The sequence below is a fragment of the Phascolarctos cinereus genome, unplaced genomic scaffold (assembly GCF_003287225.1).
Source record: "Phascolarctos cinereus isolate Bilbo 61053 unplaced genomic scaffold, phaCin_HiC Scaffold_2;HRSCAF=192, whole genome shotgun sequence".
Classification (NCBI taxonomy): Eukaryota; Metazoa; Chordata; class Mammalia; order Diprotodontia; family Phascolarctidae; genus Phascolarctos; species Phascolarctos cinereus.
Genome location: NW_027555625.1, coordinates 233,025,781 through 233,139,855, shown reverse-complemented (window position 1 = coordinate 233,139,855; position 114,075 = coordinate 233,025,781). Strand labels below are relative to the sequence as shown.

The following is a 114,075-nucleotide window of genomic DNA, read 5'->3' as shown; positions in this document are numbered from 1 at the left end:
TTGGTCATTGCACCAAAGAGTTCTTAAGCCTTTTAGAGCTGCTCTTCTTTAAAATGTTGTAGTCATTGTACAAATTATTCTCCTGGTTCTCACTTTACTCTGTATCAGTTCATATAAATCCTCCCAGGTTATCCTGAATTTTCTCATTTCTTACAATGCAATAATATTCCTTTACACCCCTATACTATAATTTGCCTGGCCATTCCACAAATAATGGACAGACTCCTTATTTCCCATTTCTTTTTCTGATACTTTTTTTTTTTAGTGAGGCAGTTGGGGAAGCAACTTATCCAGGGTCACACAGCTAGTAAGTAATATGTGTCTGAGACCAGATTTGAACTCAGGTCCTCTTGACTCCAGGGCCAGTGCTCTATCCACTACACCATCTAGTTGCCCCATTTCCCATTTCTTTTTGACAAAAATATTTTTGTACCTCTAGGTTCTTTCTCTCTTTTACCTCTTTCAGGTGTAACATAATAAGAATAGCTAGAATTTATATAGTGCTTTAGAGTTTGCAAAGTGTTTTACAAATATTGTCTTTATCATCACAGCAACTCTGGGAGGTAGGTGCTATTGCCATTCCCATTTAATAGATGAAGAAACTGAGGCAAACAGAGGTTAAGTAACTTACCCAGAGTCATGCTGCTAGTGTCTGAGGCCATATTTGAACTCCAGTCTTCCTGACTCCAGGTCCTAGAACTCTATCCACTTTACTGCCTCGTTGCCAACTAATAATATTGCTGAATCAGAGAGTATTCACGTTTTAGTGACATTGGCAGGGTGGGGGTGAGGGGCAAGAAGTAATAATGCTAATCAGATTTGCAGATGACACAAAGCTAAAAGTAGCTAACATATTGGATTGCAGAATTAGGGTCCAAAAAATTCTTGACAGACTTGAATGATGGGCTTAGATGGAATCTAATGTAAATTTGAAAACGAATGTAAAGTCTAACATTTAGTTTTAAAAAATCAACTTCACAAGTAACTTTCTGTCTTCTTAAGATATGGAGAGGAATGGCTAGACAAAAAGATGCGAGAGTGTCAGTGTTAGCTAATAGTGCTGAGAACAGAACTTTCTGTTTTCTTCCCAAGCCTCTTATACCACCACCTCACTTCTCCCTCTCAGTATAGGACCTAACTTCATGTTTCATAGCCTTCTATTGGATGTTCCCCTGCCTTCCAAATTCTATATTTTAAATTACTTAATCATATTCCTTTACCCTCTCCTTTGCTCCAGTTTTAGAGGGTAAGGTGGTGCTTCTTATTGCCAATGCCAGCCTCTCTACTTATGTTCTTGATCTCATTCCCTCCCCTCTTCTTAATAAAGCACTTGATAAATGCTTTATCCATTCTATTCCATCCATTCCATTCCAAGGTCATATCTGTCTCTACCCTTATAACCCAGATCACTACCTGTAGTCAGTGCACAATGGCACTGTGACACTACCAAACCCTTCTGTGATGTTTGTTATTAAGATCTCACGCAGCTCTTAGCATTGCCTGGCATACAGGATTTTCTCAAGGACATATATAGCACAGAGAAACAGAGACAAAGGAAAACTCCACGAATAACAGATCCCTGAAACTTGTTTCCCAACAAGAGATCTTACCTGTCTGTCAGTCATTTATCTCTCCTTCCTTGCATGAAAATCAGTGGTATAACAGTAAAAGAGTGAGCCAGTCTTACTCTGGCCTAGAAACACTTCTCTCTGCTTTTATCTGTTGGCTATAGACAACACTAACCTTAAAAAAAAGATTGGCCCCCCTCTTATAATGATAGTTTTCAGCTACTACCTTCATACCCATTCCCTCATAACTCCCTTCATGTGTTAATAAATAATTGTTACATGAAGGAATTATTAAAACAATATTAAATTCTAAAAGGCTAAAATGATGGTTTAAGGCTATCTAAGCATCAGAGAAAATTAAGTTTTGTGTGGCTTGGAGATCTGTGTAATCACCAAATAACCTTTGGGTTTTGATTGAAAATACAAAGGCCAGAGTGGTATGAACTATTCTGTGCAGAGGGACGCAGTCACAACCATCTTGAATATCAAGGACAGCTCACTTAAGATGGGTCAGATTTAATATTAGGACAGAAATCATTCTCTAAGAAGCAAACATACAAAGGAAATAGCTGACACCTATTGTTCTTAAAACCAATCAAGGCCAAGTGTTTGATGTTCTTTATTGAGTTTACAAATAAAAAAGAGAATAAATCAACCTCCAAGTATCCACAGTAAACAAACCAAGGCTGTGACTTTTGTTCCTGTTATTGATCACCATTAAGTAGAAAAGGAAAACATGCATATGGGAAATATCCAAATTGTGCACTTTAACATTTGAAAGTCTGTCTGGCAAATCTTGGACACATGGACACAGGGTTTTTGAACTGCATTTCACACAAAATCTTTTATAAAGAAACAAGAGGAAAGTTTAAAATTTTTTTCTTAAAAAGCTGAGTTATTAGATTTATGGTGTTTCATTCTCAATCATCAGGAACCAGGAGATTGAAACAGCATCTCTGAAAAAGCCACAAGTGAATGGACATCCACTATGGTGTTGGATACTTTGTTCCAGGCATATCCATGGGAAAGTAGTCTTCGGTTCTGTAGAGGGTGGGCAGTTCATACATCTGTGGAATTGGTGTGGGCTGTTTCTGAAATCAAAAGAACAACTTTTCAAAGTGGTTAAGTGAGAAGAGAGACTTTGCTAAACACTATAGCACTGGAGGCTACAGACTCTATTATTGTGGAGTCATATAGTTGTGAAATAAATGTCTTATAACCGATTGAGGCCTTTGAAAACCTTTCTTATTCTGCTTGTATTTTATGCCACCAGTTGATACAGGGACAGTTAACTCAATTCTCAATTGCCCCAGTCTTAACCCCTCTACCACTGTCCAAACAGCTAACTGAGCCATTGTTGGGTCTTAATGGCCACTATATCATCTTCTAGGCTCAGAATGCTCTACTGTGCTGATAATATAAATCACTTTGTTCTGTATTGTAGGGGAAGAATATGATCCAAAATTGCCATCATTGTTTATTTCCAGGGCTCCTGCCTCTCCCAGAAGACCTCTGCAGGGCAGCAGCTGCTTACTCACTTGACTTTGGGGAGAAGGAAGAAAATCTCAGAGTCTCTTGTTTTTCTGTTCCACATCTGGAAAAACCAGTATGATGGCATCTGTAACTCACGGTGGTCAAAGATGTCATCCAGGAGGGAGATCTCTAATAAAGTGTTCAGAACTTTGTACTAGACCTTGTCCTGTTTAAGAGCCTTATATTAAGAACTTAGATGAAGACATCTTAAAGAATCATAGAATTTCAGATCTAGAAGGGACCTCAGAGGTCATCTATTACTATCCCACTTCCTGAAGAAGAGTTTTCTCTACAGTATCACTAACAAGTTGTTGTCCTTCACATAGTCATTCACTCTATCTCCTGATACAGTTCATTCTACTGAGTGAGACCGTTAATTGTCAGGAAATTTTCTTTACTATCAAGCTGAAATCTGCCCCTACCACCTATCACTCAGGTCTGCTTTCTTGGAACAGCTTACTTCGACCTTGGACAAGTCTCTTTTCTGGGCCTCAGTTTCTTCTTCTGTAAAATGAGGGAGTTAGAACATTATAAAGACAATTTTGAAATGCTTAAAAACTCTGATCGGTATAATTATTGTTTTTGTTGTTGTTGAGTCTTTTCAGTCATGTCTGACTCTTTATGACCCTATTTGGGGTTTTCTTGGCAAGAACACTGGAGTGCTCTGCCATTTCCTTCTCCAGCTCAGTTTTACAGATGAGGAACTGAGGCAAACAGGGTTAAGTGACTTACCCAGGGTCACACAACTATTAAGTGTCTGAAACCATATTTGAACTGAAGAAGATAAGTCTTCCTGATTCTAAGCCCAATGCTCTATCCATTGTACCACCTAACCAACCACAATTCCAGAGGCCCACTGATGAAGCATGCTACTTACCTCCTGACAGAGAGGTGAGGGGATCAAGATACAGAATTAACATACGTTTTTGCACATGGCTAATGTGGAAATTTTTTTCCTCTTTACCATGTATATTAGTTGCAAGGGCTTTGTTTTTCTTTTTTCTTGTCTGAGGTGGGGATGGGGTTAGGGGGGAGCCGGGAAGGAAGAGAGAGGAAAATAAATGCTTATAATAAAAAAATTAAGTGAGGGAGTTAAACTATGTGATCTCTACAGTTCCTTCCCACTTTAAATCCTATGATTTTCTACTTTACATGAACCTCAGTTTCCTCATCTATAAAATTGAGGTAACATATGCTTCTTTAAAAGGGAAGGACATCTGTAAGAATCAAATGAAATAATGTGGTTTGATGGTCCCATGAAGAACAGCCCTATAAGCCTTTGTGTCAGTAGGGAGGTGTAACTTCTGATTGGCTGAGAGACCTGAGTCCATGATATGCACGTGTATAGGAAGAAATTACTCCTGATTGTAAAAGAGAGAAGTGGGGGTACAGAGAAGCCCCCAGAACTGTAAGTATCTGGGGAAGAGTTAGCACTTCCATCCCTTGATTTCCAGTACCTGTACCCTAGAGATTGCTAAGAGTGGGTGAGCTCATTCTCTCCTCAGCTGAGCTGAGCTGAGATTTTATTACTCTCAGATTTTAGAGCACCCTGACTCTTGTGTGTGTTCTATCACCTACAGGGATTTGAATGACTTCCCCATTACAGTTTTACTGCTTTCTTTAATCAACATTTTTGCTTGCTATCTGTGATTGTCTTTTATTTAATAAACAGTTGGTGGGAGGGGAGCCAAACTGATAGAGATTAAGCTAACTTTAACCTCCAGGTCTGGAGCAGGACTATTTCCTTCCCCCAACCTAATATAACAAGGGAAAGTGGCTTTTATCCTAAACCTTACCCAAAAAAGGGTATCAAATCACTAGATATTTTATTGTAATTGATGGGTATAAGCCTAATCTAGTACCCTTCTTGAAGATCGGGGAGTGTAGGAGTGATTGGCCAGTAACAGCCATCTTCCTATTTTCCACAAAGGTGAAGCTCCAATATCCCTGATCTATCTAAAAATCAGTTTTACAAGCATAGTAGCTCTGGTCCTTATCTTCCACTGCATTCTTTGTTACTAATATATAAATTACTACAAGCATAAGGTGCTATAGAATTGGAAATTTGAGCTGGCACTTCATTGAACTGAAAATTTCAAAACTTAATATGACTATAAGGTTACTGATTAACATTGGAAAACCTGCAGGCACCTTAGACTTTAGTGAGGCCATGCATTAATCACCTATTACACACACAAACACACACACACACACACACACACACACACACACACACACACACACACACACACACACACACACACCCCTAGCATGGCAGTCCAACCTCATCAGGAAGCAGGATTCTGACCTGACCTCACTGCCACAGCCAAATGTCAGCACCCCTCTCTTGCCAAGAGCAATTGCACCGAGACCTCCAGGGATCCAGTTCAGACCCAGTCAATTCAAGGCTGCCTTTGTTAGGACCTGCAGCCCTTGTTTGGTCTAAAAGCACTAGATGCTAGAGCCAAGCCATGGGGAAATGTCCAAGGGCTCAGACCCTCACTGGTCATTCTCTCACCCCAGGAAAAGGCCCCTAGAAAGAACAGGTTTCCCCCATCGAATGCTTCACAAACTGGACTGGCCAGTCCTGAGCTAGAAAACCCAGCTGCCAGTCCCAGCTCCATCTCTGACTCACTCTGTACAAACTGAGCACCACTTTCCCTTTTCTGATTGAATCTTCTTGAGGACCTAAACCACACAGAAAACCACCTCCATCATGCTTACTTGCTTCATTATAACAATAGCTTGTATTTCTGTAACTCACTTATTGGTAAATTTAAGATTTTACATTATCTTATTGGATATACCAGAAACCTTGCCCCCCACCCAGAATCAAGTGGAATCTTTTAGGAACTCATTTTCCACTTTCTTTTCACAAACTGCTTGTGCATTTGTCTTATCTTCCTATTACAGTGTAAACTTCACAAGGGAAGGAGTAATGTCATAACTGAAACCTTGTAACTTCCCTAGAGCTTAGCACAGTGGCCTTCATCCAATAGGTGCCTAATAAATGTTCATTCAATAAAATAAAAGAATAAAGATGATAAATAAAAAGAATAAGTAACAAAAGAATATAAATAAGAGAATAAAAGTAACCTTAGGCAAGCTACTTTCTAGCCTTGAGCTTGTTTTCTTCTGTGCAGAATATTGAAGTTCACCAAGCAATAGGCACTATTGTCAGGTGCCTGGGGAAACAAAAACAGGCTTTCCTCTCAAGGAGCTTACAGTCTATCGGAAGTCTTCCAGGTCTAATAACCAATGGCCTTCTGAGAAGCCATGGTAAGTCATTGCCTGAGCTAAGGTTGAACCATAAGATGATGGAATGAGCAGAAAGTGGTAACAACAGCAGAAAATGGTAGAGCCCCTTACATTGATTTCACTAAAAGGGATGAGGAATAGACAAATCCATTTCAAATAGGGACACTCTGAGGTCTGAGCCACATTTAATGTGCATCCAACTTCTAAAATATTCCCACCATCACCTAGCACAAGTATCATTATTCACTATTTTCTAGATGATAAAGCAAAAGCTCCAAAAGGTTAAATAAGCTATGTCTAGTCACTCCATAAGACCATAGCAGCACTGTGATCTGAACCAATCTTCTAACTTAAAAGCCAATGTTCTTTCCACTCTACCAAGATTGTCTCTCCAATGTGATTGCTTTACTAATGCTTCATGATTGATGGAGGCCTCAGAGAAACCTCACTCATTCCTTCTGTGTTCTATTCTACCCCTTGATAAAGGGGCAATATCTCACGTCTGAACTGTCCCAGAGTCACAGTAACCTTTCTATCATCATCCAAACAGAGTTGGCACTGAGCCAATCACAGAAGAAAGGTGGAAACTCAAAATTGAGAATGATAAAAGCCAAAGGCAGCATTAGACAATGGAAGAAATGCTGGCCCTAGAGTCAAAGGACCTGGGTTCAAATCCCACCCATGAGACTTCATCCTTCCATGATCTTAGGCATATCACTTAACCAAACCCGGCTTCAAGTTTCTTCATCATAAAATAAAGAGATTTACTAGATGGCCTCTGAAGTTCCTTAGGGCTCGGATCTGCTGTCCTCTGGGAGGACCAGACTTTCATAGGGGCCTGCTTTCACTCTGTGTTACATATGGCCTTTTCCTAACCAAAAAAAAAAAAAAGAGGATGTGGGTGCTATAAACAGTTAGAAACAACAATGCCCATCTATACCATACAAACCTGGAACAGGGGGCAGCTAGGTGGCACAGTGGATAGAGCACCAGCCCAGGAGTCAGGAGGACCTGAGTTCAAATCTGGCCTCAGACACATAACACTTACTAGCTGTGTGACCCTGGGCAAGTCACTTAACCCCGATTGCCTCACCAAAAAAACAAAACAAAACCTGGAATACAGTATAGCATAAGATGTAGAACTGTGTTCAACAGACAGGCCATTTCTAAGAGAGTAACAAGTTAATGGGCAACTAAGAACATAAGAAATTATATTCTTGAGTCATGTCATTATGGTTCGTGTAGTCTAGAATTCTGTTTCTGATTGGTCTCTAAGGAAAGAATCATCAGAGAAGGGGCCTATTGCATATCTGTCCTCCAATGATTTTTTCCCCAAAGTTATATCAATGTTCTTTTTTTTTAACATCACTATCACTCTCCAATAACCTCCCCTAACAGCCATACATCCCCTTGTAACAAATAAGCACAGTCAACAAATCAACTCTTGACTATGCCTGCAAATGGGTGCCTCATTTTGCATTTATAATCCAACTCTTCTCTATCAAGTGGTAAGAGGTATGCTTGACTCTATATCCTCTGAGGTTGATTGGTCACTGATAAGTCTTTTCACATTGTTTCTTTTGTATGATGGTGTTCACTGTATAAACTGTTCTCCTAGTCCTGCTTACTTCACTTTGCCTAACTCATTCATGCCTACCCAAGTTTCTCTGAATTCTTCACATCCATAATTTCTTAAGGAACAAAAATATTTCATTTTATTCATATAACAAAATGTGTTCAGTCACTTGGACCTTCACTTTGCTTATAGTTCACTGTTGCTATAAAAAGTGCTGCTATAAATATTTGTGTATACATGGGACCCTTCCATCTGCCTCCAACCTTCTTGGGATACAGTCCCATACTCATCTCACTAGGTTAAAGAGTATGTACAGTATAGTGTCCATATTTTTAGTAATATTCCACATTATTTCCAGATCCGCTGGATTAATTCACAGCTCCACCAGTAAGGGAGTGTTCCTATCTGTGTTCCTATCTTCTCACAGCTTCTCAAGTATTTACCATTTTCAACTATAGGCATCTTTACCAATCCAATAGGGGTGAGGTGAAAAGGGAAAACTTTTAACTTGTATTTTTCTTAGTTTTAGTGATTTGGTGCATTCTTTCATATGGCTGTTGATAGTTTGCATTTCTTCTCAAAACTGCCTGTTTATATCACTTATCTATGGGAAAACCATGAGTTTCTTTAAACTCTTCTTGATCTATTTCTATCACCCCAGCCTGTACCACCATAAGTGTATTCCCCACTGTGTTAAGTAGGATGAAAGGTTGTACTTTAGTCCTTTAATGGATCTGAGATCTCACTATTGTAGTACATCCCCTCCAACAGCATAAACCGCAATTTATCCAGGCCTCCTCAACATGTGTAATTCTTGTCTATTTCTTCTGAAGAAATTCTCCTCAGGGGATGTTAGAGGCTTTCTTCTAGGTCTTCTAATATCTCATGGATGCCAGTGCAACACTATTATCTCTAGCTCTCATTATATGACCAGCTCATCTTTTTCCAATCATACAGATACTAGGTGGTATCTTTTCCACCATGTGTTACACAGAACTCATCGTTGTTAATATGCTACAGCCCACTTGTGCTCACCATACATGTCTCCATTGCCTATCCATCCTCTCCATTGCCATTGACCATCTTCTGGACACCTGCATTTCTAAATTTTCAGAGACTGTGGTGCTCTATGATTTGTACCCAAATAACATCACCAGAAGAATAAGGATGGTTAAAAAAATGAATTTTAGTTTCAGATAGGATTACTGAAAGTGCCACATAATTTCCCAAATGCAATTCAGTCAATAAACATTTAAGTATCTACTGTGTGCCAGGCATTGTGCTAAGCCCCTCTTTTTGATGATCTTTAACTTCTCAATGTCTAAATAAGATGTCTAAAACTAAACACAGTGCTCTAGAGGTGATCCGATTAGGGTGGAGCGCTAGAAGACTATGTCCCTCTTAATACACCCTAAAATCACATTAGCATTCTAGGCTGTCTAGAATCACAAAGAATCACGCAAACTTATAACCAAAACCAAATAGAAATAGAAGCAGTAGTGTGCTGGTAAATGTTTAACAACTAGCTCTCAAAAATATATACGTAGGCAGGGCATACTTTTACGTTTAATCTGTTTTATTAACATGTTCTTCATTATTTTCTTAAGTCTAGATAGTCAACAGAACAATAAACCAAGCCCTGATTTGTAGCATTTGCTGATTTCCAAGATGTAAATGCTCACAGTGAAAATTTAACAACTGGCTCCCTGGAATCAGTTTAAGCTGCCTTCAGCACACCCCCGAATAAGCAGCCCAAGAGCATCATGACCCTAGGTGTTCCTTCAACCATATGATACTGTTTTACTCTACCATAGAGACAAGACTTCAAGGAGGTTCACTCCGATTTTCTAATCCATTAATTAATCATCAACAAGCATTTATGAAGTGCCTACTGTGTGCCAGGCTCTGGGCTAGATGGTGAGGACTTAAGACAAAAATGAAACAGTCCCTGTCCTTCAAGGAGGCTACACTCTTTTTGGAACCAAGGTAGCTGGTCTAAGGTCACCAGTCATCAGAATCCTTACTCAGTCTTCAACAGTATTGCCTTTCCTACCTAGAGCCTGGAAGGATTGAAAACAGCTGAGACTTGGCTGCCACGCCTACATACTTGTCCCAGCTTCCCCCTTCCCTAACCTATTATGTCAGGGAAGGGTGTGCCTATTCTGCCTCCCACAGCATGGCCTCAACCACTGAACTCAGTGTGGGAACATGGCCACCTCCTCTGGGCAGCAATCCCACATGTTACAGCAGGAAATGAGGCACATGGGGGCCTCTTTGTTCTATAGCTACTCTCAGAAGCACTTTCCTCCTACTGCACCTGGAAGGACCTTGTTACTAGTTCCTATCATTGAATCGAAGTCTAGTGACCCTTTCTAATGCTATGCCTGATATGACCCAGGGCAAGTCATGATGCCTTTGTCTGACTGTGTAATCCAATGTCCTCATTCGATTTGTGAGAGATGATCTCTCAGAAGTGAAGCCTCCTCAAAGGTCAATAGTTCTTGTTAATAATTCTTGATTGTTGCTTTCAAAATCCTCCCTGGCTCAGACCCTGTTTTTAAGCACATAACAGAAAGAACAAGCCCTGCCCCCAACCTGAACTGCTTGCTTCCCACCTTTTCTTGTCTCTGGGCAAATTTGTGTCTCTGTGTATAGATTGTACCCCCTGAAAACCCAGCCAATGGGATAAGGGGAAGAAAGTTAGGGAGGAGGAACTCGAGTTAGGGTATAAATAAGCCTTGATTTCTGTACCAAACTTGTACTCTCCTGGCCTAAAATGGCAACTAAGAGGGTACCCTTCCTCATGAGAAAGCAATAAACTCCTTTCTACTTTCAAGGTATCTAAGTCTTTGTTTTTATTTTTGAGTAAGTGGTCTCTGTCCCACACCAATTTTATTATTTTTTTAATTGATAAGTCCACTTTTTTTGTTTACTTTGAAGAACAAACTACCTCAAACTTTCTACTTTGGTAGTAAAAAGTTTCCAAGAAGAGATTTCAACATCCTTATTTTACAGATGAGGAAACTGAGGTCCAGAGAGATGAAGTAGATTGCTGGAGGTCACGTGAATAGAGGGTAGCCTAGCCAGTATTCAAACCCAGTTCTTCTGATTCCAGATCTCAAATCATGCAGTCTTTTTGCACCCTTCATCTTGGAATGATGAGAAAAAACACTCAACTTGAAATCAAGAGACCTAGGGAGATTTAAGTCCTAACTTTGCCACTTACTATATGCCTGTGACAAGTCAATTAACTTCTCTGAACCTCTGTTCCCTTTCTTCTGGAACAGCAATAATAGCATAAGAGCAGTGGGTTTGGAGACAGAAGGCAAAGCCTCAGATTTTGACTGTACTACTTACTACCTTCTTGACTGTGGGCAAGTCATTTAACCTCTGTGGACCATAGTTTCTTCATTTGTAAAATGAAGTGGTTGGACAAGTTGGTTTCCAATGTTCTTTCCAACTGTAGATCCTTTAATTATGTCTTTGAACTACTTACTTCATAGGAATGTTGTAAGGAACATGCGATATAAATGTGAATTTTTATAGCTATTTATATTAGTAATATTTCACCTTTTCATATTCCACAATTATTCCCTGCCCAATATCCTGTTTACAGTGACAATAATTACAACTACATCTGACCTCCTGGACCTACAAAGTGAGTGGGCCAACCAAGTGTGTTGGGGCTTTGCTTCTTCACCATACCTCTCTTGCCTGCATAGTCACTTGCAACTCCTGGGACTAACTCTTGAGGCCTGCCCAGGCAGTAGCTATGCCCAGGGGCCAGGAACCTTGGAGGCCATACCCAAGAGGAGCAAAGCTCCTTCCTCTGTGCAAAAATCTGCATGTTGAGTCCTGCCTACAGGGTTAAAATGGCTGGTGGCAGCTTTACAGGATGCAATGGATATTTTTTTCCTCCCCTTCTCTCCCCTTCCCTCCCACCCAGGTCTTCCTGATAAGGCTCATTCTATACAAAAAGAATTTCATGGACTACACATCTTAAAAAGTAGTGACTGAAAGAACAGCCAATGAGGAGGATTCAAAAGTCCCCCTGTCAGAGTCTGGTGGAGACACCACTAGGATAGTCATCGATTGGCAAGGATTAGTCCCAGCGTGGCATATTGATGATAGGGGTGTCTCCTTCATAGAATTCTACTCCAGGAGCAATTCCAAAAAAAAGAGTGATTCACAAATTATTGCACTTGTAGTTTATGTTATTTTTTAAATAGGCAACACAAAAGAGGGAGGAGCATCATGTAGCTCAAAGACAGTGGCTTTGGAATCAGAAGATCTGGGTTCAAATTCTAACTGTTATTGTGTGCTCTTGGGCAAATCATTTCCTCTCTGGGCCCTCATTTTCTCCTCTATAAAATTAGGTTGGAGGAGCAGATGATTTAAGGTAACTTCTTGTTCAAAATCCTATGATTCTATGAGATATCAAATGATATTTCCCAGAAACCATTTGGAGGAATCCAAACTTGCAAAGCAACCCTGTCCTTCACAGAAGTAGAAGGACTGAGAATATAGATTTTTTTTTTTTTTATTTTTTTTTTTTTTTCCACATGCTTTTGAGTTGAAATTTTTTCTCCCTTTTTCTCCCCCCCCCACCCTCCCCAAGACGGCGCACAATCTGACATAGGCTTTACATTTACATACCCATTAAACATATTTTCACATTAGTGAAGTTGTAAGTAAAAATTAAAACCAATAGGAGGAACCATCAGAAAGATGAAACAAAAGAGAATATAGATTAAGAGGCAGCTTGATGGATTATTATTATGATAATAACACACTTCTATAGCACTTTAAAGTTTGCAAATTATTTTTCTCCCAACAAATCTATAAGATAGGTGATGTCAGTATTTTCATCTACATTTTACAGCAAAAGCTGAGGCTAAAGGCAGTAAAAGTGACTATCCCAGAGTTACCCTGTAGGGCAGCAGAAAGGGTGCAGACTCCCAGATCTGATCCCTATCATCTATATGACCCCCAGCAAACTACCTCTCTCAGGCTGTTTTTCTCATATGTAAGATGGGAGTGTAGAGTGGGGGGAATACTATCAACTATAGTACCTACCTCACAGGGTTGTTGTGAGGATAAAATGAGATAACGTATGTAAAGCACATTATGAAGAGGAAAGAAAAAAGTAAATCATATTTTAACTGATAAAGCAGGATATAAATGTCAATAATTATTAATATTTTTAGCAATCTTAATAATGAATAATTGCCATGGAGCTTGAGTCAGAAGGAACAGACAGGTATTAATTACATAGGTTAGAGATTCAGATCTGGGCTCTTTAGGGGTTCTTTAGTCTGGCAGTCAGTCAATAAGCATTTTTTAAGCACCTGTTATTTGCACAGGGATACAAAAGGAGGCAAAAAGCATTCCCTGCCCTCAAGGAGCTCATAATCTAATGGAGAAAACAACAAGCAAATAAATATGTACAAACAAGCTAAATGCAGGATAAATAGGAAATAATTAAGAGAGAGATGGCATTAGAAAGAGGGGTTGGGAAAGGCTTCCTATAGAAAATGGCATTTTTGTTGGGACTTAAAGGAACTCAGGGAAGCCAGGAGGTCAGGATCAAGAGGTAGAGTACTCCTGACATTGGGGACAGTCAGAGAATATGCTCAGAGCTGAGAAATAGTTTCTTGTTTGTGGAACAGCAAGGAGACACTGATCATTGGATCAAAGAGTACATGGTAGAGAATAAGGTAGAAGACTGGAAAGGTGGAGTGAGGCGTTAGGTTACAAACGGGCTTTGAACCCCAGAGAATATAATCCTGGAGGTGACAGGGAATCACTGATAGGAAGTTTATTGGGTGACATGGTCAGGCCTGTACTTTAGAAAAATCATTTTGGTGTATGGAGGATGGATTGCAGTGGGGAGAGAATTGAGGCAAGCAGACCCATCAGCAGGCCATTGCAATAATCTAAAGTGGTGAAGGCCTGACCAGTGTGGTGGCAGCCTCAAAGAGAAAGGTGTATTCAGGATGTATTGCAAAGGTGAAACTGCCAGGCCTTAGCAATATATTGGATTTGGGAGATGATAGATAATGAGTTGAGGAGGACACCAAGATTATAAGCCTGGAGGATGGTGGTGCCCTTGACAGTAATAGGGAAGTTTGAAGGGGATTGAGGGGGGAAGTGATTAAAGGAAAAAATAATGAATTCTGTTTTGGTTGGACACATTGAATTTAAGATGTCTACTAGACATCCAGTTTAAGATATCTAATGGGCAATTGGAGATGTGAGCTGGAGGCAGCTTCACAGAATTCAGCATAAAGATGATAATTAATCCATGGGTGCTAAAGAGATCATCAGGTGAAGCAGTATAGAGCTTAGGACAGAGTCCTGTGGGATACCTATGGTTAGAGGACATGACCTGGGTGTGGATACTGAAAAGGAGACTGAGAAGTGGTCTGATAGGTAGGAGGAGAACCAGGAAAGAGTGGTCTTATTTTATAAATAAGGAAATTGAGGCTCAGAAAGATTAAGTGACTTGCCCAGCCAAGGTCACAAAGCTAGAATTATAGGCAGTATCTAAAACCAGGTCTTCTTGGCATTAAGTCCAGGATTCTATCTCTCATTCTGTCTCCCTAATGATCCTATGTCCCAACTTCCATGCTAGTGACTGAGACTCTACCCTTTTCTAGCATGTGGAACTCTTGACTGCAGAGTGTTTGATTCTAGTCTCTTACGTTCCTGCCTTCACCTCCTATTTGCTCTGTCTACTCTGAACTCCTGATCTTTTTGTTTCCAGTACTAACTTGGTGTCCTAACCACACTGATTTAGTCTAAATATAAGGGCTTGGTTTGGTGTTCCTAGAACTTTATTATACTCAGTTCCAATTATGATAGCCGTAGCAGCTTGCTGGAAAAGCCAAACCCACCCTCCTCCTAATTGAAAATATCACATGCCCAAGGATTGCACAGGCTTAGGTGTCTAGGAAAGATGAGTCCCAATCTAAAACAAAGGGGATAATGACTGAAGTTTATACTTGCCATAATGGAAAGAACACTAGTTCTTGAACCAGACCTGAACAAATTCAGGCATAGGCTCTTCATCTGACTATTTGCTACCAAGCACAAATATCTCCCTTCTCTGGTCCTCAGTTTCATCAAATGTAAAATGAGATGGCTGGGGTAGATGATCTCTAAGGTCTCTTCTGTTTCTAAATTCTTACCCCTATGTCCAATATTTTCATAGCCAACAGCTAATGTCCAAGAAATGGCTAATGTCCAAAAAGGATGGACATATTAATAGATTTTCTTGACACATTTTTCTCAATCTAATGATCTGTTTGTTTCTTTGGTTGCCCTAATTAAAGCCTCAGTATCATTAAGACAGTGTTGAAAATAACAATCAGCCTTGAGGACAAAAAGGTAAACATTAACATAACTTACCAGTTTTCTGAGGCTCCACAAAAGTCACTAAAATGTGTGAACAGTTCCTAATGGGGCCAACAGCCATAAGTTAAAAAAGGATGAGAACAGACTTGTCAACTAGAACTTACCCTAGTAGAAATGCTCAGTCTCAGAAGCACCCACACACACACACACAGGCACACACCTACTTAGGGCTCCCTAAACAGAGGCATCTCCTCCTAGGACTGAACTGAAATTCTACCATAGAAGGAACATGTGGCCCAGTATCTTGTCTTTAGAGGCTACTTAGTGAAGGAGGACCTCAGGTCCTTTGCCAATCATTAATTGTTCCTCATTTTCAGCCTTGAGTGAACCATACTAGGGGAATGGGCTTACAGCAATACATGGATCCATCTCAGATCCCTCCCCTAGTAAGAAAGAGTCAGAACCTACCCTAACATCCTGGTTCCCCAGCCACCTGACTTACTCCAAGCTCTAGTCCTGTCTTGTCACAGTTTCTTCCCAAAGTAAATAATAAGCAAGCTCAGAAATACCATCCAGGCCTGCTGAAAGACCAAAGCCGTTGGCAGAATAGTATCAGGCTAATGGACCTACAGAGTTCCTAAATGCATGACGCCTCAGCCTGAAGAGCAGCTGTTGTGTTTACCTGTTAGTGAATTAATTGATTAAATCTCCATTGGTCTCCTACACCACCAGAGGATTAATAAACTCAATTCATAAGGCCTGTTTACAAGACAACTCATGTTAATATGCTTTTTTAAAGTCACATTTTGTCCATTTGAGCCTCTTCAGTATGAAAAGAGTCTGTTACCAAGGTTGAGAAAATAACATGGGGGAAAGGAAGGTAGAGAGAGTGGTAGGGAAAGTGAAGGGAAGTAAAAGATAGAGGGACTAGAGAGAGAAAAGATGTCCTCTTACAGGAAAATAGAGGGAAGAGAGAAGAGAGAGAGAGAGAGAGAGAAAGAGAGAGAGAGAGAGAGAGAGAGAGAGAGAGAGAGAGAGAGAGAGAGAGAGAGAGAGAGAGATTGTTGTTTGTCCTTCATTCTCAAGGGGAACCATGACAGCAGGAAAGTGATGCTATGACTTGCAAGTGAATTGGATTTAAATGAGGGAAGGCTGTGTAAAGTCACCAGCCTCACTCTCTCCTCTGGAGCCATCTGGGTCCAGTGGCAAGATATAGCTCAGGAAGACTGTAGATGGCCCTGGATGCGGTGGGAGACCTTGGCCTTTTTACATTAAGGTCTTTCCCAGGCCTGTTTGACTGAAGCAACACCCAGTCCATAAGTAAGGCTAGGTAAAAAATGAGGCAAAGAATGGCCTCTTTTGCTTAGTCAAAAAAAAAATCAATCTGGGAGGGGAACACACTCAGGGTTTCTGGACAAAGCAGAAACGATTGCTATTTACACTCACTCAGAGCCATAAGGGCCCAAACAATGACCAAGCATTTGGGCTGGGACGTATTGTTGGCCCTTCAATGAGAGCCTGAGTTTTTTGGGTTTAAGGTATGGTTCTTAAGAAAAAAATCTAGCACCTGAACCCCAAGATATCTTGCGAGGTTTCAGGGATCAAAATTTACATTCCTTTGGGCAGAGCACCAGCAGGTGCTCTATGTGGACAGAGGGGGGAAGGAAGGAGAGGAAGAAGAGAGAAAAGGAGGGAGAAGGGAGGGAGATATTGAAAAAAGAAAACAAGAAAAAGGATCACTAAGGGAGACAATAGGATTTAGAGTGAGTTATAAGGCCCGGAAAGCGATTGTTCTAGGGCAATCCCCTCATTTTATAAATCAGTTAACTAAAGTCACGTAGCTAATGTGTAGCCGAGCTGGGATTAAAACTCAACCTTCAGATCCATGTTCTCTATGCTACCTACACTAACTCAAAGAGGGAGTCTTAAGAAGAGGAAACTATGAAAGAAAAGAATAAGTAGAAAAGTGGGAACTTGAAGAAGAAAAGGAAAGAGGGCAATGAAAGGTAAATTCTTTTCCCTAAATTGTATAGATGGTGAGTTCAGAATCAGGACCAGAACCCAGGTCTGCCTCCCAGTTGGGTGTTCTTCATTTGATGTGTCTTCCAACTTGATACAATATGTATCTGTGTATAAAGACCTATCAACAGTCTAACAGGCAATGCAAGGCATTTTCCCTCTGTCAGCACTGAGCTGTCCACAAACTCTTCCCCAGGCCTCCTCATGATTAGCAATGAGCACCCATGGTACTGAGCTACCTGGTCAGGTGCACTGAGATAAAACTGAAGGAAAGAACTGCAAGAGGAGAATGATGTAAAGAATGAACAGAATGAAGAGCAGGCTGGCTCTGGAGAACCCCATGGAGTTAACTTGGTGTAATTCTAGGGACTGTTCTTTTCCTCCATTCCTGTACACAGTAGTGGGGGAAACGAGACTCCAAAGAATGCCTGCTCCCCTTAAGCAAAGGCCAGTAGTAAAACCATAAGGCTAGGAAGAGAGGGAGAAGATACAAGGTCCCTGGCCATCCCCACCCCCTACCATGAAGCCTTGGTCTATAACAACTGCCTTCCTTCCCCCTGTTGTTAATGATCCTGTTGTATATATTGGGAAAGGAAAAGAAAAGAAACAAAGAGAAGGATCTTTCCTAGGTTGTCTTGTTTACCAAGACATTTGCCTAGGCCCTCAAAAAATTCCCTGAAGGGAAAAAGTGAGAACACGTTGGATAGTGACAAGGCAATAAAAGAGTTAAACACAACCTAGGGGTACAGAAGCAGTGGGGCGAGAGAGAGGTAGGGAATTACACACACACTCTCTCTCTCTCTCTCTCTCTCTCTCTCTCTCTCTCTCTCTCTCTCTCTCTCTCTCTCTCTCTCTCTCTCTCACATACTCCTGTGAAGAGCCCAGCTCAGGTCAAACCAGTGGTTACCCATGGAACAGCTAATGAAGAATAAAAATAGTCTGTGTATGAGTATGTGAGGGGGAGGGGGACTGGCAGTGGGGGAGAGAGAAGAAGGCAAGCCCACAGAACTGGCATTGCAGTAGTGTGGGGGGTTGGGCTGCATTCAGATCAGGCTGCAGCTCGGGGTGACTCCTGCAGGCTGGATCTGCTGCTGAACTAAGCTACACAATGCGGAGTAACCACCAGCGGCAGGCCGACCCGAGGCTCTGCAGCGCCACTGCAGTCAGACTCCACCCGCCAGAAGGGACTAGAATATTCCGGGGGGGGGGAGCGGCTGGGCAGGAGAGGAAGCTCCTCTTTGGTTACTGGCTGGTGAAGTCCAACATTAGCTTTCCGGAAGATATGTAAGCCTTCCCACACCCAGAACCAAGCCAGACAACAGAGTGCAGGGGCAAGAGCTCAGGACTTCAAACCAGGAGACTTGGGTTCAAATCCAAACTCCGCAACATCTCTGCCAGGTCTAAGTGCCTCATCTCTCTGAGCCTCTCTAAATGAATAATAATACTTGATCCAATGTCCTTAAAGAATTGCTGTGAAGAAAGAACTTTGTTAATAAGAATTTACATTTATGTAGCCTTTAAGGTTGGCAAAACACTATTTTCTAGTTGCTGCAAGGGATAGAGCATTGGGCTTGGAGTCAAGAAGACCCGAGTTGAAATTTGGCTTCAGATACTTGCTAGCTGTATAACCCTGGGCAAGTCACTTAACTGCTATCTGACTCAGTTTCCTCAACTGTAAAATGAGAATAATAATAGCACCTCCCCCAGAGGGCTGTTGTGAGGATCAGATGAGATGATACCTGCTAGTAGGGCACTCACAAGGTTGTTCCCTTTAGCTTCCCTATCTGAGGTCTCTTGATTCCATCACTCTTTCCACTATACTGCACCAAACTGCCTCTCAATCTTAAAGAACTACATAAAAGTGAGTGGTTATTAAAACTAGATGAGGTAGGGAGAAGAAATCTTGTTCTAGAAGGGGAAGAGTGGAGGCAGAAAAATCCTAGAAGCAAAAATGACATTTTCCATTGGACACTTTATCCAGGCTGGTAAGCCTGATTCTCTATGGCCATGGTCATCCTCACAGACCCCCAAAGACTAAGTTGTCCAACTGTGTCTTCTCCCTCATGCCCCACCTGGGGTAGGGTACTGCCCGTGTGCTGACAAAGTAAGTCAATACTCAGAGACTGGAAAGAAGTGAAGAGCCCCTTGCAGAGGGCACAGGATGCTGTGATCTAAAACAGCTTCCAAATGCTGGACCTGGCCAAGGCTTCCTGATTGGCTCCAGATGATGTCATTCAGATGGCCAGCATCCCCAGTACAGAGCGAGGGCCTTTACTTGCTCTCTGAATTCCATTTCAGAGCAAGTACCTTCAAGCTCCCTATCATGTTTCCCAGGTTAATGATTATACTTCTCAGGTAATAGTTAAAGTCAGTCTGACCTTAGGCCCCAAAACACCCATCAAGGTGTGATATTATCACACCAAAACAGCCACCTGGAAGGTATTATTGCTTAATGAGACAAGGTTTATTTCATAGCCCAAAGGCAGCAAATTAAAGGGTTTCCCCAAGCTTCAAGGGGCATCAAAGAGGTGTCTGTCAAAGGGGTATCCTAGGGGCCTCTGGTTCCTCTAGAACACCTGAAAGAACAAAATGAAAATCTCACAGGGGTACTAAATATTGAGAATTATAATTGTCACCTCTTCATTGTTTGTAAGACCTAAGGTGAGTTACAGTTCTAAATAATCTAGAACCAGTATAAAATCCCTTCTATGTGTTACAACATCCTCATTCTCAAGAGCATGTAATGTCTCCCTATTGCTTACCATTGCTAATCCAAACTCCTCTGACTGGCTTCCAAGGCCCCCTACAACCTGGTGTCTTATTTGATCTTAAAACACTTCTAAACACACCTTATGCTCAATAATGTCTGGTCACTCTACTGCCTTCCTTACTCTTATCTGTATGTCTCTGGTTAAGTGTTGTCTCTGCCTTTCCCTCTCCCTATCTGTGATAGCTCACATTTATTCAGTACTTCAAGAGTTACAGAGCACTTGGCTCATGACAACCATATAAAGTAATAAGTGCTAGCATTAATATTTCCATCTTACAGATGAGAAATCAGAAGCCCAGAGGGGGGATATAACTTAGCCATGATCACATATCAGTGACTGTCAGAGTTGGGATTTGAACCCACAAGTCTCCTGACACCAAGTCCAATGTCCTTTCCATTACACAATATGGCCTTTGTAAAGGCCCAATAGAATCCTGATGGCATTTGCACCTGTTCCCCTCTAGGTAGGATGGTGGTTCTGAAAGCACTAATTTTTAAGGAAACCCTTTGGGCACACTTGAGGATCTGAGCCAGAGAAGAGTAAGGTCAGGTCATCTGTTCTACCTCCAACCAACACCACAGGACCTGTACTTTCTCAGTGTTCCAAGAGCTAAGCTGGCATTCACTAGACAAAGTAAGGGCTATTTCCTATTAAAATAGAACAAAATAATCTATTACCAATCAACCCAAAGGATGAGACAAAGAAAATCAATTCCTAGGGCCAAGATTATTTCAGAACCATTTTGAAGTGATTTCCTGGTCCATGAGAACAAATGGTAGTTCATAATGTGGCTTGGCATATGTGAGAGTGGGTGCTGACCAGCATCCCCAGAGTTAAAATGCTGGGACGATGCAAGAGTGCTTGCATGGGGGCTGCATGTATAGAAAGGAGAGAGCAGGCTGTGTAAAATATTAATCAGGCACAGTTTGGAGCAGAGCTTGCAACAATCCTGAGCCAATCCCCTCTCTGCAGCCCAAGCAGCTCAATGACATGACTCACGAATTCTGGAACTCATGCATTCTCTTGCCCTGGATGAACATGGAATAATTACAAAAGCTACTCAGAGCAAGAGAACAGATGATGAGGCAGTGGTGGTACAGGGCAGGATGGGAAAGTAAGGGTAATCTCACAGTATAATAATACAATAAGTGGTGCTTTAAGATTTTAAAAATTCTGTACATATGTTAGTTATCTCATTTGATCCTCACAAGCCTGGGAGGCAGGTACTATTATTTTTCCCATATTGTCAATAGGGAAACTGAGGCTGAAAGAAGTTATAAGACTTGCCCAGGGTCATATGTCTAGTAAATGTCTGAGATCAGATTTGAACTCAAGTCTTCTTGACTCCAAGCCCATTAATCTTATCCATTGCAACACAACCACACTGTCAGTTTTTCCATGGTAGGGACACCACTATACTTGAATCCTACTCAGATTAAATTCACATACACAGGTAAACAATGATTGCAGCTATGTGGGCCCTCCCTCCAACCATGCAGATAGCAGCCCCTCTACAACATACTAGATTGCCTCTGAGAGATGCTGTGGCCAAAAGAATTCATCACCCAATGGTCAATCCAGCAACAAGTCTCTCTGCACTTAGAAAAGTTTGTCCTCAGGCAACAGACACACACTTCATCATTGAGCTCATACTGGAAAGCTTTTTAGCTTAGTGGCTCTGGCAGAGTTTGGGTTCCTTCAGCAAAGCATTTAAGAACCTATGATCAGAGAGGAAGCAATTCATGGTGAAGAGCTGGCGTCATAGTCAATAAGATCAGGATTCAAGTCCTGCCTCTGCCACATACTGGCTGTGTCACCTTAAGCAAGTCACTGATCCCAGTGCCCCAAGCAACTCTAAAAAGGCCACTTGATGGAGTGCTAGAGTTGGAGTCAGGAAGACCTGAGTTCAAAACTTACCACTAGTAATGTGTCATTGGGCATGTCACTTAACCTCACCAAGATTAACCTCTCCTTGTCTGTAAAACGAGAATAATAACACAAAGTTGTTGTAAAGATAAAATGAGACAATGTATTAAAGCACTCCACAAATCTTCAGGACTAAGTTACAGGGCAAGGATCTATGTAATTTCATAGAGGAAGTTGAATCACTAGGAATTCCTATCCCAATGAAATCCTAGGTATAGTCAAAGAATGAGGAGAATGTGGAGGAAAAGGAGAAGGAAAAGAAAAATAAGGAAGAAAAGGAGAATGAGAAGGAAAAGGAAGAGGAGGAAGAGAAAGATTAAGATGATGATGATGGTGATGATGATGATGATGAAGCAAAGACAACCAGTGATGCTAAGATAAGGCACCAGAAGATTTTCATGGAGGATGTTAAAATTCCTATATCTATCCATACACATGTATCATACATATATGTACAATACTTTCACATTTCTTTAGAACACTTTTATGTCTATTACCTTATTTGACCCTTACAAAGTAAACATTATTTTCCTCATTTTACAGACAAAGACAAATGTGGCTCATAGCAGTGAAATGACTTGCCTAATCCGAATAATGAAACCAAATCTTCAGATTCCAAGTTCAATGCTCTGTCTACCATGTCACACTTAATCTTTCAAATCTCAAGTGTGGGTAAAGCTTCTGTCCCATCACAGCTTTCCAGTCACTGGTTTGCCATGAATGTTGCCATGGAAAGCACATGAGAGTAGCAGCCTGGAGACGTAGGTTCAAATCCCAGCTCTGCCACTTGCCAATCTTCAGCTCTGGGCCCGTGACTTCACCTCTCTTGGTCATCAAAGTCTCTTTAACTGGAAATTAGAGAGAAGAATCTTTGTACATTCTACCTTTTAGGGTCCTTGTGAGGCAATGTGGTATGGTGAATAAAGAGTCCTACTTCCTATACATTCTGACTGGGTGACTCTGGGCAAGTCACGTAACCTCTCAGTGCCCCCAGACAGTTCTCCAAGACTTAGAAGTTTATAGAAGGTGCAGACTTGTACAAATAGAGGGAGTTTCTTGACTGGGGAGCTTGCTATGTCAATGAAATTACAGATTATGTCTTTTCTACCTTTCAGAGTCATTCTGAACAAACTGCTTAATAAACAGTAAAGCACTATACAAATGCAAAGTATTATTAACAAAGGGAAAGTAAGGTATTAATGGGGGAACAGGACAATGGCCTGGGCAAGCCAGCTTTTCATCTAGTATCCTGAGAAGTATCTATCCTTAATGGACACATCATTATTTAGTTTCCCTTAGCCGATCAGACTCTCCCCAAATGTCTGTCCCCCTTAAAATGTCCACCAAATTGGCAACTGAAATGGCACCTCCAGGAATCCTTTGCCAGTCAATATACCACCCAACATTCAGAATGGAACAAATTTATTACCTTATAAACACTATTCAACTAACTGAACACCAGTGGAGGTGGGAGTGGGGGGCTCAAGAGCAAGAGAAGGATAGTGGCATGGGAGAGAGAACCTGGGTCCAGGCACACAGTTAAACCCACTCCTCTCAGACCCTGTATTTTGTGTTAATACTTGCCATCTGCTCATGTTGCATTTTTACCACAGAGAGGGAAAGGGAGGGGGGAGGAGAGACAGAGAGAGAGAGAGAGAGAGAGAGAGGTGGGGGAGAGAAGAGAAGGGAAGTGGATGACAAGGAGGAGAAAGAAAGAGAAAGGGGGAGGAGGAAGATAGAAAGATACCATGGCTTAGCATTAGAGCTAAGTCTTGAAGGAAGTCAGACAATCTAAGAGGGGGAGGGAAATGATCAGAGAAAGAAAGAGGGAGGAAGGGGGGAGAGAGAGAGAGAGAGAGAAAGAGAGAGAGAGAGAGAGAGAGAGAGAGAGAGAGACAGAGAGAGAGAGAGAGAGACAGTGAGAGAGAGAGGAAGGGGAGGAGGAGGAAGGGAGGGGGAGGGAGAGAGAGAAGGGGGGAGGGGGAAGATAGATATCATGGCTAAGTAAAGACACTAAAATCTCCCTCAGTCTTTGTGTTGCTCTTCTTGCTCTGGCTTCACCACCAGAGAACAAAACCAGAGCCAAATCATGCCTCCTCAGAATTGCCACTGAAGGGAAATTCTTCAGGAGGAAGGGAAAGGAAGAGAAGGCAAGGGGCGGCCTCCTCTGCACGTCTGATACTCCACCAGGCAAGAAATCTGCCTCAGGGAGCAGCTCAGTGCAGAGCTGTTGGGGGAGGGGGAAAGGGTGAGAGAGGGAGGGAGGGAGGGAGAGGGGGAGAGGGAGAGGGAGAGAGAGAGAGAGAGAGAGAGAGAGAGAGAGAGAGAGAGAGAGAAGAGAGAGAGAGAGACAGAGACAGAGAGAGACAGAGAGAGAGAGAGAGAGAGAAAGAGAGAGAGAGAGAGAGAGAGAGAGTTCTCTAGTCAATGTGTGTATATGTGTGAGTGTGTATGTGTGTGTGTGTTGGGGTGGAGATGGGAGGGGGTGGGGGTTCTAATAGGGAGGAGACTCAGCGGCTGGCAGCTGCGACTCCTACAGGCAGAAATAGGGGACAGCATCCTCTCCCACATCCTCCTCCATTACATCACAGACGGAAAAGCTGCCCCAACCACAGAAAAAGAAAGGCCTCGAACCTTCCTTATGGTGCCCCGGGCCAGGCCTGCCCAATTAGATCATATCAGCAAAGAATGATGGGGGAAAGGTTTGAGGAACAGGGGTGAACAAATCATTTTTTAATCAAATTAAAGTTGGGTGGTGCAGTGGACGAAGCCCTGGCCTAGAAATCAAGAGGTCTGGGTTTTAATGTCCTAGTCTGCCATCCATTTTTGAGGTGTCCTTAGGAAAGTCACTTTCCTCTCTGAATCTCATTTTCTTCCTCAAAAATATTCCTGGGGGTAGAGCATAGAGTTAGATGCTCTCTAAGCTCTCGCTAACATTCAAAGTTCCTCCTAGCTCCTGACCAGTTCTAAGGGCCATTCCAGTTCCAACATTTTCCATTCTAAGATCTCTTCCAGCTATGACATTCTATGTTGCCAGCTCCTTCCAACTTCAATATTCTATTTTCCTCCCAATTTTGACATTTTATGTTCTAAGGGCCATTCCAATGCTAACATTCTATGTTCTAAGATCCCTTCCTGATTTAATATTCTATGTTCCCTCCAGTTCTGATATTTTATGTTATAAGAATCCTTCTAGCTTTAACATTCTATGTTCTGTTACTGTATGACCTCTCCAACCCCTTTTCCAAAGTACTTGAAGGAAGTTGAAGGACTGTAACAAGTATTACCCTTTCATCTGAAAATACAGCACAAGCTTCATAGAATATTGAGTCTCCATGCCTGTTTTCAAATACTGCAAGAGGCCAATTGGTTTTCAGACCTAGCCTGGTCTGGGATCATCTAATCTTGTTTGGGAAGCAGAACAGGGACTTTGTCGAGAGCCAACCCTAAGGGGGTCTCTGAACTTGGGACCAGGTTTTCCAACCATGCCTCTAGGTATCCCTTTCCCCAGAGGCCCAAGGCTTTACACACCCTACAATTCTCTCCTGTGCAAAATCTGCTTGTGCAACTCTGGAAGCCTGGTGTTGGGACTTGGCCCAAAGTGGTTTTGTTATTAGCCAAAGAGTCATCCTTGGAAAGAGTTGTGCTCTTAACCATTGGAAAAATTAATCAAAATGACACCTCGTGAACAAGATGTTTTGGCTCACTGGAAAACAAACAGCGGTTTACAACAAATTAGCAAGGTTCACTCTGAGCTTCTGGGCAAAGAGGCAACTTAGAACATTCTGAATACTATTCCTCTGGCCTTTCCTAGACTGGGACTGGTTCTTGGCAAATAGGAAAACTATCCAAGACAACCATGTCCTTTGGTCTCTCTCTCCTGCATTTCCAAGGGCCCCAAGGCCTAGGGAGCAAGCTGAGATGTCTCCAGTTCATTTTTACACTTTCCTGCTTCTGCTGCCTGCCCTGATAATGTGTTGCAGATGTGAGGCTCTTTCTTCCTTTGTATGAAGTTGCTGGGCCAGACTCCCTCTTCAGAGCAACTTTGCTCCCTCTAAGTCTGTATCCTCTGGGCTAGATGCCCTCCTAGGTGCCTTTGGTATGATGTTTGGCAAAACCACCTCCACTGCTATCTCCTTCCACCTCCACAGTGAGTAGATTCAAGGAGAAAGGATGGCTGACAATTTCTCCCTAGTTGCGAGAAATCAGTTATAAATAACCAGAACTATGGAAGGAACAAAACATGTCCATGGCCCACCAGGACACTGTCTCTTTGTCTCAGTCCTCTCTACCTCATATTCCTTGGAGTTTCAAACTAAAGTCTAGGGGCAGCTAGGTGGCGCAGTGGATAGAGCAAAGGTCTTGAAGTCAGGAGGTCCTGAGTTCAAGTTTAGCCTCAGACTAAACACACACTAGCTGTGTGACCCTGGGCAAGTCTCTTAACCCCAATTGCCTAAAAAACAACAACAACAAAACAAAAAAAACCCAAAGTGAAGTCTTATGTCCAGAAGCCCCAGCCTCATCCTCCATTAAAAATCCTATGGCTGACCCAATCTGACACCTCCGCGAGAAATTCAATGTGCGGCTTCACTAGTGGAGTGTTCATTCCACCTACTGCACAACTTCAGATGGTCCCAGGGTACCAGGTGCCCAAAACCATAAAGGAAAAGTGTTTCTGATGACACCATGGAAGGGAACTATTCCTAACTACCCAAGCCTCTCGGTCCTTCCAAAATCCACCCTCTCTATTCATCAGTTGCACAAACATATATGGAAGCACCTTCTATGTTCCAGGAACTCTATTAAGCACTGGGGATAGAGACAAAAAGGAGGAACTTACATTAGCAGAGGAAATACCTGAACATGAATAAGTAAATATAAGATACTTAGAGTAAAAATAAAGAACTTGGGGGAGGGGCACTAGCAACTGAAGAGTGAGGGGAAATCTAATTAAAAACTCATACTGATATGATCTTTTCACTTTTCCAAATGCGGTTTCAATGTTTTCACCTCTATGATCACAGTGGTCCTCCCTCATAATCCTCTGAAGTAGGCAGGGCATGAATGACTATATCCATTTATCAGAAGAGGAATTAGGGCTTAGAAAGGGAAGTGATCACATAGCGAAAAAGTGGTAATCAGGACTTGAACCCAGATCTCCTGAGTTAGTCACAGAAATTTTGAGCTAAAAGGGCCAGCCTTTCAAGACTTATCTAGTTCATTCCTACCCCTTTTCTCAGAAGAGGACATGGAGGTACATGGAAGGGAGGTGATTTTTTTCAGGGTCATCCAGCTAGTAAGTACCAAAGCCAGGAATCAAAACCTGGCTCTCCTGATTTATAGTAGAGGGTTTTATCAGCCATACAGACTGAGCCCCTCCAGGGGCCTTGTCTATAGGAAATCTACCATCTCCAAACCCACCTTTTCCACATACCTAGCACAAGGTTCATTTCTATAATAAATAAGAAGAAAAGGCCTTGTGGAAGGGGGAATTATTTATTCTTGGTTCTGTTACAAGCTTATTATGTGACCTTTGCCAAATCACTTACCCTCAGTGATGAGTTGGCTGATTTTAGAAAATCATGGAAAGACTTCCTTAAAATAATGAAGAGCCAAATGAACAGTACCAAGAGAACATTGTACATAGAAACAGCAATATTGTTCTAAGAACAACTTTGAACAACTAAGTCATTTTGAATATTATAAATACTCAAAATCGACTACCAAGAACCTATAAAGATGCTATCAACATCCAGAGAAAGAACTGATAAATAGATGTACAGTATGGTTTTACATATATGCACACATTTGTATCTAATGGTAACCTTCTCTAGGGCAGGGTCAGGAGAGGAGGAAAAAAATAAAAAGCTCACAGCAGAGATGAAAAGAAAACTTAGAGGGAAGCACAGAAAAGCAGGGTAGCTTTGAAAATGATGCATCATATTTATTACATAGTTTTTCAAAAAAGTAGACAGTGTGAAATGGAAATTCATAGTTTTATAGTGAATCCTCTATGTTGTGCTTTGTACATAGAAATGCTTTTAGTTGGTCTTCTTGTATTTGAATTCAAAATGAATTTTTAAAAGGGAAAAAATCACTTACCCTCTCTCTGCCTCCATTATTTTTTTTCCTTTTTTAGCTTAGACCTGTAATGTCATTGGAATAAGGAATTTCAAGCCAGAAAATTCCCTCTACCTATGCAGATTAACAATTGTTCTTCAACTCATAGTCTTAAAGAGGTTAAGGGCACTTAAGGCCCAGCGCATTAAGAGGTTAAAAGACTTGCCTAGGATGACCACCAGTATGTGCCATAGATAGGACTTAAATTTAGATCCTTCTTACTCCAAGGTCAGCCCTTAATTCTTTGCCTTGACAATCCATTTCCTTTGATCCACCTCCATAAATAAAGTAAACTGGGATGTAATGATAGGAAGTTATAATGAGGTGAGAAAGTTATGGCTAGTACAGGTTAGAGAGTCAGAAAAGAAGAATTTTCTTCTCAGAAGCCTCATGGAATGTTGAAATCTGAAGAGACATTAGAACATAAGACTGTCCAAGCTAAGGGGGGACCTTAGATCCTAAAATGTTGAAGCCTCTCCTCAAAATACAATAGAATGGGAGCTCCTTGAAGGCAGGAACTGTTCCATCTTTGTTTTCATATTCCTGGAGCTAAACACAACACCTTGTATGTAGTAGGAAATCAATTTGTGTTGAATTCAGTGGGACATAGAACACATAATGTTAGCATTGGACCTGAGAGGTCACTTAGTACAACCACTTGATAGAAGCCCAAGAGGCAAAGATCACAGCATCAGCCTATAGCAAAGCTAGGACTTTACAGCCAGCCCTCACAAAATCCAGGTCTTCTGACTCTGAATCAATGAACCACATCTCCCTTCACATTAATTCTACATAGTCCATACACACACACGCGCACATGCACACGCACGCACACACACACACACACACACACACACACACACACAATACTAGATATAATTATTGTTGATATGAGAGCAGGGAAAGGGTAGGATGGGGGAGGGAGGGTTCTACACTGCTTCCTGAGACTGAAGGTGGTGACTGTTCACTACAGCTGCTACCATACAGAATAGAAGGCCGACAAACTGGCCAATCCTCCTCCAGCCTCCTGGAGGCCCCACAAAAAGGTCCTTTATCCCCTCCCCCACTTCTTAGCCCAGACACTGAGACTGTACTGGACTACACCTCCTGGGCTGGGTTTGGGGGAGGGGAGAGGAGGAGATCCAGAAATGGTATGGCTAACCCCAGATATTCATTCGAAGGCAGCTGGGGCCCAGCCCAGGGGCTGTCAGAGCTGTCAATCCCTCTTCCCTCCCCTCACCAGGTTGGAGGAGGGGGAAATCTTCAAAGGCAAGGAGGGATGAGGGAAGGAGAACTAGGTTCAGCAACAGGAAGGACTGGCTGGAATCAAGGAAGAAGTCAAGACTTATGGGGAGAGAAGAGAGAAGGGAAGGTAGTTGGTCCTTTAGGTGGGGCCTCCAATACAGTCAGGGCAGTCTTCCTAGGAAGTTTTCAACTAAGTCTGGCAAACTGAGTGAGATCCAGGCCTGGGTCCTCCCATGTATTTGACAGAGACTCTGATCTTCCTGGGGCCTTCCTTCCCCCTTCTAGTGTTTACTGGATCCAGGGCACAAGGGGCCAAGAGGAGGAAGAGCAATCGAGGGCCCCTCTGGGTAGTTTACGTTGACTTATTCCCTCTCCTGGGTGAAGCATTTGGAGTTGGGAGAGAGATGAAAGTCCAAAGTGGATTTTACCCTTAAAAGTCAGTTGCTAATACTAAACCCAACTCAGCTACCTGAGATCAGACCACCTTCTCTAAGGGGGAATGGTTCCATCTGGGGCAGCCTGTGGGGCAAGACAATGAGGAGGAATGGATTCAGGATAAAACAAAAAGCTGAGTTATGGAATTCAGAGAGAAAATGAAGTAGAGAAAGAGTGAAAACTAAGAGCATTAGGAATTGCGCGCACGCACGCGCACACACACACACACACATGCACACACATCCCTCATAGGGCCTGTCCTGGATCTGATGCTCCCTTGGTGACTGTAATCATGACCACCAAGAAAGGCCCCTCAGGTAGGCCAAGATTAACACTCCTTGCTAGACTGTACTCAGTGGATGACTCACTGACTACTGGCAGAGATGCATTTCCCAGGACAAGTTACTACAGGTAATGTCTACAAGCTTCATGCTGCATGGGAAAGCAGGGTCCAAGAAGGATTCAGAGTCCCAACAGTAGGAGCTCCCACCACCTTCAGGCTACCTGAGGGTCATCAGAAGGCACTAGACCTCCATCTTACCTGTGGTGCCCATAGAAGATCAAGGGGGCTGGAAATCAACCAACCACTTATAGAATTCCTCTCTCTTCTTGGTGATGCAATCAAAAAGCTGCTGGCCTAGGTTTACTTATTTCTTCAACAAATATTTGCTGAAAGAAATGGAAACTAAGGGGGTTCCCATCAGTTGGGGAAGAGCTGAACAAATTATGGCATATGAATATAAAGGAATATTATTGTACCCTAAGAAATGATGAGAAGGGACCATTTTCAGAGAAACACTGAGATTTATATGACCTGATTCAGAGTAAAGTAAGGAGAACCAGGATTTACATTTACCAATTAAATATAAATTTACCAATTTATATAATATCAACAACATTGTAAAAAAACCACAATTTTGAAAGTCTTAAGATCTCCTATGAATTCAATAACTAAATATATCTCCAGAGGTCCTGTAATAGAGCATACTATCCACCTCCTGACTGAGAGTTGGTCAATAAGCATTTATTAAGTGCCTACTATGTACCAGGCACCGTGCTAAGTGCTGGGGATACAAAGGAAGGCAAAAGCTAATCTCTGCTCTCCAGGAGCTCACAGCCTTTGGTGTTTTTTAAGTTCAGATAAAAAGCAAGGTAGCGAAGTAGTGAAGATAGAGCAATGGGCCTGGTGTCAGGAAAACTTAATCCTTAGATACTTACTAGTTGTGTGACCCTGGGTAAGTCATTTCACCTCCTATTTGCCTCAATTTCATAAACTGTAAAATGGAGATTATAACAGAACCCACCTGCTAGGGTTGTTGGGAGGGTGGAATGTGATATTTGTACATCACTTAGCACAGTGCCTGGTACACGGTAGATGTTACCAAATGCTTGTTTCCTTCTGTTATTCCTACTAGTGTCTAATCCACATATCTTACTACTATCTGGTTCATACATCTCCTTCTTGTACATAAGATTAGCATGAGAAATGAGCAAATGCTTTGTTGATATGTAACCAAATTGTGATTATATAGCACTACCCTGATCTACCAGTCTGCCCTCTCAAAAAAGAAATTGAGGTTAGTTTCTTATGACCTTTTCTGGATGAAATCATTCTGGCCCTCAGTGATGACCGATCCCTCTTCTAGGTATCTACATACCATTTCTTTAACATTATGTTCTTAAATTTTCCCAGGAATCAGTCAAGGACAGTACCTGGCACATAGTGCACACAACCTATAAATGTTTGTGGTTGTTGTTGTTAAAAACAAACAAATATTTGCTAAGGGCCTCCTATGTGCAAGGAGATATTGTACCAGCACTAAAGGAATTACAAAGTTCCTGGTCCCCCAGGAGTGAACAATCTACCTGAAGAGTTAAGATAGCTAAGTGATATAAGGAGTATTGTACTGGATTTATAATCATGAAGACCTGAGTTCACAATCATTAGCTATGTGACACTGTACAAATGACCTAACCTCTCTGTGCCGCAGTTTCCTCATAAGAGGGTTAGATTCAATGACCTCTGAGGTCCCTATTAGCTTTAACTCTGTGATCCTATGAATTACAACACTTAATTGTGTATGATTAACCACACAGTGGAGCTGGTGAAGGCCTTGGAGAACATCTTGGATCCAGGATCCTTCCTATGCAGAGGAAGAAACTGAGACACAAAGAGTTTTTAAGTAAGTTGACCCACAGTTAGGTGGTGAGTTAGTGGTGGAGCTGAGATTTGAACCCAAGTTTCTTTGGTTGAAGTTGAGTTCTAAAGAGCATCGATTGACAGCCCATCTGGTGGGGATAATGGGGAGGGAAGCCTGTGATCTGTGTGGGTGGAGAGATTAGCTGTAGAACTGAACTCACAGGGCAGTTAGGTGGCACAGTGGGTAGAGAACTGGCCCTGGATTCAGGAGGACCTGAGTTCAAATCCAGCCTCAGACACATAACACTTACTAGCTGGGTTTGTGTGTGACCCTGGGCAAGTCACTTAACCCCATTGCCTAGCCAAAAAAAAAAAAAAAGAATTGAACTCACAGACCCAGCAAGTACCAAAAGGCCAAGGGCCTTGCCATTTATATGACCAATGCTCTCTCATCATCCTAGACTAAATCATAGCACCATAGACTGGTAGAGTGGGAAGGGACCTTATAACATGGCACACTGAATGTTGGAGGGTATCCGGAGGGTATCTAAGAAATCATCTAATCCCTATCATGAAACTGAAGTGCAGGAATTGACTTGCCCAAGGTCACTTGACTTACTTGTTAGTGGTAAAGCTGGAACTAAATCCGCAGATTAGCAGGGCCAAAGGAGCCAATATCCAGGCTGGTGAGGAAATAAACCAGCTGAACTATAGCACTGGAAAGTCCTTTCCCTCCATTTCTACAGTATGCTAGGCAGGGTCACGTTTTCTACCCCAGTCCCTGCCAGGAGGAGAAAGTGGGATACTCACATTTCCGAAGGCAGGCAAACTGGTTGACTGTAACCACTTTCGAATGGTGTGAGGGAATGTTCCATAATCCTTCTCAGCCTGGAGCACTTGTGCCTCCAGGAAGGAGACGTGGTGTCCCACCATCTTCACAAATGCCTTGGGGGAAAGTTTTTTTTTTTTTGAGGTTGGGGGGGGGAGGGTAAGAGAGTAGAAGGGAACATGGGTAGGGACGAAGAAAACAAAACCAGGAGAAAAGCTTAGTTAGACACATCTGCCTTGGATTTGAACACATTCCTGGCTGCAGCTCCACGGCTCAGAGCAAGATGTCAAAACCCTTAATTACTACCACAAGTCTTCCCTCAGCAGCTCAGGTTTCATGCAATGCCCCATAGCTATCTATCCCTGGGAGGACATGACTAGTTCCTGGGGATCCCAGGGTCCAAGTGGTCACACCTGAGACAACATTAAGACTGCTACTTTGGTGTTGATTTGCTGTGTGGCTTCAGCAAAAGTTCCTTAACATCTCTGGGCTTCAGTTGCTTCAAATGTCATAAAATGGAGGAAATTAGGAAGCCTGGTGCAGGGGAAAGGAAGCATTAGGTGTAGAATCAGAAGACTTGGATTCAAATCCTGGTTCACTAAACTATTTCCTGTATGACTTCATGTAATCCATTTAATCACTCTAGGTTTCAGGTTTCTCCTTCTAAGAGGAAAAAGTTGGACTAGGGTAAAAAATACTGTCCTATGGAATTTTTCCCACTTCCCAGGGCTGGGAATGAATGAGATCAGTTCTTCGAAGCTCCTTGGCCAAAAGGCATTAAAGAAATTCAAGATGGTATTGTTAGCATAATTCTTCAGGTGCTCAAGCAGATGTGATTTCTCAACAATAGCTTTATCACAGCCTGGGAAGCCAAGCTACTCTTTGGGGGGGAGGGGAGAAAAAGAATGGAGAGGAAGGAGTTCAGGGTCCACTTGGCAATTGTATAAACAGGGACCAGAAAGTCCCTACTAACAAGGGCATTGTCTCTTTCTCTTCACCCTTTCTGAGTCAATTCACATGGTATCAAAGAGTAGGAGAGTCCTCCTCTCTCTCTTCCTCATGCTCTGCATCCTACAAACAACTTCAATTTCTTCTCTCACATTAATACCATTCTGGTAGGGAGTGTGAGGCACTGCACTGGAATGTAATCATTCCAAGGCCTGAGCTGCCTTTGAAATGCCAGTAACTGCCTCATGGCAAAACCACAGCAGGAAGACAGAGAGAAACCTGCAAGGCCCAACCCACTCTGGCCTCATGGGCCAGGCACAAGTTTCATTCAACACCCATAGGGTTGTTTTTGTTTTATTTTGTTTGGTTTTGAAGTATATCTGCTAAGCTTCTTTTCTCTCTCCCCTCAGCTCACCCAACGTCTAGTGGGGACATTGCCTAGAAACGGCCTCAGACCTCAAAAGGCTGAAGAGTTCATAGGATTTGGAACTGGGAAAGGACCTTAGAGCTCCTTCTTATTGTACAGAAGAGAATCAGAGGCCCAGAAACAGGGCATCTTTGTTGTGAACTAGACAGTAGGTGGGCAGAATGATATATTGAGGATGATAAGATAACACCAATTCACATCTATGGAACTTTCAGGTTATAATGCATAGAGGCAGGCCATTCCAACATCCTTATCCTCATTTTATAGATGAGGAAACTGAAGCAAATCAGTTTCCTTCTTCTGGACCTCCATTGCCCTGATGACCTATAATGTTCCTTACAGCTCTGTGTCAATGATCCCATGACCCCTAAGCTCCAAGAGATTAAGGAACTCATCTATCAGGGGCTAAAGGTCAAAACTGGGATTCTAGTCTCCACCTCCTACCCCTAAGTCCAGTGTTCCTTCTACCATACCACACTGTCTCAGTGCCAAGCTGGCTCCTGCCATGCTCAACCTCAGCTCTTCCACCTACATCTTTCCTTCAGTTGAGCAGGAAATCCTGGGCCTTTCAATACTTTAAACTGCCAGTTCTCTTTTCCTTGTGTCTCCTCCCCCCACAATCCCACCCAAAGCCTTGCTCCAGAGTTAGAGCTGAGGCCTCTGCTGGGGAAAAAGTCAGGGGGGGGAAGGATGGGGTTGGGTATTGCTCTATTGGGGAAATACTGGAGAACTTTACAGGATTAAGAATCCCTTAAATTACTTAAATATAGTAAGTTGAATTACTGTAGATGAGGAAACAGACACTAAGAGGTGAGACAACTTGCTAAAATTCATATAGCTAGGATTGAACCCAGGAGTCCTGACTTGATGGCCTGTAAGTTTCTTTCAAGTTCTAAACATGATCCTATGACTCCAAGTTGAATGTTCTTTCTGTCTACACTGTCATCCTCACTGACTACACTGTCTACATTGACTATATTGTCTCTCAAAGTAACCCCATCAATACACAAGAGGTGAATGGGGGAAGAGGGTAGCCAGAAGACACATAGCACTAGTCCCAGATGCTGTTCTACTTATCTGGGAGCATTCAAATCAAATCCATCTCTGAGCAGGTTGGCAACAGATGTTAAACTAATTCCCTCAAGTAGCAGCCCAGCTACTGCCAAGAACAATTTACACATGTTTAGTGTCCAGAGAATCTCAAAGCACTTTACAGAACCCTGAAGAGGAATCCTTGATGGCATGTAGCCATAGAAATGGGTTCAATGATCACTGGCTTCCCAACTAACCCACCTTCTCCTCAGGGACTCCTTAGGTTCCCTCACACCATCGAGAATCTAAACATTAGCTGATTTCTTCATCTCCAAGAAGTCCTATCACTGTGTCTGGGAGAATCTATCCTACCCCCTCACTACATTTAAAGCAGTAAGGCTATGATAAATATCCCAAGTTAACTCTGGTGCTGGTTTAGTGAGGCAGGGTGGACAACTGTTTCAGAGCTGAGAGACCTTAGTTCAAATATCAATTCAGACTCTTCATGGCTGGGTAACCATGGGTAAATCATTTAACTTCTCTGAGACTTGGTTTCCTCCTCTGTTAAATAGAGGTGATAATACTTAATACTTAATTCAGGAAAACTGCCATGAGAAAATCATTTTTTAAATCTGAATGGGCTATAAAAATGTGTTATTTTGATTTAGTTTGGGGGGTTGGGCCTCCACTAAATAAGGATAACTCTGATGATCTCATTGTGGTTTAGAGGTGACCCTGCTTCTTGATAGCTGTTCCAGGATGAATACAAGTTCTAGCATGTTCTACCATGTTGGAAAGCCTTTGGGTAAGGACATGGTGATAGAATACAGGTCTATCATCTAGAGACAAGCCTAATATAAGTTGGAAATCAGATCGTTTTCAGGCTGATGAAATTCTTGGGCATAACAGTTCTGTAAGCAACTAAGCTTTGTAGGAGTTGCAGTCTGTGTCAGTGGAAGTAGTATATATCCTGAAGAACTCATAGATGCTTGAAGTACTTAAAGTAATTTGGATGTGGGCAGGATTCAAGAGGGGCAGGGAGTTTTACAAGCCAAGTCCAGGCTCCTGTAACTGCCTGCAAGATCACCTTACCAAAAAAAAGAGGCTTTGTTATTGGTTCCAACTAAAATCACACAGGTCACAAGGATTTTTCTATGTTGGAATTGTAAGACAGGATTCAGGAAGTATATAGGCCAAGGTCAAGAATCAAGCATCAATCAGACAGGATCAGACAGGCTGGGGCTGATGACCTTGTGGGCCCCTGCCTCTGCTCAGACTTGCCTTAGCTCATTCCCAGATGTAAGGGAAGGAGTTAAGACAGGAGCTCTTTCGTCTCTCCAATGGAAAGGGAAAAAATGGCCCAAGCTAGTCCAGGGAGCAGTGCATAGAAGTCAGCTTCATCCAAGCTGGGAACATCATTCCATGCAAAGGGAGTAATGACAGGATTTCAGTTTTAGGGCTGGAAAAAACCAGACAGAGAATAGGAAGAAGAAGCTATAAACCTTTGCTTTTTCCCTTTTCAAAAACTCCATTAACCAAAATTAAAATTAATCAGCTATTTTTATGTCAACCTTTTTTTTTTTTTAACACTATTCACTCCTGGCTTTCAGCTGACTCTGCTTCCTAATGTATATCTGGTTCACACTCACAGACTCTCTTACAGGAGTCCCAAAAGACAGAAATAGTCAATGTTGGAGGAGTTGTAAAAAGACAGACACACTAATCATATGCATTGTTGGTGGAGTTGTGAATTGGAACCACTGGAAAGCAGTTTGGAATCATGCAAAGAAAGTAACCAAAATGTTCATACCCTTTGACCCAGAGATTCCACTGTGAGGCATATACTCCCAAGGAGCTAACTGACAAAAAGAAAGGCTCCAGAAACACCAAGTGTTTATAACAACACTTTTTAACAAAAAACTGGAAACAAAGTAGATGTCCATTGATGGGAGAATGGCTAAACAAATTGTGGTGCCTGAATGTAATCTTTAAGATACATTTTAAAAAGGAAATGATAAACATAATAAAGCATGAAAAGACTTATATGAATTGATACCAAATGAAGTAAGCAGAGCCAGGAAAACGATATACACAACTATAGCAGTGTAAATGTAAAGAATAATAATCACAAAAGTTGGAATTGGATGTTGCAAAATTATAAAGAATAAGTTTGGTTCCAAAGAAGATATATGAGAAAACACCTCTCCCTCCGCTCTTTTGCAGAGATGATACATTTACCTGTGGGGAGAAATGCAGATAATGTCAGAATTTTTTCAGTGTTTTGGTTGGTTTTGCTGATTTTTTTTCCTCTTGGAAATAATTCTTTGTTTTATATATATATACATATATATATATATATATATATATATATATATGTATATATACACACACACACACACATATATTCTAAGAGTAAGGAGGAGGGACACGGGAAATGTAGATGATATAAACTATATTAATAATATTTCAGAAGGAAGGAAGGGACAGAGAGAGAAGGACAAAAAATGTTCTGGTTATTCAGGTCTAGCATAACAATCTAGACCCCCAACCAACCCACAACCCAACACCTTCTCCTCTGAGAAAGAAGGCAAAAGAACATCCCCACCCCAACCTCCATTTGATTTTCAAACACCTTCACTATCAACATGACAAACCTCTAATTTATCCACTTTGGTGTATATGCCACTCATCTCCATCACTTTGGCTTTAACGAGGGGAATATTTTCATCCAGAATCTGCGACGTGTCATTCCTGATCTGTATGAGACAAAGCAGCCCATCAGGGCAGAGGGTTCTCTCTCTGTGGCCCTGCTTCCTATTCCATATACCTTGTTTTCCTCCTTGAAGGGGAATGGATTGTGAGGAGACAATAGAGGAGGTTCATTCTCATCGGTGACATAAAGTGACTGCTGTGATCTGTGACTTGCTGGCATATCAGCGCATTATGGTGTATTGTGACACCTTACTAACTTCATCAGGGACAGAAATTAACCCAAACTAAAGGGGGGGGGAAGGATTGGAACATGGTAATTTTCTCAAATCCAAACCCAACCCAAATATAAATTAGTTACTTAGAGACCAAATAATTTTTCTCACCTCTCTCCTCTCCAATCCTAACCAACCAATCAGATGTATTTCCTAATAAGCACAGAACATGAAAATAATGTGTCAAAGTTAGACTCAGCCAGTACTTCTTTCCTTAACTATCAACCAAGTTCTGTGCTGTGGTGGGCATACAAGGAAATATAAGAGTATAATGGATAGAGTGCTAGATTCGAATTAAGAAGAGGAGTTAAAATCCTTCCTCTGAAACTTAATGGCTGTGTGACCTTGGGCAAGTTATTTAATCTGAGTCTCAATTTCTTCATCTGTAAAATGAGGGGTTGAACCAGATGGCCAGCTCTAAATCTATGATGCTATAATCTGCACTTGAGTCCTGGCTGCACCACTTACTATCTGGGTGAATTTGGATCAGTCTTTTCACCTCTTTAGGTCCACTTCCTCCTCTATAAAATTAGGGGTTAGTCTCAACACTCTCTAAGGGCTCTTCAGGCTCTGACGTTATATGTTATATGTTCTAAGATCTCTTCCAGCTCTGACATTCTAGGATAATCTTCTGGGTGCCATTCTGGTGGAGGATTGGGGGAGCGGAGAGGTGTGCTTGTGAATAGGTACAGGTCATGGCACCTGTGGCCTCTTCAAGGCGAGATTGCCAGCAGATTGGAAATGTACAGTTGTCCATCTTCCCTAACATTCCCTTCCCATTACCCTCTGCTCCTTCCTTATTTGGAGAGCTGCTCTTCCCCACCCCCAATACCTTGCTCTCATTGGCCAGAAACCAAAAAGGACTCTCATGCTCCCAGAGTTTGAAAAAGGGTCTGAGAAACATCAAACTGAGACCCAGAGTGGAAAACCAAGTGAGCAATTACGGGTACACCTGCTTCAGGGGAGGTGGGTGGGGGGAACTGGGCCAATTTCTCGGGCTCATTATGTCTGATAGGAAACCAGATCAAGCGGTGGGAGGGACCATCAAAAGGGAACCAGTGCCTCACTGCTGTGCTTCAAAGAAGGTTATTTTTGTTAAACCAAAATGGAGTGAATGGAAAGAGACAAACAGCTGGGGGGACCTCAGCTCTGGATTTTGTCCTAGGTTGAACCTGCCTATTCCCCTCAACTCCTGAGAAGGGCTGAGCTTCAAAACCCTGATTGCTGTGGCCTTGGTGGGATATCAATCTCTTTCCCCACCCACCCCCTCTCCAACACCTCCTGACTGTCCCCTGGCCCACAGAGAATAGCCAAATGCCCACTACCCCTTTTTGCAGGGTCCATTTCTGGAGAGAATCCCACCGCAAGGCAGAAGCCAACCAGGGAAAGAATTATTCAGTGCAACAAAGAGTAGAAAATTATCATTGCTACAAGGTCAGAGTGTCAGTGGAACAAGCCCAGATCTTTCTCTCACCCTTTCCCCCTACCTTTTAATCTTTTCAGAGACAGAAAAGAAAAAGGGAAAAAAATGTGGCACAAGATTCAGGCTGTTAGCTTTGTGGAACAAAAGACTAAGAAAGAAATGCTTAGAATTGTACAGCCTGGGACAGAAGAGGAGAAGGGGCTTCTCTAATGAGGTAGAAACCCCGTATTATGCTGGGAATTCCTGGGGAAAGCACCTTCAGTTTGGTAACTTAAAGGCAACATGGTATACTAACTGGGACATTGAGAAAACCTAAGTTTGAGCCCCAGCTCAAATCTCTGTGTCTGAGAGCAGGTAATTTTACATCCTTGAACTCTTAGGTTCCTCATCTACAAAATGGAGACAGTATTTGCATGCTCTGTTTCCATAACTGCTTTGAAGAAAGTTCTTTGCAGAGTATAAAGGTTCATTTAAAAGTGAATTGTTCTTATTGAGGAAGACCCTAACCAGAGACTAAGAGTAGAAGCAAAGGGATATCAGGATAGGAATTCAAAAGCTTCCCATAAGAATTCACAGGGCCCAGCCCCCGAGTACAACCTAGCCGACCCAGTTGCCTTAGGCTACTACGCTCCCATCTTCTCAAAGCTGCGCTCCAGAAATTAGAGGTGTGGGCAATGGGTGCTGAGGTCAAATGCAGGTCCACCCCTGAGAAGCAAGGAATATCCTCAGCGATTCAGGGCCCCAGGGAAGAAAAGCAAGACACACTTGGCCCAAGAAAGAGAGGTACTACCAAGTGCAGCTGCTGGACTAGAGCCAGGGAGAACTTTTCTGCCACTATTTACAGGGAGGAACACAGGCTCCCTCGAGAAAGGCGGGATTCAGGCTGCTGAGAGAGGGCCCTCACCCTGAACTGCTCCAGGGAAAATGGTGGGCTTTAAGCTGTTGGGAGCTCTGAGAAGTAACGCAGGCTGTTCTGGACCCTACACATCACCAAGTTTTGGCAATTCTTACCAGTGAGGTTACTCATTTCTACCTACCTATGGTCCCCAGCTCCATTCTCAACACACACACATTCACAGAACCAATGTCTCTACAAGTGAGACAGCTATTGGTCTCTCCTTCTGTGATGACATTATTCACTATTGTTGCTGAGAACGTTTTTCCTTTATCACAGCCTTGTAAGGTAAGCAGAAAAAGTTATTCTCATTTTAAAGATGAGGAAACAGAGACTCAGAAAAATTAGGTGCCTCACCTAAGGACACACAGCTGGTAAGCAGCAGACCTATGATTAGAACCCAAGACTCCTGATCCCAAATCCAGGGTTCTGGCCAATAAATGAAGATGTAAAGGAAGCCCTTACATGTGTATAGCCCTTTGCAGCTTATACAGTATAACCATAACCTTACAGTTTATAAAGTGTTTTCACACATATCACCTTCAACAACCCCTAAATTATGGCCAAATTAAATTATTCACTGTTTCTTTAATTACTCCTGCACTTTTTCACCTCTATACCTTTGCCAGTGCTGTTCCCTATACTTGGAGTATCCTCTCTACCCTCCATCCCTCTTGATGTCTGCTCTATCAAGGTCCACATGCTACTTTGTTATTTCAATTTAAATCAATAGAACATATTTATTATGCGTATGCTTGAGGAAGATAAGAAATAGTCCCTGCCCCTACGGGAGTTTATCCAGGTGGAGCTGACATAAATATAGATAACTCTAATATATATCATCTGACACCTTACATGAAACTTCCCCTGATCTTCCAGTTAGGTACAATCTCTCTGTCTCCTCTGATCTCCTAGGACTTTGTAGTCTGTTTATATTCCTCATACTCTTATCATAGTTAAAATCAGAGGACATATCTGGTCATCTGCCTGTTTTTGCATGGTCCATAAGCTAAGAATTGTTTTTACACATATAAATAAATTATATTACATTACCTAGGTCTATGTCTTTACCCTTCTATTTGACTAAGCCTCTTGAGGTCAGCGACCATCTTTTTGCTTGTTTCTCTGTTTCCCTTAGCGACTAACACAAGGTTTTTGTACAAAACAGTCACAAATGTTTGTGGAATGGGATCAGATGCACTGGGCTGGTCAAGCAACAGCAGGCAGGATACACTTGTCATTTTATCCAGGCATAGCAGAACTCTGGGTATGTAACTCTGTGTATGTTCATGAGCATTATGTATCACATAGGACACAAAGTGATAAAAAATTAAATTACCTACAGTGGCAGAGTAATATAGTGTGAAGAGCATGCTCTGTCATTTACCAGCTATGTGACCCTGGGCAAGGGACGAAGCCTCTCTGAGCCTGCCTGTTTTTGTATCTGTTACATGGGGAATTATAATGCTTACACTATCTACCCCCCCAAGAGTAGTTGTAGGATTGTGATGGGGAAAGCCTTGGAGCATTATAGAAACATGAACTAGGACAGACATATTTCTGTTTCCAGCCTCTGAATTAAGAGATGAAGCTCCAAGGTTCTAGCAGCGATTGTTATCATCTACCTACGTGGGTATGATACTTCCTACAGCAAGAAGGCTTGAAACTCTGCAGGAGAGGTTAAATGGGTCACCTCTATGAAAGCTGACTCCTAGCTCCTGCCTGAGTCCCACTCTGAACAGGAGTATTGAAGAAGGCTACAGCCCTCCCAGAAGATAGTCACCATTCCTGCAGAACTGTCAGAGCCACAGAAGCATCAGCCATGAAGAATGGTGATGATGATCCCACACAATGCATCACTGAACAGAATACTCTGAAGACCAGGTGGAAAGTCTAAAATCTAAGCTTTTTAGAGTCTCTGGCCGTCCAGGCTATGCTCTGAGCCCCTCCTCATCTAGCAAGAATCCAGCCCTAAAGGATGTTGGGATGGGAAAACGAGATTCTTTGAGAAAGTGACCTGGAATATAATTGAATCCTAGAATCATAGAGTTGGGAAGGCTCTCAGAGCTGGAATATGAGAGCTGGGAAAGTCCTCAGAACATAGAAAGTCAGCTGGAAGGACTTCAAAAGAAAGAATGTCTGGGAGAGATATAACAGCATAGAATGTCAGAACTGGGAGGAGCCTTGGAACACAAAATGTCAGAGCTGGGAGGAGCCTTGGAGCACAGAATGGCAGAATTGGGAGAGACCTTGGAACATAGAAAGTCAGAGCTGGGAAGGACCATAGAACATAGAATATCTGAGGAATAGAAGGTAGAAATTGGAATGTTGGATACAGAAAGGGCCTTAGGGACCATCAAGTCTAACTGCCTTACTTTACAAAGAAGGAAACTGAGCTGTAAGAAAGAAGAAGTAGCTTTTCAAGGTCACACAGAAAATGAGTGATAGGCAGAGACAAGCCAGAGTCCAGGTCTTCTGGCTTCCAGCAAAGTCCTCCAGGGACCAACCTTTGCAGCTCAAAGGCAAATCCTTCATAGGATAAATGCAATCCTCCTACAGCCATGGGGGTTCTCATTCTGCCTTTGTACTAACAAAAAAGAGTAGAAACCAGTCAGGTGGGGGCCTCAGGGCGAAAACAGGTTCAAGGCAGAATGCTACCCACAAGGACACTTCCCCTGGGCCTCAGCATGCTGAAGCCCTTTTGAGGCTTCCTAGATGTTTGTGCAGTGAGCTGCCTGGAACCAGAGGAGAGTTAAATATAGTATTTCCATCCCCACCGTACATCTTCCCGCAGACGTGCCCGAGAGTGCCACCTTGTGGCTTGGTCTGCGATCCTCTGTGTAATAAGACCATCTCAGGGGAAGGGAGTTATCAAGATGGCCGCCTCAGGAAATACTTAGAAGGGTGTGAGAGTGGGGAGTGTGTGTGTGTGTGTGTGTGTGTGTGTGTGTGTGTGTTCCCTCTCCACTGCCGGCTGCTGCCCCACTCGTCTGGTTGCTAAATCACTGGCAACATGGCCTCCCTAGAAAGCTCCCGGAAGGAGTTTCCTGGCCTGGGCCTAAGCTGAGCCCTGCAGGCAGAGAAGCACCTACCATGTCAGTCAGGCCACAGAACTCCTCCAGCCTGAGGAGCATGTCTTCAATGGTGGCTTCCACTTCCTTCACCTGGAAGGGAAAGAACAGCCCAGAGGATTAGTTATACTGGGCAGAAGGAAGACAAAAAACCCATTCAGAAAAACTTTTTTTTTTAAGGGAAAGTGATATAAGGATGGCCCTGTACAGCAAAGAATAACAGGATTTTGGATCAAAGGACCTGAATTTAAATCCGCAGTGTGACCTTGGGTGATTCACTTTGCCTTTGGTTCCCTCCTTTGTGAAATGAGAGGGCTAGACCAAATAATCTCAAAATTCCTTTCTAGATTGGATATTTTTGTCCTCTAAAAGCTCTTCCATCTCTAAATTCTGTGATCCTTCTGGAAGTCCTTTAGGTTTTTTTGTTTGTTTTGTTTTGGTTGTTGTTTTTCCTTTTAGTGAGGCAATTGAGATTAAGTGATTTGCCCAGAGTCACACAGCTAGGACCTATTATGTGTCTGAGGCCACATTTGAACTCATGTCCTCCTGACTCCAGGGCTGGTGCTCTATCCACTGCTCTCTTTTGGTTTGTTTTTTTTTTTTTACAACCAAATGATTAAGGCAGGTCTAGAAGGAAAAAAAAAAAGACTGATCATGAACCACTGCTAGACCAATTCATACAATAATAATGATGGATGACAATAATCAGATCTCTAATTTTATTTTTTTTTGTAAGCTTTAAGGCTCACAAAGCACTTTCCTCACAAGAACCTTGAGTCACTGGTAGTGCAAATATTATTGTCCCTATTTTCAGATGAAGAAACTGAGGGTCAGAGAGGAGGAATGATTCACCCAAGATCACACACCTACTAAGTGGAAGAACTGAAATGGATGTTAGCATCTGGACTAACCCCCTTATTTGACTCAGGGCCAGAAGGAAGAAGTAACTTGCCCAAGGTCAAACATCTCCTGCTGCTTTCTAGACTGCTGCTCTAGGACTCAGCCACTGGAATATTAGGATTTCTGTGTAGGTAGCTGGTGCAGTTTTTCCTAGCCATCCCTGTCCATCCCCAGCCCCAACCTGTGGAAAATTTCCACTTTTCCCATCCATCTTTCCATGGGGAATTGACACTACTCACATTTATACATCTGGGTACTTTCAGACCAAGGGGTAATGGTATAAAGACAGAAAAAAAAACCCTGCTCAGAAACATCTTTGGGGCTGAAATATAAATAGTACAAAGTGAATATAAAACTCTCAAAGCTCTGTCACAGCTGGAGTTATTTCTGTGGGTAAATCGGGTGTGGGGGGAGGAATAAAAACCATATTAATGGTTCCTGGGGAAGTGGAAAATGTGCAGGAAACACTCTTTTCTCCCTCTCCTCTCTCCCCCCCAACAAAACAAAAACAAAAACACCACTAACACAGAGAAAAGTGTTTTCAAAACACTGAGGAGAAGAGCTGCCTCATCAGTGGCCAGGGCAGCAGCTAAAGGAAGCCTGGGCTAATTCTTTCCATTCATCCGAGGAAAGCCAGGTGAGATGTAATGGTTTCACTGAGGAGCTATGAGGAATCTGAACATTCTCTGCAGAGAACTTGCTCATGCCCAAGGAAACTGAGGGTGAGCTAAATTTCTGTTCTGGGAAAGTCAGCTAGACAACACTGGCAATCTCAGCCTCAGTTTCCACATCTGCCAAATGAGGTAGACACTAGATGATGTCTAATGTCTCTTCTGGCTCTGTTTATGAGTCTATTAGCCTGAATAAAACATAAGGAAAGCAGATCTGTGTGTCCCACCCTGCACCCCCAAAGAGAAAGAAAATAATATAACACATTCAAAAGCCACATAGAAATAAAATTACTTTTGGAATGTCTATACCACAGGTGACAAAACAAATATGTTGCCCACAATACTCTTTGTGTAGAAAAACCATTAAAATGTAATTGGGAAATATTTAATAAAATAAGCAAAAATGCAATAGAACATAGGTAACATATTTTTTTAAATATGTGGCCCACAGGGATCCTATGTACAGTTTGGTGGCCCCATTTCTATTTGAGTTTGACACCTCCAGTGTAAATCATTGCTTCCTTTCATTAGTACATATAATTGTGTAGATTAGGTCCCCCAGACAAGATAAACTAATTATTTTTTCCTGAAATATATTCTCTATTACAGTCTTGCAAATGAGACAGCCATGTTGTCCAGGCCACACATATTTTCAATCAGCCTGCTATCTTCATCACAGGCAGGGAAAAATGGATGACTTCAAGTGTTCCCAGGTATAAATTCTTACTCACCTTGGGAGGTCCAGTGTCTACTTTTAATATGAATAACAATAGACTTTATTTACAGCCGTTATCTCACTGGAGCCTTGTTATGTTTCATCTAGTTCTATCCTCTTCTTTTTACATGTTTAGAAACTGAAGCCTGGGGAGGTTAAATGATTTGCACAAGGTCACACAGAGGCAAGAGGTCATGTCAGAGGTACAATTTGAATTCAGGTCCTTTAACTCTCCACTATATTATAATGTCTTCCAAAATTGGCATTATTATCCCCATCTGATAGATGAGAAAACTGAGTCTTAGAGAGGATCAATTCAATTCAACATTTAGTTGAATTGATAATGAATGAATTATGTGTGAGGCATTAAGTACTAAGGATATAAATACAAAAAAATGAAATAGACCCTGCCCTCCAAGAGGTTACATTCTACTGGAAGGATATAATGTGTATACAGATAAGTAAATACAAAATATATACAATGTAGTACAAAGTAACTTAAGGAGATCCGGTGCTATCAACTGAAGGGATCAGAAATGTAAGGGGCAGCTAATAAATGGCAAAGTTAAAAACTAAAATTCATCTTCTGTCTCAGATCAGTGCTCCCTCCCATGACAACCATGAAAACTGTCAAGGCTGTTCTTAGAAAGTCAAGACTTCAGTTTCCTCATCTATAAAACAAAGGGGTTGGGCTACACTAGATGATTTTTAAAGTTCTTCCCAGCATTGACATTCTCTGAGTCTGCCTCTCATGAGTTACAAAATGGTCGTTTTTCTTTGTGAATAATTAATTTCAACTTATCTTTCACATTTCTCCTTCTCCTTAGGGGCAAGAATGTAGCCTTTCACACTAAACACAATAGAAAATGTGATTTAAGAGCCACGCCCAGCCTGAAGGACAGGACAACTGGGCCTAGAGTCCAGAGGAACCTTGTTCTAGGCCTAACTTGGTTCCTGGATCATTCTATAGCCTTGAACAAGTCACCAGCCATCTCTTTTCTTTGGTTTCCCCGTGTCTGTGAAATAGGAAGGTCAGTTTCTACATACTTTTACAACATAGGCAAAGAGATGGTGAGTTAAATCTTGAGAGAAAAGATTGAAGGTTTTCTTTTTTCTTTCTTTTTTTTAATTCTAAACTTAAACACTAAAAAGGAGACTTTCAAAATACACAGAACACAAAAGGAGGATAGTATAAGAAACTGTGACTCTCCATTTCATGCTAATTGCTTTTAAATATATATACATTATATATAATAAATTTCATACATTACTTTCTTTTTAAAATAATATTTTATTTTCCTCAATTACCTTTAAAAACAATTTTAACATTCATTTAAAAAATTTTTGAATTCCAAATTCTCTCCCTCCATCTCTCCTCTCTTTCTGAGACTGCAAGCAAATTAATATAGGTTATACATGTACAATCATGCAAAACATATTTCCATATTATTCACATATATTGCCTTCAAAACTATCCTGCTATTCTATGCTTCTTTCTGAACTTCTTTCTTTTCTCTCAGTGCATTTTTTAAAAATGTTTCAATAGCCCTCTTTTCGGGGGCATCACTATTTCTAACTACTCACTCAATTAAAAAATAAAGAAGAAGAAAAAAAATGTAACAAATAAGCACAGTCAAACAAAATGAATCCATAGAGTGGCCATGACCAAAAACATATGCCTCTTTCTGCACCATGAGTCTATCATCTGTGAGGAGAAGGGTAATATGTTTCATCATAGGTCCTCTGGAGGGGTCATTGTATTGATCAGACTTCTTCAATCTTTCAAAATTATTTTTCTTTACAATATTGTTGTTATTGTATAAATTGTTCTCCTGGTTCTATTTACTTCATTCTGCATCAGTTCATACTACCCAAAAATTCTCTGAAGTCATCTCTTTCATCATTTCTTACAACACAATAACATTCCATTACATTCATACATCACCATTTGGTTTAGCCATCCACCAATTGGTTCGCACCTCTATTAGATTCTAATTCTGAAGGGTTTTTTCCTTCCTTTTAATTCCACCTTCAGGATCAAGAAGTTAGTTTTCCTTGTGACTACCACCCCCTAGTAATCGTGTTCCCTCTTAACATCCTTTCTCCCCCTCCCACATATTCCCCTAGCTCCTCAAGACTGGAAGTTTTCAATGTCCACTTGTCAGAATGTTGTAGAAGAGATTCCTGCTGAGAAATAGATCAATGGAGATGACTAATGAGATCCCTTCCAACTCCAAGATTTTGACCCTTTGTCTTTCATTTTTGCATTCCCAAAGCCAAGCACAGGACCTTTTACATATCATTAGTATAAGTATCAACAAAGTCAAAGGTACTGCCATCTTTCCCATTTCTTGGGTTCATGCTTATAGCTTACTTCAGTTCCTCATTCTTCCTCATCTCATATATCCCATCAGTTACCAAATCTTGCCATTGCTACCTTCACATCTCACATCTGACTCCTCTCCACTCATGCATCTACTATCTTAGGTCCTCATCACCTCTCTTTCCCCAGTTTATTTTAACAACCTCTAATTAAACTCCCTGCCTCAAGTCTCTCACCACTCCAGTCTATTCTACATACTAGGGCCAAAGTAATTTTACTTAAGCACAGATCTTACCATGAGACTCCTCAACTCAATCAACTCCAGTGGTTTCCTATTGCCTCTAGGATAAAATATAAACTCCTCTGTTTAGCAACAAAAGCCCTATACAACCTGGTCCCAATCTATTTTTCCAGTTTCAATGGGCATTACTTCCCCTCCCTTATTCTATAATGTAGCCAGATAGGCCTCTCTGTTCCTCAGACTCGACACTCCATTTCCCATCTCTGTATCTTTGTCGTGGCCATCCCACATTCCTCCTTATCTCCCCCTCAAAGACTCCTTCTCTTCCTTTAAGATGAAGCCCACACACCATCTTATGCCTTCCCAATTCCTTCAACTGCTAGCATTCTTCCTCCAAAACTACCTTGTATTTAACTTTGTATAACTTTGTTTTTTATTTGCTTTGTATTTAAGCTATATACATACATGTTAATATATACTTGTCTCTCCCATTAAAATCGAAGTTCGTTGAGAGGAGGCATTGTTTATTCTTGGTACTTGCATCCCTAGCACTAGCACAGTGCCTGCCATACAGAAGGTACTTAATAAATACTTGCTGATTGATTGCTGAGCCCTGTCCTAGGTGTAGGAGGAGATAAAGAATGGATAGGATCAGAGATTACCTTAAAGGTCATCTAGTCTAACGCTTTCCTTTTACAAATGAGGAAACTGAGGTGCAGAGAGGTAAACTCACTTGCCTAAGGACACACAGCTAGAGAGGCAGCGCTACAGTTCTTCATGTCTTCTAATTTAACAAAAGCACCAAAACAGGAGAGGACAATTCACATCCAGAGTACAGAGAATTATCCAGTTTTGCTAGAATGTAGTGTAAGGAAGGAAGCAATATGAAATGAGATAGAAAATATATGGGGTGTTCCAGGTAATCAAGACCCTTGAATGCCAGTCAGAAGCTGAACTTTATTTGAGAGGCAACAGGGAGCCACTAAGGATTTGAAAAACAAACAAACCAGAATTATATGACTAGATTTATGTAGAAGAAAGTTTACTCTGGCAGCAATATGAGTGGAAAATTGAAGGCAGGGTGAAATAGGGCACAGATAAGAGGTAGGAAGGCCTCTAAATTTAATGTATTCTATTTCCCCCCCCCAATTGTATGTTAAAAGAATTTTTAACATTTTTTAAAAGTTTTGGGTTCCAAATTCTATCCTTCTTTCCATCTCCTCCCCCCTATCTGAGATAGTAAGCAATCAAATATAGATCAAAGAAAGCCTTTAAAGAGGATATTGAGAAAGTCCAGGTAGGTGATGTTAGGGATCTGAACTAGGGTGGTGACAGTGAGAAGAAAGAGTAGGGTACATGTAAAGAGATGGAATCATCAGGATCCAGGAAGTGACTGGATGTCAGAGAAGAGGAAAGGGAAAATTAGAGATTATCCTGAGAGGAAGGCTTGCATAGTTGATATGTACTGCACTTTGGCTCAGAAAGATCTGGGTTCACATCCCATTTCAGACATATTAGCTGTGTGACCACAGGGAAGTCACTTAATCTCTCTGAGCCTTGGTTGCCTCATTTGTAAAAGGGTTACTAACGTCTGCTGAACCTACCTCAAAGGGTTGTTATGAAGCACAAATGAGATTTATATAAATAGATGTGTGTATATATATATATATACACACATATATATCTTTGTAAACTTTAAAGTACTTTATAAATGGCTGTTACTCTAAGATTGTAAAAATGGAAGACCAAGTGAATGGTTGTCACAATTAGAAAGAGTACAGTCATGAATGAAATTGATTTGGTACATGTTGAATATGACATGCCAGTGGTATAACCAAGTGGACAGTGTCCCAGAGACAGTTGAAGATGTAGATCTGGAGCTCAGAAGAAAAGTCAGGATTAGAAACATAAATGTGGGAGTCATCTACATGGAGGTGGTAGTTGAATCCACAGGAATGAATGAGACAGGCAAGGGAGAGAATGCAGAGTGAGAAAATAAAAGGACAGGGACAGCTAAATGGCGCAGTAGATAGAGCACCAGCCCTGGAATGCAGGAAGACCTGAGTTCAAATCGGACCTCAGACTCTTGACACTTACTAGCTGTATGACCCTGGGCAAGTCACTTCACCCCATTGCCTTGCTAAATAAATAAATGGACCAAGGACAAAGCTTTCGAGAACACTCACATTAAGGGGTAAGGAAGAAGACAAAGAGTTTGTGAAGGAAACAGAGAAAGAGTAATTGGTGAGCTAGGAGAACCACCAAGATGGCATAATATCTTGAATCCAAGAAAAGGGAGACTGTCTCTCTAGTCAATAGTGTCAAAAACTGAAGAGGTCAAGAAGAATGAGGACTGAAAAAATATATACATATGTAATAAATTTAAATATAAATATTTTATTATAACTTATATATTATATACAATGTATATATTTTATTTATACATTTTATTTTATATATTTGTATGCTATATTACATATAATATATTTATATTACATATAATTTATATATGTAATTATATATATATAATTTATATAATTATATATTATATAACTATAATTAATTTTATTAACTAATTAAAAATGAATTTAAATTTAAATATAAAACTATATAATTAGATTAAGCAATTCAGAGGTCAGTGACTATGGTAGAGAAAACAGTTTCTCCAAAGATGGATGGTTGGTTGGTAGGGGGAGGGGAGGAAACCCATTTGCAAGATGGTAACGAAAGTATGGATGTCGAGAAAGTGTAAGCATGATTCATAGACAACAATAATAGGAGAAAGATAGGAAACTATTGCTGGATGCATCCAGAGAAGGTTTTTTAGAACTGGGGGATTCTGAATATGTTTGCAGGCAGGTAAGAAGGAGCTAGTAGCATATAATGGCCTAGAGGCACAAAAGAGAAGGGATGTCTGATTAAGAAAGGTTTTGGAAGAATAGGATTAAGGTCACAGATAAAGAAATTATTTTAAATGATTAGTAAGAATAGATAAGAAAGAGGGAATGGAAGAAGGAATGTGAGGAACCTATATAAGATAGTCTTAATCTTCTCAGTGAAATACAGACTATTCCAAAACTCTTTAGTGCAGTGTTAAGTTTTCTTAAAACTGCACAAAAACTTTCCGGTCTCCATATAGAAGACAACATCATTTCCTTTAATTCATCAGGGGCGGGGGAATGGTGGTGGAAGTAGGTTTCATAGAATCATAAAATCATAGAATCTTCCACTTGAAGGGACCTTAGAGGATATTGATGAGAAGAAGAAAAGGTTTGGAATAGTCTTTGTGAAGGACATAAAGCAGATAATAAAGATAGGTAAGAAGACTTGAGTAGAAGCAAGCATTCATCTAACCTACAATACCATGAATTTGTGATGGGTCAAATCAATTTGATTTCATAATGTTCTTCAGTGATGTTTAACAACTCTTAAGCAGGAACAGAGAGACTGTATGGGGAAGGTAACCCGGGGGTTCATAGGTCACAAGCACCTGAAGGTAAAGGGGGAGGGAGTGTCAAGTGGCAAACCATAGAATTAGGGCTGGGTGTGAAGCAAGAGAAGCTATAGTGGGAGAGAAAAACCAGAGAAGAATAGATAGTAGAGACCAAAAGTTATGATAAAAGTAAGTTTAGGGCAAGGGACAGGGTCGGAATAGACCTGTGATCTCACTGGTATAGGAAACTCTCAGATAAGGAACCTCTGCCCAGGAGCTCCACAGTCCCTCAGCAACTTAAAATCTAGGAGAGTTGCCTAAAATGATGGTGCCAAACTCAAGTAGAAATGGATTCCTGTGGGTTACACAGCTCCCAATTACATTTTCACCTGGTTCAGGCTGCACTTGGGAATTCTGTAGGCTATAGTTGGCCTGTGGGATAACTCTGACCTCTGGGAGGTTAAGTGACTTGCCAGGGTCAGAGAGCCAGCATATGTCAGAATTGGAACTTGAACTTAAGTCTTTCGGGTCCAAGGTCAGCTTTTCACTCACTCCTACACACTACACCATGATGCTTAAAAGAGTAGGTTTAGAATGGTAAAATGCAAGGTCCTTGAGAATTGAGGGGTTTTCAACGTTTTCAACTTTTGTATTCCCTGTATCTAGAACAGTGCCTGGAACGTAGAAAATATTTAATAAATATTTGTTGAATTGGGAAAAAAAAATTGTGAGTAAGAAAATGGTAGATGTATAAGGATGTGAGTTTGTGACCAGAGACTGTAATTTTAAAGTTCTAGACCTGGGAGGCAGCACAATTCCAAGAGATGGTCAGGTCTAAAGTATGGTTATGTCCATATGTGGTTGCAGTAAGGGTGGAGAAGGAAGAGACTGGAATTAAGGAGGATGATCCTAGGAACAGTGGGAGTGATCAGAATAGGATGAGAGTTCAGGAGTGAGTAGAATGGGTATGCCACTTGCAGTTGATAGGACTGAATACCCAGGACTGAAGAGGCAGCACAGTGAGAAAGCTACAGCATATACCCTCAGCATAACTAAACCAATGGAGGATTTGCAGAGTTTATCCCTCCACAGCCTATGAAAGAATTTAAAAGCTTGCTGCTATGTGATGTGTGTACATGAGATGGGCTGTGGGGGCTGACTGAAGAAGCAAGCCTTTGGATTTTGCTGTAAGTTTTCTGGTTCCTATAGGAGAGGTCCAGATATTTGGCCTTCCCAAGATCCCTTCTAAAGATCTAAAGATGAGTTGGTGAGGGGCAGGGGCCCTGATCCCCAAGACTCTGCTTGAAGATTGGATTGGCCCTAAGATGTTGCTGGGATTTGAGAAGTTTCAGTACTCCAGGCCTCCTGGGAATAGGGGAAAGGAGATTGCTAAGGGATTTCTTTTCCCCTCCCTCCCCCAGCTCTGCTTCTCTCTCCTCCTCTCCTCCTTTGACCTTACCACAGTCTATGTCTACATAGTAGATGCTTAATAAATATTGATTAAATTGAACTCATCTCTCAAACATTGAAGTCCCATATCTCCAACTACCTGCTCAAATGTCCATCTGGATGCCCCACAGGCATCCTAAATTCAACACATTCAAAACAGAACTCTCCCTTTCCTCCCTACTCTGTGTGTGTGTGTGTGTGTGTGTGTGTGTGTGTGTGTGTGCTAGCTATGATTGTTTTTATCACTACAACAATCTAGTCCAGGCCTTCATCATCTCTCACCTGGACTCACCTTGCCTCCAGCACTTAGCACAGTGCCTAGCAATAGGTGCTTAATAAATGTTTGTTGATTGGCTGACTATGTAAATAAATTCCTAATTGGTCTTCCTGCTGTACCTCTTCCTTCTCCCATCCATCTACTGAGCACCAAACATATTTCTAAAGCTCAGGCCTTGACCATGTCACTGTCTTGTTCAAAAACCTCCACTAGCTCTCTGTTGCATCTAAGATCAAATACAGACTCTTCAGATCGACTTTTAAAGCCCTTCACAACCTGGCTCCAGACCTCTCCTTCCAGGCTGATAAGCTGTCTTCCCCCTCACACACTGTGCACTCCAGCCAAAAGGACCTAGTTGGTGTTTTCCATGTACAACATCCCATCTCCCACCTGAGGCTTTGACAGAGACCATCACTGATGCCTGGAATGCATCCCAGCATCTGCCTCTTGAAACCCCTACCTCCCTTCGAGGCTCAAGTGTTGCCTCCTTCAAGAGGCTCTTCCTTATCCCCCTAATTGTATGTGCCCCTCCCTAATCTCTATATATTTAGTTTGTAAATATCCGGTATTTACTAATCTGTGATCATGTCGTATTCTCCGAGTAGAAAGTCAGCATGTTTTTTTTTAAACTGAGATTCTCTTCATTTTTAATTTGTAGCCCTAGTTCCTAGCATCATGCCTGGCACAAAGTGTCTAATAAATACTTAGTGATTGATTGAATTAAACCTCTATGAAGTACTCCAAGAAATGTGCTCTTTAAATCTGGTAAATATTACTGGTATGATATTAAGGCTTGGAAAGCACTTTTCCGACGAAACCTTTGATCTTCTGTCAAAGTTGCAGGCCTGACCAGGGGCTGACCCAGGCTGAGAGTTTTCCTCTAAAATATCATAAACAAGGGTAGTTCTTCCTTGTCTGGTTCTCCTACTAAAAACAATCCATCTCTCCTACAAAGATGGCATCAAAAGCCATAGACTTGGGGGGCAGAGAGGTCATAGCTTGTTAGAGAAGCCTGTGGACTCACTCCTTTCCAAGATCTTTAGAGTAATGCAGTAATTCATCTGTTTGGGATGGTTAAGGAAAAAAAAAAAGAATTGTTATATATAGAGGCAGAAGAATGGACTTGATGACCACTAAACACCCTTAAAACTTTAGGACTTTATAATTCCACAGATAAAATCTGACAATAACTTAGAAGCCCCAGAAATGAAGTCTCTTTTAATGAATTTCTTACTCCTGACAGTCCAATGCTTTTGGCAGCATGATCATTAGTCTCCTGGGGGGAAAAAATTAGATGAGTCTTCAAACTGCCCCCTCCAACTACAGTTACTTCCCCTTTACTTTCACTATCAAATTTCCCAAAATGAGTGTTTTATATATGTTGCGTCTGTTTCTTTTAAAAAATATTTTTATATTGACATAGTTTGTCTTGACACACTAGACACTTCCCAACAAATATCTGAACAACCTCCCCAAAAAGTACATTCCCTGGAAAAAAAAATTAGTTTATCCATTGCTGACAGAAAAAAGGGAAATGTTCTTTAAATTTAACAGTATGATACTAATATTAACTATTGTGTTTGGTCAGGGTTCTGTTGCCACTTAATATTTTCTCTGTTTACATTGGTGCAGTCATTGTACATAGTTCTCTTTTGTCTATTTTCTTCACTCTGCAGGAATTCCTAAGTCTTCCCATGTTTCTGTGAATTCTTCATAGTCATCATTTCTTACAGCCAAGTCATATTCCATTACGCTCATATGTACGCTCATTGCCCAACTGTCAGGTCCTTATTTTATTTCCAGGTTGTTGTTATCACAAATAATGCTGCTGTAAACATTTTTGTTCGTGAGGGTCTTTTTCTTGCTATCAAAAATCTCCTTGGGGTATAGCCGTGGTAGCAGAATCTCTGGGTCAAAGGGTACAAACAATTAAATAACTTTTCTTACTTAATTCCAAACCATTTGCAAGAACAGCTAAACCAATTTAGAGCCCCAGCAGCAGCTAATTAGCATGGCTATCATCCTAACACCTCTCCAACTGCTTTTTCACTTTTTCTCACCTTTGCTGCGCCACTCCCATTTACTCAGCACCCAGACCCTCTGTAATCCCCAGCAATCTGGCTTCTGTATGCAGCACACTATCCAGACCGTCCCCTGCCTCTATGACAGCTCCTCCAGTCTCCTTTGCTAACTCACCTTCCTCCTTCCTACTCCTTAACTCTGGACATTCCTACACATTTAGCCCTTAGCCTTCTGCTCTTCTCTCTTCCCTGTGTGCTAACAAGCATATCATAGGATCTCAGAATTAGAAGAAACTTAGGCACTATCTACTTCAACCCTTAACTAAACTTCTACAAAATGCATGACGTGGTTAGCTAGCCCTTGCTTAAAGGGATGAGGGGAACCCATAACTACCCAAGGCATCCCCTTCTGCTCTACTTGTTAGGAAGTTTGTCCTCACCTTGAACCAAAATCAATCTTTTTTGCACCTTCACCCCACTGTTCCTGGTCCCACTCTCAGTGATCAAGCAGTACAAATCTGATGCTTCTCCTATATTACAACCCTTTGGGTACTTGAAAATGGCGGTCATACCTTCTCTCCAGACTAAATATCAGCATTTCCATCAACTCTAAAGGTATTTCACCATCCTGGTCATTGTCCTCTAGATGTTCTCAAATTATCAATGTGCTTCCTTAAATGTGGTGACCAGGTAGGGACAGGAATTGGGCCTGCACCTGTGATTTTATTGGTGCAGAGATCTCTGACACAACGAAACTTCTGGCAATGTACACTGGCACTTTTTCTGCAACTGAAGTCTGAGACAGTTGCCTAGAATGCAAGTCTAGGGCTGCCCAGCATCATGCAGCCAATATTCGTCAGGGATAGGACTTGAACCCTGTCTCTAAGTCCAGCTTTCTATCCATTATGCCTCACTGGCCGTGATCATAGAGTGATTAGCACTGTATATGGTGATGGCCAAAACCAATCATAATATATATTCCTGACCAAGGAGGAGTCCAATGGGCTATCACCTACTTATTCCTCATGCCTCTCATGGTGCACTCAGCAATCAAATTGGGTTTTTTGGCTTCCATATCATAGTGTTGATTCATATGGGGCCCACTAAAATCCTTAGATGATTTTCACACAAACTGTGGTCTATCCAACTCTCTTATATCTGGTTACTTATGAATTTTGAACCCAAAAGTTGTACCCTCGTGTATTAAGTGGTAAGGTTGGCTCTAGGTCTTTAAGATGTAAAAACTGAAGCCCAGATAGACATTATTATTATGATTATTAATAATTCACATTTATACAATGCTTTAAGTTTTTCAAAGCACTTTCCTGGGGCAGCTAGGTGGCGCAGTGGATAGAGCACCGGCCCTGAAGCCAGGAGGACCTGAGTTCAGCTCCGGCCTCAGACCAAAACACTTGACACTTACTAGGTGTGTGACCCTGGGGAAGTCACTTAACCCCAATTGCCTTAAAAAAAAAAAAAAAGAAAAGCACTTTCCTCATAACAAACCTGTGATGTGGGCAAAACAAGGCTTAGTAATCCCCAATTTAAAGATGAGGCAACTGAGGCTCGCAAGTTAAATGCCTTACTCGTTGTCCCATGGCTATTAAGTTTCAGAGGAAAGATTAAGTGACTTTCCCAAGCATGAACAACAAACTGAGATAAGAATAAAAACTTTTTCCTTAGATATTCGAGTTCACTTTAGTTTTCATGAAAGTCAGAGGTTTATCAGAGGACCACAAATACTCAGAAGCCCTCCCTGTTTTCCTTCTGTAAGGTGAAACATAAGGTTGGGAATAATTCAAGTAAGACAGTTAACTTTGCAAAAGGCCTTCTTGATTCCTGTTTTTCTTGCCTCTACCTTAAAGTGTGAAAAAATGAGTTATTATTATCCCAACAACCCTAGCACTGACTCCTTCTCTGAGGTCATCAAGCTTCAGCATCTTTCCTGAAGAAATTCAGACCAGACTCAGGAAAAGGGTTTCCCTGAGTCTCTTTGGGAACTTCCATAGTTAAATGACTTTATTTCCCTTTGAGGTCTTCCCGTGTCCCCATAGTCTGTTTACCTTCTGATCCAGAAAATAAATTTGGAACAACTTTGAACGACTTGAGAATTCCAATTGGCATAATGACCAAACACAATTCCAGAGGCCTAATGATGAAGCATACTACCCACCTCCAGACAGAGAAGTAGTGGACTTGGTAAAGAGTGAGACCTATGTGTGTAGATGTGTATCCCTATATATACCTACACATATGTATGTATCAATGCATGTGTATTCACGTGTGTGCTGATATGTTTGTGTGTTCACATGCCCATGTACATACATATACGTGTATATACATGTATACACACACATATATGTATATATATAAAATCTCCAGATAGGCATAGGAATTGGAACCAGATTTGTGATTTCAGGGGTGTATGTGTGTATGTATGTATGTATGTTTATTGCAAGGACATCTGTATATATCCTCAAAATAAACATATATATCCTTCTAATAAACAGAATCCTTAAAATAAACATGTACAGTGAATCAAATCAAATTACTGAATTAGTAATGTCCAAATACATAAATACATATATGTGTGTATGTGCGTGTATATATGGGTATGTGTGTGTGTATAATTACTGCATTGGTGATATCCAAATACACACAGACTTTACCAATCAATAATTTGTTTTGATTTACTATGTATGTTTATTACAAGGATTTTCCTTTTCTTTTCCAATGGGAGGGGGGAGGGAGATGTAGGAGGGAGAAAAACACAAATTTTCATTTATCAAATATATATATATGATTAGATGTATATACAAAAAAGAAAAAAAAAGGAAAAAAATCAGTTTGGCATGAAGCAGGCCCTTGGGTAAGGGTTTCATAGATGTCCCAGGACCAGGATGTTCTGGTCATAACAGAAGCAGCTCACATTTCTTAAACATTAAAGATCTACAAAATACTTTTCTTCCCAACAACCCTGTAAGATGAGGAATTTAAGTATTATTATCCCTCTTTTACAGATGAAGCAACTGAGGCAGAGAGAAGAGAATGATTTGCCCTGGGTCACAAAACTAGTAAACAGGGTCAAGAGACTTGAGCACCAGCTAGGCCTTGAAGAAGCTCAGTGTGTTGAGCCCAAGGTCAGGGCTGTTTCCATTACACAGTGCCGCCTTTACACTGAAGCGTGGGGCCTGCCCACAGCATCTCTAGCTGCAGCTGGAGGGAGAGCAGCCCCAGACTCCGCCCCCAACTCCTGACCTATCAGCACAGAGTGAGAGGCCAAAGAACTCAGGCAGGAGGCAGCTGACAGAGACAGCCTGGCCTGCTCCCAGCAACATGAGCAAACCAGTTGGAGGAATCACAGCCCCCAGCAATGGGGGAAAAACAGGGAAAAAATGGCACCAAGTGAGGGGATGAGGAAGGCTTATTCTTCTAGCATGTGATTAGGATCATAGGCTTTAGAACTGGAAGGCACCTTAAAGAAAATAAATAGCGGACGAGCAACCTGGATCTCACAGAGGGGAACTGACTTGTTCAAAGCCACACAGCCAGTAAGTACCCAAGCTAGGGCTCAAACCCAAATCCTCAACTTCAGATCTAGTGCTGTGGAGACTAGGTCTAGACTAGATCACGTTCTCCTACAATTTACCAACCCCTCTTAGAAATGTAATGTCTTCTGTCATTTAGACGAGGATACAACTAAAAGAGTCATTAGTGGGTTAAGATCAACTTGGGGGAAGTTCTCTAACGAAGCACCCAAGCTATGCTTGACCCTGCATTCTTGTGCTTCGTTGTGAATGCTTTAGGATAAAAACATAGATGACATGTTTGTCCAGTTTGTAGGTGATACAAAGCTGGAAAGGACAGCTAAAACTTTGGATCATTCTGTTAGGATCCAAAAAGATCTCCACAGTCTAGAATAATGGGCTAAAAAATAAGATAGGATTTAATAGAGAGAAACTTGGTGGCTCAGTGGATAGAGCATTGGGCCTAGAGTAAGGAAAACATGAGTTCAAATCCAGCCTCAGACACTTACTAGCTGTGTGACCTTGAGCAAGGCTTCACTCTGCTTGCCTCGGTTTCCTCACCTGTAAAGTGGGCTGGAGAAGGAAATGTCAAACTACTCCAGTCTCTTTACCAAGAAAACCCCAAATGGGGTCATGAAGAGTTGTACATGACTGAAAAACTACTGAACAACAACAACAAAGATACAGTGTTATAGGATCAGGATTATAAGATCATAGATTTTTGTTAATCAAAAAACAATTCATGAATTTACGTACAAAAACAAGAGAAAGAAAATCAGCTTGACACAAAGTGGGCTCTTGGATAAGAGTTTCTTAGACCTTTAGAACCAAGATGTTCTAAGGCCCCCTAATCTAAAACCCTTATTTTGCAGATGAGGAAATCAAGGCATAGAGTTAGAGTGACTTGCCCAACGTTATACAGGAAGCAAGTACAAGTAAGATCCAGGTCCTCAGAGTCCAAATCTTGGGCCTTTTCCATACGATTATGGCTTGGGTTACCAAAAAAATGAACTTTATAAGTATAAGATGGAGGGGGAATGGCTGGACAACAACTTGTATGAAAACAATCTCAGGGTTTTAGTGGACCACAAGGTCAATGTCAATGTGTAATATGATAACCAAAAACCAAAACAAAACACTTAGTGTGTTGTTAGGCAGCATTAAAAGAGAACAAGAAAATTAGAGGTCATATATCAGTCTGTTCTGGTCAAACCCCAACTGGAATACTGTACCCAGATGTAGGCATTGTATTTAGGAAGAGCAATGACATACAACGTAGTGGGTGACCAGGCTGGTGAGAGGCCTGGAGACCATAATATCTGAAGATCACTTAAAGGACCTAGAGGGGTTTAACCTGGAGAAGAGGAGCCAAGGGAGACATGAAAACTGAAGCGCTGTCATGTGGAAAAGGCGTGAACTGTATTCTGTTTGGCTCCAGAAGATAAAACGAGGAGTAATGGATAGATATCGTGGAGAGGCAAACTACCCAACGTCATTGTAAGGACAACGTTCCTACAAGACTACCCTATGCAAAAGCAAAATGGATTGTCTTGGGAGAACCTTACAAAAAATCTGCATGAAACTAGATAAATGCTTGGGGGAGGATGCAGAAGAGATTCCTGTATAGATTCGGAGAGATGGCCTCTGAGATTTCTTCCAACTGTCAGGTCTCTATGATGGTACTAATGAGCAGAAGTTAGAGGCAAGGTGATTACAGACTGACATGCCCCGCCCCCCGCCCCGAGATCAAATAATTAGCTGTCCAGTAGAATGAACTACTTTGATAGATAGTGAGTTCCCCATCACTACAGGACTATAGGCAAAAAAGTAGATGAGCACACATCCACAATGCTAGATAGCAGATTCATTCCTTGAGCAAGGGGTTGTGCTAGATTATGTTTATCATCTCTTTCAACTCTGACATTTTATTTTGTATGGTATCTGCCAGCACTGACATTCTATGTGCTAGGTCACCTTCCAGCTCTGAGGTTTTAAGTTCTATTTTCTAAGGTCCTTTCCAACTCCAACCTTTTAAAATAATCACATCCCAGAAAAGGAAGAAATGGGGTTGTGGATCAACATGTCTCTGTTTAGCTACTTACTTACTTAGCTACATACTACTGGGAAACTTTTGGGAAAGGGAACTTTGCCCTGGCCAGCATTGGATACATCTATACTAAGGAATTTCAGATGCTAAGATAGATTTCTTCTCTCACTCAGGCAAAATTCATCTCCCTCCAAAACTTCTGTTTCTGGAGTTTTTGGAAAGCAATCCTGGGTGTAGGGAAGGCCTTATAACAGGAAGAGCACTGGATCTACAGTCAGAGGGCTTCAGTTCAGATTCTAGTTCTGCCACTTACTATGTGACCTTAGAATCAAGTCACTTCCTCTCCATAAACCTCTGTTTCCCCAGCTATCAAATGAGGGAGTTTCACTCCCTCACTCCTTCTCAAACTTTTTTTTTCTGTATCATAGACCTTCTTGAGAGTCTGATGCACAGTGCCTAGGTACATAGTAGGCACTTAATCAGCATTTGTTGATCGTCTCGCTGAAGCCTGTGGACATTCTCTGAATGATGTGTTTTTAAAGGCATAAAATAAAATATGTGAGATTGCAAAGAATTACAAATAATATTGAAATAAAGATGTAATTTTTTCCCAACCAAGTTCATGGACCCCTTGAAATTCATCCATGGATCCCAGGTTAAGATCCATTGGGCTACATTATCCCCAAAGTCTCTTACATTTCTGACAATCTGTGAACTTGACACCTTGAGGCTTCTTCTAGATATGAACTATGAACTTTCCCCAAAAAGGAGGAACTTGGAACTAAAAAAAAAAAAAAGCCAGTGACAGGAAACCCCCAACCAAACAGTCTGCAGCATATGTCCACTGGCCAACCAGAACAGAATTTCAGAATAATGTCCCCTCACCAGCAGTTTCCTTCTGCCACCCCTCCCTCCCACCCCCAACTAGGAAACCAAGATTTCAATGGCCTGCCTGAATAACAACAACGGACATTAATACAGCATTTTAAAGGTTTACAAATCTTAACCAAATTTGGCTCACTTGATCCTCATAAGAACCTTGTGAGAACAGCAGTACAAGTATATTATTTCCATTTCATTACTGGCTACTAAGGAACAAAGCTGGGGCTCAAATACAGGCCCCCAAACTCCAAATCCAGATTTAGACCAAATGACATTGTCTCCTTCATGGCACTGCCTCCTCTATCAGAAATGTTATTTGTTCTTCCAAGTGGAAGAGAACAGAACAAGAGTAATCAAAGGGAAACTGAGGCTCAGAGAAGTAAAATAATTTTCCTAAGGTCACAGAACTAGTGAATGACTCAGCAAGGATTTAAACATCAACCTTCTGATTTTAAGTACTGTGCTCTTTTCCATCTCACCATGTAAAGGTCAAAAATCACCCAGGAGAGGCTCTGCCAAATTAACAAGGTCAAAGGACATGATCTAGCCAGGCCTAGTCCCCATTGGACTTTTATTTTCTAAGGGAAACATTGCCATACTTAAGATAGAAGCTTAAAGGGCAGAAGACCAGGATTCTAGTCTCTGTTCTGGTATCAACTAAATATGTGACTGTAAGCAAATCACTTTCCCTTCTCTATGCTTCTGTCAGATAAGGGTATATGGACTACATGATTGCTATAGTACTTTCCAGCTCTAAATCTCATGATTCTTCAACATGATTAGGGTCCTGATTCTATTCCTAAAAGCATTTTTTAAAATGCATTTAAAACAAAGAAAAACTTGATTCTTGCTCCTTGGTTCTAGCTCTGGTTCTGTCATAGCTGTGTGGCCTCAGGCAAGTCACTTCCCCTCTTTGGGCCTTGGTTTCCTCATCTGTCAAATTAGAGGACTGGATTAGATGGTCCAACAGGTCCCTTTCTGATGGGATAGTCTATGATTCATTGATCGTTTCTGATATTATCTGTAATATTTTCATTAAGCTCAGCCTACTCTGTTATAATGATTGAGATCTACTGATGAGCCGATTTCGAGGGAGAAGCAATGAGTGATTCTAAGCCCCTGTACACTTTCTCTCTTAACTATTTCTATTTCTTTTTGCAAATAAATTGCAATAAGGGCTTTTAAATGGGTCTGTCACTGCACACTAGTAATAAAGAAGTACTTCATGTTTCTACATTTGGTCCCTTAACAATGCTGGAGATCCCATCTCCCATCTCATTCAGAAGAATCCTAAATAAGGAAATTAATTTAATACACATCGAATCTCTCAAAGGCCACCCTTAACTGAGGAAAAAAATAAAGCCTACATTTAGCTGCTGGGCACAATGACATATCCTTATTTTGAAGGGAGAAGGTGGGAGTGAACAAAACATAAAACAAAGCAAAACAAAAAAAAACAACTGAAGAATGGGGAATAGTGAGCAGAGACTTAATTTCCTTCACAGGGAAACTCCAAATGAACTCAGAGACCTGGGTATCTTTTTTTCTGATGCTGTCACTAGCTGGAGTGCATAGCTGTCCAGCTGACAGGGCTTTTTTTTAAGTGTATTTCTTTTGTAGCGACAGGAAAGGGGAATGTTATTCTGATTAGAGGTCATCTTGGAATCGTGTCAAGAGAAGTCAAGGAAACTCAGGTTCAAAGTATTCTGGAGATGAAAGGGACCTCTGAGATCATCTAGCCCAACCCCTAAACATTGTAAGTGATTTGCCCAAGGTCATGCAGCTAATAAATAGCAGAAGAAGGATTCAAATCCAGAGCTTCTGACTCCAGGTGCAAGGCTCTTTCCACTAAAACATGGTGTCTCATTTTTGCCTAGAGAAGGTTAGTAAGACTTGGGCTCTGTCTTCAACTTTTTAAAGAGCTGTCAAGTAGAAAAGGCCTTGCCTTGTTCCAAGGACCAATTGGTAGAAATTACAGTGACTTATATTTCAATTCAGCTTAACTGCAAGAATTCCTAACAATCAGAGCTGTCCAACACATCCGTCTATTAAGATAGTGAGCTTTCTGTCATTGGATGTGTTCAAGCGTAAGCTGGTTATTGTTGAAGGGATTCTGCTTCAGGAGGGCATTGGCCTATTTGACCTCTGAGGTCCTATCCAACTTTCAGACTTGAATTTTCATGACTCCAAAGCATAGGCACCAGCTGGCAAAATACCCCACTCACCTTTAGGTGATTAAAAAAAAAGACTTGACTAGGGATCAATTGGCTCAGTGAACTGATTGAGTCTTTGCAGTCCATTAGGCTAAAGGGAAAAGGTCAAGCCTCTGCTTTCTTCCTTTTATGTATTGTCTTCCCACACTAGAATGTAAGCTCCTTGAGGGAAGAGGGAGGGGCCTTTTTATTTCAGTTTTGTGAGAGAACCGCAGAGAGAAGCCCCAAACACCTGGTTTCTAAAGAGTGGTAACAGAATGCGAGAAGGATCTGTATATCAAAGCTAGACTGCACCACCTTGGGATAAATGCCTGGGTCCAGGTTCCCAGTGACAATACCTTGATGACAGAAAACGCCTCAGGGAATCCCTGGGCGGATCTGGGTTAGTAGTCATTGGGGCATTTAGAGCAGCACCTTCCCCTAGAGGATCAAACAATATTCTTCCATCTGAATATTCATCCTAGATCCTACCTATTGGAAGACAGCTCCTGCTAGGCCCCTGCACAAATGGGCTCTGCAACATAGGCGATAACCTCTGGAAGGGGCCTTAGAACAGAATGCCAGAACTGGCAGACATATAGAACATGCCCTATCCCAGCTGAAAGGTACCTGACAGCTCATTCAGTCCACCCCGCTCCTTTCACTGAGGAGGAAAATGGAGAGGAATATTAACTTTCTCAGGGTGGGGAACGCAGAGGACCCTATAGGGGTCGAACTAGCACTCACTGTAAAAGTTTGGCTGCATCAAAGGGACTCCTAGTTCCTCCCTCACTTTCTCCTTTGCTCCCTCCCCCTCCCATCCTAGCAGGGTCCTCACTTTCCCAAGACGGTTTAACCCTTAGAGACCCGAGCTGCCCCTTCGGGGTCCTACCTCGGCCCCGGGCTCGGGGGTGAGGAAAAGGGCGAGCTCCTGCGCCCCGCTGTGCAGCGGCCCGGGCTGTGACTCCGACTGCTCCCTGTCCCCAACCCCGTCCCCGTCCCGGTCCCCGTCCACCAGCAGCATCATGAAGGCAGCGGCGGCGGCAGCGGCGGCTGCAGGACCGGGCTCGGGCACGCTCATTTCAAAGGCTCCCGGGCGCCGGCTCCTCCCAACCGCGCCCCGCTTCCCCGCCACCCCCGGCTCTTCCTGGCAGAAGTAGGGCAGGTGCATGCAAAGCCGAGGCAGTGGAGCGTGGCCGCTGGTCCAACCCAGCTCCGGCCGCCTGCACCCGCGGGGAGCCCGTGCTGGGGCCGGGCGCCCACTGCTCCTGCCGCTGCTGCCACTGATGCGGCTGCTACTGGCGCCGCTGCTGCTGCTGTTGCCGCCGCCGCCGCCGCCGCCGCCGAGGCCAGACACAGTCCAGAGTCGCGGCGGGCCTGCCACCCAGCGGCCCGCGGCCGGTACTGCAGCCCCATGGCCCATCCCCAGCCACTCTCCCTCCTGGGTCCCCGCGGAGCCTCTGCTCCCTCCGCCTCTCCTCTGTCTAAGGTTCCTCCCCTCCAGTGTTCCATGCAACTGGAGATGGGGATGGCTTAGCAGCAGGGGCTTGGTGGAGTAAGGTGGGGCGGGGCCTCGGGGGACCCAGGTTGCAGAAAGGGGAGCCCTGTCTATATGCCAGAATCTAATCCCTCCCCGTTAGGGCTTTTTTTCCTCCACTTCTCCAGCACTGAGCAGTAGGCTTCAGGGCTCTGTCCCTAGTCCCAAGAACTTGGATTCCTCTTTTTTGTTTTCCCTTGGAGCTTCTCTTGGGCTTCCTCCTTTGAATTTCTAGGTGGAACTGTTTGCTTTTCTTTTAAGAAAGGAAGGGGTCAGAGTGGGAGACAGTGAGAGGCTAATTTTTCCTTCTTCGAAATTATATCTTTAAAACACCGATTCTCTCCTCCCTCCCCTTTCTTTCACTGAACTTTATTTCCCATCAGAGATGAAATTCCAGATCCTTAATGTATGGAAGTAGAATCATTGAATGTCAGTTAGAAGGAATCTTAGCAATCATTAGAACTGAAAGGGGCCTTAGCAGCCGACCTCCTCCCCGTGTGAGAAGTGACAGGGATCACAGAGCTACTTAGTGTCTTAGCAGTTTTTTGTTGTTTGTTTGTTGTGTTTTTTTTTTTAACGCAAGTCATCTGATTGTGCATCCAGGACTTTCCATTGTACCTCACTGGCTCTGGCCCAATACCCTAATTTTATCAATGAGGGAACTAAGGTTCAGAGAGCACAAGTGGCCTGCCCAAAGTCGTCGGGTAAGTTTAGCAGCACAGCTGAACTCTGCTATAAGGGGTATAAGGAGACAAGTAAGAGAAAGCTTTTCCCTCTCTGCCCCTAGAGAATGAAATTCCCAATTCCCTGCTCCATTTTCTATGACTGCCTCACACCCTAAACTCAGCCAAGTAGCAGCATTCAGACTCCCAGAAACCCTTCTAAAAGGTGACCCTAAGGCCCTAGGCACAAGGTCACAGGAGCTGCATAGCAGAAGGTGAAAACTGGTTTAATTAGAAACAAATGAGCCCTGTTCCACGGTTCATTGTCATGAGGAACCACGTGTGGAGACTTTAACTAGAGCTTCCTTCTTAGCCAAAGGTCTCCTTTCCTGACTATCTTTGTGTTTTGATGGTTGAGGGTTCCCCAGGAACAGGGCCCTCCCTAAACTGGCCCTTGTGAGAAAGATGAACTCACAGACCTCTCAGTTCTCACTTCCTCCTAATTTTGCCCCTCACTAACTTGAAAGAGCCCCCAGATTACCTCATCTCTACCTAGAATCATAGAATGTCAGCCGGAAGGAACCTTCAAAGATAAGCTGGCAGAGCTAGACTAACCTGAGAGAGTATCCAGTCCAGTCCCATCATTTTCAGGGTTGTAAACAGAGACTCGGAGAGGCTGTGACTTGCCCAAGGTCATAAAGGATGGTGCAGATCCAGGGGCAGAGTCCAAGTCTCCTGACTGCTAGTTTGGAATTCTTTCCACCGGTGGCTCCAGGCGACCTCTTAGAGCAGGATGTTCCCTGGAAAATCTGGGGATCTGCTCTGTAGAAGAAGACTACCTCTGACTTTTCCCCCTTCCTTTTCCCTGGAACCATTTCTGAAGATGGACATCCAGTGAAAACTGTGTGACCTTGGGCAAGTCCTTCCCCCCCCCTCCATTTCCTCATTTATAAATGAAGGCTGTATGTTAAATTAAACAATCCCTTCTAGCAATGACATTCTATGGTCCAAGACTAATAACTCTCTACCTTCAATACCTCATGTCCTTCTGGATCCGATGCTGTTAAGTTCTAAGGTCCCTTCCAGTTCTGGCATATGTATTCTGCACTCTGAGGTCCCTTCTAACTCTAATACGATGGTTTGACTGGTAAACATGGTGGACTAAGGGAGTGGGTAGAGAGTGTAACTGCAACAAAAGCTGCCCCAGGGGCTTTGTTGCAAGGCTGTGACCATGTCGATCAATGCCTTTTCCCCTGACCTCCTCTGCCTTGGCAAGTGGGAGAGGCTACTACTCCTCTGTGCCCCCACCATGCTTGGAGAGAAAGGTAAGGGGTGGAAAAGCTGGCAGTCCTGAGGCCTGGGACAGAAGGCAGCTGCCTGCACTGACCGCACCCTGATGAACCAGTTTAAACCAGCTGCACTGATTGAGGAGGAGCATCAGAGACTAGCTCCCTCTAGTGCCCAACTGAAGCCTTGAAGGCTACTCGATGCTGAGCAGTGGGAGGGTTGGAGCCAGCGGGCACAGGCTCAGGCCTGGTCTTCTCCTGCAGGAATGCTGTCTGGGGGTGGGCCATGAGGCATGGCTTGACTGGCCTCAGAAGGGAACCTGGCTGGCACCATGGGGCATTCTTCTCTCCTCTTCACCCGCTTACCTTTCCCCACTCACCACCTTGTCCCCATTTCCCAATCCAAAACAGGTAGTGGGGCATTAGACAGATCATGCAGTCCAATCCTAGCATTTTGTAGACGTGGAAACTGAGGCCCAGAGAGAGGAAGTAGCATGTCTAGGGTGGCATGTTTCTCCATCAACAAGGCCAATTTTCCTGGCTTTTTGGCTGAAGGGCTCTAAAGGCAAGAGGGAATTATTTTTAGCAGGTGACCAGAGGCTCTGAATTCTAATGTTTGACTAGCCCAATGAGTATAGACAAGTTGTCTTCCCCCTTTGTGGTTTCTTTATGAGTGAAACCAGGTTTACCACCCTAACTTCCCCCATGAACACACAGGTGTACACAGGTTTTGAGGAACAGCAAACAGGCTTGTTGGGAAAGTGAATAGCTAGAATACTGGGAAATAATAATGCCCAAATTGGAATGGCTTGCCTCAATGGGTACCGAACTCCCTGTCACTGGAGGTCCTCAAGGAGAGGCTGGATACCTCTTGCTGGGGATGTTGTAGTAAGGATTCCTGCTCCTGTCTGAGTTAAAGTGTGGTGTGGTGGCCTGGGTCCAAGATTCAGAGTCAGAGACCCTGAATCTGAGTCCCACATCTGATACTTAGTACCCATGTGACCTTTATCAAGTGACTTCCTGTCTCTGAATCTGTTTCCTCATCTGTCAAATGAGGCCTTTGGTCTTGATGAGCTCTAAACGTCCCTTCCAGCTCTAATCCTCAGACTTCTGGGGTTCTTCCAGCTCTGAAGGTTTATGATTCTTTTTTCTATGCAGTGTTAGGCCTCCAGTCCCCAGCAGAAGCTTAGCTCACTGCCACTTTTGCTTCCAGCATAGAATACACACATAGTGCAGAAGCTGCAGAAATGTACAGTTCAAGGTTGTTTTCAAGTACCTGATATTCTTTTTAACAGAAAGAGCCAAACAGGCTGACAACCAGAGAATATTCCTGGGTATAGAAAATGGACTTGGGATAGGAAGGAAAGCAGAAAATTCCGGAATCTCTCTCCCCCAAAACATTCATACATCTAATTCATTTAAGAAACATTTAAGTGCCTACCTTGTGGAAGTCCTGGCAATAAAGGATTCTTTTAAAAAAAAAGTTATACTAGGAGCCTGAGATTAGACTGTTCCTACCTACCAAACTGGGAAGACAGGAGAATGGGCCTAGAACCAGACTATCCGTTGCTTGAGAACCATTCTAATTAAGCAAAAAAAGCCTTGGGATGCAGTAGGAAGAAGCTTTGATTTGGAGACTGAATGCCTGGTTTCTTTCTTTTTTTAAAATTAAATAAAAATTTTTTTGGTCACATTTTAAGTTCTGAACTATTTTCCTCCCTTCCCAAGCCTGGTTTCAAAATCTTCGACCTATTATACATTCTCTGCCTTTATGTTATCGTTGTTGTTTTTGTTGTTCGGTTGTATCTGACTCTTTGTGACCCCATTTGGGGTTTTCTTGGCAGAAGTACTGGAATAGTTTGCCATTTCCATCTCCAGTTTCTTTCACAGATGAGGAAACTGAGGCAAACAGGATTAAATGACTTGCCCAGGGTCACACAATTAGTAAGTGTTTGAGGCTGGATTTGGACTCAGGAAGATGAGTCTTCCTGACTCCAGGCTCAGAACTTTGTCCGCTGTGCCACCTAGATGCCTCTCTACCTGTATAACCTTAAGCAAATCATTTAAATTCTCTGGGCCCCAGGGTCTTCATTGGTTAAATGAAGGGATTAGACTAGGTAGCCTCTAAGTTCCCTTCTAAGTCTTAATCTATTTTTTCTTTGACTCATTGACCAGGTTTCCCAGAGAATGATGAATTTTTTCAACTACTCACAAAGACCATTTACATAGGCCTGGAAAGCTCTACAGTTTTTGTTGGTGGAAAGGTCACTCACACCGATGAAATAAAGTATCCTTGAAATACTGAAGTGGGTTGTAGAATTTAGAAGGGACTCCAGACGTCATCTAATCTAGCCCCTTCATTCTAGCTAGGAGGAGCCTAGGGCTCAGAACAGTGAAGGACTTGTCTCAGGTGTCCCAGGTAGTAAATCTTGGGACCAGGATCAGAATCTGGGTTCTCTGCTTGGTTGGAAAGTATTAGTTTGAAGTTTTACAAATCTAATTAAAGAAATTTTAAACTAAAAAAAGAAAGGGGGGGGGGAATTACCAGCACATATCCACCAACCTCAGTACCATAATGACTAGCTACAATGTAAGCAGAAGATCAGCGGTAGAAGCTACCCAGAAATTCACAGGAGACAAAACTCCAAATAAACAATCAGAATAAAACCTATGGCTTCATTTATCTTGTTGTTCATCCTTCATGCTCAAAGAGGATCAATAACATCATGATGTTGGGGTCAAAGTAGAGTGTGTCCAGCTATGGCTGATCAGTCACTATGAGCTCAAAGGGCTCTACCACAGGCTGGGCATAAAGAGTGCATATGAACTTTTGGAATGGAGATGTCTAAATCTGTGCATCTCATGCTTCCTTTGTGCTACTTCGATTCTGCTTTGCTCATAGAGTACAGTGCCTTCTTTGATTCGGTCATGTCATGCTGGTGTCTCCCATGTCTCACAAGCTATACTAAAATTCTTCAGAGAGACCTTGAGAGTTTCTTTGTTTCACTTCTTCTGACCACCATGTGAGTGCTTGCCTTGTGTGAATTCTTGGTAAAATAGTCTTTTAGGTAAACTTATGTTTGGCATTTGGGCTATGTGACCAGCCCCTCAGAATTATATGCTCTGCAGTAGAGTTTGAATGCTTGGCAGTTCTTGAGAGAGGACCTCAGTGCTGGTGTCTTATTTGCCAGGTGATCTTCAGAATCTTTCTAAGACAATTCAAATGAAAGCAGTTCAATTTTCTGGCACAGCGCTGGTAGACTGTCCAGGTTTCACAGGCATACAACAAACAAGTCAGCGCAAAGGCTCTGTAGACCTTCAGTTTGGTATACAGCCTAATACTGCTTCTCTCTTGCACATTACTTTGCCAATTTCTAGCCCTGGCAATGCCTGCATCAACCTCATTATCTATGTGGATATCTCTAAAAAATATATGGCCAAGGTAAGTGAACTTATCCACAGCATTCAAAATTTCTGCATTTGCTGTAACCAATGGTTCCACCTATGGCTTGTAGAGCACCTGTTTTCTTGGTGTTAATTGTCAGGCCACAATTAGCACAAGTGTAAGACAACAAAAACAAAAAACAAAAAAAAGGGGGCAGCTAGGTGATGCACTGGATAGAGCACCGGCCCTGGATTCAGGAGAACCTGAGTTCAAATCTGGCCTCAGACACATAACACTTACTAGCTGTGTGACCCTGGGCAAGTCACTTAACCCCATTGCCTAAAACAAACAAACAAAAAATAGCACAAGTGGCACAGAATCTATCCATACTCTGTTGCATCTCAGCCTCAAAGGCAGCACTGAGTACACGATCATCTATGAACAAAAAATCACACACCAACTCTCCCTACACTTTAGTCTTAGCATGTAGCCTTTTGAAGTTAGTGCAGTAGCTGACCTTAATGCCGTTTTCATCCTCATTGAAGGTGTCTGATAACATTGGGGAAAACATCATGCTAAAAAGCATGGGAGCAAGCACATATCCCTGCTTCACTCCATTGGTGACTGGGAAAGTGTGACAGCATATTCCTTTATCCATTATCTGTGAAAGTATGCCATCGTGAAACAATGAAATACTGATGAACTTTTATGGGCAACCAAATTTCACCAGCATCTTCCACAAGCCTTAATAACTGATAGTATCAAAAGCCTTGGTCAGATCAATGAACATTTTGTACAGAGCTTTGATCTGCTTCTGTCATTTCTTCTGGAAATTTTGGGTGTCAAACACCATGTCAACTGTTCCTCAGCCCTTTCTGAAGCCACACTGGCTCTCAGGTAGATGACCATCTTCCAGGTGAAGGATCAGCTTATTAAGGACTCTGGCAAGAATCTTGCCAGCAATGACTAAGATAGAGACCTCCCCTGTGAATGTCATAGGTCAACCTATTTCCTTTTCTTTTATAGAGATGCACAATGGAGGCATCCTTAAACTCCTGGGGTATAACCTCCTCTTGCCACACAACCTGGAAGGTTTCAGTCAGCTTCTGTATGAGCAGATCTCTGCCTTATAGATCTCTGCTGGGACAGAATCAGCACCAGGTGCTTTGCCACATGAAAGGAGTCTCGATAGCATTCAAAACCTCTTCTTCAGTTGGAAATTTGGCTAGAGAGGGATTAACTTCAACATGAGGTATATGGTCAATGGCTTCAGCATTGATTGATGATGGTCTGTTGAGAACACTATGGAAGTGTTCAGCCCATTTATCTACGATCATGTCCACATCACTAATCAATGTGGCTCCATCAGCACTGAATAGCTGAAGTGCACCATAGGTCTTTGGCCCATCAATAGCCTTCAGGGCATTGCATAAGCACTTTGGGTTGTTGCTATTGGTATAAAACTGAATTTCACCTGTTTTCTTACTGAGCCAAGAATCCTGCCTCTGAACTTCACTTACATTTTAATTTTGATGGAGTTAGACACTAGTGGACAAACTATCCTGCTGGTAAACCCTGTGAAATTCTTGTTTTTTTGTTTATCAGCTTCTGAATTTCTCCATCATTTTCATCAGACCAGTCCTGATGTTTGTGAGTGTTCTGGCTCAGATGAGCAAATGTAGTGCTGCCACCAATTCTCTGAAAGCTGCCTACTCCTTTTCTGCTCCACTGTTGCTAACTCTGTGCTGATTCAACTTTCCCTCCATGTCAGGAATAAACTGTTTAGGCATGGAGAAGTGTTCTAATCTGTTGATGGTGAGTCTTCTGATAGTCATCTTGCCTTAGGGTCACCGGTTTTGTTGAATCTGAATGTTTAGGTTGGAGAGAATAAGTCTCTGATTGGTCCAGCACTCTGTGCCACACATCACTCTCATCATTCTTATGTGCTGTCTGTCTCTTCTCCTTACAATGACATAGTCTATTAAATGTCAATGTTTGCTGCAAGAGTGCATCCATGAAGTTTTATTGCATTTTGGTAAATGGAAGACAGTGTTGGTGATGAGAAGGTCATGAGATGCACAAATCTTCAGTAGTATAGTGACCATTGTTGTTGCTGTTTCTGATTCTGTTCCTCTCAAGGACTCCCCACCATGTCTGTTAGTCTGTGCCTACTCTGGTGTTAAAGTCACTCAGAATTAAAAGCTTATCCTCTTTTGACACATTGATGATGAGGGTCTGAAGGTCTTCATAAAAGTTTTCTTTGACTTCGTCAGGGTTCATCATGGTGGGGATATAGGCATTAATTGCAGTGGCATGACATTTTCCTGCAAAGTGGCAGTCACATTGTCACTCAGTCCTTTTGGGAAGCATACAAGCTTGCTAACTAGATTAGATCTGATTATGAAACCTATGCCAGCTTCACAGTGCTCCTCATCACGGCAGCCATCCAGAAGAATGTGTATCCAGCTCCAGCTTCAGTAAGCTGGCCTTCATTTGCCAGACTTGTTTCACTCAGGGCTGTTAATTGGATGCAGTACCTGCTGAGTTCTCCCACGATAAAAGCTGTTCATTTTTCAAGTCTATTGGATTTCGTGTTGTCCATGAGTGTGCACACATTCCTTGAACCAGTGGAGAGGTGAATCATCTTTGCAAAAATTTTTTACATTTTTTTTGTGCTGTATTTCAACCACAGGGTGGGATCCCTGCCTGCTGTAGTAAGCAGGCCAGAATTGAGCAACTTTCTAGTCCTTTCTCCGAATCAGAAGGTGAGCAGTACAGTCCTTAAAAAAGACTACCTGGAAATTTGGAACTATGCCCAAATATGTATAGCAGCTCTTTTCTGGTAGGAAAAAATTAGAAATTGAAGGGATGCCCATCAGTTGGGGAATGAATGAACAATTTGTGGCATATGATTGTGATGGAACACTATTGTGATATAAGAAATGATAAGCTAGATATTCTCAGGAAAAACCTGGAAAGACTTACATGAATTGATGCAAAGTGAAGTGAGTAGAACCAGGAGAACATTGTACACAGTAACAGCAATATTATAAGATGATCAACTTTGAATGACTTAGCTATTCTCAGCAATACAATGATCCAAGACAACTGTGAAGGACTTATGATGAAAAATGCTATCTATCTCCAGAGAATGAACTGTTGGAGTTTGAATATAGATCGAAGCATACTTTTTAAACTTTTTTATTTTTCTAGGGTTTTTATTTTGGTCTATGTCTTCTTTTACAATATGACTAATATGGAAATATGCTTTGCATGACTATACATGTATAACCTATATAAAATTGCTTGATTCTCAATGAGGTGGGCGGGAAGGAAGGGAGATAATTTGGAATGCAATTTTAAAAATGAATGTTGAACATCGTTTTTACATGTAATGGGGAAAAATAAAATACTAAAGTAAAAATGAAAAAAAAGGCTGCTTGGGGGGCTGCTGAATCCCACTGCTGCTTCAATCCAGTGAGAAGACAACCCTATGGCCTGGCCTGCCTGTGTGCAGGGTTGTGACTACAGCTCCCAGTGTATTCACACCTGCTGCTTCATCACTCTCCTGTTGCCACAGGACTTCAGGGTAGGTAAAATAGTAAGATAGTAAAATAATAAAATAGTAAAATGGTGGGTGATGGGTGATGTCTTGACTTGCACATGAATTGGATTTAAGTGAGGCAGAGTTGTACAAAGTCATTAGCCCTGAGTCACCTCACTCTCTCTTCCAGAGTCATCTGGAAGTCCAGTGGCAAGACAAAAGTCAAGATGCCTGGCGATGGCCCAGGATGGCCGGAGAAAGTCTTCACATGCTTGGAGTAGGCATTTTCTAACTCACCAGCAGGAAGGCTTGTTGGTTACCGTCAAGGTGGTTTAGCTACTCTGCCGAGACAGTTTTACTAGGGAGTAGCTGCTGCTTGTGCTATAGCTTCTTGGAGCCACGGGTGTGTTGGGTGACAGGTGGGCCCCAAAGGTGGTTGATGAGCAGCCCTGCAAAGGGTTTGGTAAGCCCTCATGCTAGAGGTTCTAGTCCTCTGTGAACACCCCATATACCCTCACTTGTCTATACTATCTGTATTATTGAGATTTCATGAGATAGGTTTCATGACTGGAATATGAATCTGGAAGAGTAAAGTTTATCCAAGAGAAATGTATAGGCAAAAGGAAGGGAGGAGAACATGAGCAGTGCAGGAAAGGTATTGCATTTTTAATAATAATAGTTGTGGGACAGCTGGGTGGTGCAGTGGATAGAGCACTGGCCCTGGAATCAGGAAGACTTGAGTTCAAAACTGGCCTCGACCACATGACGTGCACTAGCTGTGTGACCCTGGGCAAGTCACTTGCCCCAAGTGCCTAGCAAAAAGAAAAAAAAAGTGTTAACATTTATATAGTGCCTATTATATGTCAGCTATGTCAGATGCTAAGTAATTTACAAATATTATCTTATTTGATCCTTACAAAACCCTGGGAGGTAAGGGCCATCATTTTACATATGAGAAAACTGAGGCAAGTAGAGGTTAAGTGACTCTGCCCAGAGTCACACAGCTAGTGCTTGTGGTTGTATTTGAGCTCAGGCCTTCTTGACTCCAGGCCCAGCACTCACTCTATCACACCACTTAAAGAAATCTAGAAACCAGAAGGGAAACTTGAAGTAGAAGGAATTTGGATGAAGATCAATGGAAATAGACAGAAACAGAAATAATATTGCCTTTGGAGTATAATACAGACCACCTGGACAGAAGGAGGAAGTGAATAAGGAGTTCATGAAACGAAACAGGGGCCTAGCACAGAAGCATGATAAGGAACTAATGAGCCACTTCCATCATCTCCCTTTGCCAGAGCAGGACAACTAATGATCACTTGATATACTGAAGGATTATTTCATCCTTCAAAAGTGGAAGAACCGACCATGGGAACTTTTGCTCTGGACCTGGTTCTGACCAATAAGGAGGAACTAGATTCTGGGGTGAACCTCAGGGGAAAATGACCACTCCATCTTAGATTTTGTAACAGAGGAGAAGAAACCAGGCATAGTCTAACACATAGCCCTGGTTTGGGGAGAGCAAATTTCAGAGAAAGGATAGGTTTCTACCTATTTTCTACCAATAATTACAGTAAGGAAAAGAAATTATTTAAAGGAACATGTGGATACACAAGGAACTTTTTAAAAAAGATATGCACAGGGGTAGCCAGGTGGTGCAGTGGATAGAGCACCAGCCCTGGAGTCAGGAGGACTTGAATTCAAATCTGGCCTCAGATGCTTGACACTAGCTGTGTGACCCTGGGCAAGTCATTTAACCTCAATTGCCTCACCCCAAAAAAGAAAAAGACGTGTACATATATATATAAATAAAGTGATTAAAATGTCCGCAATGCTGTCACCCTCATTCAGATCATCATCACCTCTTGCTATTGCTTTAAAAGTAACTGCCTCTGTAATGGAATACTATGGTGCTACAAGAAATGATGAACAGGCTGACTTCAGAAAAACCTGGAAAGACTTGTACGATCTGATGATGAGTGAAATGAGCAGAACCAAGAGAATGTTGTACACAGTAACAGCCACGTTGTGTGATGACTAATATTGATAAACTTAACCCTTCCCAGCAATACAAGGATCTAAGACATCTCCAGAGGCCTCCTGATGGAAAATGCTGTCCACATCCAAAGAAAGAACTATGAAAGTTGAATTGCTGTTTTTTTTCTCTTCTGTTGAGTTTTGTTTCCTCTTTCTGATGGTTCCTCCTACTTGTTTTAATTTTTACTTATAACACCACTAATGTGAAGATATGTTTAATAGGAATGTAAATGTATAGCCTATATCAGATTGTGCGCCACCTTGGGGAGGGTGGTGGGGACGAAGGGGAAGAAAAATATTAAACTCAAAAGCATATGGAAGTGATTATTGATAAATCAAAATGAATTAATAAAATTAATTTAAAAAAAATAAATAAAAGTAACTGCCTCCCAGCTGCTCCCTCTGTATCCATACATCCTCTCCTTTCTCTAGTCCATTTTTTTTTCACACAGCTGCCAAAGTAATCTTAATGCAATGATTGGATCAGGTTACTCCCCTCCTCAAAACCCAACAGTGACTCTCTCTATTGCCCATAAAATAAAAAAAGAAAATTCCTTAACCCTTTGAATCTGAGATTCCATTACCGGGCTTATACCCCAAAGAAGCCATCATATAAGAAGCCAAAGTCATATACTCTAAAATATTTATAGCAGCACTTTTTGTAACAGCTAAGAATTGGAAACAAAATCCGATGTTGTTCAGTCATTTTTTTGTGGTGTCCAACTTTTCATGATCTAATTTGCCCATCATGTTAGATGCCCATCAATTGAGGAATGGTTAAACAAATTGTGGTACATTAATATAATGAATATTACTGTGTTATGAGAAATGATGTATTTGATGAATATAGAGAATTATGGAAAGATCTGTATGAACTAATGCAGAAGGAAGTAAGCAGAGCCAAGAAAACAACACGCACAGTAACTATAACAATGTAAATGGAAAGAACACCTACCCATCAAAAATTCAAAAGTGAGTGTAGCAAAATGATAAAGATCAGCAGGATTAGAATGAAGAGCTATGAGAGGATATCCCCAATCTATGCCCTTTGTGAGGGTCTATGGATGTCACAAAGTTTTTGGACTTTTTCAATGTATCTATCAGTTGTATTGATTGTGGGATGGCTCTCTGGCAGGGGAAGGGGGAAGGATACTTGCAATAATTGGGACAATAGAAGAAACAGAAAATAGATATCAAAACTTGACAAAAACAAAACAAAAAACATGCAGAAGATGTTCACAAAAAAATTTTTAAATTAAAAAAAAAGATGTTCTCAAGGGAAGGTAATGGGAATGTGAATACAAATTTGTATCACAGCATGATGTTGTAAGAATAGTCTCAAGAGTCCTAAAACTCAGAATGAGCTGAGGTTTGTGAGGAAAGGTAAGGACAACAAAAAGTGTTGTTTCATTTTTCTAGCTCTGTTGGGTGAAAGAGGAGTTTGGAAAAAGGGATAAGACTAGGAGAGCAGGAATGACGGTAAGGAATGGGACAGAGAAGGTGGAGCTATATACCTCTTATTATTCTTGAAAGCAGTAGTCTCCAAAGTAGGGGCTGATGTCCACAGGAGCATGGCATCAACCCGAGGGGCGAGTGGGTGACCTGGCTTCAAGAAGTATATGACTGATCTGTTGACAGTTGAGAAGCAAAAGGTAGAGTGAGAACCAATTGTTAAACGTTCAGTGTGAACATTTGCATGTCAGAAATCACATGCTACAAATCAGGGTTTGATTTATTATTTTGTTGATTGTCTATTCTTTAAAAAGTGATAGAGCAAATATCAATTAAGCAGATTAAACTTAAAAAGTGTCACTTGGGAAAGCCAACTGTCAAACATTTACCAGCATACTCCTGGTGGGAAGACAGGTCACATCTCACCCTTGCTACAATAGCCAGTTGATAGCCAGTTGTGGGACTTGTCCCCAGCACAACTGCACATCCCCCAACACTAAATCTCTTCCCTTTTCTGTAGAAGCTACCACCCTCCCTCCTTTTGAGCCTGGTGTAGGACCTTCAATGCACGTATAACATAGATCAATGGCAACCCACAGCAGCTACACCAGTGCCACAGGGAAAAATTCCCTTAGTCCCCAGGTCACCCCATGGTTTTGGCAGGTGCACTTGGGCGGGGGGGCTTCACTACTGGGGCAGTGAACAGGTGACTGGTGATCTCCAGTTTTTATTTTGGGTAGGATGGAAGGAGTCACCCAAGAGGAGCAGACATGATAGGTAAATTATTATCTATAGTGCAGAGGTCCCTTCACTTGGAATGGCAGAGAATAAATTCAGAGGCTAAGGACTTCCATCACAAGGCCATTTGGCCTCAGAGAGGAGAAGGCCACAAGAGCCTGGGACAGTGCTGACAGGTCTTTTTGAAATGCCTTAGCATCCAATCAAAGAGCTTCCTCTTCACCACGTGGTTAGCCAGTCTAACCCATAGTTAGCTACAGAGTGTCTACACATGCTTCACAGCCTCTACAAGGCACTTCCATTCCATGTCATCTCAACTCTCCTGGGAAGCAGGCTCCTCAGCTTCTCTAAGGAGGGGTGTCATCCTGGGTGCTCTACACAGGCTCCACACCCATGTTTCAGAAATAAACCCAGACTTTGCGCTCCACTATTACTGTGAGCTAGGAGAACTATGAAGATCGAGATTTCCTACTCCGTTTTGTGGTCCTGTGCCTTACTTTCCCCAGCCTCCACTCCTGCAAGTCTCAGAATCCCTCTGTTTGATCCAACAACATGTCCGTATTCTAGGGGCAACTAGTTGGCACTCTGGGTCTGGAGTCAGGAAGACCTGAGTTCAAATTCAGCTGTGTGACCATAGGCAAAGTCACTTAACCTGTCTGCCTCAGTTTCCTCATCTGTAAAATTGGGATAATAATAGCACTTACCTCCCAGAGTTGTTGTGAGAAATCAAATGATCCACTCTTTAATTAACAGGCTCAAATGAACTATATCAAGGTTCTGGAAACTGGTGGGTCTGATTGCTGATCCACTCTCAATGGTCTTTGAAAGATGACAGAGAACAAGAAAGATACTACAAAAGTTGACAGTGGCAGATGGCCCAACTATCTAAGAAGGAAAGAGAGTGGAATCTGCACACTGCAGGCCTGTGAGCTTGATTTAGATTCTAAAAAAGGAAGCAGTAATGACAAAGACCCAGCATAGCTTCAGTAAAAGAACATGCCAGAGTAATTTCCTTTTTTGACAGGACCATTAAATTAAATTATTATTAAATTAATAATACTAAATTATAAATAAATTATTAATTTAAAGATTAGGGCAATGCTATAGATCTAATTTACCCAGATGTGATTTTTTTTTTTTGGTGAGGCAATTGGGGTTAAGTGATTTGCCCAGGGTCATACAGCTAGTAAGTATCAAGGGTCTGAGATCGAATTTGAACTCAGATCCTCCTGACTCCAAGGCAGGAGCTCTATCCACTGTGCCACCTAGCTGACCCTAGTTTATCTAGATTTTAATAAAGCACTGGATGAAGTCTCTCATTCTATTTCTGTGGGAAAAGTTGGAGAGATGTAATTAATCAAGACAATAGTATAGTTAGGTGGATTCAGAAGTGGCTAAGTAGCCAGACCCAAAGGCTAGTGAGTCAAATTCCATGTCAATTTGAAAGTTTCTAATGGAATGTCCCAAGGATCTGTGCTTGGCTTTGTATTGTTAAACATTTTTATTCATGTCTTAGAAAATGCACAAATGGCATGCTTATCAGTTTATAGAATACAGAAAGCTGGTTGTAATAGCTAATAGGTTAGATGTTCAAGAATTTTAAAAAAAAGATATTTAAAGCCCTTGGGGCAGCTAGGTGGCACAGTGGATAGAGCTCCAGCCCTGAAGTCAGGAGGACCTGAGTTCAAATGCGGCCTCAGACCAAACACTTGACACTTACTAGCTGTGTGACCCTGGGCAAGTCACTTAATCCCAATTGCCTTAAAAAAAAAGATTTTGACAGACTAGATTGATGGACTGGAACAAATGAAATGTAATAGTGAAAAAAAAAAGTAAAGTCCTACAATTGGGTTAAAAAAATCAACTTCACAAAGACAAGATGGGAGAAGTATAGATGGATAATGGTTGGTCTGAAAAAATGGAAGGGAAGGGGCAGTACTGATTTGTAGACTACTGCAAGGGAAACAAGTCAACATTGTGAAACACCAGCCAAAAAAGCTAATGCAATCCTACATTGCATTTTAAAAAGCAGTGTCCAGGACGAGAGAGGCCATAATCTCACCATACTCAACCCTGGTCAGACCATATCATGTGTTTATTTCTGGCTGTTATATTTTCAGAAAGATGTAGGTGAGCTACATGGATGGTGAAGGGCTTTGAGATTATGATATGAGGCTCAGCTAAAAGTGATAAGAAAGAGAAGACATTAGAGCCAAAGAATAAAAGGTCTCTGTGTTTAAATCCCTGGGTCTAGGTGAGAATGGTGGCACATGCTTATAAGCCCTGCTACTGGGGAGCCTGAGGCTGGTGGATCACTTGAGCCCAGGAGTTCTGAGCTGCAGTAGGGTAAAGGCAATGTTGGGTGTCTGCTTTGTCTGCCAATATGGTGAGACTCCAGGAGTGGGGGGGTGGGGTACAAGGTTGACTTAAGAAGCAGCAATTCTGCCCAGGCTTGGAAATAGAACAGGTCAAAACTTCAGGGCTGGTCAGCAGTAGGATTGAGCCCATTAGTGACCATTGCTTTTCCAGCCTGGACAAGACAGAGAAGGAGATATTGAGATGTTTCAGTCATGTCCAGCTCTTTGTGACCCCATTTGGGATTTTCTTGGCAAAGATACTGGAATGGTTTACCATTTCCTTCTCTAGCTCATTTTTTTAACAGCTTAGGAAACTGAGGCAAACAGGGTTAAGTGACTTTTCCAGGGCCACACAGCTAGTAAGTGTCTGAGGCCAGATATGAACTCAAAAAGATGAGTGTTCCTGACTCCAGGCCTGGCAACTCTCTATCCACTTTGCTACCTAGCTGTCCAAAGATAGGGAAACAGTCTCAAAAAACCCAAACCCCCAAAATCCCTATGTTCAGTCACCCATTCTATAGACTCAACTACAGCTCTGACTTGATAGCTCATTCACCCAGTCATATGGCAGCCAAGGAGAGAGTCTACTAAAAGATATACAGAGAGGGAGTAAACATTAACCAGGAAGGATCCAAGCTATGGCAATATCTGGGAGCAAATGAAATTTTTGGAGTAGTGAAGGAATGCCCACATGGCAGAATGGATAGAAAGCTGACCTCAGAGTCAGAAAGATGGAAGTCCAAATCCTGCCTCTGAGAAATCCTGACCTGGCATCAGGGACAAACTGACTTCTTGTCACCCCACACTATGCATTGTCTCCAAGGCTATGTCTTTTTTTTTTTTAAGGCAATTGGGGTTAAGTGACTTGCCCAGGGTCACACAGCTAGTAAGTGTCAAGTGTTTGGTCTGAGGCTGGATTTGAACTCAGGTCTTCCTGACTTCAGGGCCAGTGCTCTTAAGGCTGTGTCTTGAAGAACCATTGCCGGTATATGCATCGGGAGAGGGAATTTCCTTGCTAGGAGTTCCTTACACAAATGAAATCACAAGTCTGTATGAAAAGAAGAAAAAAAGACAAGATGGCCTCAAGAAGATTCCTCCAGAGAGGACAGTTCTTGCACCTGCCCCCTTCAACTCCTACAACCCCACCCCTTCAGTCTCAGCCTTTCTCACCTGGACAGCTATAATACCTTCCTAATTGGTTTCCCATCTTACAGTCTCTCCCCTTACCTACCCATCTTTCAGTTCAACATCCTATGACCACCTCTGTGCATTAGTCCAGGCCTCCTACTTGTATCCACAATGAGTTCTTTCCTCATCTCACCTCCAAGAATCTTTATCTTCCTTCCAGGTTCAGATCGGGAGCCATCTTCTTCAAGAAGTCTTTCCTGATACCTCCCGCTATCTCTTCAAGTACCTTGTATTTACTTAGCTGTACATACATGGTATTCCTCTAAGGTTGTAAGCTCCTTAAAGACAGGTAGGGTTTCATTTTTGTTTTGCTATCCTGTGCTTTGTTGAATTGAATTAGAATAGGTAACTTTCTAACTTCAAAATTCCGTGACCCTAGATCTCTATGAATTGACTTTAGAAGGTGTGGAACATGTTACTCTAACAAAGGACTGGCCAATTAATCCTGTGAATATGTGTAATTAGTTATGCCTATTGAGGCAGATCAGTGTAGTATATAGAGTGCTGGGCCTAGAGTTAGGAAGACCTGAATTCAAATCTTGCCTCAGACTTTCACTAGCTGTGTGACCCTGGGCAAGTCACTTTTCTTTAGTCCACCTAAGTTCCCTCAACTGTAAAATGGGGATAATAATAGTACCTGTATCCCAGGGTCGTTGTGAGAATCAAATTAGATAATATTTGTAAAACGCTTAGCATAGTAGCTGGCACATAGTAGATACTTTAAAATGCTTGTTTCCTTGCCGCTACCATTGGTAACCCACATAGTATGCCTGCTTCTGGAAGTATGTGATGACGTGGAATGGGTATGTACATGTATTCTATAACTGTTTCCGGTCCATTTACTGAGTGAAGAAAAACTTTTCTATTGGTAGCTGAGCTGGAACTGAGTGTGCATACAAAAGGCCCTAACTAGTTGACTTAATCTCTCTTTTCCCTGGTAGCAAACAAGGGGAAGGGTGATTGGCAACAGAACAACCTTGTGAGCTTCAAAAGGTCATTAGAGCTAGCAGAATTTACCAACAGCCATAGCTGCTTCAGCCCTGAGGAGCAACTTGCTTGTTCCAGTCTGGTGGTGCATCAACCAAGTGGTCAAAAGCCCAAGTCTTGGAAGCAGTGGAGTGACTAAGCCTTTGGCTATGCTGGACCCACAGGTAAAGTTAGTGGTGGGAGGAAGGTATGTAGCAGCCACTTTATGTTGGAGCCCTCTCTCTCAGAGTTCACAGTGGTGAGGGGATAGTGGGCTCCCATTTCCAGGGGATGTGTCTGTACTTCTAGTCTTTCCATATCTTCGCAGTAAATATCCCTTTGTAAAAAACAAAAAAAACCAAACTGATCAATTATCTATGATATAGATGAAAATATGAACTAGTTAAATTGATAGTGGAACCCTAATCAGTGGTATTGATGATAATAAGGAAATATTGTCACTGGACCCTTTATATTGGAGAGAACATATCAGAATGGGAACTAGATCTAAAAGCATTACAAGAATCACCCTAACCCCTTGGGGTAACCCTTGAACTCTAGGGAGGAAATGTAGCCGTCCTCTGGGATCCCAACTTGCCAATGCAAGTGGAAATTGGGGTTAGGATCCTCAGAGTCTTATAAAGGTTACATCAACTAATAATTAGAATGAGTTTCATTTTAACAATTGTCCAACAACCTTAAACAAGTCACAGTTTCTTCCTCTGTAAAATGGAATGAGAGTTGAACTAGATGAGCTCTAAAAGTCCTTTCTAAAAATCCTAAGTAAATAATGGCAACAAATGAAGTGTGTGGGCCAGGTTGTTGTTGTTTGTCCTTCACTCTTGAAGAGGACCATGACATCAGGAAGGTGATGCCGTGTCTTGAAAGTGATTTGGATTTAAGTGAGGGAGGGCTGTGCAAAGTTGCCAGCCTCACTTTTTCCTCTGGAGCCATCTGGGTCCAGTGGCCAGATATAGATCAGGATGACTGGAGGTGGCCCAGGATGCAGTGGGAGACCTTGGCCTTTTTTTTTTCTTTTTTGGTGAGGCAATCAGAGTTAAATGACTTGCCCATGGTTACACAGCTAGTAAGTGTCAAGTGTCTGAGGCCGGATTTGAACTCTGGTCCTCCCCACTCCACTGTGCCACCTAGCTGCCCCAGAGACCTTGACCTAAGCTCTCTCCCAGGTCTCAGTTTGACTGAGGCAATGCCCAATCAGTGATTAAGGGTAGGTAAGAAATGAGGTGGACAATGGCCTCTTCTGCCTAGTTAAAAAAAAAAATCAATCTGGGAAGGGAAGACCCTCAGGATTTCTGACCAAAACAGAAACAATTGCTAATTACATTCACTCTGAGCCAATTGGGGCACAAACAAGATAGCCTTTCCCACTTTTAATAATAAAATGTTTATAATCATTCAGGTTTTTAATGAAAAAAATGCTTTGAGATTTCAAAAGCAGGTATCAAAGAAATAAGGTACTTGGTGTAATACTGGATAGTGGAAGCAGTGTGGTTTAAGGGACGAAAAAAGAAAAGAAGAGGAAAAAGAAAGAAAGAGAGAGAGAGAGAGAGAAAGAAAGAAAGAAAGAAAGAAAGAAAGAAAGAAAGAAAGAAAGAAAGAAAGAAAGAAAGAAAGAGAAAGGAAGGAAGGAAGGAAGAAAGAAAGAAAGAAAGAAAGAAAGAAAGAAAGAAAGAAAGAAAGAAAGAAAGAAAGAAAGAAAGAAAGAAAGAAAGAAAGAGAAAGGAAGGAAGGAAGAATGAAGAAAGACTCTGTATCTGTAAAGGAATGGGAGTGGAAGGGTTCTGTGAGAAAGTCCCAGAATGATCAGAAACTCACAGCAAATGAGAGTGTTGATCACTACCAACCGAGGTGTAGCAGCTGTCAGACTAGAGTTCTGGGACAGTAGAGAAGGTCCAGCATTCTGAACCGCAAAATCCACTGTGCTCTAACCCAGGAGATGGAGATCTGGACACTTGCCCAGATAACCTGGGTTGAAATCTAGTAAAGCTAACCACACACACACACACACAAAAGATAGCAGGAGTCAGAGCTTGGCCCTGGTACAAATTCTCAATTAAGGAACTAAGGCTGGAGAGATGAGAAAACACAAGATGATACATACTGTTTAATAAATTATAATAAATATAGTGAAATTTAAAAAAAACAAACCTAGAAGAAGAGAGTAATTCCATAACAACTGTAAGCAGGGGCTCAACAGAAAAAAAAATTTGATTTTCCACAACTGAATACCTAGGAGAAAATTTTCATAAGAGATAAAAAATTATATTAAAACCCTGAAAGAACTGGAAGATTAAATTGTTCATAACAGAAAATGGTGAATCTCACCCAAATAATGGGCTCCCTAAAAATTAGAATAGAACAGAAATCAATGACTCCATGTAATATGAAAAATATTAGTAGATAGATAAATCAATGAATAGTGGGATGAACAGATAGGTGAATAGATGAAAGATGCTAAAAAGATAGGTGAATAGATAGATAAAGTGTTTATTGAGCACTTTCTATGACAGGTACCATGCTAAGAGCTAGGGATACAAATAAAAGCAAATAAAACAGTCCCTGCCCTCAAGGAACTTACATTCTAATAGGGAAAGGCAACATGTAAAGAGGGGAAGTGATTTGCCCAAAGTCACACAAGTAATAAAAAGCAGAGCCCATTGCCTCATGTGTATGGAAGTGTCTAATGTGGAGGATGGACAAGATGTCTTTTCAGGTCCCCTCAAGCTTTACTTCTATGATGTTTTGATCATATTGAAAGAATGGGCTTCCACTCCCACCCAAGTTGTTGTTTGTCCTTTGTTCTTGAAGAGGACCATGGCATCAGGAAGGTGATGCCATGCGTTGCAAGTGAATTAGATATAAGTGAGAGAGGGCTATGCAAAGTCACCACCCTTACTTTCTTCTCTGGAGCCATTTGGGTCCAGTGGCCAGCTAAAGATTAGGACAACTAGAGATGGCTCCCATGGGCCAGGTGGTGGCTAAGACTAATATGCTGATAAATAAAATGCAAATTAGAGTGTGATGAGTCCATAAGAGGAATATGAAGTGCTAGGAGCGCAGAAGTGGGAGAGGACTCTTCCAGTGGAGAATCAGTGAAAGTTTCATGGAGGAGGGGGCATTAAAAGCCAGTCCAGTAAAATCAATCATATGTTCATCAGCTAGCTCACTTTCTCCATTTCTAAATGAGGTTGTTTGTAAACTCCCGCCCCAAGAATTATCACTGAGTCAGGCTATTTAGAACATACTTTAGTGTCCAACTGGGAGCAGCATAAATTGAATTTGTTCAGAACCTGCATCAGATCATCAGACATTTATCTGCCTCTGTTCTCTCTCTTTTTTTTTTTTTTTACATTTCTGTGTCTCTTTCTTATTTGACTGTAAATGCAAAACCTACTTGGCACCATTTGGAATGCTAGTATGCATATAGTAGGTAAAGAACAAACACAATTTAGATGAAGCCATTGATGGAATGTGTAACAGTTTTGGTGATGACACATAGCCGGAAGGGATGAGTGATTAAGACATTGGCTGACAGAACAGGGAGATGTGGCTGAACAATGGTTTATGTGAAAGAAACTTGGAGGGTTGAGTTTACTGTGCATTAAAAATGAGTCAGCATGACAAAGCGGGCAAAAACTAATGTGATCTCAAATATGAGGTATCTAGAAAGAGGGAGGAAATAGTCATATTGTCTTCTGATCTGGACAGAACCCATCTGGAGTATTGAGTTCAGCTACAGGCATCATATTTGAAGAAATATTGCAAGAAGTTCCAGCCAATTTTCTCAGCAGTACACGGCACATACACAAAAATTGACCATATACTAGGGCATAAAAACCTCACAATCCAATGCAGAAAGGCAGAAATATTAAATGCATCCTTTTCAGATCATGATGCGATAAAAATTATATGTAATAAAGGGCCATGGAAAGATAGACTAAAAAATAATCAGAAACTAAATAATCTAATCGTAAAAATGATTGGGTCAAACAACAAATCATAGAAACAATCAATAATTTCATTCAAGAGAATGACAATAATGAGACAACATACCAAAACCTATGGGATGCAGCAAAAGCAGTTCTTAGGGGAAGTTTTATATCTCTAAATGCTTACATAAATAAAATAGAAAAAGAAGAGATTAATAAATTGGGCATACAACTAAAAAAACTAGAAAGAGAACAACTTAAAAATCCTCAACTAAACACCAAATTAGAAATATTGAAAACCAAAGGAAAAATTAGTAAAATTGAAATTAAGAAAACTATTGAACTAATAAATAAAACTAAGAGCTGGTTTTATGAAAAAACCAATAAAATAGATAAACCTTTGGTTAATTTAATTAAAAAAAAGAAAGAAGAAAACCAAATTACTAGTATCAAGAATGAAAAGGGCAAAGCTACCACCAAGGAAGAGGAAATTAAAACAATAATTAGGAATTTTTGCCCAACTATATGCCAACAAATTTGACAATCTTAGTGAAATGGATACATATTTACAAAAATATAAATTGCCCAGATTAACCGAAGAGGAAGTAAAATACTTAAATAACCCCATCTCAGAAAAAGAAATTGAACAAGCCATTGATGAACTCCCTAGGAAAAAATCTCCAGGGCCAGATGGATTTACATGCAAATTCTATCAAACATTTAAAGAACAATTAATTCCAATACTATATAGACTATTTGGGAAAATAGGTGAAGAAGGAGTCTTACCAAATTCTTTTTATGATACAAATATGGTGTTGATACCTAAACCAGGAAGAGTCAAAATAGAGAAAGAAAATTATAGACCAATTTCTCTAATGAATATAGATGCAAAAATTTTAAACAAAATACTAGCAAATAGATTGCAGCAACTTATCACAAGAATAATACACTATGACCAGGTAGGATTTATACCAGGGTTGGTTCAATATTAGGAAAACTATCAGCATAATTGAGCATATCAACAACAAAACCAACAGAAACCACATGATCATCTCAATAGATGCAGAAAAAGCTTTTGATAAAATACAACACCCATTCCTATTAAAAACACTAGAAAGCATAGGTATAAATGGAGTCTTCCTTAAAATAATAAATAGCATATATCTAAAACCTTCAGCAAGCATTATATGTAATGGGGACAGGCTAGAAGCATTTCCAATAAGATCAGGGGTGAAACAAGGATGTCCATTATCACCACTGTTATTCAATATTGTACTGGAAACCTTAGCTTTAGCAATAAGAGAAGAAAAAGAAATTGAAGGCATTAGAATAGGCAAAGAAGAAACAAAGCTATCACTCTTTGCAGATGACATGATGATATACTTAGAGAATCCTAGAGAATCAAGTAAAAAACTACTTGAAATAATAAACAACTTTAGCAAAGTTGCAGGCTATAAAATAAACCCACATAAATCATCAGCATTTCTATATATTACCAACAAAGCCCAACAGCAAGAGATAGAAAGAGAAATCCCATTTAAACTTACTGTAGACATTATAAAATATTTAGGAGTCTACCTCCCAAAACAAACCCAGGAACTCTATGAACACAATTACAAAACACTTTTCACACAAATAAAATCAGATCTAAATAATTGGAAAAACATCAGTTGCTCATGGGTAGGCCGAGCTAATATAATAAAAATGACAATCCTACCTAAGCTAATTTACTTATTCAGTGCCATACCAATCAAACTACCAAAAATTATTTTATAGAGTTAGAAAAAATAATAACAAGATTCATTTGGAAAAACAAAAGGTCCAGAATATCAAAGGAACTAATGAAAAGAAATGCAGGGGAAGGTGGCCTAGCAATTCCAGATCTTAAATTGTATTATAAAGCAGCAATCATCAAAACTGCTTGGTACTGGCTAAGAAATAGGGAGGTGGATCAGTGGAATAGGTTAAATATGCAAGACACAGTAGTCAATGACTATAGTAATCTATTATTTGATAAACCCAAAGACCCCAGCTTCTGGGATAAGAACCCACTCTTTGAAAAAAACTGCTGGGAAAACTGGAAAAGAGTATGGCAGAAACTAGGCATAGACCCAAATCTCACACCATATACCAAAATAAAGTCAAAATGGGTTCAGGACTTAGATATAAAGGCTGATACCATAAGTAAACTGGGAGAACAAGGAATAGTTTACCTATCAGATCTATGGAGAACAGAAGAATTCATGACCAAACAGGAGATAGAGAACATTATGAAAAGCAAAATGGATAATTTTGATTACATTAAATTGAAAAGTTTTTGCACAAACAAAGCCAATGCAACTAAGATTAGAAGGAAGGTAGAAAATTGGGAAAGAATTTTTACAACCAGTCTCTCTGATAAAGGCCTCATTTCTAAAATATATAGAGAATTAAGACAAATTTATAAGAACACAAGCCATTCCCCAATTGATAAATGGTCAAAGGATATGAACAGACAGTTCTCAGATGAAGAAATTAAAGCCATCTATAGTCATATGAAAAAATGCTCTAAATCATTATTGATTAGAGAAATGCAAATCAAAACAACTCTGAGGTACCACATCACACCTATCAGATTGGCCAACATGACAAAACAGGAAAATGATAAATGTTGGAGAAGATGTGGGAAAATTGGAACACTAATACATTGTTGGTGGAGTTGTGAAATGATCCAACCATTTTGGAGAACAATTTGGAACTATGCCCAAAGGGCTACAAAAATGTGCATACCCTTTGATCCAGCAATAGCACTTCTAGGGCTATATCCCAAAGAGATCAAACAAATGGGAAAAGGACCCACATGTACAAAAATATTCATAGCAGCTCTTTTTGTGGTGGCAAAGAATTGGAAATTGAGAGGATGCCCATCAATTGGGGAATGGCTGAGCAAGTTGTGGTATATGAATGTAATGGAATACTATTGTGCTATAAGAAATGATGAACAGGCTGACTTCAGAAAAACCTGGAAAGACTTATATGGTCTGATGCTGAGTGAAGTGAGCAGAACCAAGAGGACTTTGCACACAATAACAGCCACATTATGTGATGACTAATATTGTTAAACTGAACCCTTCTCAGCATTACAAGGATCTAAGACCCCTCCAGAGCCCTCAGGACGGAAAATGCTGTCCACATCCAAAGAAAGAACTATGGAAGTCGAATCGCTATCACTTATTTTTACCTTCTGTTGAGTTTTGTTTCATCTTTCTGATGGTTCCTCCTATTGGTTTTAATTTTTACTTACAACTTCACTAATGTGAAAATATATTTAATGGGAATGTAAATGTAAAGGCTGTATCAGATTGTGCGCTGTCTTGGGCAGGGTGGGGGGAGGAAGGGGGAGAAAAATTTTCAACTCAAAAGCATATGGAAGTGATTGTTGATAAATCAAAAGAAATTAATAAAAACAAAAAGAAGTTCCAGCCAAGATGGCTCTACCTGAACAAAGAAAGAATGTCCAGCCCCCACATAGCTGCTACTCAAGCAGAAGTTCACACCAGAACAAATAATGATAAAGAAATCTAATGAGAAGATATAGTAAGTAACTACTTATACCCAGGATGTAATTGGAGTTTCAGTGGAACTACTCAAAAAGTTGGCCAGAAGCCCTTAGGAAGTAGGAAAGGGGGCCACCAGCCAAGCCAACGGCAGCACGGGCAAATAATTCTTTTTTTTTTCCTGTTTTCTTTTTTTTTTTCGTTTTAGGCAACTGGGGTTAAGCGACTTGCCCAGGGTCACAGAGCTAGTGTCAAATGTTTGGTCTGAGGCAGGATTTGAACTCAGGTCCTCCTGACTTCAGGGCCAGTGCTCCATCCACCTAGCTGCCTGTAGGCAAATGATTCTACAGCCTCCCAACAAGACCAGAGATAGGCCAGAAACAAGTATAGCCTATGTCCAGAGGAGGCAAGAGCAGAAGGTTCCCCTGAGAAAACCCAGGGTGATCCGCAATCAAAGAACTAGAGTCAAGGGAAAGCTAGGTGGTGCAGTGGGTAGAGTGCCAGGCCTGGAGTCAGAAAGGCGCATATTCCTGAGTTCAAATCTGGCCTTAGACACTTACTAGCTATTTGACCCTGGGCAAGTCACTTAGCCTTGTTTGCCTCAGTTTCCTTATCTGTAAAAATGACTGCAGATGGAAATGGCAAACCACTCCAGTATCTTTGCCAAGAAAACCCCAAAGGAGGTCACAAAGAGCAGAACATAACTAACAACAACAAAAGAATCAGGGAAGGGAGGGGGATTCATCAGTTGAGGAGAAACTAAACAAATGGCAACATTTGAATGTAACAGAATAGTCTTATGTCATAGAAAATAATGAAAGAGATGATGTCAGAGAATCATGAGTAGAGTTAACTGTAGAGTGAAATGAGCAGAACCAGGCAAACATTGTATACAAGGACAAGAACAATGTAAAGGAAATCAACTTTGAAAGGCTTGAGCACTCTTATTGGTGGAATGATAAATCGTGTCTCCACAATGAGGCAGGTTATACCCACCTCTTTACCAGAGAGGGGATGGAGTCAATATACATAAAGAAACATCGTTTTGGACTGTGACCACTATGTAGATTCATTTTGCTTGACTATGTTTATTTGTTACAAGGTTTTGTTTTGTTTTTTTTTCCTCTAGGTTTTTAATTAGGGAGTCTAGATAGGGAGAGACATTAGCAAAAGGGATCTCAAGAAAAAAGAGGGTCATTTAAACATTTTTTTTAAAAGGTGCAGAACAGAAGGAAATGCAGAAAGAAGCACAAACTAGCAGGACAGATTTGCAATTAATGTGTGAAATGTATTGTATGCTTTTTTTTTTGTAAGATGGTTTTGCACATGCCCAGATCACCTGAGGTGGCAGGACCTTTGTAGGAGATAGCATGAACCTGCTTCCTGAAGAAGACATCCTGCATTCCTCTGCCACAAGGATGGGAGCAGCTTCTTTACAGCGGCTGTGTGGCCAGAACAGACTTTGTCTTTAAAGTGACCAGCCTGAGACAGTCTTTCTCTTTCCAGCGGCGCCCAGGGGGTAGATGTCTTGCTGGTTAACACACTGAGGGCAGTGAACCAAGCTGTGATGGGAATGCCTGCCTCTCCCTGCTTCCCCCACCTTCCACCTTTTATGAAGGCCCTGTGGTCTAAGGGTCAGGCTTGGGCATTTGGTCTCTTGTTTGTCCTTTTCAGTTCTAGGTGTGCAGCCAGTGTCATCTCCAGACCTTCAAGCTCAAGCCATGGCAACCTTGGAGCTAACATTCCAGGCTGGGCATTGTTGCCAGCCCAGCAGGGAAGCCCTAAGAAGCCAGAATACCACAACATAAGCCCATGGAGGCTTTGGACTTGGAGCTTGGTAGGATTGTGTTATGCAGGAGCCGAGTTAGGCTGTTCACTTAATCCCCTCCTCTCCTTAGAGACTTAGTCTAAAGGGGGATTATGTGTCCCCCAGGTGTTGGAGGGAACATCTGTAATATTTGTTCTTGCTATACCTACCTGCTGTACCTCTGACTGTTAAGTGGTTAAATGTAACCAGGCCAGAGTAATCACTATTACACTTTAAAAAACAAATGGTCATTGAAAAGGAGATTCACAGTTTCATATGATTTTTTTGTGTGTACTGTGTATGTGGAAATGCTCTCTTTTTGTTGTTTAGTTTCAGAATAACATATAAAATTAATTTTTTAAAAAGAGCAATGTTGATAAAGTGGATCAGGTGTCCAAGAGCGCAATCCTTTTATTAAGCGGAGATTTGTTCCCTGAAGTTTGGATTTAGTCCAAGGGCCACACTTGAGGACCTAGAGGGCCACACGTGGCCTCTAGGCAGCTGGTTCCACACCTCTGATCTGAGGTTTTCATGTGGAAGAAGATGAAAACTACTTTGTGTGGTCCCTGAAGATAGATCTAAAGCCAGTATGTGGAACTCATAGTGAGGCAAATTCTGCTTTGGGATAAGGAAAACTTTTTTTTTAATGAAAATTGAATGAAAATTAAATAGGTCACTACATAAGGTAGTGAGCTTTCTGGTTACTGGATGTGTCCAAGTAAAATGTAGATGGATGACCACCAATATGGGGTGCTTTTGATGGACTCCAGCTTTGGGAGAAAGCTAGATTTTATATGTAAGGTTGAACTAGATTATGTGTAAGGTTCCCTCCCAGGTGTGAGGCTTTCTGATTCTAAACACTTTAAAAATATTTTCAGTCTCTGACTTAATGATCTTTGCTTTTCTCTGCTATGTAACTGAGAATAAATTTTACTGTATAGGATCTAATTTCAGAAAGTCAAATATACATAGAAAAAACATGAAACATTTCTATTTCTCATATTACTGGTTTAAAGAGGACTCCTCATACATAAGACTTTTGATTTAGTGGCCACTGAGAGTAAAAATCAATGACATCATTTTGGCAGCTACTGCCATCTGGTCAGCCATTTAGAATGCTTTCTGCAGTCTGACTGAGCAGGAGCCATTTTCCTCGTTCCATGAGGGACTAGGAGGACACAGAGTGACCTCTATCAAGGATATATTTAGAATTCCTTAGTAACCCAAGGGGCCAAATTCATTGCTTCTTTTAACCCATGAAGGTATTATTTCTATTAAGTGATTTAATTAGTCTTAACTGTTCCTAGGAGATCTCAGTCCTATTTGAAATAGTTTGTGAAGAATTAGACCAATAATCAAAAAGTCCCCACTTTGGTTAATTTAATCAATAACAATAGATCACAAAGACTGTCCAGATATGCAGAATGAAAGGATGTCACAGAAGGCCCTGCACTTCATCTTTTAAGTATCTTATTTTGTGGCAGTTAAGTGGCGCAGTTGCCTCACCAAAAAGAAAACAACAAATAAATATCATATTTTAGGCAAATGTAATTGATGGAAAATTACATTATGACATCGAAATCTTGCTGGGCAGAAGCCCTTTTTTGTCTTTTCCCTCTCTCTCCAGGTACGCTGGAACAAAGTCCTTGCAGGGACAGTGTTAGTCTTCATCTAGTCTAAGGCCCTTATTTTGCACATGTTGCTCAGAGACCCAAAGAAAAGAAGTGTTTTTGCCCAAGAAGCAAGGAAGTGGTTAGAATTGGGCCTTGAACTCAAATCTTCTGACCTAAATTCTATTCAGTTCATTTCAATACAACAAGCATTAAGTACATGACTACAGTACAAAGACACTGCACTTGGCAGTGTGAATATAAAGACATTTAAATCATCCCTGCTTTTCTTTCTTTCTTTCTTTCTTTCTTTCTTTCTTTCTTTCTTTCTTTCTTTCTTTCTTTCTTTCTTTCTTTCTTTCTTTCTTTCTTTTTCTTTCTTTCTCTTCCCTTCTTTTTCTTTCTTTCCTTCTCTCTTCCTTTCTTTTTTTTGATTTACTTAGTATTTTATTTTTCCTCAGTTACATGTAAAAATAACTTTTAACATTCATTTTTAAAACTTTGAGTTCCAAATTCTCTCCCTTCCTCCCCTCTGACCCTGCCCTACCCCAAATCGAGAAGGCAAGAAATTTGATAGAGGTTATGCATGTGTAGTCATGCAAAACATTGCCATATTTGTCATGTTGTGAAAGAAAACACAGACAAAAAAAAACCTCAAGAAAAATATAAAGTAAAAAAAGTATGCTTCAATCTGTATTCAGACACCATCAGTTCTTTCTCTGGGTATAGATAGCATTTTTCATCATAAGTCCTTCAGGGGCAGCTGGGTGGCACAGTGAATAGAGCTCTGGCCTTGGAGTCAGGAGGACCTGAGTTCAAATCCAGCTTCAAACACTTAACACTTACTAGCTGTGTGACCCTGGGCAAGTCACTCAACCCTGATTGACTCACCAAAAAAAAAATTAAAAAATTAAAAAAATAAAAAATAAGTCCTTCAGAGTTGTCTTGGATCATTGTACTGCTGAGAATAATTAAGTCATTCACAGCTGATCATCTTACAATATTGCTGTTACTTTGTACATAGTACATTTCACTTTGCATCAGCTCATATAAGTCTTTCTAGGTTTTTCTGAGAGCATCTTGCTCATCATTTCTCATAGCACAATGGTATTCCATCATAATCATATACCACAGTTTGTTCAACCAGTCTTCAATTGATGGGCATCCCCTCAATTTCCAACTCTTTGCCATCAGAAAAGATCTGCTATAAATATTTTTGTACACATAGGTCCTTTTCTTTTTATCTCTTTTGGGATATAGACCTAGTAGTGGTATTGCTAGGTCATAGGGTATGCATGGTTTTATAGCCCTTTGGGCATAGTTCCAAATTTCTCTGCAGAATGGCTGAATCAGTTCACAACTCCACCAATAGTACATTAAAGAATCATTTTTTCCCACATCCTCTCCAGCGTTTGTCATTTACCTTTTCTGCCCTATTAGAATATACCTATAATTACATATTTTATTATAACATACTTTATTGTATTTGTACTATATATATAACACTATATTATAATTAGAATATACCTATAATAGGTATGAGGTAGCACCTAAGAATTTTTTAATTTATATTTCTCCAATCAATAGTGAGTTAGAACATTTTTTCATATGGCTATAGATAGCTTTGATTGCTTCATCTAAAAACTGCTTATATCTTTTGATCAATTGGGGAATGGCTTTTATTTTTATAAATTTGACTCAGTTCTCTATATATTTGTGAAATGAGGCCTTTATCAGAGAAATTTCCTTTAAAAAATTTTTTTCACCGTTACTATTGCTAACTATATTTCCCTCCATCCTATTTCCCTCTGCTTATTCTATTCTCTCTCTCCTTTCACCCTGTCCCTCCTTAAAAATGTTTTGCATCTGATTATCCCCTACTCCAATCTGCTGTCTCTTCTATCACCCCTCCCCTTTTCTTATTCCCTTTCCATCCTACTTTTCTGTAGAGTAAGATAAATTTCTATACCCAATTGAATGTATATGTTATTCTCTCTTTGAGCCATTCTGATGAAAGTAATGTTCATTCATTCCCTCTCATGTCCCCTTTCTTCTCCTCCACTGTAAAAGCTTTCTCTTGCCTTTTTATGTGAGATAATTTACCCCATTCTACCTCTCTCTTTTTCTTTCCCCCAGTATATTCTTCTCCCACCCCTTAATTCTATTTTTTTAGATATCATCCCTTCATATTCAACTCATACTTGTGCCCTCTGTCTATATATACTCCTTTTAACTGCCCTATAATGAGAAAGTTCTTATGAGCTACAAGTGTCATCTTCCCCTGCAGGAATGAAAACTGTTTAACTATATTACGTCCCTTATGATTTCCTTTTTCTGTTTACCTTTTTATGCTTCTCTTGAATCTTGTATTTGAAAGTCAAATTTTCTATTCAGCTCTGGTCTTTTCATCAAAAAATACTTGAAAGTCCTCTATTTCATTAAATATTTATTTTCTTCTCCTGAAGGATTATACTCAGTTTTGCTGGGTAGATGATTCTTGGTTGTAATCCTATCTCCTTTGCCCTCCAGAATATCATATTCCAAGCCCTCTGATCCTTTAATGTAGAAGATGCTAAATCTTGTGTTATCCTGACTGTGGTGCCACAATACTTGGATTGTTTTCTTCTGGCTGCTTGCAATATTTTCTCCTTGACCTGGGAGCTCAGGAAATTTGGCTTTAATATTCCTGGGAGTTTTCATTTTGGGATCTCTTTTCTTTTCTTGTTTTTTTGTTTTTGTTTTTGGTTTTTGGTTGGGCAATGGGGGTTAAGTGACTTGCCCAGGGTCACACAGCTAGTAAGCTAGTAAGTGTTATGTGTCTGAGGCCAGATTTGAACTCAGGTCCTCCTGACTCCAGGGCCGGTGCTCTATCCACTGTGCCACCTAGCTGCCCCCATTTTTGGATCTCTTTCAGGAGGTAATTAGTGGATTCTTTCAATTTCTATTTTACCCTCTGGTCCTAAAAATATTAGAGCAGTTTTCATTGATAATATCTTGAAAGATGATGTGTAGGCTCTTTTTTTTGATTGTGGCTTTCAGGTGGTCCAAAAGTTTTAAAATTATTTCTCCTGGATCTATTTTCCAGGTCAGTTGTTTTTCCAATGAGATATTTCACATTGTCTTCTATTTTTTCATTCTTTTGATTTTGTTTTATTGTTTCTTGATTTCTCATAAAGTCATTAGCTTCCATTTGCTCAATTCTAATTTTTTTTTTTTGGCTAGGCAATGGGGTTAAGTGACCTGCCCAGGGTCACAGAGCTAGTAAGTGTCAAGTGTCTGAGGCTGGATTTGAACTCAGGTTCTCCTGATTCCAGGGCCAGTGCTCTACTCACTGTACCACCAAGCTGCCCCTACAATTCTAATTTTTAAGGAATTATTTTCTTCAGTGAACTTTTGTACCTCCTTTCCCATTTGGCCAATTCTGCCTTTTAAGGCATTCTTCTCCTTATTGCCTTTTTGTACCTCTGTGTCTCCTTTACCAACATGTTGACTCTTTTTTCATGATTTTCTTGCATCACTCTCATTTCTCTTCCCAATTTTTCCTCTACCTCTCTTACTTGATTTTCAAAATCTTTTTTGACCTCTCCATGGCCTGAGAACAATTCATATTTTTCTTGAAAGCTTTGGATGTAGGATCTTTGACTTTGTTATCTTCTTTTGAGTTTGTGTTTTGGTCTTCCTTGTCACCATGGTAACTTTCTATGGTCAGAATTTTTTCCTGTTGTTTGCTCATTTTCCCAGCCTATTTCTTGACTTTTAACTCTTTGTTAAAATAGGGCTCTATATATAGGCCAGGGTGGGGAGCCCACTGTCCCAATTTTCAGGGTATTTTGTGCAGCCATTTTTAGAGATACTTCTAGGGACTTATAAGTTTTCAGTTCTTTCAACGTGGTATGATCTAAGGAAAGGAGTGTTTACTACTCTTCTGGCTTGTGCTCTAGTTTGTGAGCAATTACAAACACTCTTTTATGCCATGAAACTGTGAGGAGGGTCCATGCTCTACTGTGGCCACTAGCTCTAGTGTACTAGTGCTCTTCCTTGCCCTGGGACTTCCACCCAGGACTGGAACTCAGATCAGATTATGGGCAAAGCAACAGAGTCCTGCCTTAGTGCTAGCAAAGAGACCCCTGTAATTTCCTTATGATTCCCCTTACCATCTGTGAGCTGAGAGTTCACTGATGATTCAGTGGGTCCTAAGGTCTGCTCCTGGTTTGCTAGGGCTGGGTCTGTGCTGGTGTGGCCTGCACTGGCTGTGCTCCACTCTCACCTAGGTGCAACAGACCTTTCCTGTTGACCTTTTAAGTTGTCTTTGGCTGGAAAATTATTTCACCCCATCCTTTTGTGGGTTCCACTGCTTCAGGAAGTTTTGTGGCATTATTTAAAGGAGTTTGGGGAAAAGCTTCAGGTGAGTTGCTGCCTTTTCTCTTCCATCTTGACTCTGCCTCTCTTGTCCCTGCTTTTTAGGACCATACATGCTAATGCAGAGGTTATGAACACAAATATTTATAATTAGATAAATGCAATGTAGAAATGGGGACAAATTACTAGGAGAAACATGTGGAGGAAGAGAACATTCAGACCCTGTGTATGTGTGCTGGAGGGGACAGATGGTATTGATCAGGGAAGACTTCATGGAGAAAGTGGCACCTGAGTTGGGCCTTGAGAGAAGGAATTCACTTCAACTTAGACATTGGGGAAAGTCCCTTCCAAGCATGGTAGATGCCACGAGGAAAGACATGGAGATGAGAAAGGACAGCGTAAAAATGAGGGATAGAAAATAGTCCAGTTTGATGAGTAGATGGACTTCAGAAAAACCTGAAAAGACTTACATGAACTGATTCTGAATGAAGTGAAAAGAACCAGGAGAACATTATACACAATAATAGCCACACTGTGTGACTTAGCTTTTATGAGCAATGGAATGATCTAAGAGAACTCCCAAAGACTCGTGATGGAAAATGTGTCCACATACAGAGAAAGAACTAAGGATTCTGAATGCAGATCAAACATACTATTTGCTTTCTCTCTCTTTTTTAATTTCTTCTTTCTCATAGTTTCTCCTATTGGTCCTAATTCTTCTTTACAACATGACTAATGTGAAAATATATTTAATGTGAATGTATATGTATAGCCTATATCAGATTGTATGCCATCTTGAGGAGAGGGGCAGGGAAGGAGGAAGAGAAAATTTAAAATTCAAAAGTTACAGAAGCGAATGTTGAAAATTAAAAATAAATTAAAAATTTTTTTAAAAAAGAAATTAGTCTAGTTTGACTGGACTAAGGAACAAATGAAGAGAAGCAGTGTGATGTATGGCAGGACACTAAATTGTAGTCAGACTATAAAGAGCCTTAAAAGTCAAGCTCAGAATTATTTAGTAGGAATTGGGTAGACACTGAAGATTTTGAATAATGGTACTATTCAATAAATAAACACTTATTAAATTATCTACTCTTTGCCAAACATTATGCTAAGTGCTGGGGATAAAAAGACCAAAAACAAAAAACAACAACAACAACAAAATCTTAAATGATTCCTGCCCTCAAGGAGCTTACATTCTAATAGGAGGAGAAAACATGTTACATAAATAAGCATATACAAAATACATATGTAAGAATTTTTGAACGTGGCCAATGTGGGAATTTGTCATTGATATCTATATCTATATATTTATTTATGTATTACAAGTTTTATGTTTAAATTTGGGAGAAGTAGGAGTAAAAGAAAAGAAATTCTTCCTAATTGAAAAAAGTAAAATAAAACATTCATATATATTTATATATGTGCATATATATACACATATTTATATATATGCATATATATACATATATATACCCTTACATACATACATATATATAAGGGTAGAGGATCTACCACCTCAACAAATATAATCACAAAAGGCTCAGACATCTCAAATCAATTAATAATAGTACAAACTAGGTGCTAAGAAATCCTTAAGAACTTTACCTTAACGTATAAATAAGTCATTAATTCATTTGAAAGGTATTGAGGGCCAGAGCTGGAGAGTCCTCATATGGGATAAGGAATTTAAGTTAGAACTTGACTCTTTCCTTTTCCTACCAGTAAGGGCTTACTTATTCAGAATATTTGGCTGGCCAATTTCCTGTGCCTGGAAGGTGTTAGATATTCTGCCCCTTGAACCTTGATGGCAAGCAGGTGTGAATAATTAAGGATGGGCATAAGGGCTGGGTTAGTCACATAAGAATGGTGAGAAAACCTCAGGGATGATTGTTAGCTTTCACGATATAATCCAGACCCTCAGAATAATAAATTGGCTCAGTCTTTCACTGACCCACCTGGCCCACGTCTCTTTATTTCACACTCCTCCGACTGATGCAACACTTAGTCGTGGGCGACAGGTGGTGCCACGAAGAGAGACCTAGGAAGGTACCAGAGGAGTGGCTCTCTTGGTACTCCAGAGAAGAAAAAAGAAAAAAGAACTTTGGCAGCTCCATGCTGTGAAAACAAGGTAAGGGAGCAACAGTCACAACACCCTATCTTTCAGCAGTTTTAGGGCTGAAAGGACACCAGGGATATAGGGAAAACAAAAGAAAAAAGGCTTGGTAACAGGAGCATAAGAAAAGAAAAGAAAAAGGGCTCGAGCATAAGAATAGTGTCGCTTTGGAATGGCCACATGCACTTACTTTAGGTTCTGGGAGGCATACCTGGGATTGAAAGTATGGGTCAATCACAAAGCAGAAGCAAAGACAGAGATTATCTAGAACTTTTCAAGGAAATAGTGAAAGAAAGAGGTTTATTTATTACAGATGGTCAGTTACAGGAATTTTTGGAATGTGTAGAAATGTGCTAAAAATATGTCTCACTCCTCCAGAGAAAGTGCTATTAACAACAAAAGTACTTAAGGCAGATGTGGGGGTGGGAACTGAGGAAGAAGAGATGAATAGAGTATTTGAGGAAAAGCTTAGAATTGTAGAAGAAGATGTTATCTATGCAAAATCTATCACACCTTCAGCACCACCACATCCCCCACTTTCATATAGATCAAGCTCATACAGAGAAGATAGTGAGGAGACAAATAAAGATCAAAAAAGCCAAAAAACACATTGTAAAGGGATATTAGAAAAAAGCAATCATAAAAACAAAAAAAAAAGTAAGGAACCATACATTTTCAAGCACAAGTCATAGCAGCTGCCTTTAATAATGTCCAAAAGCTTCAACAAACACTAAAATGTTTTAATTGTGGGAAACCAGGTCACCTAAAAAGGAGTGTAGAATACACAGAAAAATCTCTCAAAATTCTCCTAGTACGCCCTGTCCCAAATGTTGCTGTGGTAATCATTGGGCTTCTCAATGTAGATCTTCTACTGATATTGATGGGCAACCTTTAAACCCCCAGTAGGGTGCTCTGGCCCCAGCAAACAATAGGAGGTGTGCTGTCTCTTATGCACCCCAGGCCAGCTCCAACTCCGCAAAAACCACTGTTCTTGATCTTATACATGCTACCTCTGGTAGCGCTGGATTGGATTTAAGTTCTCATATCTCTACAGAAATTAGTGATGATGTAGTTTGCATTCCCACCGGTGTATATGATCCACTCCCTCCTGGAACTGTGGGACTTATATTATGTAGGAGTTCACAGTCTCTGTTCCTGTCAAGTGTTCTATAGTAATAGGGATCCCAGTTCTGAACTTTATTGTATCTTCTAGTACTATAATATTATTTTGCTGACATCTAAGTTCATGATTATCCCTGGAGTAATAGATTCTGATTATGTTGGGAAAATTGATGTTATGTTGTATGCTTTCCCTCGTTGCCACGTTTCTATCAAAAAAGGGGAAAGGGTAGCTCAAATGATTATCATGGAATATAAAAAGTTAGGAAAACAGCTAAAAGAGTAAGAGGAACAGAAGGCTGTGGGAGCACAGGGATGTTTTGGCATAGAATTATCACAGATGCCAGACCTACATTAAAGATAAAAGTACAGGGAAGATATTTACTGAAACATATGGATGTTACCATAAGTGGCAAGAATTTTTCATAGGGGTCACAGCCAAAGATAAAAGAACAGTACAAGTTCCAAAAATAACTTGGAAAGAAGGGCTTCCCATATGAGTGGACCAGTGACCGCTTGATCTAGAAAAAACCAGGGCTCTTCAACAGATAGAGGAACAATTAGCTGCAGGACACATAGAACCATCCACAAGTCCATGAAACTCTCCAATATTTGCCATTAAAAAGAAGTCAGGAAAGTAGAGGATATTGAAAATCTCAGACAAATCATGGCATGGAAGAACATGTTAAGGAACCATTGGAACTTAGAAAAGTATTGACCAGTTATAGATAAGTGATTTAAGCAGCCAGAAAGTACATTTTTGTAAAGAATTGCTTAAAATAGATCAACTAAAAACAGCTGGAAAAGGAGAATTGTTATTGGATACCACATACAGGGACTTTTAAATACCCAAAGATTGAACTTAGATGTCAGCAAAATAATATTATAGTACTAGACGATACAATAAAGTTCAGAACTAGGATCCCTATTACTATGGAACACTTGACAGGAACAGAGATCAAAAACTTTTAACAACAAACCAAGAGGTACAGGCAACTTAGGCTTTTTGCTTAAAAACATGATTTTCAAGGGGGTAATTCACTTGTATATAGGATATTTTTCCTTCTTTTTGAGGAGAAGAGGGAAAAACAGTAAAAGATTTTAATAACAACAGATTTTGAAAGGTTTTTTTGGTAAGTTTTATAATAACTCATTCAGAGCTAAAATAAAATTCTTCTATTCCTAGTCTTTACATGCTTCATATCATCACTGTCCCAAGTAGAAGGGAAAAGCGGTTTTCAAAACTTTATTACTAACAAATGGTGGAGGTGTAAGTGCAAAAATTAGGATCTGGTTATGGTTCTTATAGTGTGTACCTTGTCATGAGGTGGAAAAAATAGTTTGAGTTATCTGTCCACTCTTACAGATTTATTTCACCCCTCCAAGAAAGCAAGATCACATATAATTGCCAATCTCAGCTAATTAAGATGCTCTACATTGGAGTAACATGAGTGGCACAACTTAAGATTGAGGGGGTGTTGGGAAAGCTGTATAGGAAATCTTATGCTTTCTCCTGCTCCTGAATCTGTTTGAGTTTTGACCTTTCAGAAGCATCAGTTTTTCAAAAGGAAAAAAGCCTTATAGGAGAGTTTATTATGTAATCCCTAAATGTTTTTTCAGAGTATATATATAGAGCTGCAAGAACAATTACAATTGGTTTACCCAAGAGGAAAAAATGAATGTTTCAGATGCTGTCTGTGATTCTGTAAACAGCCAGGGCCCCACACCCATTTGTTCACCAACATCTTTAGAGAGGCCGAAAGCTCAAGCAGCTGAAATGAATGAGGATAAAGCAGATAATGAAATTGAACTTAAACTACCACCAGTTGTTAACAAGAAAGTAACACCATGGGGGGCGGAGCCAAGATGGCAGAGTGAAAGCAGTGACTGACTTGCTTGAGCTCTCCTTCAAACCCCTCCAAATACTCATAAAAAATGGCTCTAAACAAATTCTGAAGCAGCAGAACCCACAAAAAGACAGCCCAAGACAACCTGGATGATTGATCGGAAAGGTGTATCGTGCCTGGCTGGGAGCAGCACAGCGCGGCGTGGGCGGACAGGCCGCAGCAAACCTGGAGCAGGCCTCAGAGGACTGAATCGGGCAGCTGTGGAGGTTTCCAGACTCCTCAATCCACAATGCCAAAGACAACTTAGAAGGTCAGTGGGAAAAGTCTGTTTCTGTCGGTGTCAGAGAAGGAAGGGGGTCTCAGCTCCATTCCCCAAGAGCTGGCCCTGGGGGGCAGCTGCTTCCCGAGCTTCTGGCCCACAGACTGAGGGGAATCCAGTGGCTGATCAGAGAGGGAGTGCAGGGATCTCTTTGCCAGTGCTGAGGCAGGAATCTCTTGCTTTGCCCGTGTGTGGATCTGGGTCACAGTTCTGGGCAGTGCTGGGGTGAGGAGGAGTGCTGGTGTGGTGGAGCTTGTAGTGGCTGTGGAGAGGAACCCCTCCTCACAGTTACGACAGAAAGGATACTTGTGGTCACAGGCCAGGAAAGGAGTAAACACCTCACCCCTTATCATACCACCTTGCAAGAACTGAAAATTTACAGGTCCCTACAAGTATCTCTGAAAACAGCTACACAAACCCCTGAAGCTTGGGACAGTACACTCTCCACATTGGAAGCAGACTCTTACCTTAACAAAGAGTTTAAAACTCAAGTAATTGGCTGGGATCATGAGCAAGCAGCGCAAAAAGAGTCAGACTATATTATCTTACTTTGGTGAAAAAGAAGATCAAAATATACAACCAGAAGAAGACAAAAATCAAAGCTCCTACATCCAAAGCCTCCAAGAAAAATATGAATCAGTCCCAGGCCTTGGAAGAGCTCAAAAGGGATTTTGAGAAGCAAGTAAGGGAAGTAGAGGAAAAACTGGGAAGAGAAATGAGAGTGATGCAAGAAAATCATGAAAAACAAGTCAACAGCTTGCTAAAGGAGACCCAAAAAAATACTGAAGAAAATAACACCTTAAAAAACAGCCTAACCCAAATGGCAAAAGAGGTCCAAAAAGCCAATGAGGAGAAAATGCCCTAAAAAGAAAAATTGGCCAAATGGAAAAGGAAGTCCAAAAGATTACTGAAGAAAATACTTCCTTAAAAATTAGAATAGAGCAATTGGAAGACAGTGACTTTATGAGAAATCAAGACACTGTAAAACAAATCCAAAAGAATGAAAAATTAGAAAACAATGTGAAATATCTCATTGGAAAAACAACTGACCTGGAAAATAGATCCAGGAGAGAGAATTTAAAAATTATTGGACTATCTGAAAGCCATGATCAAAAAAAGAGCCTAGACATCATCTTTCAAGAAATTATCAAGGAAAACTGCCCTGATATAGTAGAACCAGAGGGCAAAATAGAAATTGAAAGAATCCACAGATCTCCTCCTGAAAGAGATCCCCAAAGGAAAACTCCTAGGAATATTGTAGCCAAATTCCAGAGTTCCCAGGTCAAGGAGAAAATATTACAAGCTGCCAGAAGGAAACAATTCAAGTACTGTGGAAACACAATCAGGATAACACAAGATTTAGCAGCTTCTACATTAAAGGACCGCAGGGCATGGAATATAATATTCCAGAGGGCAAAGGAGATAGGATTACAACCAAGAATCACCTACCCAGCAAAACTGAGTATAATCCTTCAGGGGAAAAAATGGTCATTCAGTGAAATAGAGGACTTTCAAGCATTCCTGATGAAAAGACCAGAGCTGAATAGAAAATTTGACTTTCAAATACAGGACTCAGTGGAACATGAAGAGGTAAACAGGAAAGAGAAATCATAAGAGACTTATTAAGATTGAACTGTTTACATTCCTGCATGGAAAGATGATATTTGTAACTCATGAGACTTTGTCAGTATTAGGGTAGTTGAAGGAAAAAATTATGTATGTATATAGATAGATAGATAGATAGATAGATAGATAGATAGATAGATAGATAGATAGATAGATAGATAGAGGCACAGGGTGAGTTGAAGATTAAGGGGTCATATCTGGAGAATAAAATTAAGGGATGAGAGAATGATACTGGAGAAGAAAGGGAGAGGTAGAATGGGGTAAATTATCTCACAAAAAAAACAGAAAAGAAAAGTCTCACAGTGGAGGGGAAACAGGGGAAGGTGAGAGGGAAATGGGAATCTTATTCTCATAGGATTTGGCTTAAGGAGAATAACATACACATTCAATTGGGTATGGAAATCTGTCTTACCCTACAGGAAAATAGGGGAGAAGGGGACAAGAGAGCAGGGGATGATAGAGAGGAGGGCAGATTGGGAAAGGGTAATCAGAAGTAAATACTTCTGAGGAGGGACAGGGTCAAAAGAAAGAATAGAATAAATGGGAGGGCAGGATAGGATTAAGGGAAATAGAGTTAGTTTTTCACAACATGTCTACTGGAAGTGTTTTGCATAACTGCACATGTACAACCTATATTGAGTTGCTTGCCTTTTCAATGAGGGTGGGTGGGGAGGGAGGAAGGGAGAAAATTTGGAACTCAAAGTTTTAAAAACACATGTTTTAAAAAAAAGTTTTCACATGCAACTGGGAAATAAATACAGGAAATGGGGTACAGAAGTCTATCCTGCTCTACAGGAAAATAGAAGGGGAAAGGGATAAGAGAAGAGGGGGGAGAGATAGAAGAGAAGGAAGACTGGGAAGGAGTATTCAGAATGCATGCCATCTTGGGGTGGGGGAGGGGTGACAAATTTGGAACTCAAAAACTTGTAGAAGTGAATACTGAAAACTAAAAATAAATAAACTTATATTAAAAAAAAAGTAACACCATTGACTCAGACTCCACCGAGTTCAAGAAGAAAGGCAAAGAACAATAAAGAATTATCCTGAATATGGCATCTGCTCAGGGAACTTGGGTTTTGTTATTAGAACCTATTCTTGTATATGATGGCAGTTCTGAGTAGTTCTTCTTAGCCATTTGTTAATTGTTTAAATGGGTGTTCTTAGCACAACCAAAGTACACTCTCCAAACATATCAAAGAGTAGGTAGTAGACAAATGGCCAACAAAGAATTCTTTGTACATACTTCAAGGCATTCAGATAATACAATGATACTATGAGTGACATGTCCTACTGTGAAATGAGAGAAATTGAATTTCATTACACTGAGTTTTTAGGATATTTGGAAATTTTTTCAGGTTGGATTTTTTTTTTTCTGGTTAAAAAGCACCTGTTTATTGGTTAGGATATCAACTCATGGCAACCTGTTTCACTGAACCACTGTACAAATACAAAAATCAAATCCATTGGAAAAGGTTATAAACAGAAGTTCATAGTAAGCGACCATTTCACAGGGAAGTCATTGATGTAGAAGCACTATTGGAGAATGACAAGTCCCTGCTTTTTATTAGCTTAAATTGGAGCTGTTAAGACTTTATTTGGTTACAGACACACTCCAAAGGCAATGTGGAACCGATTCATCTTTTGTAATATTTACTGACTTATCTGGTCCAAGTCAGCACAGAGTGTGTAAAACAAATATTCTAAGATGTGAACAAATATAGTGGAAATTTGACTGTTATACAGTGACTGCAAAACAAAAGTTTTTAGAAAAACCAGTTACATTTAGACTCCTTTGGATGTAATATGTAATACAAGTGTTCAAATGACTCTTGGAAAGGAGAAAAAACACAGAATAGAGCACCATTGTGTAAGTAAAACAAAGGCTTGAAATATCTAAAGACTATTCCACTGAAGTCCATAATAGTCAAAAACCTAACATACCGCATATGATACAAGATTTTGTCAGGCACATTTGATCTGTTAGTTATATCGATTGGTGGCACTTTTTCACATTTTTACCATTTTTACCATTACAACACTGCATTAACATTCTGCATGTATTTTATATAACCAGTAACTGGATGAAAAGTGTAGGAAGAAATCTTTCCAGCATGCATACCAGATTACTGAATATAAGGTGCACCAGCAGCCCAAGCTTGTTTAATTTATACATGAAATCCGATCTTAAAATCAGTCATTCTGCTATAGAACACCACAGATAATGCATCTGTTTTCACTAATTCTAACCAGTCTAGTGGCATTGAGTGTCCTTTGAATAAAGGGAGAAAAATAATAATGGAATGTTTTTCATGCTTTTCCAAATAAAACATATCACTGGAATTCCATATAACCCTATGGGACAAGCAATTGTGGAACAAAAAAATAGATCCCTGAAAATGCTTCTTCAAAAGCAAAAAGGGGGAGAAGTAAGGGGAAGGCCACAAAGACGATTGGCATGAGTGGTATATGCTCTAAATTTTCTTACACCTGGTAGAGAAGGCTATACCCCAGCTGAAAAACACTTTAAGGTTTATGGGAAAGATAATAATGAAGAACAAAAGACTCAAAAAAGAGTCATGTGGAAGGACCCAAAAACCAATCATTGGTTTGGGCCAGATAGGTTATTAACTTGGGGGCAAGGGTATGCTTCTGTCTTTCCAGATGGTGCAGAAAGACCAATATGGGTTCCTGAACAGAACATCGGGATCTGTGCTCAAAGTGATCCAGAAACTTCAGACACTCAGACTGCAGAACAAGTGCAGAGACAAAAGAACAAGAAGGGAACGTCCAAGACGATGGAGGAGGACAACAAAGACATTATTACAAATGATGATCATGCTGCAGTTGACCACCCTGAAGTCTGATAAAAGCATTGACTCTCATTTTCACCTGCAGCCTTGAGGTGTTGTTTTTCTTCAGTGCCTGTACAATGTACTCTTTCATTTTACAAGGGCAAGCCAGTTAGAATTAAGTCTTCTCCTTTTCTCCACCATGGGATGTGATTTCTCAAGGGAAGAGTCAACCTCAGGACACATTGCTAAAGTGACTAACACTGTACCAGAAGAGTTATGTTTGCATTGCTTACCACCTTGCAGGGGGATTATACCATGGCAAAGGGAAAGCCAGTACACTTCTAACGTGTTTTAGTATAGAGGTAACTTTTGATCATTGTGTTATCTGGGATATTGTATCCCTTGTATCACTTATTGTCTCATCAATGTCATTTGGCAACAGCTTCATTGTGTTATCTGGGATATTGTATCCTTTGTATACTTAACACCTTTAAGAAGTAGGAAGCATTGGCTTGGAATATATCATTGGCATAGTGTTGAATTTACTGGAGAGCTTTGATTCTGATTTGTCTTTTGCTAACAGTCATCTCCCAGGGACTTAACCCCAGAACCTAGCCTGAGAAATTCTGGAAAATTGGGCCTAACCAATATAGATAAAAAGCGCCTGCTTTACTATGTCATCTGTTTTCATGGGCAACATTGTTTGTTATATCTCACTATTGCTTGTTATATTATCTACAGCAAAATCATGGTTCAAGTCTTTGGGTACAGATGTTCATCACCTTAAGTTAATTATAAAAAAAGAAAAGGGGAGGGGCAGCTAGGTGGCGCAGTGGATAGAACTCTGGCCTTGGAGTCAGGAAGACGTGAGTTCAAATCCAGTCTCAGACACATGACACTTACTAGCTGTGTGACCCTGGGCAAGTCACTTAACCCCAATTGCCTCACCAAAAAAAAAAAAGCAAAAAACAAAAAAAAAATAAAAATAAAAAAAGAAAAGGAGGGTTGTTGAGGGCCAGAGCTGGAGAGTCTAATATGGGATAAGGAATTTAGGTTAGAACTTGACTCTTTCCTTTTCCTACCAGTAAGGGCTTACTTATTCAGAATATTTGGCTGGCCAATTTCCTGTGCCTGGAAGGTGTTACAATACTCTGCCCCTTGAACCTTGATGGCAAGCAGGTGTGAATAATTAAGGATGGGCATAAGGGCTGGGGTTAGTCACATAAGAATGGTGAGAAAACCTCAGGGATGATTGTTAGCTTTCACTATATAATCTGGACCCTCAGAATAATAAATTGGCTCAGTCTTTCACTGACCCACCTGGCCCACTTCTCTTTATTTACACTCCTCCGATTGATGCAACACTTAGTCTCAGGCGACAGAGAGGAATATAAGGTTTTTGTCTATTGGATGAAGACAAATTATACCCCACAAGAAAAGTCTTGTGACTTGCTGAAAGAATCAGACATCCTTCTGGGTCTACATATAAAAATAGCAGGCCCTGAAGTAGTGGACAAATCCAGTGCTAGAGGGCTCCAGATTTAAGAGCTGAGAATTTTAGAGTTGGATACAAGAGAATAATTTTTTGAGGGAGAACATAGTTTCTTTCTCTATCATTGGCCATATTATAGGAGAGAATGAATCAGTAGTAGACAGTGTATCCAGCTAGGATCAGGGAGATTGGACCAGGAAGACATCACATATCCCTCTGGGAGAAGAGTAGGAAAAGCTCTCTGAAAAAAAGAGGCAGCTTCAACTTTGCATCAAAAATAATGCTACATATGGATTCAAGAAAGGACTTCTAAGTCACAAAGCACCAGGAATTTAATTACTGACCCCTTTGTCACATGGCCCCTACAAATATCTCGCTACCATTGTACTCTAAATTTGTTACCATTCTCCTTATGGACCTGTGTGTACTTGTAAGAGATCCCTGCCACAGGTTTGGGGAGGAATCTTTTGTCCCAACTGTGTTTTTTCTACCACTTTAATACATTTCTTTGCTAAAACTACTTAAGTCTACTGGCTGATTGTTGATAGGAAATTCATTAAAAGAAATTAATGAGTGATAGTACTAGAAACCTAGCTCCTCAGGGTTACCCCTAGAAACTTGAAAGGGAATAGATAGCCACCTTCAGAAGACCCCAAACCTCCAGTATAAGTGTGAATTATGCAAGTGGGCCCAGAGGGGGTACATAAACAAAATAAATACAAGGTAATTTGGGGAGAAAAGTACTAATAGTGAGGGTATCAGGAAAGGCTCCATATGGAAGATGATACTTTAGCTAAGCAGATGAGGAGGGAATGCATTCTAAGCATGGGTGACAGTTTTTGTAAGGAAATAGAGTTGGGAGATGGAGTGCTATGTGTGAGGAATAGTAACCATTGGGTGTGTGAAGGGGAGTAATATCTAATAAGGTTAGAAAAGTAAGTTTGGATTGTAATAAATTATCCATGAAACTTCCAGAAGTATATGAGAATATTTTAGTTATATCTGCCCAGATTTAGTCAAAGAATTTACCAAGTATGATACAGATGGGTCAAAGTAGATTAAACAGTATACTGGAATCAATGCAGTCTCAAAGAAAGAATTTTCCATTGATGTTGCTTATGAACGGTTCCTTGGTCCAGAAATCTTCTTTCGCCCAGAGTTTGATAATCCAGACTTCACACAACCTATCTCATAAATGGTAGAGGAGGTAATTCAGAATTGTCCCATCGATGTCAGATGTCCTCTCTCCAAGAATATTGTCCTCTCTCGGGGTTCAATCATGTTGAGGGATTTTGGACATCGACTACAATGGGATTTGAAAAGAATTGTTGATGCAAGGCTGAAACTAAGTGAGAAGTGAGAAGAATTAAGTGGTGGTAGACTGAAGCCCAAGCCTATTGATGTGCAAGTCATTACACACCACATGCAGCGATATGTAATATGGTTTTGGGGAATCAATCCTGGCTTCTAGACATGAGTTCTACCAAGTATGCCACACCAAAAAGGATTATGAAGAAATTGGACCTACTATTTGCTGCCACAACCCAGTGTTTGGGGTCATGTCTTAAAATTGATTTCATAGTTATAACAGTTGGGAAAGTGGCTCATCTTTCTGATTACCTGTTTCGTCTGGATGGCTGATATTAAGATAGCAAACTCACTTGCCAAGAAAAAGACCAAACATAACTCAACAGGAATATTTTAATAAATGTATTAACATATGAATGTAGAAGAAAGCCAAAATGATTAAAAGTATTTTTCTTTAGATAGTATTTGAATCTGTGTGTAACAAAAAGAAGTGGGTTTTAGTTCTTTCTGTGACTGGATATTTTGTATATTAATGGGTTATCTAAGATTTGATGGAATCTAATGGTATGTAGATAGCTCTACAACGCTTGAATTGTACATTTCCAAAGTGTACTGCAAGAGCTTGTTTAAATTTTATACTTTTTTACACTTTGAGGAAAAAATGTCAAAGAAAAACTGTCAGATTTGAGGAAAAGAGAGACCAACTCTAAGGTAAATTTTAAAAAAAGCTTCATGACACTGGCTTACACACTCATGTTATCCTAGTTATTACAATTTTCAACCATCCAAAAAAAAAATCTGGTTGTCTTTACAAGTGCTTTTTGGAACCAAAGCTAGTATCTTGGATTAATTGATGCCTGGTAGTGCTTTCTGAATACTCTCATTCTGTTTCTTGCTTTAAAAGAAAAGTAAAGACAAGATTGTTGGACCAGTATTGCAGTTATGTAGTATAATTTCTGATTAAAAAAAAAAACAAATCTGAATATCAAAATTGGTGTATTTAAAGCCTAACACCATTCCAATAAAAACACAAAATTTCTTTTGAAAAAAAAAGTAAGTTTGGAGCCAAGTTGTGAAGGTTTTAAATGGCTAAAAATAAAGGAATTTATACTGGATCCTAGAGGAAATAGGGAGCCATAGAAATTTACTGAGCAAGGTAGTAATGTGGTCAGAACTATGCTACATGATCAGAAGTGTATTTTGGGAAGATTATCACAAAACTGTTGCTCTTTACAGTACAAAATGAAGGAAGAGACTTTGTAGATTATCTAGTTCAACCCCTTCATTTCATTTTTAAAAAAGTTTTAGTGATGCCTTTTGTTTTTACTTCATAGTTTTATCCACATATGCTCTACCCCTACCGCCAAATGATCCCTCCCTTGTAACTAAGAAAAACAGTTAAGCAAAAGCAAGTAATGCAGGCACTTTGACAGTATACACAACATTCTGCAGCCATACTCTCCCACCTATTTACTTCTCTGTGCCCAAATTGGCCATTCCGATGACTCAACATTTGACTACATTTTATTGTTCTTTTTTGGTACATTATTTTAATTATTATGCATATTATTCTCCTGATGCTGCTTACTTTAATCTGCATTATTTCATATGCTTCCCTTCTCTGAATTATCATAATCATTTCTTATGGTGCAATAATATTCTATTATGTTCGTATATAATTTTGTTTAACTATTTCCCAATCAATGGGCAAGCACTTACTTTATTTCCAGATTTGTTTTTACAGGCACAAAGTGTACTTCAATGAATATTAATCTGTATGTTTTCTGTCTTTTACCTCCTTGGAATATATATACCCAGTAGTGGAGACTTTGGGTTAATCAATCAATCAACAAGCATTTATTAAGCACCTACTATATGCTAAGCACTGCAAATACAAAGACCAAAATGAAATAGTTCCTGCCCTGGAGGAGTTCACATTTTATCTAGGGAGACAAATAGAGTTTTGGAGCTAGAAGGGATTTGGGCACCATCTTCTAGTACAACCTCCTCATTTCAAAGATGAGGAAACTGAAGTTCAGAAAGGGGTAATGAGTTACCTAATGTTGCATATCTAGTTACTGGTAGAGCTATTGGAGCTAGGACTAAATCCATATCTCTTATTCCCAGCCAAGGGAAATTAACAGTACAATGTTTCATTTTTGTTTTTGTTTCATATCATTACAATATTTTTTTTCCTTCTAGGCTACAACTCCTTTATTTTATACATAAAGAATCTGAGATTCACTGATAGGGAATGACCTTCTTTCTCCCTACCTGTAAGGTCACACAGATAGCAAGCAGCAGAATCACAACCCAGGTGTCTTTGCTAAAAATGCTTATGAACCTTATATGGATATCCTTTAGGAACTAGAGATTAACAATTGTAAAGTGCTCAGAGAAATAAACATGCTGTCAAAATACCCAGCTTCCACCTGGTATCCAAGCAGTTGTGGGAAAGGACAACAGGGATATTTGAATCATTGTCAAGAGCTCATCTAGTCCATTCAAAGGTTCACTGCTTGGCTTCCCTCCTGGGTTCCTTTCTTGGCATTCTTGGCATGAGTCATGTCTCCCTTTACCAGCCACTTTCTAACTCACATTGGCCCTGCCTCTTTTGAAGTCCTAGCTGCTATTGGTGTATGCCATCCACCTTGGCATCCTGTACCCGTAACGATGTGGATGCCAGAACAGCCTGGAGGTAGAGAAAAATGCAGGGCTTCTGGCCAGAGAGATGTGTTGCAATTGAATTTGCAGTGGATTATATATCATTTTTTGTGTACACTGTCTTCCACTTCTAGAATGTACTCC

At 40.9% G+C, this 114,075-nt stretch overlaps 1 protein-coding gene and 1 pseudogene across 1 annotated transcript; one reads left to right on the top strand and one right to left on the bottom strand.

Annotated features, from left to right (window-relative positions):
- Window positions 1-2,464: 2,464 nt before the first annotated feature.
- BCAS4 (breast carcinoma amplified sequence 4) lies at window positions 2,465-65,572 on the bottom strand. The gene is made up of 5 exons (XM_020984275.2): window positions 65,127-65,572; window positions 43,578-43,649; window positions 37,838-37,939; window positions 32,758-32,892; window positions 2,465-2,659 (listed from the first exon to the last, which is right to left on the bottom strand). The coding sequence occupies exons 1-5, from the start codon at window positions 65,403-65,405 to the stop codon at window positions 2,555-2,557; spliced, it is 693 nt and encodes a 230-aa protein (XP_020839934.2). The 5' UTR covers window positions 65,406-65,572; the 3' UTR covers window positions 2,465-2,554.
- A 45,348-nt stretch (window positions 65,573-110,920) lies between these two features.
- LOC110206709 (actin-related protein 3 pseudogene) lies at window positions 110,921-111,549 on the top strand (annotated as a pseudogene).
- Window positions 111,550-114,075: the final 2,526 nt, after the last annotated feature.

Excerpts from the sequence above, each read along its gene's own strand:
- BCAS4 (XM_020984275.2), bottom strand. The coding sequence starts at position 65,405 with ATGCACCTGCCCTACTTCTGCCAGGAAGAGCCGGGGGTGGCGGGGAAG. Across the intron at positions 43,650-65,126 it reads CCCCCGAGCCCGGGGCCGAG|GTGAAGGAAGTGGAAGCCAC; the intron begins GTAGGACCCCGA and ends TTTCCCTTCCAG. Across the intron at positions 37,940-43,577 it reads TCTGTGGCCTGACTGACATG|ATCAGGAATGACACGTCGCA; the intron begins GTAGGTGCTTCT and ends TGTCTCATACAG.